Source organism: Ictidomys tridecemlineatus, chromosome 12 (genome assembly GCF_052094955.1).
Source record: "Ictidomys tridecemlineatus isolate mIctTri1 chromosome 12, mIctTri1.hap1, whole genome shotgun sequence".
NCBI lineage: Eukaryota > Metazoa > Chordata > Mammalia > Rodentia > Sciuridae > Ictidomys > Ictidomys tridecemlineatus.
This window is the reverse complement of record NC_135488.1, coordinates 83,594,020-83,728,177: the sequence shown is the minus strand read 5'-3', so window position 1 is coordinate 83,728,177 and position 134,158 is coordinate 83,594,020. Positions and strand designations below refer to the sequence as shown.

At 38.9% G+C, this 134,158-nt stretch overlaps 2 protein-coding genes and 1 pseudogene across 5 annotated transcripts; all 3 read left to right on the top strand.

Annotated features, from left to right (window-relative positions):
• Positions 1-39,445: 39,445 nt before the first annotated feature.
• Epcam (epithelial cell adhesion molecule) lies at positions 39,446-52,564 on the top strand. The gene is made up of 9 exons (XM_078029247.1): positions 39,446-39,773; positions 42,482-42,589; positions 43,101-43,341; positions 44,461-44,526; positions 45,772-45,835; positions 46,185-46,286; positions 47,291-47,491; positions 50,395-50,439; positions 52,114-52,564. Exons 1-9 carry the CDS (start codon positions 39,698-39,700, stop codon positions 52,153-52,155), a joined length of 945 nt encoding a protein of 314 aa, XP_077885373.1. The 5' UTR covers positions 39,446-39,697; the 3' UTR covers positions 52,156-52,564.
• Positions 52,565-58,742: 6,178 nt separating this feature from the next.
• Positions 58,743-128,316, top strand: Msh2 (mutS homolog 2). 4 transcript variants are annotated; one of them, XM_005324487.3, is made up of 16 exons: positions 58,746-59,046; positions 67,086-67,240; positions 69,688-69,966; positions 71,992-72,138; positions 74,676-74,825; positions 75,304-75,437; positions 84,781-84,980; positions 102,207-102,316; positions 110,109-110,232; positions 113,989-114,139; positions 116,595-116,692; positions 120,813-121,058; positions 122,047-122,251; positions 124,117-124,364; positions 125,891-126,066; positions 127,879-128,316. In XM_005324487.3, exons 1-16 carry the CDS (start codon positions 58,836-58,838, stop codon positions 128,047-128,049), a joined length of 2,805 nt encoding a protein of 934 aa, XP_005324544.1. In that variant the 5' UTR covers positions 58,746-58,835; the 3' UTR covers positions 128,050-128,316. The 4 variants fall into 4 exon arrangements, with proteins under 4 accessions (XP_077885371.1, XP_077885370.1, XP_021581505.1 ...); XM_078029244.1 differs by lacking the exon at positions 69,688-69,966 and having other exon boundaries at positions 58,745-59,046; XM_021725830.3 differs by lacking the exon at positions 120,813-121,058 and having other exon boundaries at positions 58,745-59,046.
• On the top strand, positions 76,437-80,158 carry LOC101971598 (peptidyl-prolyl cis-trans isomerase FKBP1A-like; annotated as a pseudogene).
• Positions 128,317-134,158: the final 5,842 nt, after the last annotated feature.

The following is a 134,158-nucleotide window of genomic DNA, read 5'->3' as shown; positions in this document are numbered from 1 at the left end:
GCTCATCAGCTCCTTCCAGATGCCACAAAGCACCTCAGGGTCTTGGGACTCTGGTTTGTGTCACAAAAAGTAACATGCATTTGATTTTGGTCCTAAAAACTGGATACACTTTCATTTGTCAGTCTCTAAATTCAGACCTATGCTTCTTGTTTTCTGGTGTGCCTATGAGCAAGATCCACAAACCCAGACATTTTCCATCCTCTCCCCAAGGTGAAGTTTAACTTACACTTAATGCCACTGATTATTGAAGGGTTGTGTTGAGAACATCTCCTTCAGGCTCCATTTCTCATCCTAAGGGACCCACACTTCATTGTGGAAGGGTTTAAAGGCCTCTGACTACAATGAAAGCAGATATATATATATATATATATATATATATATATATATATATATATATATATTTATTTATTTATTTACTTACTTACTTACTTATTTACTAATTTTATGTGGTGCTGAGGATTGAAACCAGCTCCTCACAAATGCCAGAAGAGTGCACTACCACTGAGCCACAACCCCAGCCCCATGAAAGCAGATTTTGAGTAAGACCTTTTAAAGGAAAGAAAGAAGTACTAATAGAATTTTCACTCTGATTTCAGAATCAACTTGTAGAGATCCAGTTTCCAAACCCAGTTAGAGATCCACAAGAATGAAAAACTTCCATAAGTGGGTTGGGACTGTGGATCAGTGGCAGAGCGCTTGCCTAGCATGTGTGAGGCACTGGGTTCGATTCTCAGGACCACGTATCAATAAATAAAACAAAGGTCCATTTCAACTAAAAAAAATATCTTTTAAGGGGTTGGGGATGTGGTTCAAGTGGTAGCGCACTCGTCTCGCATGCATGCTGCCCTGCATGCTGCCCGGGTTCAATCCTCAGCACCACATACTAACGAAGATGTTGTGTCTGCCGATAACTAAATAACTAACTAAATAAATAAATATTTAAAAAATATATCTTTTAAAAAGTATTTATTTTCCAGTTGTAATAGGACACAATATCTTTATATATTTATTTTATGTGGTGCTGGGGATCGAAACCAGGAACTTGTCTGTGCTAGGCAATCGCTCTACCACTGAGCCACAACCCCAGCCCCCTAAAAAGTAAAATAAAAAAAGATTTAGATGTTTTGGCTTTTTTAAAAAAAGTCCCTAAGTATGGTAGGTTTGTTCCTTTCTTTCTTTCTTTCTTTCTTTGCACCCTAAAGGAACACCAGGCAACTGAGAGAGCAACTCACTTGAGTTGGTCATCTTAGACTATCTGAATAAATTCCAAATCTCTGCTGGGCCCCTTTTATAGAAACTGGCACTAGCAGGATTGGTGAATGTGGCAGATTCCTGCTCTGGAAGTGCCAGGATCAGTAGAAGAACAGGAAATGTCCTTTCAAGGGGCTAGGAAAGGGCTGGGGATGTGGCTCCAGCGGTAGCGCGCTCGCCTGGCTGGGGTTCGATCCTCAGCACCACATACAAACAAAGATGTTATGTCCGCCCAAATCTAAAGAATAAATACTACAAAAATTCTCTCTCTCTCTCTCTCTCTTAAAAAAAAAAAAAAAAAAAAAAAAAAGATCAAGGGGCTAGGAAGCAGCAAGAACATGGTGGACTCTTCATGGTGTCGGCAGCCCCAGACCATGAACCTATATCCCCTGAGAACACTCCAGAATCTCTTAGAAGGCTTTGGGAAGGAGTCAAGGTCCTGAAATCAGATAGATTTCAGCTTGGAGCCTTTGTTAAGCCCTGTCTGTTTAAATTCTAAGGCAAAGGCACCAAGGAAGCAGTCACAGTGTCTGAGGCTGGAAGATGGCAAGTTCAAGGCCAGCCTCAGCAATTTAGCAAGAACTGTCTCAAAATTAAAAAATAAAAAGGGCTGGAGATGTGTCCCAGTGATAAAGCACCCCTGGGTTCAATCTCTAGTACCAAAAAAAAAAAAAAAAAAATTAAACAAATAAATAGATAAATAATAAAGACATGAATGAATGTTTTCTGAGGGGATGTAGTGGTTGAAAAATCATTTCATATTTTACTTATTTCCCACTTCTTGTCTAGAATCCATTCCTGTCTTTCTCAAATGAGGAAAAAGGACTTTGAGAGTCATCCTCCGGGATTTTTTTCTTTTATGAGCTATACCACACTGCGACCAGCAGAGGGCAGTACTGCATTTCAGGGCAGCAGTATGAACCCTCTGAAAGGTTTTAGATGAAGAATTTGAGCCCCAGGTCACTCCCACTCACTTCATTCTCTTGCCTAGAAGAAAGATCTTGCTTTCCTGTGCTTCCTAAATCTAGAAAAGCTTAGTCATTCTGAAATGATTCTGTTGCCAGTGTGAGGAGGAAAAGATCCACATTGCTTCATTGGATGGCCTTGAGCAAAATTACACATACCAATGAACACATCATATTCACTTTCTCTCTCTCTCTCTCTCTCTCTCTCTCTCTCTCTCTCTCATTTGAATTTCTCTTCCCTTGCCGTCTTAATTCTGCTCTTCACTCTGGTGTGCAAGCCTTTGTTCTTTTCCTTTGTTCCCTGTTAAAAGGAACGTCAGGCATCAGTGGGCAGGTAAGGAAAACATTTCAGGAAGTGGGGGGCCTTCCCAGCATACCTGCCATCAATTCTACCTTGAAGGCAGGTCAAGCCAGTATGCTGAGTCCTGGTCCCTGTGCTATCCAGTTCAGGGACGCCAAGTTGGTATAAGCAGGGAACAAGAAAAATGTCCCTGGAGGACTAGACTGGGAGAGGAGTCATCATGTCCTTGTTTCTGATAAATCCCACTTGCCATGACAACTCCCACTACTGAGGACTTACCCATGATAACTCCCGCCACAGGTTTGGTATTCTAAAGTAACCAATGGGGGTAAACTGGACAATATTCTAATTTGGTACCAGAAGGTAACCAATGGGAGCAAATGGGGTAAGGTCTTCAATCAGGTCCGTTTAGGGAAGAGAACACCTTAAAGCTCGGCTTTTAAGACAAGAATTTCCAGACACTGGGGCCTTAAGCTTCTGTGTCCCTCTCCTTTTCTTTCTCTCTACCCACTCTGCTCTCCCTTACAGAGTGCTACTTTTACCTTCACCTTCAATAAACCTGTGCAGGGCCCGTTACTTCTGCCTGTCTTGCCCAGTTCTTTGTTCCGGCCATCAAGGACATAGACCCCAAATGGACAACCTAACATCAGCATCAGCAGCTCTAACTTGAGGTCCTGTCTCCCAGCTCTCCTTCGTAGTGACATCACAGCTTCCAAACTCCTACCTGACCACGCCTACAACCAAACCAGTGTGAATTTGCCTATGGGTGCCAGAGGATTTCCTGTGTGGAATGTTGTCCTTCACTCTGTCTCAAATCCACAGTATAAGCTCAAGCTTCCTGATAATGTAGGGAAGCTATGAGGCCTCTCCTTGCCCCTGCCTCTGCCTTCCACACTGTTTTGGGAACCAGAGCTACTTCACTGGTTTGTATGGAACCTAAAGTCACTTCCACCATCTCATCTGGAGCCCTAATAGGGGAGAATAATATTCATTCACCATTCATGATGAGAAATTTCCTTTTAACAAGGGAAATATAACCAGGTCTCTTTAACTTGCCTTTAAGTCTAATGAATAATCAAGTAACTTACAAAAAAACAACAGGTGCACTAACCCTGAAAATAAATAGGTGGAAACGAAGGGAGCCAACTAAGAAATACATCAAGAAAGAAAGATCAAGGGGGCTATCTCCTGGCAGGGTCTACTGGGATCAATGTATAGTTAGGATTTATGGCCATAGGTTTCTCAAAGTATTTCCAAAGGGAAATTTCATTAGAAGTACAGGTGCACTGAGATAAAGTTTGCCTGGTCAAACTTGTGCATGACCCCTGATGTGGGTGACCCCAGCACCTGCATTAACATAGAATTGACTTGTAGATGAAATTTCCTGAATGGGAAGATTGTCATGAAAATTCCAGAAGGAGGAGTGAAACAGCTGATCCGTAAAGACCTCAGTAGGTGGACCCCAGTTCTCCTGGTAAACATCAAACAGTAATCAACTTGGAAGTAGCATGACTTTGCCTCCTTTGTTCTCTGCTCAGAGAGGATCCATTCTTTCTCTCTGGAGAGTGCTCTCTGCTTGAGTCTTACCTTCACTTATGATAAAATTCTCTTGCTTGGCTTTTCACGTCTGACTACGTTTTCTCCGGTCAGGACACAAGGCTTGGAACTTAGGTTCCCACTCACCTGTGACAACGTCAAGGAATGTAATTCTAAAGCAGGGCTCCTAGCTTTAGGAGAGAGACATTTGAGTGGAAGAGACTAGCCACCTGGATGGTGACTCTGATCCGATAACACAGGGCAGGAACACAGTCAGCCAGGCTTGGTGGGCAGCCCCCTGCCATGCACTTCCCTTCATGGCAGAGGCTGCTTCTCTGGTGTCTGTTCCAAGCACAGACTCTCCCCGATGACTTCTGCTGACCACCTCTCCTGGGCAGCTCCTTTACTGTCCACACTGAGCTCAGCTCTGAGGGGGACGTGGTTGAAGAACACTTGATCCCTTGTGGAGCTAACTTCAGCTCTAATTCAAGGTTTCCTCTATTTCCATGAGCTTTGGGGGGGGGCGCTGGGGCACTGATAACTCCCCAGCACTCAGATTCCCTTGGCTGCTGGTTCCAACCTACTCCTTTCAGGAGATCTTTCCCTTTCCGTGTTTTTTTTTTTTTCTCATGGACTTGAATAGGCTGTTTCAAAAGTCCAATTCCATGGAGTGACACCGCACAGGAGAAGGATCACGTCAGCCTTTGTCGGGCATTCCCATTACAAACTTCTGCATGGGATGTTTACATAGGCACTGGCTCTCACCAGGAACTCAAAGCCATTTATGGATCCTGTCTCATTAGCTCCCACAGGAGCCCTGAAGGTAGACAAGGGGTGGAGAAGACATGGGCTCATCATTCCTTGGGGAAACAAGCCACCTGGAAGGAACATCCAGGCCTCTGTTAAAACAGACTTATCCAATATTCATGATGGCCATGAATCTGAACTTTGTGGACAACTTTCTTTTCTTCTTTTTTTTTTTTTTTTTTTTTTTTTTTGGTACCAGGGGTTGAACTCAAGGGTGCTTAACCACTGAGCCACACCCAGTCCTTTTTTTAATATTTTATTTAGAGACAGGGTCTCACTAAGTTGCTTAGGGTCTCGCTAAGTTGCTTACAGCCTCACTAAGTTGCAAAGGCTAGCTTTGAACTCACAATGCTCCTGCCTTAGCCTCCAGAGCTGATGAGATTACAGGCCATTTTGTGAAACTTGCATTCTGCAATATGATGACCTTCACTCAGTATGATAATCCCCATTGAGTTAAAAAGGCAAATTAAAACACTGTGAATTCTGTGGTATGGAGGGACTCACCCCAAGGTTAGTTTAAAGACCAAGGCTTAAAAGTTTACCTGAATTGCCATTGGGACCTAAGCCATATCAAGTCCCAGGGGATTAAACAGAAATCAGAACAACCTAGATATTGTGATTAAAATGGTGATTCATTATCATATAGGCACAGGAGAAAGATAAAAACCAATATGCATAGTAGCATCTTTGGGAACGCAACATCAGGCCAAAAGACTGAGGGCAAAAAGACTGAGAGAAAAAGAGGCTAGAGAATCAGGTGGTGGCCAAACCACACAGGTCCCTGTGGACTCTAACAAGGCTGTAACAGCACACAGCTGAATATTTTAATATGAATTCTGGTACCTATTATAGGACTCCTAGGGTACTCCTGGGCCTGGCTATCCCTCCTCATCAGGCCTTTACTAATGATTCTCTTAGCACTTCTTATAGGTCCCTGTATTTTCAATGGTCTCCAAAATTTCCTGATGAATCAGATAAAGATCTTCACCAATCCAACAGTCAACCAGATGGTCCTGGGTAGCTACACGAGACTCCAAGCTGAAAGACACCCAGAGGATCACAGAATGACCACACCAGGAAACTTTAAAAACAAAACAAAACACAAAAACCCTTAAATCCCATGACCCCATTCCCTGCCTAGAGACCATCACCCCTTCCCAGCAGGAAGAAGCTACAGAAGACTGACCTTCAGCCTCTGTCATAATAAAACAAAAAGGGGAAAATAATGGGATATTTTGAACATTAGTGACTCCATTTTGGTTCTGGAACTCCTCTTGGCCCAGGGCCGGGCTTATAAACTACCAAGAAAAAGAAACCTAAGTCAGATGTGGTGGCACCTGCCTGTAATCCCAGCGTTTGGGAGGCTGAGACAGAAGAATCGCAAGTTCAAAGCCAGCCTCAGCAAAAGAGGGGTGCTAAGCAACTCAGTGAGACTCTGTCTCTAAATAAAATACAAAATAGGGCTGGGGATGTGGCTCAGTGGTCCAGAGCCCCTGAGTTCAATCCCTGGTAACCTCCTCAAAAAAACTTAAAATACCCTTTTCTTATAGCTCCCCCACCCCAAGGTTCCTAAATACAAAATTCTGTCACTGCCCAGCCACCTGCAGTCAAGGTCAATTCTAGCTGTCACATTCAAGGCTATGTCTAACTTGCCCTTATTCCTAGTCAAAAAATATATAAAAACCCTATTAAGATAACTCTGTCTGCTGCTGCTGAGCCACTCTACTGGGCAGCCTGGAAGGCTTTCCCTGTCATTAAACTTTGTTTTTGAACATGAGACTCTGTCTTGAGAGATTTCTTTGAGCATTTCATCCTAACACCAATTATAATCTATCTCCCTTGAGGTACCAGGTATCTAGGAGGGTAATGAAATAAAAGAAGAGTCTAATAATATTTATCAAGAATTCTTATTAGGCCAGGTGCAGTGGTGCACACCTGTAATCCCAGCAACTGAGGAGGCTGAGGCAAGAGGATTACAAATTGGAGACTAGTCTCAGCAATTTGGCAAAACCCTGTCTCAAAATAAAAAATAAAAGGGGCTTTGGGCTGGGGATGTGGCTCAAGTGGTAGCACGCTCACCTGGCATGCGTGCGGCCCAGGTTCGATCCTCAGCACCACATACCAACAAACATGTTGTGTCCGCCAAAAACTAAAAAATAAATGTTAAAATTCTCTCTCTCTTTCTCTCTCTCTCTCTTAAAAAAAAAAAGTAAATAGTTTATAAAAAAAAAAGGGGCTGGGAATATAGCTCAGTGGTAAAGCATCCCCTAAGTCAAAACCCTGGTACAAAATTATTATTATTATTATTATTATTATTATTATTATTATTCCTATTAGCCAGGCATGGTGGCACATGCCTGTAATCCCAGGTACATGAGAAGGCTAAGGCAGGAGGATCACAAATTCAAGCCAGCCTTGGTAATTTAATGACACTCTTTTTTTTTTTTTTTCTTTTTAAACTGGGGACTGAATACTTACCAGTTTCATAGTAAGACCGTCTGAAAATAAAATCTTTAAAAGAGCTGGGGAGGGGCTGCAGTTGTGGCTCAGTGGTAGAGTACTTGCCTAGCCTGTGTGAGGCACTGGGTTCAATTCTCAGCACCACATATAAATAAATGAATAAAATAAAGGTCCATCAACATCTTAAAAAAAAAAAAAGAGCTGGGGATCTGGGGATATACTCAGAGGTAGAATGCTCCTGAGTTCAATTCCCAGTACTGGGGGGAAAAAAGAAAAAAAAGAACATGGCCTTTGTTGAGAAGGGGTGTTGGAGTGAAAAAGATTAAGAGGTACAGGGTGCAGCTGGCTAGGAGGAGTAACTTTTCTTTCTTTCTTTTTTAATTTTGGTATTGGGCATTGAATCCAGAGGTGCTTTACTACCAATTTACGTTACCAGCCATTTTTATTTTTATTTAATTTTAAAAATTTTGAATCAGGTTCTTGCTAAATTGTTGAGACTGGCCTCAAACTTGCAATCCTCCTCCCTTAGCCTTCCGAATGGCTGAGATGACATGTGTGTGTTACTGGGTCTGGGCAGAAGTAACTTCTAAAAGCACAGTACACGAATATGGTTGTCAACAATTAATTGGCTATTTCAAAATAGCTAATAGAGAAGATTTTTAATAGAAGAATATTGCTAGCACCAAGAAATGATAAAATGTCTGAGATGTCAGCAGCTGCAAAAAAGACGAGGAAGGATCCTCCTCTGGAGACTTCAGAGGAAGTCTGGGCCTGATGACACTGTGCTCTTGGACTTCAGGCCTCCAGAACCATGAGAGAATTGCTATTGTTGCTGGGTGTGGTGGTGCACACATGTAATCCCAGCATCTTGGAAGGTTGAGTCAGAAGGATCATGAGTTCAAAGCCAGCCTCAACAACTTAGCGGCTCTTAGCAAGACCCTAACCCAAAATAAATTATAAAACGGGTTGGGGGGGCTGGGGATGTAGCTCAAGCAGTAATGCGCTCGCCTGGCATGCATGCGGCCCAGGTTTGATCCTCAGCACCACATACAAACAAAGATGTTGTGTCTGCCGAAACTAAAAAAATAAATAAATAAATATTAAAATTTTCTAAAAAATAAAAATAAAAAGGGTTGGGGATGTGTAACAGTGGTAAAGAGCCCCTGGGTTTAATCCTTGCTACCAAAAAAAAAAGAAAAGAAAAGCTATTGTTTTAAGCTACTGAGTTTGTGGTCCTTTATTACAGCAGCCCTGGGGAACCAATAATATAATTCCTAAAACTTCCCTTTTCCTCATGCTCCAAGTCTTCACAAGGTGGAGAGGCTCCACCAGGCTGGTGTGAAGTGAGTGCTGACAGCAGGGTATTAAATTGACAAAACAGAAGTGCTTCAGGATCCAGGAGCACAGGACACAGCAGGAAGGCTGGAACTGATTGGACTGGTTTTCTCATAAATCCGCATGACTTTAATCTCAACAGCCTGAATATTAAAGTGACTTGATGTGGGGAGTGAGGCCTGAGCAGCAGCCCCACACTGTGTGTGTGTGTGTGTGTGTGTGTGTGTGTGTGTGGCCACAGGGGAAGCCGGATGAGTCGGGGCTGGGCCTTGGAGGCGCTCTTTCTCATAGCTTACCTCTGTGCAAAGTGTAATGAAATAGGCCAGCAATTAGTCAAGGTGTGAAGGACAGGCTGTGAAGGCTCAAAATTAAGAGAGTGATTCATTCCACCCAGCAGAGGATCCGCTTGTCAGTGCTTGATGTGGAGTCCCCAGTCTGGGCCATATTATTTGTCAGTTAGAGACAAGCAGAGGAAAAGAGCTTGCAGAAAGGCTGCCAGTGTTTTTCTGGGCTAGTGCTGGATGGGGAGGTGCAAAGCTGTGCACCCCTGGTTCACACAGATTCAGAATCTCTTCTCTTCCCTTCTGGCCACCCATCTGGTGACAGTGTGCCTCACCATCTTTGCACAGGTTGAGGACTGTGGAGAAGGAACATAGAGGATATGGAGCTGCTACTGAGCTCTTCTCAGCACGCTTGGTTAGAGAGCTGCTGGCGCGAGAAGCGGGGACAAGCCCTTGTCAAACATTTGTAGGAACCAAGGCAAGCAGAAGGCTAGCCAATCAGAGAAATGCAAATTGAAACTATACTGAGATTTCCTCTCGATCCAGTCATAATGGCAATCATCAAGAATACAAGTAACAAGGGACTGGGGTTGTGGCTCAGTGGTAGAGCGCTTGCCTAGCATGCGTGAGGCACTGGGTTTAACCTGGCACCACATAAAAAATAAAAATAAAAACAAAATAAATGAATTGTGTCCATCTACAACTAAAAAAAAATTCAATAAAAATACAATGTGTTCTCATAAGCAGAGAACAGAAGAGTTAAAAAAAAAGAATAAAAGTAACATTAAATGTTGGTGGGACTGGGGCTGTAGCCCATTGGTAGGGCATTTGTCCAGCTTGTCTGAGGCAATGGGTTCAATCCTTAGCACCATATAAAAATAAATAAATAAATAAATAAATAGTAAAGGTCCATCTACATCTAAAAAATATTTTAAAACAAAGGTACACTCATACACTGCTGGTGGAACTGCAAATTGGTGCAGCCATTCTGGAAAGCAGTATGGAGATTCCTCAGGAAACTTGGAATACCATTTGACCCAGTTATCCCACTCCCCAGAATATATCCAAAGAACTTAAAATCAGCATACTATTGATACTTCAGCACTATTGATACTTGTGCTTGGATCATGTTTATAGCAGCTCAATTCACAAGAGCTAAGCTATAGAACCAACCTAGGTGCCCTTTATCAGATAAATGGATAAAGAAAATGTGGTGGGGCTGGGGATGTGGCTCAAGCGGTAGCGCGCTCGCCTAGCATGCGTGCGGCCCGGGTTCGATCCTCAGCAGCACCACATACCAACAAAGATGTTGTGTCCGCCAAGAACTAAGAATAAATAAATGTTAAAATTCTCTCTCTCTCTCTGTCCCCCTCTCTCTCACTCTCTCTTTAAAAAAAAAAAAAAAAAAAAAAAAAAAAAAAAAAAAAAGAAAATGTGGTGTATATACACACTGGAGTATTAGTCAGCTATAAAGAAGAATGAAATTGTGGCATTTGCTGCTAAATGGATGGATCTGGAGACTCTCATGCTAAGTGAAATAAGCCAATCCCAAAACACCAAAGGCTATATGTTCTCTCTGATACATGGATACTAACACACAATAAGGGGGGAGGAAAGAATAGAAGTTCATTGGATTAGATAAAAGGGAATGAAGAAAAGGGAGGGGCGATGGGAGTAGGAAAGACAGTAGAATGAATCAGACATAATTGTCCTCTGCTCATTTATGAATACACGACCATATAATTCCACTTCAATGTATAATCACAAGAATGGGAATTTATAGCCTATGCATGTATGATATGTGAAAATACACTCTACTGTCATGTATATGTAAAAAGAACAACAACAAAAAGTATGCCTAGCACATCTAAGAGCCATCGACATTATTAAAATTGACACTTTGTGGCTCCACTTGGGCCTCCTTAGTGGTATGGTGCATAGTTTAGAGAAATGATCCAGAGAAGGAGCCTTGAAGTGGACTTGATCCTTTTGTGCAAGTAACTCTGGTGTCCTGAGAACCCAGAATGTGTCTAAGAGAGAAGGCACAAGCTCCAGGGGCATATTCGCTTGGCCCTGATGACTCCTTCCTTCTTACAAAGTGACGTGGCTGAACAAACTCAAGAGTAGAACGCTCCAAGGCCTGGTGCCCTGAGAAGGAACTTCAAGTCAAAGGTAGCACTGAGCAGCATTCATAAATTCCACATAAAGTGCGCGCGCGCGCACACACACACACACACACACACACACACACACACCACAACATAAATCAACAGTGAAGTTTTCTGTTCTGTTCTGAATAGCTGGACTAATAGCAATCATCACAGACACTGTGTGTGAATTTTGTGGAGGGTAACTTGTCTGAGGCAGTAATTCTCAACTGGGGACAATTTTGTTGGCTAGAGACATTGGTGATGTTTTTGGTTGTTTCAACTAAAGGATCTAGTGGGTAGTGGCTAGGGATGTTGTAAAATATCCTAAAATATGTAGCCCAGTGGCAGAGCACTTGTCTAGCAAGTGAGAGGCACTAGTTTGATCTTCAGCACCACATAAAAAATAAGTTAATAAACAAAGATATTGTGTGTCCCTCTACAACTAAAAATATATATTAAAAAAATCCTACAATGCTTTCCTACAGGACAGTACCTCCTAATAAACAATGATCCAAGCACAAGTATCAACAGTGCTGAAGTGTTTTTTGTTTTGTTTTGTTTTGTTTTGGTACAGGGACTGAACCAACCCAGGGTGCTTTGCCACTCAGCTACATCCCCAGCCCTTTTTTAATTTTTAATTTTGAAACAGGATCTTACTAAGTTGCTTAGAACCTCACTAAGTTGCTGAGGCTGGTCTTGAACTTGTAATCATCCTGCCTCAGCCTCCCAAGATGCTGGGATTACAGGTGTGCACCACTGCACCCAGCAAGAGTGCTGAAGTTTACTAAATGAATTTTTAGTATCTTGAGCATGTGCACTTGAACTTGTTTGCTGAAGGATGCTGAAGGGGGAAGGCATAAGACCTTAAGTAGTTAAGGCCCCTAAAGAAAGACGTGGAACTTCCAGAAAAGTAGGTCAGAATCATCAGCAAAACAATTTGGTGAATTTGGGATTATACTATCAGCTGGAACAGATGGGCTTGGGGACCAGCAATTGGCTATGCCAAGCTTTCTAAGACCTGAATTATTCGTGCAACTTTGCCACCCACTGTGCCCGCTGTCCTCTGCTTAGGAACAGCTCTTCATTCAACAAAATCCCTAATACTTAAGCTAATTGTCATAAGTTTTCCTTGTAGTTTAACATTCCCCTTGTCTCACAGTGCCCACTTTTCTTTTCTTTTTTTTTTTTTTTCAGAGAGGGAAAGAGAGATTTTTATTATTTATTCTTTAGTTTTCGTCGGACACAACATCTTTATTTTGTATGTGGTGCTGAGGATCGAACCCAGGCTGCACACATGCCCAGGCGAGCGCGCTACTACTTGAGCCACATCTCCAGCCCCCCACTTTTCTTTATCAGGCTAGATGACCCAGGATATGGGCAGAATTTAAACTTAGGTCTGTGTGACCTCAAAAGCCATGCTCAACCAATAACCACCTCCCCAGAGTGGCCAGGGTTTGGGGAGGGGTGCTTTGAACATTTTACCAAATATTTCTGGCTTCTCACAAACCCAGCACAGAAAGTGGAGGTCAGGGTGTTCTAAACACCACAACCCCAAATACCACACGACAATTTTTTTTTTAATCTTTTTGTTTTGGTTTGTTTAAATAGTTGTATATGAACTCAATGTCTTTATTTGTTTTTATGCAATGCTAGGATCAAACACAGTGCCTCTTACTTGCAAGACAAGTACTCTACCACTGAGCTATAACTCCAGCCCTTTATTTTGTTTTTTAATGGTACTGGGAATTGATTATAGGGGTGCTCTACCATTGAGATACACCTCCAGCTCTTTTTATTTTTTGAAACAGGGTCTAAATTGCCCAGGCTGACCTTGAACTTACAATTGTCCTGCTTTAGTCTCCTGACTCCCTGGTATTACAAGTGTGCAGCACCATGCCAGGCTCATGACAACTTTTGAAGCCTGCATACCACAATCACTTAGTTTTTCTAGACAATAACAAGTAGCTATGACTGCTCTCAGCTTATAAGGAGGTAGAGCCAAGTCTAAGATCATCTCTTCTTTCCACTGACCTTAAAAATTGAGACCATGATGGGCAAGGTAGCACATGCTTGTAATTCCAGCAGCTCAGGAGACTGAGGCAGGAGGATTGTGAGTTCAAAGCCAGCCTCAGTAACTTAGTGAAGCCCTAAGTAACTCAGTGAGACTCTGCTGTCTCTAAATAAAATATAAAAAGGCTGGAGATGTGGCTCAGTAGGTTATGTACCCCTGGGTTCAATCCCCAGTACCAAAAAATTAAAAATTAAAAATAAATAAATAAATTGAGACCATGACTCGAGAAGATCTGGAGTCTAGCAGCAGTCTAGCTCCTAAAGTTCCCTGTTTCCAATATTGTTTTTATCTAAATTTTTTCCCCCTGGGCTGGGGATGTGGCTCAAGCGGTAGCGCGCTCGCCTGGCATGCGTGCGGCCCGGGTTCGATCCTCAGCACCACATAGAAAGATGTTGTGTCCGCCGAAAACTAAAAAATAAATATTAAAAAATTCTCTCTTAAAAAAAATTATTTCCCCAATAACTAGCTAAGCAAAGAAAGAAAACAATGTACTTTCATTTGTTTATTTTTGCAGTGCTGGGCATCAAAACCAGGGCTTTGCACATGCTAGGTAAGTGCTTTATCACTGAACTACATGCCCAGGCCCAAAGAGTACACGAAATGGTCAATTCTTGATGGGTTGGGGGAAAATTCTCCCAGTTTGGAAATCTTCAGTTTTTTCTCCTAGGCTCTTCTTCATTCATTCCTTCAGCAGATATTTACCTGGCATCAGCTAGACACTAGTGACTGTGCCAAGCACAGGTGCACAGCTATGAAGAGCCATTTTCTTGTACAATATTGGCCAGGCTGACTCCAAGATTTACCATTACAGTCAAAATAGAGAGAAGAGTCTTAATGAAATATTTGCCATGCAATTTCACCAGAGTTAAAACAAGAGTCCAGTAAATAACTCTTTATGTTTCAGTCATTTAGGGTGGTTTGAGAGGGAACCTTTAAGAAAGCGATATCAAGCCAGCCCATGATGTACTCCTGTAATCCCAGGTACTTGGGAGGCCGAGGTAGAAAGTCAGAAGTTTGAGGCCAGCCTGGGTAACTTAGTAAGATCCTGTCTCAAAATAATTATTTTTTTTTTAAAGGGCTGGAGTTGTAGCTCAAAAGTAGAACATTCCTGGATTTTGATCCCTAGTATCACAAAACAACAACAACAAAAAAGAAAAACAAAACAAACAACAACAAACACACACACACACACACACACACACACACACACACACTCACTCACCAAGAAGCGAGAAAAAGATGGCAGAATCAGAAAGGGAGAAAGAAACCAAAGTGTCTGGTTGATTTTACAAGCACCTGCATCTGTGCATTTCCTATAAATAAATAGTACCCATTACGACATCTGAGAACTACTAGTGCACGTTGGTTTAGGAGAGAAATAGAACAAATCTTCCTTTCCGCAGCAAGTTTGATGTTGCTTTTTCAAAAGTTTCCACTGACCTTAACACTGAGATCTAAGAAACTGGATTCTAGAGTGGAAGGGGAAGGAGTCCCAGGGCTGTGGACACGCAGGCACATCATACACACCAAAAACAAAGGAAAACGGGGAAAATGGGGCAGGAGCCTGAAATACTAGGAATCCTGGTCCCTGCCAGGAACCCAGGGGACTGCCAGGAACACGGCCCCATTCGTGCCACGTGATCATGCTCTAGCCTTCCCCTGGGGCCTGGAGACAAAGGAGAGGGGAGGAGACTTGGGGACAAAGAGCAAAAGCTGTAGAAACTAGCTCCAGGATAAGGATGCCACTGTAAACCAGGTCTGAGTTTCTACCTTAGCATTTTATCTCACCAAAAGGATGTTAAAAATTAACCCAAGCTGTAAAGGGAGTCAGGAAGCAAAGGCACCCGGGAGGACCTCCAAGGGCACTTGCTCATCCACTCTATTCGCTGCTGAGAGCAGAGAGGGAGAGGCTTTCAAGGCCAGCTGGAGCCCCTAGCCCCTCCTCTGATGTCTTGCCTCCCCCTCCCCCGTCCCTCTGCCTCCATCCATGTGTTTTTGTCTTAACGTTGCTGTCCCTAGGCGGGATAGATGCATTCTGCCAGAGAAAATGCCCCTGAACAAATGCGTGTCACCAAAAAAAGACGGGAAAGGAGTTGCTTTTACTATTTGATGTTGTTTAGAAAAGTGCAGACATCAGGATAATGAGGCTGGTCTCCAAGACACGTGAAAGCAGGACAGAATCAGGTCTCCCTGAGTACAGGGAAACCATTTCCTAGTCTAGTTCACATTTAAGGAGAGTTCATTATATGGAATATTTCTCTCTCTCTCTCTCTCTTTCACACACACACACACACACACACACACACACACACACACACAGAGAGAGAGAGAGACAGAGAGACAGAGAGACAGAGAGAAAAGAGAGAGTTAGATGTAATTGTAAAGCAAATCTGTCAAACAGACTCGATTAAATTTTTCAGGAAAGGAATAAAATTCCAGTCTATAACTTAGTGTTTCGTTTACCTGCTGTGTCTTTCCATCAGTAGTTTTGCTGTGATATCTGGTACCAGGTAGCATCAGTACTACCCAGAGGGAATGGATGAGCTCCATCCAGAAATATTCAAACTGGTAAGAAAATATTCAAACTGGTAAGGTTTTATTCAAAGTCAGCTTTGAAAGAAGATAGAACTTTTGAAACAATAATTTTCTTCTATCTTTGAAATCCCTGAAGGTAAGCAAAGCTTTTAAGGAGGAAGAGGCAGAGAAGGGAGACCAAAGGCAGGAAGTGTACTTACACATAGATTTAATTAGCCTGCACTAAACAGGCCAGATCACCCTCAGCTTCCTGGGCACCTGTCAGACCACAAGGGGCTCAGCCCTTCTGCTTTTGTCCTAGGCATGAGGAAGTTTTTCTTAATTTCAGAGGGGGCCCACAAATTCCGTCTCTTTTAGCTCCTACCTGCTTCTACTCCCCTGATTTCTCTTCTACTTCATGAAGCACAATCTTGGAATTACAGGCTCTTTCAAGACTCCTAACAGGTCCTGTAGATCCTTTACCAATCACAGAGTGAGGATTTGCATTGACAAAGTCAATCTCTTATAAATGGCCAGCTGGGTTGTTGTAATAGCTCAGTGGTAAAGTGCTTGCCTGGCATGCCCAAGGCCCTGGGATTAATCCTCAGCAGGACCAAAAGGAAAACAAAACAAAACAAACGCAGGCCAGCTGAACAGACACAAGGTCACAAAATGTAGTTTTTATTTTTCTTGGTTGCTTATTAGTCTGTTATTAGCTTTAAGGGTTCTTTTCTTTCTTTCTTTTTAAAGTAAAGATATAATTTACATACAATAAAGTGCACAGATCCTAGGGTTGCTGTTGCTGTTCAGGGAGTCTTTTTTTTTTTTTTTTTTTTTTGGTACTGGGGATTGAACCCCAAACCTTTTTATATTTTATTTAGAGACAGGGTCTCAACTAAGCTGCTTAGGGCCTCGCTGAATTGCTGAGGCTAGCTTTGAACTCCTGATCCTCCTGCTCAGCCTCCCCAGCTGCTGGGATTACAGGTGTGGTGTTCAGGGAGTCTTGACAAATGTATATACTTGTGTAAATCATGCCCTCTATCAAAAATGGAGACATACTCATTACCCCACAAAATTTCTTTTCACTCCCCTCCCAAACTCACCTCTGTCCCCCAATTTTTTTCTGATTTGTCACCAAAGATTAGCTTCACCTGTTCTAGAATTTCATATAAATGGAATTGTAGGGTGCATACTCTTTTGTATCTTGCTTTTATTGTGTAGCATAATTTTCCTGAGATTCATCCATGTTCTTACAGGTATCTGTAGTATGGTTTGAAGGTACTTCTGATAGAAAACCCCACAAGTTATTAAGTCCCTTTGTACAGGGTCTGTTCCCATGAAGTGTGCTTGATGTTGAGGGAGTATGGTGGCTTTCTTCTAGGGCAACTTGACTGAGCTGGACCAAGATTTTCCAGACTCTCTATCCCTGTACATTTCAAGTTAGTGTTGGTTACGAGAGAGATTTGCATGGTATTTGGAAGATGTCAATGAAGCAGCAGCCATGTTTTTTATTGCTCTGAAGGTAAGGTGTGGATAGTAGACACGGAAGCAGCTCACATGCATTGTTATTGAGATGGTAGTTCAGAAGCATGAAGCATTGCCCAGACAGCAACTCCTTTAGCTCCCTCCAGAACTCCATTAGCTTCCAAGGTCTGGATTGAGTGCATGCAGCAACAAGGTGCATCTGGTGCCAGGCACCTGTAGCACCATGTTGGAAAGGATGAGATTCAGAGCTGGATTTTAGTTTTTCCTTGTAGGATCTAGTCATCCTCAAGATTTCCATGTGTCCTTGAATTAGAACTGAATATTCTAATTCAAGTCCATCTTTCTTTCCTGACTGCTAATGTGGTGACCTACAGTGACTTCAGTCTAAACACTAGATAAAGAGGCAACACCTGATATTTTCCACCAGTTCCCCCAATTTTGTGACTTTTTTTCCTTCTTGCAGTACTGGGGATTAAACTCAGGATTGTATTATCACTGAGCGATACCCCTTTTTATATTTTATTTTTGAGACAAGGCTTTGCTAAGTTGTCCAGGCTGGCCTCAAATTTGCAATCCTCCTGCCTCAGTCCCCTGAGAGACTGGGAATATAGGCATATACTGCTGCACCCAGTTTCCCCCAATTTTGATTCTACATAAGCTCCATAATAAATTCTTTGTTCTCTGCTCTTTCCAGTGGCTCCTCTGCTCTAATTAAGTCCTAACTGATTCAAGAGGGACGAGAGGTCAACATCTGTGTTGACAATGCATCCAGCATCCAGCCTGTCCCTTGGTGCCTTAGATTTGAAACCCAGCTATCATTTCCTGGCTGTCCACTTCAGCAATCCTCTGCTGTGACCACACCTGGATTCTGGGATCCCCAGGACGGCTCCATTCTGATTTCTCCCCATACAGATTCTTGTCCTTCCAATTTCTAACTCCCTGGACCACGTCTAGACTGTCCGCCCTGGACTTCTTCTTTTTGCAGGTCTATCAGCCTCCTTCTAGATTCCCTTTTCCTCTTCTCCAGTTTATGCCTCTTAGAATATCACCTTACCCACTTTCTTGCCAACAGCTTCAGTGCTGTTAAGAAAAATTATCCTTATAGTTTCATTTTCCTCTTTTTTTAAAACTTCTCTCACCCTAGTTTCCTTAACTCACTCTCTTCATTTCTTTCTTCTTAATGTTCTCTAAGAGCTCCCTATCTTCCAACTCCCCCTCAAATACCAGGGATCCCAGAAACCCTGCCTCAGTTTTCTTCTTTTCCTGGGTAATTAATTCATACATATTTAAAACTCTACTACATGGGGCTGCGGTTGTAGCTTAGTGGTAGAGCACCTGCCTAGCATGTGTGAGGCTCTGGGTTTGATCCTCAGCACCCCATAAAGGTAAATAAATAAAATAAAGGTAATGTGTCCATTTACAACTAAAAAGATATATATATATATATAGATACATATATATATATATATTGATACCTATATCTATATATCTATATCTATATTAACTCTACTACAACCTTATATATACTTGTTTTTGTTTTTTTGTGGTACTGGAGATTGAACCCAGGACCTTGTGCTTATGAGGCAAGCACTCTACCAACTGAGCTATATCCCCAGCCCTTAATAACCTCAGATATTAATGACTCTGATACATATCCACAAATCAATCCTACAATTTCCATCTTAGCTCCAGATATATGTTTTCAACAGTCTACTAAAGATCTGTACCTAGATGTACCACCAGCATCTCAGACTCAAATGTGAACTCATTCTCTCCTTCAAATCTAACACCAAAACTTCCCTCCCCTTCATGCCCTGTCTTTGTAAATGGAATAAACATTGGCCTTGTCACCAAATCCAGAAAGCTGGAGTCATCCTAAAGGATCTCTTTTCTAATCGCCTACATCATGCTGATTCTGTCTCCCAAACCTGCTGGGTCTGTGCCCTCTTCTCCGTGGCTGCCTCCCCACTGGTGTCTTGGCTGAAGCCATTCTGTGATTTCTCCTTTTACATGATCTCCAGGCCTCAGTCCTCTGCCACCTTCAAGCAGTCCTCTGTATTACTACCAAAGGAATTATTAGACACATCTGGCTCCCTGCATTACTCACCTCTTACATAACATCCAAACTCCCTTATCTTCTGGGCTTTACCTTCAGCTTTATCTCCCCTTGTACTCTACAACCCAGACATATTCAGCTGCTTTTAGTTTCCCAAACTCATCACAGAGTTTATTCATCTATTTTTTAAAAAATATTTTTTGTTGTCAATGGATCTTTATTTATACGCAGTGCTGAGAATCACATCCAGTGCTTCACACGTCAGGCAAGCGTTCTACCACTGAGCCACAACCCAGGCCATGTTATCTTTAGATCATTATATAAGCTGTTTCCTATGTCCAAAGGCCCTTCCCACTTGTTGGCTTCATAACCGCTGTCCATCCTCAGAACAACTGGAGCACTCCCCTCCTCTGTCCAGCCTTCTCTGTGCTCTCAGAGCACCTTGATATTCCTATGTCATACCACCCACCTTCTACTGCAGGTCTTCTTTCTGCATCCTGGACCGTGAACTCCTTGAGCTGAGGGACCCTGTCATAGTCATTTTATGAGCTCCAGTGTCAACTGAGCATAGTGGCACAGGCCTGTGATCCTAGCTTCTCAGGAGACTGAGGCAGGAGGATCACAAATCCAACACCAATTTAGTGAGACCCTTTCTCAAAATAAAAAATAAAGAGTTGAGAATGTAACTCAGTGGTAGAGTGTCCCTGAATTCAATCCCTTATATGAAGGAGAGAGAGAAAGAGAGAGAGAGAGAGAGAAAGTCCCAAAGTCAACTACTGTGGCTAATCCCATAAACATTGATCCGGAAGATAGATGATATAAGTGGGGAAAAAAAGCCTATTTAGTCAAGAAATTTACTATTAAGGGGTTGGGGTTGTGGCTCAGTGGTAGAGCACTTGCCTAGCATGTATGAGTCACTGGGTTCAATCCTCAGCACCGCATATAAATAAATAAATTAAAGGTCCATTTGACAACTAAAAAATATTTTTAAAAAACTACTATTAAACAAATTAATCTATAAATAAAGGCTGGAGATATAGCTCAGCAGCAGAATGCTTGCCTAGCATGTGCAAGCCCCTGGGTTCAATTCCTGCTAATAATAATAATAATAAAACAAAATCAATCTATAAATAAAAATGGGAAAGGAATGGAAAATTATGTATGAATGAATGCAAATTAATAAAATGCCAGTAGACTTAAGACCAGAACTTATCAATAAAACAAGCTTTCATTGAAAACTTAAGATAGTTTTAAATTGACATAAGAATTATATATATTTATGGGGGTACCAACCATCTGATTTTTTTTTGTACTAGGGATTGAATGAAGGAGTGCTTAGCCATTGACCTATATCCCCAGTCTCTTTTTATTTTATTTTTAAAAACAACTTTATTTGCTTTTATTTTTTATTTTATTTTTAAATTACAGTTGGACACAGTACCTTTATTTTGTTTATTTATTTTTATATAGTGCTGAGGATCGAACCCAGGGCCTTGCACATCTTAGGTGAGCACTCAACCACTGACCTACAACTCAGCCTCATATTTGCTTTTTTTTTAGAGGGTTGCTGGGGATTAAACCCATTGCCCCATACATGCTAGGCACTGACCCACATCCCCAGCTCCTTATTTTGTATTTTGAGTCAAGGTCTCACTAAAGTTGCTGATGATAGCCTCGAACTTGCAATCCTCCTGCCTGTGCCTCCCGAATTGTTAGAAATACAGGCATGCGCCATAGTGCCTTGTCCATGTGGCATGTACACATTGTATAACACGCAAATCAGGGTCAACATAGATATGTCTTCTCAAATATTTATCATTTCTTTTTGGCAAAGACATTCAATGAAATGCTTTTTTCTAGTTTTTTTGAAATATACAGTTTATTATTGTTATCTACAGTCACCCTCCTCTACAATAAAACATTAGAACTTAGTAATTTTAAAATCAATTTTTATAAGGTCTTATATGAAAAACAAACACTTGTCATGTTTATAAACAAAATTTTGTTCCCCAACTTGTTTGTTTTATAATTGTAATTTTCTCTCTCTCTCTCTCTCTGTCTCTCTGGTGTGTGTGTGTGTGTGTGTGTGTGTGTGTGTGTGTGTGAGAATTGAACCCAGGGCTTTATACATGTTATAATAAGCAAGCACTATACTTCTGAGCTATGTCTGAGCCCTTTTTAAAATTTTATTTTTCTCCTTCCTTTCATCTCCAGGGACTCACTTTCATCTCCAGGAACTCTTGTCTCATTTTATTTCCAACTATAAATGGGCCATTTTCCTTGGTCCCTTGTATTTTGGGACCGGGTCCCTTGAGTGCCTCCTCTTTTTTCCTTCTATTTTTTGTTAAAGTAGTCTTTATTTTTTATTTTTTTTTAAAAAGAGAGAGTGAGAGAGGGAGAGAGAGAAAGAGAGAGAGAATTTTTAATATTTATTTTTTAGTTATCGGCAGACACAACATCTTTGTTTGTATGTGGTGCTGAGGATCGAACCTGGGCCGCACGCATGCCAGGCGAGCGCGCTACCGCTTGAGCCACATCCCCAGCCCCTAAAGTAGTCTTTAAAAAGTCATAAGAAGGGGGGAGTGGATTAGACAAAGGGGAATAAAGGGAAAGAACAGGGGGTAATAGAAATGACAGTGGCATGAATCTGACATGACTTTCCTATGCACATGTATGAATACACCACAGTGAACGTCATGTACATCTACAAGACTAGGATTAATTGTAATCCTAATTAGAATAAGATATATTCATTTGTATAAATATTTCAAAATAGATTATACTGTCATATATAACTAAAAAGAATAAATATAAATTTTTTAAAATCTTGGGAAAATATTCATAACATGTCAGATGTGGTCATACATGCCTGTAATCCCAGAGACATCCGGAGACTGAGGTAGGACAATTGCAGGTTCAAGGCCAGCTTCAGAAAATTAGTGAGACCCTGTCTCAGAATTGAAAGGGCTGGGGATGTAGCTCAGTAGTGGAGCATCCCCTAGTTCAATCCATAGTACCATTAAAAAAAAAAAAAAAAAAAAAGAGCTGGGTATGGTGGTGCAGGTGCACACCTGTAATCCCAGAGATTCAGGAAGCTGAGGCCAGCCTCAGCAATTTAGTGAGGCCCCAATCTAGTGAGACCTTGTCTCAAAATAAGGGGCTGAGGATGCATCTCAGTGATTGAGTGCCACTGGGTTCAATCTCTGGTACCAAAAAAAAAAAAAAGAAAGAAAGAAAGAAAAAATATATAAATACAGTTTTATTTTATTATATTTATTTTATGTTATTGTATTCTAAGACTAGGTTTTGCTAAATTGACTGAGCTGGTCTTGAACTTGTAATCCTCCTGCCTTACCTTCCCCAGTATCTAGGATTACAAACATGTACCACCTACTGCTCTTGATTTATGTTATTTTTACAAAAGATTTCCATTTTCATATAGCCACATCTATGAATCTTTTTCATTAAGTTGTTTTCTTCCATTACTTTATGCTTAGAAAGAAATTCCCCATTCAGAAAGCAAATTACAGTGGCCAAGGTTTTATCTATCTATTTATTTATTTTTATTGGGAGGGGGTACCAGGGATTAAACTTAGTGACACTTGACCCCCGAGCCACATCCCCAGCCCTATTTTGTATTTTATCTAGAGACAGGGTCTCGCTGAGTTGCTTAGTGCCTTGATTTTGTTAAGGCTGGTTTTGAACTTGCAATCCTACTGTCTCAGCCTCCTTAGCCACTGGGATTACAGCCACCTGCCCGACTATTTTTTTTTTTTTTAAATTTTTATCCATGGTGCTGATTGAACATAGGGCCTTGTACAAGCAAGGTAATTACTCTATCACTGACTGAACTAAATCTCCAGCTCTCTTCTAGGTTTTTTTTTTTTCCCCAGTACTATAGAATGAATCCAGGGCCTAACACATGTTAGGCAAGTGCTCTATCACAGAGCTATATCCCCAAGCATTCTTCTATGTTTTTAAATGATTTTATTATTTAGAGAATTTCTTCAATTCACATGGATTTAATCTCAGGACACACATTATGCTTTAATTAGTGCTTTTTAAAAACCAGGCTTGGTGTTGCATGTCTACAATCTTTCTACTCAGCAGGCCAAGGCAGGAGGAAGAGAAGTTTCAGGCCAGCCTAGGCAACTTGACAAGACTCCATCTCAAATTAAAAAAGGATGGGGGATGTAGCTCAGTGGTAGAGAGCTTGCCTAGCATGATTGAGGCCCTGGATTCAATCCCCAATACAGCACCTCCTCTTGAAAAAATGGGGCTGGGGATATAGCTCAATGTTATAGTTATTAAGTATGGACTTGCATGGAAAATGGGTTCAATCCCAAGCACCACAAAACAAAATAAAAAACACTTGTGGAGATTAGTTTATGGACTTCACCAACCCCAGCCTCATGGATGGATGATGGGGCACAAACAACCCCAGAAGTTTTTCTGTCTTCTGAAAACTCAGTGTGGTACCCTACTAGAGTTGCCTGGTATTAACATGTAGTTCTTTCTTTTTAGTTTCACATATCCATCTGATCTCTCCCCCTGGGCTAGAGATTCCTTAAGGGCCTGAATGTTTTCTCTGATATGCAGATGCTAATTCAAGATAAGGGTAGAAGGAAGAATAGAGGTATTTTGGAATAGACAGTGAATGGAGTAGAGGGGGGATGCGGGTAGCAATGATAGTAGAATCTGACATTATTACCCTGTGTTCACATATAACTACTACATGACTTGTGTAACTCTACACCATGTACTACTAGACAAATGAGAAGTTATGCTCCATGTATGTTATGATGTATTAAAATACATTCTACTGTCATGTATAACTAATTAGAACAAATTTTAAAAATATTAAAAAAAAAAAAAAGAACAGGGCCTATATCTTTTCACCCTTGGAAACTGCACTTAGTCCAGAGTTTCACATATAAATTAAGTACTTTAAGTGCTTAGTAAGTAGATTACAAATTAATATTAGAAAGGTCTTAAAAGGCCCTGCTGCCTTAAACATATCCTTCAAAGACATGTTCCGGTGCCTAAGATTCCCACTATCGCTTGCTTCCTTTGGATAAAACATAGTCACTAGAAGGTCTATATTGGGCTGAGGATATAGCTCAGTTGGTAGAATGCATGCATAAGGCCCTGGGTTTAATCCCTAGCAACACACACAGACAGAAGGCCTGTATTAAAACATAACTATCTAGCTGGTCATGGTGGTGCACACCTGTAATCCCAGCAGCATCTCGGGAGGCTGAGATGGTAGGATCGCGAGTTCAAAGCCAGCCTCAGCAAAAGCGAGGTGCTAAGCAACTCAGTGAGACCCTGTCTCTAAATAAAATACGAAATAGGGCTGAGGATATTACTCAGTAGTTGAGTGCCCCTGAGTTCAATCCCCAGTATCCACACCCCCCCCCAAAATAAAATAAAACATAAAAAGAGCTGATGATGTGGCTCAGTGGTAAAGTACTCCTGGGTTCAATCCCTGGTTCCCCTCCACAAAAAGCAAAACACCATAACTATATAACTTGGGAGGTGTAACTCACCAGCACTTTGTCTTAGTTTCCTAGCAGAGAGCTGAGTCCCAGAATTGTGTCCAAGGAAAGAGCTAAGTGCCCCTGGAGATGTTGAAGGTGGAGCCCCTAACCAGAGCTGTGAAAAGATGAGTTCATTGGGCAGGGCACTTGCAAGGTGCAGGGGAACACCTACCTGGGCCAGAGGGCATCTCAACACAACCAGAGTTCATCTGTAATATAGAGCCTTTACAAATCAACCCAGTGCTGTTGGGTATTAACAAGTGTTGGAGTGAATTTCCATCTGACCTTGGTAGACAAATGACTGACCCAAGGTTACATTCAGAGAGTGGTCTTGGTGGTAACTAGGAGCAAGGTCAATGTTCCCAGCCAGTTGTTCTACTTTCAGAAACAACGGCTGTCTCAATTTACCTCACTGCAAATGCAAGGAGAACCAAACAGGGAGAAGAGAAAAATAATTTCTGGGGTAACCAGAGGGCTTTGTGAACTCAAGCTCCCCTCTTGAATTGCCCTCAAGTATCATGTTGGAGGGGCTGGGGCTGGGGCTCAGTGGCAGAGCAGTGGCCTAGCACATGTAAGGCACTAAGTTGGATCCTTAGCACCGCATACAAAAATAAGCAAATAAAATAAAGGCATGCTGTCCATCTACAACTACAAAAAAAAAAAAAAAAAAAAAAGAATCATGCTGGAATGGATTGAAATGCCATGGCCTTGGACCCACAACTAACAGAGCTTATGAATTGAGTTATTTGTACACAAACACACCTGTGCTTACATGTTACACTGTAAGGCCTCTGTGTTTTTCTACAAATTTCTTGAAAAGGTGATGGGCAGGAGTCAGAAGTCCCAAAGTGAGTGGGAGGTGATGGCCACCAGGCTGGATCCTCTGCCTTGCAGCAATTCCAGAAGGAAGCAGACAGGAAAGGTTCCAGTGGTTACAAGGGCTTGGCTGCTTTATTACATTCATTCTGATAAACATATAAGATGTAAGCAAAGTACAAAGTATTTTACAGCTATTTGGATAGACAGACTGACACCCATGTGAAAGAATGAAGGCCTTCTGTGAAGATGAGGACCTAGCCACGAGCACTTTTGGAAATTGGTTGTAAGTTAAGTGCCAGAACTTATCTGATATACAAATAAGCATTTCTCTTAAGTTTTGACCACTGAGATATAAACTGCAGGGCTGACAGCAGTGAGGCTGCTGGAGCAGTGAGAGAGGACAGGTGTAGAGTCCTCAGGCCTAGGATTAAGCTTTATGGACACCACTCTCCAACAATGGGACCGTCAGCACTACTTAAAATTGCTTAACCATTTTGTAATTCCTTGGAAATAAGTGATACCTAATCCACAATCTCTGTGAAGATTAAATGAGAGGTGAAAGAAAGCACAGTGTGGATGCTAACCAAATGGTCTCTTCCTTTATAAAGGAAGGAGGACTTTTTACCAGTAGTCAAATAAGGCTTTGAACATCCTCAAGGATAAGAAGAACCTAAAAAATAATGTGAAAAAAGGAAAGTGGTATGTTTAATTAGAAAGATTATAGTTATCTTGAACTGATTCTGTGCAATAGGGATATCTGTTTGGCCAATGAAGAGGAGATGGAAACTTGGGTCTTTTTGGGGGGAAGGGAGCACTTAACCACTGAGCCACATCCCCAGCCCTTTTTACTTTTTATTTTGAAAGAGGGTCTCTCTAAGTTGCTTGGAGCTTCACTGAAGTTGCTGAGCTAACCTTGAACTTGTGATCCTTCTGTCTAGCTTCTTAAACCACTGGAATTACAGGAATGCCCCACCATGTCCAGCTGAAATTTGGCTCCTAACATTGCTCTAACTGTGTAAGGGATTCGATTCAGCAGCCATTAGCTGCTAGCTAAATTCTAACAAGTTCTTTGAGTTGCTAATTGGGGAGGTGGGGAAGGTAGATGCTAACTACTATAGGACTTTATATCATCACATCACCACCACTATTTTAACCAGCTGCTACTCCACCTAATAAGTTCTACATGGATGTGGAAATGTGGTCATTACTTTATCTGCCCCTTGCTTTTGCAATCAGGGATCCACAGGCATAAGACATTTCTTACCCTTCCTCTATCTGCTTTCTTTTTTTGCAGGGGGTACCAGAGATTGAACTCTGAGGTACCTGGCCACTGAGCCACATCCCCAGCCCTATTTTTTATTTTATTTAGAGACAGGGTCTCACTGAGTTGCTTAGCGCCTTGCCATTGCTGAAGCTGGCTCTGAACTCTCTATCCTCCTGTCTCTGCCTCCCAAGCTGCGGGGATTACAGGCATACACAACTGTGCCGGGCTCTCTTATTTACTTTCTTGATCTGCTTCTCTTACTTCCTCCTGTAATTCACTGCAATTCTTCCTTCTCTTACTCAATCCTCAATGACTTCTGATTCTTTGTGGTAGAGATGGGGACAATCAGGACTCCCAGGAATATTATCAAGTTGGGTACATTCTGAGTCAGTTTTGTGTACAGTGATGATGTGTATTGTAGATGGCTCGGCTGAACTATGACATTTGATAACTCATCCTGAGTAGGATACAAAGGAAATTAAGTTTGTGACATCTAGTTCACTCTTATCACACACCCTGATTTTCCAGAGACATCTGAAGGGTTGGGACATACAGATCATTCCAGAAAGAAAAATAATCTAAGTGTGTATTTTCTTTTTTTTCCCCTTATCACACCTTACAAATAGCCAATGCATTAGCTCTCAACCAGTCCCTTGAGAATCCACCCACAGCCAGACCCACGGCCAGGCCTGGTGGCACATGACTGTAATCCCAGTGACTTGGGAGGCTGAGATAAAAGAATTGCAAATTCCATGTTAGCCTGGACAACTTAGTAAGACCCTGTCTCAAAACAAAAAATAAAAAGGGCTGGGGTGTAGCTCAGTGGTGAAGTGCCTCTGGGTTCAATCTCTAGCACAGAAAGAGAGAGGGATGGGGCACACCCATACTCTAAAGGGCTGAGGATGGTAGCTAAGAGACAGAGTATTTATTTACCTAGCATATTTAAGGACCTGAGTTCCATTCCCAGTACTGCACCCACCCCGGCAGCCTCAACACACACACACACACACACACACACACACACACACACACACTCAGAACCCCACTGACATTTTTGTTTGCAGCTGACTGGTTACCAGAAGGGGGAATTTCCTCATAATTATGTATATGCTTCATTAGTCTCATTAAACATGAATACTGCCATGTTTGAAAAAAAAAACAAAACGCTCAGGTTTTCTCAGGGAGGTTGCTCACACTGTAAATGACCCATCATAAAGACCCACACCTTTCCACTCCTGATAAGGGAAAGGTGAAGGTCCAGCTCTGTCACACATTTCCTCTAAGTCTGAATAATGTTGGAACCAATTGTTTCCTCCCTCGGCTGGTTCAAAGGACACTGTATTTTTTTTCACAGTGTCAAATGCTCAAATTGTACACCAAGTAGATGACCAATAAATAGCTATTAATGATCATGACTCAACCATTCTGGAAGTTATTAAGGTAAGGCCAGTCACCCCACAGACCCTTGTTACCATATTCTCCCAGAGAGTGCTCTTTCCATCCCCCACTACCAAGGTTGCCACCAACATGTCCTCTGCAGGGGACAACGGTCATTTATTAGCCCCTTAATCTTCCCACTAACTTTCCAAAATTCGCACCATTTAGGCTGATTTCCCTTTTCTCTCTGACAGCCCCCCAGGCTAATTCCATGGTGCCCTGTATTTCCATTAGCCTCAGTCAGTCCTAGAAGAAGGAACTTCTCGGTCATCCAAGATCATCACTGGAAACTCTTCCTGCCACCTGTGTCTGTCCTCAAATCTGCCCAAAGCCCTCTCCCTTCCCTTTCCAAAGTCTTTCACTGCTCCCTTTGCAGCTCTGTGTCTGTAACTGTTAAACATCCTTGCTGTCTCATCTGCTTCTTTGGATGTTTCTCTGAAGCTTTTTTTTTTTTTTTTGTAACTTTTCTCCTCATATCATAAGCACCTGAGGGCCAGAGGTGGTACATAGCAGAAGTATAGTAGATTTTTCACTTGCCATTTCTTTTCTTTTCTCTTCTTTCTTTCTTTCTTCTTTTCTTCCTTTCTTTCTTTCTTTTTTTTTGGTACTGGGTATTAAACTCAGGGGCACTTCACCATTGAGCTATGTCCCTGGCCCTTTTTTTTTTTTTTTTTTTGAAACAAGGTGTCACTAAGTTGCTGAGGTTGGCCCTGAACCTGCGATCCTCCTGCTGAGGCATTTCTTTTCTTTTTTAATATTTATTTTTAGTTGTAGATGGACACAATACCTTTATTTTACTTATTTTTATGTGGTGCTGAGGATCGAACCCAGGATCTCAGACATGCTAGTCGAGCACTCTATCCCTGAGCCACAACCTCAGCCCCCTACCCCTGCTTGCCATTTCTAAACTATTTCTTCACTTTGAACACCCAGCTCCTTTGAAAGTCCCTGTTACCACTTCCCATCCTTTTGGCTCTCCTACTCAAGAACCACAGTTCTTCAACCTCCTCTGACAACTACTACTCTCAACCTTGTCCTCTTCCCTTCCACCCTCTGCTTAGGTTCCACGCCACATCATTTTCATCCCACTTTTGCAAACACCTTCCTTGATGATTATGCCCCTGTTATGATAGAAATATCATAATGACCTTGAATGTCCCATTCGGGTTGAATCCAAATAACTACCCTATGGAAAGCTGCCCCTAGCCAGATGCAGTGGTGCACTCCTGTAATCCCAGCGGCTCAGGAGGCCAAGACAAGAGGATCATGAGTTCAAAGCCAGCCTCAGCAAAAAACAAGGTTCTAAACAACTCAGTGAGACCCTGTCTCTAAATAAAATACAAAATAGGACTGGGGCTCAGTGATTAAGTGCCCTTGAGTTAAATTCCTGGTACAAAAAATAAAGAAAAAAAAAGGAAATTAAACAGTGGAAAAATCTGGCAGATATGACCTTTTCCAAGTGATCAAGGTTAACATCACCAGTAATAAACCACATTGGTATCATGTATCTGCTGATATGACTTGATGAGAAGGGTATCACATGGCTGGGCATTCTTTCTCAAAACTCACAACCTCAGTTTACTCAGGGGAAAAAAAAAACAACAACATTTGTGGGACATTCTACAAAACACCTGACTGGTACTCTTCAAAAGTGTCAAGGTCATGAAAGATAGGAAAAGACTGAGAATAGATTAGAGAAGACTAAGGGGATGACTAAATACAATGTGAGATCCTGGATTACATCCTAAAAGAATGAAAAGACAACAGTGGGAAAACTGGGAAATTCCAAATAAAGTTTGTAGCTTAGTAACGCCATACCAATGTTAAGGTACCAAGGTCATATAAAGTGTCATTAGGAGCGACTTGATAAAGGGCCTGTACTATATTTGCAACTCTGATAAATATAAAATTATTTCAAAATAAATAAAAAATAAAAGCCCCTTGGACTGGAGGTATAGGGAAGTCAAAGAGCACTTGCCTAGCAAGCACAAGGTCCTGGGCTCCATCCCCAGCACCATCTTCTCAAGGCCAGCCTCTCTTCTCTGTGGCTATATGTGGGGTATTTTGAAAACCTCTTCTAGTTTATTCCGACTTTATTTGGCCAACTGCCCTTCCATCTCCTTTCTTTCCTCCTCCACCCCGCCCCACTTTTTTTTTTTTTCCTGGTTGCTGGAGATTGAACCCAAGGCCTTGTGCTTGCTAGGCAAGCACTCTACCAACTGAACTATGTCCCAAGACCCCTCCTGTTTTTAAGAGGGAGTATCTCAGGGTTTAATCCTGAAACTCCTCTTTTTCCTATCTACATCATCTCCCTAATTATTCTTATCCTTCCTTAGCTTTAAAGTACCATCTATATTGGGCTGTGGATGTGGCTCAAGCGGTAGCGCGCTCACCTGGCATGCGTGTGGCCCGAGTTCGACCCTCAGCACCACATACAAACAAAGATAACTGAAAAGTAAATATTAAAAAATTCTCTCTCTCTAAAAAAAATAAATAAATAAAGTACCATCTACAGTGGCTGGGTTCAGTGATAGAGGTCTTACCCAGCATGTATAAGGCCCTGTGTTCTAACCCTAGCACCACAAAATAAAATAAGTAGGTAGGTAGGAAGGAAGGAAGGAAGGAAGGATGGATACTACATATGTGAAGATGACTCCCACTTCCATACTCTACTTTGACATCGCTATATAATTTTGGGGGGAGGGTTGCTGAGGATAACCCAGGGACACTCTACCACTGAACTACATTCCCAGTGCTTTTTAGTTTTTATTTTGAAATAAGAGTTTCACTGAGTTGCTGAGGGTCTTGCTAAATTATCCAAGTTGGCCTTGAATTTTTGATCCTCCTGCCTCTACCTCCTGAGTTGCTGGGATTACAGGCATGTGACATTATGTCTGGCTGTGTATATCATTGAAGGGACAAAAGAACTTCCCTCAAGTCCTTTCCTCCTGAAATCCTCCCCATATCAGCAAATGGTACTGTCATTCTCCCACAGCTGCTCAAGCTAAAAATCCTGAAAATCTTTGATTCTTCTCTTTTTCTTATACCCACACATGAGTATTAGAAATCCTATTTGCTCTAACTCCCAAATTCATCTCTTCTATATTGATACTTCTCACCATTGTCACACTGTTCTTGCCCAAGTTAACATTACTTCTCACTTAGTACAACAGCCTCTTCATCTCCATCCTTGCACTTACAATCCATTCTCTACAAAGTGCCCAGAAAAAGTGTTCTATTTACAGTATAAATCATATCTGGCCCCTACCTCTCTCCCTAGTTAGAATAATAACCTTGATATTCCTTACCTTTTTCAAACTTGGCCTGAGCTTACTCCTGCCTCAAGCCCCTCCTCCCTTGGTCATCAAATTCCAGCTCCATTGACCTCCTTTCTGTTCTTCCAGTGTTCTGTGTGTATACTACACCTTTTCTATCTTATCAATAGCTATGTTGAGACATTTTGTTGAATGTGTTCCTGAATCAAGGTACCGCTATCATTTAAGGAAGTGGCTCTCAAGCAGAAGTGATACTGCCTGCTCTGGAAGGTAGGAGATGTGTAAAGGCTTTTTGAGATTGTTGAAGTGACTGAAGGCATTGAGTGGTAGATGCGAGTCTTGAAATTCTATGAAGAATATCCTGTCGAAAATTCCCTTACTGGGCTGGGGATGTGGCTCAAGCGGTAGCATGCTCGCCTGGCATGCATGCGGCCCGGATTCGATCCTCAGTACCACATACAAACAAAGATGTTGTGTCCGCTGAGAACTAAAAAATAAATATTAAAAAATTCTCTCTCTCTCTTTCTCTCTCTCAAAAAAAAAGAAGGAAAATTCCCTTACTGCTCCATGTGGTGACACCCATCTAAGGTATTCTTATATCCAGAAAACCATGTAGGCAAGGAACTTTTATTTATCAGAGTCCCAAAGTGGAAACAAGCTGATGTTCACCACGAGAGAAGGACAAAAACAAAAACAAAAAAAATGTGATATGTTCGTATAATGGAATACTGTTCAGTAATTAAACAACCAGGTGGACCACACCTGTAATCCCAATGGCTCAGGAGGCTGAGACAGGAGGATTGAGAGTTCAAAAGCCAGCCTCAGCAATAGCATGGGGCACTGTCTCTAAATAAAATACAAAATGGTGGGGGGAGGGCTGGGGTTGTGGCTCAGTGGGAGAGCACTTGCCTAGCATGTGTGACGCACTGGGTTTGATACTCAGCACCACATAGAAATAAATACATAAAATAAAGGCATTGTGCCCAATCATAACTAAAAAATAAATAAACAAATAAATAAAATAACAAAATAGAGCTGGTGATGTGGCTAATAACATCATGAATTTCAAAAGCATTTTGCAATATTTTTGTTCAATCCCAGTACCAACCAACCAACAAACAGGGGCACAAAGTTAAGCAACTTGCTCAAGCTTTTTCCAGGACAAGAATTAGGATCCTAAAAAAAAAAAAAAAAAAAAAAAAAATTAGGATCCTGTCTTTGAGTCCCTCTGCCACGTGGGCAGGGCAGACTCCTCCCCTGCTGGGATCATACAAGAGTCCCACAAAGGCAAGATGCTGTAGATCTTCCTATGTGTGTGTTTGGTTAAATTCTGTTTCAACATATTATGTTTTAAACACTGACCTTACATCTCCCTCCACTGCCCATCCATGTGAAGTGGATCCTTGGGCAATGAATCATTCTATAAAAGCAAAAATTGCGGGGGGGGGGGTGGTGGTGGTGCTGGAGATTGAACCTAGGAGGGCTTAACCACTGAGCCACATTCCAGCCCTTCTATTTATTTATTTGTTTGCTTATTTATTTTTAAAACATCAAATTGTATACTTTATTTATTTATCTTTATATGGTGTTGAGAATCAAACCCAGTGCCTTGCACACGCCAGGCAAGTACTCTACCACTGAGCCACAACTCCAGCCCTATTTTTTATTTTTTGGTGGTGCTGGGGATCAATCCCAGGGCTTTATGTATGCTAGACAAACACTCTACTAAATGACCTATACCCCCAACCCTTTATTTTGTATTTTGAAACAGGATCTTGTTAAGTTACTTAGGGCCTTGCTAAATTTCTGAGCTGGCTTCAGACTTGCAATCCTGCCTCAGCCTCCAGAATTGCTGGGATTACAGGCGTACACAACTGTGCTTGGTAAAATAAAACAATTTTAGGGTGGGGTTTGAACTCAGGGACACTCAATCATTGAGCTACATCCCCAGCACTATTTTGTATTTTATTTAGAGACAGGGTTTCACTGAGTTGCTTAGCTCCTTGCTTTTGCTGAGGCTGGCTTTGAACTCAGGATCCTTCTGCCTTAGCCTCCCGAGGTGCTGGGATTACAGATGTGCACCACTGCGCCTGGCAAAATAAAACAAAGCTGGAAAAGCTGGGTGTGGTGGCACATGCCTGTAATCCCAGCAGCTCAGGAGGCTGAGGCAGGAGGATCCCGAATTCAAAGCCAGCCTCAGTCATCAACTTAACAAGGCACTTAGCAACTCAGTGAGACCCTGTCTTTAAATAAAATATTAAAAGAACTGAGGATGTAGCTAAGTGGTTAAACCTCCCTGGGTTCAATCCCCAGTACCAAAAAAAAAAAAAAAAAAAGGTGTGTGCGGTGGGGGACTGGAGATAAAGCTCAAAGCACCCTGGGTTTACTCCTCAGCACACAAAAAAGGAAAACTCTGAGATGGTGACAATAGGGCATTAAGTGCAGGACCCTTCTACCCATGGGGTCCTATGAGACTGCCTAGGTTGTACATCACGCAGTCATCCTTGAATTCTAGAACAGGCAAACTAACTGACATAGTGGTGGAATCAGAATTGGGGCAGGAACTGGAGAATGCAGGGATTGACTGAGAAGTGGAGAATGGAACTTTCTGAAGATACGAGTTATGTTTACCTGGGTAGAATCTGGATCACAGGAATATGCATTTGTCAAATTCATTTATGTGGGGCTGGGAATGTGGCTCAGGCGATAGTGCGCTCGCCTGGCATGTGTGCGGCCCGGGTTCGATCCTCAGCACCACATACAAACAAAGGTGTTGTGTCCACCGAGAACTAGAAAATAAATATTAAAAATTCTCTCTCTCTCTCCTCTCTCTCTCTTTAAAAAAAATTTCTCTCTCTTTAAAAAAATGAATAATTAAAAAAAAAATTCATTTATGTTACACTTAAAATTTTCCTTTTGGGGCTAGAATGTAACTCAATGGCAGAATGTTTATCTCACCCGCACAGGGCACTGGGTTTGATCCCTAGCACTGAAAAAAAATTTTTTCTTTCTTACAAATTTTATCTCAAAGGGAAAAAAAAAAGATTCTAAACAAATACTGTTCTCTAGGTGATGATCTATATACTATGTATTTAGGGAGAAGTATACTGAAGTCTACAACTGACTTTGTTTTTTGGGGCGCTTAACCACTGAGACACATCCCAGTCCCCTCCCCTTTTTAAAAAATTATTATTATTATATTTTTAGTCGTAGTTGTCAGTACCTTTATTTATTTATTTATTTATGTGGTGCTGAGGATCAAACCCAGGGCATCCCACTTGCTAGGCAGTGCTCTACCGCTGAGCCACAACCGCAGCCCCTTTTTTTTTGTTTTCTTAGGAACAAGGCGTAAGTTGCTGAGGCTGGCTTTGAACTCCTCCTGGCTTTGAAATCCTCCTACCTCAGCCTCCTGAGCTGCTGGGATTATAGGTGGGCACCACTGCACCCAGTTTACAATTGAGGTTTTTTTTTTTAAATTTTTTAAAATTTTGGTTTTTTAAAACAAAAATATGGACAACATGTCTTTATTTTATTTGTTTATTTTTATGGGGTGGTAGGCAAGCACTCTTCCATTGAACTACAGCCTCAGCTCTACAACTGACTTTTGTTTTGTCTTTGTGTTGGTGGGGATTGAACCCAGGGCCTTGTGCATGTGAGGCAAGCACTCTACCAACTGAGCTATGTCCCCAGCCCTACAATTGACTTTTAAATGAATCAAAATAATAAGACAGACAGATAGGTACATGATAAAGCAAGTGTAGGAAACATTATTGGTATAATAACTGGGTAGGTATACAATTTCATTGTAAAATGTTTTCAAATTTTATCTATGTTTGAAAATTTTCATAATAAATAGTGAAAACATGTATACATCTAATAGAGTTTTCAACTACATGAAACAAAAATTGACAGAACTGAAAGGAAATAATATAATGATTAAAAATTTGGCCACAATATCCCCAATTATAGTTGAATATTTTAATGTTCCACCATTCAATTCTAGTAATTGACATAAGTGGGCAGAAAGTTAAAAGGACTGAACAATACTTCTAACCAATTTGACCTAGTTGATAATTTACTGAACACATCACCTACCAAAATACTCATTCTTGTCAAGTACATATAAAACATTAAACAACATGTACCATATGGTGGGTTATAAAACACTTTTTTTTTGGTGTTAGGGATGGAACACAGGCACTCAAGCAAGCTAAGCATGTACTCTACTGAGCTATACCCAAAGCCCCATAAAACAAGTTTTGGTAAATTTAGAAGGATTAAAATCACCCAGTTTGTTGTTGAAATTAATTTAGAAATCAATAGCAAAAATATATATGGACAATCCCTAAATATTTGGAAATTAAACAACATATTAAGTGATCTATGGATCAATGAAAAAATCATAAAAGAAACTAGAAACCATTTGGAACTGGATGATAATTACAAAACAACATACCAAAATTTATAGGCAACAGTTAAAGTGGTGACTAAGCTTAAATGGCTATGATATGGGGAAGAAAGATCTAAAATCATCTAAGTTTTTACCTTAGAAAGTTAGAAAAAGAAGTTAAGTCCAAAGTAAATAGATGATAGAAATAATAAAGATAAGATTGAGGACTGAGGGTGGTCAGTGATAGAGTGCTTGCTTAGCATGTATGAGGCCATGGGTTAAATTCCCAGCACTAAAATAAATAATAAAGCAAGAAAATCAATGAAATAAAAAATAAAAAAAGTAAACAAAAATCAATAAAACCCCAAATTAATTCTTTTTAAATATATATAAACTTATAAATCTCTAACCAGACTGACAATATAAAAAGGAGGGATGGTACAAATTACTCATAAAAGGAATAAAGTAAAGCACATATGTACTTATTCTACAGATTTTCAAAACACAGAGGGGAATATGCCAAACAACTTTATCTCAATAAATATGTCAATTTAGACACAATAAAAAAATTTTTTTTAAACACAGACTGTGGACTGTAGCTCTGTGGTAGCATACACACGCTTAGCATGCTCAAGGGTCCTGGGTTCAATTCCCAGAACGAAAAAAATAAATAAACAAAATTCAAGCAAGATTTTTTGCAGAAATTGATAAGACAATTCTAAAATTAATAGAGAAATACAAAGGAGCAAGGATAGTCAAAACAGCTTTGAAAAACCACCACAAAAGGAAAAGATTTCTGGGCTGGGGTTGTAACTTTATGGAAGAGAGCTTGCCTACTGTGTGTGAGGCATTGGGTTTGATTCTACAAATAAATAAAACAAAGGTGCATCCACAACTAAAAAAATATTTGAAAAACAAAAGGATTTCTATTATTAGATTATAAGACTCAGTAATCAATATAGCATAGTACTAGAGCAAGGGCAGACACATAATGTGCATGAAACAGAATTCAGAAACAGACTTTATATATGGTTAATTTTTCTTTTTTGAACTGAGTATTGAACCCAGGGGTGCTTAACCACTGAACTACATTTAATTTTGAAACAGGGTCTCGATAAATTGCTGAGTGTGGGCTTTGAAATTGTGATCCTCCTCCCTCATTCTCCTAAGCAGCTGGGATCACAGGTGAGCACCACTGCAAAAGGCTAAAAGCATTCTTTAAGAGTAAAGAGAAAGTCATTATTAATATCCCCAGTCTATTGCCACCACGCCCAGTTGGCTATCTTTTCTTTTTTCTTTTGGTACTAGGGATTGAATCCAGGGAACTTTACTACTGAGCAACATTCCCAGTTCTTTTTATTTATTTATTTGTTCGAGACAGGATCTTACTATGTTGCCCTCAAATTTTCAGTCCCTCTCCTCAGCCTCCCAAGTAGATTACAGGTGAGATTACAGGTGTGCACTGGGCTGGCTTTCTGCTTGGGTTCTTAGTTGATAGGATGCAGAAGCTGAAAAAGCTTAACTACAAATTTTAATCTTGTCATATTTCTTTCTTAGTCAAGTACTATTTATCAAACTGACTCTTAACAAAATATATAAAAAAACAACTACCCATAAAATTGAGAATAATTTTAAGAGTATTATTGGGTGCAAAAATCCTACAAAAATATTAATAAACATTTTAAAATATGGTGCTGGAATTACAAAATGTTCAAAATGAAAGCATAAAATGGTAGTAATTTTCAGCAGTGAATGACAAATTGAGAAGGCATTAAAGAGCTAAAAAAATAAAATAAACAATACCTAGGATGTTGTGAATCAGAGATTGGTGATTGGCTTTTGTCATTTAATAATCATGTTTACTCAGTTCACTTTATTGAAATGAATAATTTAGTAAACAGCTGTCAAATTTTAAGAGAGTTTCTCCTTGATTAGGTAATTGATTTAGCCCTGACAATGGAACACTGTGCAAATAGAGCCACAATAACCAGTTACATTATTCTTGAGAAAAGCATGTGTAGTTAGGGGAGGGAGGTTCAACTTCCTGAAATCATCCCAAACTCAGCAGGCAACAAAAATCTGGTTAACTGGTTCCTGATTTATTAGTAATATTCTTTTCATGGAAACAAGTTGCTCAACAGATCACAACGTTCCAAAACCAGATCTGGCAGCTCAAATTTAGATTTAAAAGGCTGACAGGATTTTCTTAAGATGTCAACCATGGCTGGGGTGGTAGCAAATAAATGTCTGTAGTCTCAGCTACTTGGGAGCTGAGAGGAGAGGATAACTTGAGCCCACCATTTAGGAACCTAGACAGTGAGACCCAGATGGGGTGGGGTGTGGGGTGTGGGGTGGCTTGAGATGCCAATCATTAAATAATTAAATAGTTTATTTAATATACCAAGTAAAATTCAAATTATAGAGGTACTTATAGCTATGATTCTTTACATTAATCAATTTTCTTACACTTAAACAGGAGAGTAAAACTTAAGTTATTGTTCAATAAAAACATAATCTTTGACTTAACATAGATTATGTAAAAACTAATCAAATTTAGTTGAATCTTTAAATTGCTTTTTTGTCTCTCCTCTCGTGAATTCTTACTCCCAGGATTTAAGCAGATAAAAAGTCTCTTTTCAACAGGTTATAACGATAGTACAGCTTAAAAAAAAAAAGCATTAAAACAACTATGCTTTAATAGTTATTAAATACTTAAAATATTACAATTATTTTAAGACTAATAATACAGTTTGAATTCATTTGCATTGAAATATCTTTTGTGTCCACTTGCCTACATTTAGTTTTCTCTAATATTAATCAAAACTAGCCAGGCGCGATGGCACACACCTGTAATTCCAGCGGCTGGGGAGGCTGAGAATGAAGAGTTCAAAGCCAGCCTCAGCGATGATAAGGAACTAAGCAGCTCAGTGAGACCCTGTCTCTAAAGAAAATACAAAATAGGGCTGGGGATGTGGCTCAGTGGTGGAATGCCCCCGAGTTCAATCCCGGTAATAAACAAACAAACAAACTGGAGCAAATTTAATTTCCCAGCATTTGCCTCCAAGGGAAAACCTTTTCATCAAGATCCCAAAATGTTTATATGAAAAAGGATTATTGATAATTTTAAAGAACACACGAATTTGTCATCGTCAGGGAGCCAGGGAAACTGTCTTTTTTCGAAAAAAGTATAATAAACTGTCCGGTAAAGCTCAAAGGTCATCTTTTTTATTGTGCTCCGGGTGGTTCCCGGTTCTTAGTTTCTCTGTCCCCCCCACCCACCCCCTTTCCCGTGTTCACTTTAGTAGCGTTCCTTCGGAGGAAAGGAAGCCTCAGTATTTTCAAACCTACTCTGGAGCCACCAAGAGTCCTATCTTCTTTCCCAGGGAGCAAGCACCTGGCAGCCACACACGAGCGCGCACCTGGAGTGGGGGCGCCCCCCCCACCACCGGGCCGTGGTGGGGATGGGGGATGGGAGCCTTCCCTTGCCCCGCCCCCCAGGAGGTGACTCACTCCCGGCCCCGGCGGGCAGAGTCGAGCGGCCCCGGGAAGGGGCCGAGGGGCGGGGCCGCCAGGTGCCGCAGGTCTGCGCTCCACCCCGCGGCGTTCAGAGCGCTCACTCCTCAGGCGAGTTCGCACCTAAGTCCGGTCCACCGACGCGGATCCGCGCGCCCCAGGCCTCGCGCGCCCGGCTTTCTGAGCCCTAGTCCCTCCACCCAGTCGCGGGACGCCGCCGCACCCCTCTTCTCGACGCGCGCGCAGTATGGCGCGCCCCCAGGTCCTAGCGTTCGGACTCCTGCTCGCAGCGGCGACGGCAGCGGTGGCCGCGGCTCAGAAAGGTGAGATGCGCACCTGGAGCGGTGTTGCGCAGTTGGGCCGGGCCGAGCCGGACGGGCCCGCCGGGACCTGGCGGCTTTCGGCGCCGGAGTCGAGAATAACGAGGAAGGGACCGAGAGCCCACGCTTTGCCGCCTGAAGACCGGACGGCGCGGGCAGCGCGCGGGTCCAGGTCCTCCGCACCGTGGAGGCGGTGAGAAGGCGCCCGCCCACTCGCTGCGGACGGAGGGAGCGGCCGCCCTTTGCACTTGTCTCTAGAGAAAGGAGCCGGGTTGGGGCGAAGGGGCCGGCGGGGATCCGAGTGAGTAGGTTGGGTCGCTCCTAAGGCCACAGTACCCGAACCTCAAGCTGGGGCGCGCCCACCTCCCGGGCCCCAGCCGACTTTGGATTTGAAACCAGTCGGGTCCAGTAGCGGAGCCTTCGTAGCCGCTGCCATTCCGCCCGCCTCCTCCCGAGGCACCTGCAGCGGGCCCCGGATGTGGGCCTCGGGCGGGGACAGGTAACTGAGAGCCGCTATGCACCTGCGCGCGGGAGACGAGCCTTCTGGGACTTGACTACCAAACGTGTTTTCCCTTTTCTAAAAATAATATGAGCATAAACCAAGTTTGTTGTAGGGAACGCAGAAATAAAGGTAATTGCACAGGGTAAAAATCCCATAATCCCACCACCTCGAGAATCCCATAATTAATAATTGGGTATATGTCTATATATCTAAAGGCCCCTCCTTTAGACGTTGCTCTAAACACTGCCCTAAATCTAGACATGTAGGTTTATATCTCCCCACCCATCTCATATTATCCAGAGTTTTCCATTTCCTTTAGTCTTTAAAAGCAAGATTTAAATGGTGGGTGAACAATAGGATGGTCAGTATCCAAATGTTGGAATATAGTTTAGTTTGATTCCAGTTCTTCTTGCTCTGAAATAGCTTGGCTGTGGTTGTTTGATTTATTTGTAAGATAGTATTTAGAAGTAGGGAAAATTGGACAAAGCTCTTAAGTAATGTTTTTCTACCTTGAATCTTGAGTTGAATACTTAATCTTAATTGCAACTTAAATGGGAAAATTAAAACCAATTGGAAACATGGGATATGAAGTGCTGATATAAAAATTTTTTTGTCATGTGTTTTAAATGTTTGCACTATCTTAATTAGACAGATAAAAAGTTTGGATGGGCTAGATGTAGTATCACAGCACGGAGATCACAAACTGGAGACTGGCCTGGGCAATTTAGTAGATCCTGTCTCAAAATAAAAAGGGAGGATATAGCTTAGTTCTAGAGCATCCGTGGGTTCAAACCCCAATACTGTGCCAAGAGGAAATGGTGGAGGAGCCAATTTGAAGTTAAAATGAACTTTCCAGGTAGTCAAGGATAAAACAATTAAACTGACATCCGTATCTCAGTGGGTGCTTAGTATCACTTTGAGAATGGGATACTAGGGTTTGATGTAGTTAGGAAACAAACAAAGATGCACCCACATTCAATCTAAAGTGTAATTTTTCCAAGATAGAAAATGTTCTAGCTGGGCTTGGTGGCACATGTCTATAATTCCAAGGACTCAGGAGGCTGAAGCAGGAGCATCACAAAGCCAATCTTGGCAATTTAGTGAGACCCTGTCTCAAAAAAAAAAAAAAAGAGGAAAAAAAGGAAATGCTCTGAATGTTAAATATGTTTCTACCGAAGCAAGCATCCCTTAAGAAAATGGGGTAGAAGCCAGGTGTGGTGTTGGACACTGTAATCCCAGTGACTCTGGAGGCTGAGGCTGGAAAATCACAAGTTCAAGGCCAGCCTCAGCAATTTAATGAGACCCTTAAATAATTTAGGGAGAATCTGTCTCAAAAAGGGGTAGGAATGTAGTTCAGTGTTAAATTGACCCTGAGTTGTTTTTTTTTTTTTAAAAGGCAGTAACTGAAAGGCAGGGATTAACAGGATAGAAGAAGGGACAGAGCTGAAAATAGAAGTATAGCAAAGGCAGAGCTGATAATGACCTTTGGCGAGCTGTTTACCAGCATTGTGTAGCTCAGTGATAGAGTGTATGCTTGGAATCCTGGATTCAATCCCAAGCACTGCAAAAACAAAAATAAAAACAAAAAACAATTGTTTAAAAAAATTGAAATGGGATCCCAGGATATACTCAGCGTTCGAGGGCTTGCATCGTGTGTGAAAAGCCCTGGGTTCTATCCTTAGTACTACAAAAAAGAAAAGAAAAAATTGAAATGAGATGGAATACAGATTAGGCTATCTCTGTGTGTGTAATGTATACAAACTGTGTAGCAGGTGCCAGGCAGTTTGGAAGCACTTAAATTATAGCTGAAAAAACATTTAGGACCACTTTTTAAGATTTTGTGTCCCTGTCACTTGGGCATTACTGTCAGAACATCATTTAGCAAGGACATCAGAGTTGATAGTTGGATTGGATGCTGAGGCTGGCTTTGAACTCATGATCCTCCTGCCTCAGCCTCCTGAGCCACGCTGGATCCACATTTTAAATTACATTTGTGGGCCTGGGGTTGTGGCTCAGTGGTAGAATGCTCGCCTAGCATGTCCAAGACCCTGGGTTCGATCCTCAGCACCACATAAAAATAAATAAGTAAAAGGTATCATGTCCAACCACAACTAAAAAAACAAAATTAAATTAAAAAAATTATATTTGTTTGTATATGTGTGTGTGTCTGTCTGTCTGTATGTATGTAATATTTATTTTTATTTTCTAGAATGTATCTGTGAAAACTATAAGCTCGCTACAGACTGCTATAAGAATGAAAATGATGAATGCCAGTGTACATCCATTGGTACAAAAAATACTGTCATTTGTTCCAAACGTGAGTAAAATACTTTTACTACTGCCTTTAAGCATATCTTTTTTTTTTTTTTTTTTTTTTTGGTACCAGGGATTGAACTCAGGGGCACTCGGCCACTGAGCCACATCTCTAGCCCTATTTTTGTATTTTATTTAGAGACTGGGTCTCACTGTGTTCTTAGTGCCTTGCCATTGCTGAAGCTGACTTTAAACTCTCAATCCTCCTGTCTCAGCCTCCCAAGCTGCTGGGGTCACAGGTGTGCTCTTTAAGCTTATCTTGATAAGAATTTTTTTTTTAATTGATATGCTTCAAATTGGAAAGGGTTTTATTGGCTCAAATCTGAATTGTTTTATTTTGTCATAATTATTCTACATCTGAAGCTTCTTATCTTCAGCAAGTAATTAAGTGTGGGAAAATGGAAATATGAAATAATCTTTGGCCTGGGAGTTTAGTGTTAGATTAAAAAGCGTTTTTCCCCTGGGCATGTAAAACTATAGTTATTTTTCAATTTGACTTTAAACTTTCTTTTCAGTGGCATCCAAATGTTTGGTGATGAAGGCAGAAATGAATTCCTCAAAGTCTGGGAGAAGAGGGAAACCGGAAGGGGCGATCCAGAACAATGACGGGCTGTATGACCCTGACTGTGACGAGAAAGGGCTCTTTAAAGCCAAGCAGTGCAATGGCACTGCCACGTGCTGGTGTGTGAACACTGCTGGGGTCCGAAGAACTGACAAGGACACTGAAATTACCTGCTCCGAACGAGTGAGGACCTTGTAAGTGGAGCTGCCCATATTACTGGTTTTTTGCTTTTCAGATTTATTAGTTAAGTTTGTTTTTGTATGTAAATATGATTTCATGGTTTAGAATTCAAAATATAGGAAAGGGTGTATCCCTTTCCATCCCATCCCAGGTCCCCATTTTACCCAGTGTACCTGCCTAGAACTGTGTCATCAGTTTATTCCATCACCTTCCAAAGAGAATATATGAATTTAATATGTAGACAGACAAATATATATGTGTGTGTGTGTGTGTGTGTGTGTGTGTATGTGTGTGTGTATATATATATATATATTTTTTTTTGTGTGTGTGTGTGTGTGTGTGTGTGTATGTGTGTATGTACCAGGGATTGAACTCAGGGGTGCTTAACCACTAAGCCACATCCCCAGCCCTTTTGTTTTTTTATGTAAATGGTAGCATACTAGGCATAATTTTCCTTTCTTATTTTCACTTAACACTGTTCAGTATTTTAATGTTGGAATAGTGTTAAATGTATGTAACTTAAGCTATTTCCATATTTGCTCATTTATTGTGTTGTGAAAGTGAGATAGGAGGGCTGAGGCTCAGTGGTAGAAAGACCCTGGGTCTAATTCCCAGCACCAAAACAAAGACTGATGGGGAGTGATGGTTGTCTCCAGGATTATTTAATGGAAAGGAACAGAAACACACTCAAGCTGGCTTAAGCTAACAAAACTTTGTTAGAAGGAGCTGGAAACTGGAAAGGTGTCAAGCCCCAAATCCTGACTCTGTAGTTCTTTCTTGTGGAGACTCATGGTCAATTTTCTCTGGTTCTTTCAGTTCCCTTTTGTCTTTTTTTACTTGAGAAGGGCCCAATACAGCTAGCTTAGCCTTCACTTTCATGTGACTTTGTATGTTGTAGCCAAAGGCCAGAGGGTCAATATGAGAAAGGGTGTTCCCTCTGGATTGGTTCTGTATGATGGATGTGTGAGAATAAGGGAAAAAAATTATGAGCATATTTACTTTCTGCAACAATCCTTGTTCTGTTAGCTCTCTTGTAATTCCACTTGAGAATTTTAGCATTTTTTTTTGTTTATTAGGAAAATAGTATAAAAGATTGAGTTTTAGACCATTGTCACTGTCTTTTTACTTTACAGCTGGATCATGATTGAACTGAAACACAAAGCAAGGGAAAAACCTTACAATGTTCAAAGTTTGCAGACGTAAGTGCAATTACATGGATCCTATTTCCTTTCAGAATTGCTTCTTAAATCTTTTTATTCTGCACCATTAGAAAAACTAAATTTAAATGCCTTTTCTTACTTTCTTGAAATAATTTTTTGAAATAGATTTGCAATAATTGTGCCAGTATTTCCTAACCAGTTAACAATATGCCCCATTGTCTGTTAAGTGAATGCACTTTATATCTATCTGTGCATGTACAGGTATTTTTCCTAGAACTACTTGAGAGCAAGTTGTAGGTGTCATGTCCCTTTCCCCTACTTGAGTGTATTGTTTCTTAAGGAAAAAAAAAATAAAGGCGTTGTCATATATAACCATGATTAATTTCCTAACTTTAATGATAATTAAAGTTAGGAAATTAACCATAATCCCATATCATGCCAGTTTTCCCATTGATGTTCTTTGTAGCAAACTCCTCCACCTCATTACTGGGATTGAATCCCAGGGTGCTTTATCACTGAGTCATATTCCCAGTTTCTTTTAAAAAATTTTTGAGACAAGGTCTTAGTAAGTTACTGGGGCTGGCCTTGAACTTGGAATCCTCCTGCCTTAACCTACCTGGTAACTGGGATTACAGGTGCCGCCACACCGGGCAGGTTTTACATTTTTGATATGAAAACTGTACAAGTGATCTTGTGTCCTTTCCAGTACTCACGGCAGAAGGTCCATAATGTTACCTTGTCCCTTCACTGGTAATGTTAATTGCTTAAAGTGATGTCTACCAGGTTTCTCCACTGGTAGAGTTAACATTTTCCCTTTTGTAATTAATAAACTGGGCAGATTCTTGGATACTGTGTGAATGTTTTCTCTTTCTATTCAGACTGGCTCTCAACAGTTTTGGTAACAATGAATGATGCAGCCTGAACCAATTATTATTACTTGCAAAGTATCATGAAATTCTTAGCACTGCGGGGCATAGTGGCTTGGGGCTGTAATCTCAGCGATTCAGGCAGCTGAAAAAGGAAGATCAGAAGTATGAGGCCTGCCTGAGCAACTTAGCAAGACAATGTCTCAAGAAATAAAAAGGATTAGAAATATATGTAACTCAATGGTAGAGCATCCCTGGGTTCAATCCAGTAATAGCCAAAATAATAATACCAAGAGTAAAAATAATAAAAACTTTGAAATGATGACTGTAGACTTCAAGCCATCTGCTTAGTTAGAAAGCACAGCTCCTTCTTATTGCACAAAAGTTTTTAAAAACACAAATTTTTAATTATTTACAGTGCAATTCAAGAAATGATGACCACTCGGTATCTACTGGATCCAAAATTTATCACAAATATTTTGGTATGATTTTTTTTTTTTGATAAATGAGATTTAACAGAAAGTTGGTGGGACATAAGGGCAGATGGTGTAGTTGTGGTAAATGCATTTGCGTAGCAACGTAAGTCCTGGATACTTAATGTGAAATTCCTGTTGATATTTACCTTCCGTAGCCTTTGAAAACCCAAGTTTTGCTGTCTTATTCCCTTGGATAATTTTTTCAATTATTAGTGATAAATTTACCTAGTAATGGAAAATAATACTTCTGCATGTAGATTACAGAAAACCAAACACTGAATATTCTATTGAATGTTGATATTTTCATATGCTTTTGATTATACTAATAATCTGTATTTTCTACTGTTTCCCTCAGTATGAGAATAATGTTATCACTATTGATCTGGTGCAAAATTCTTCTCAGAAAACTCAAAATGATGTGGACATAGCTGATGTGGCTTATTATTTTGAAAAAGATGTAAGTATAAACTTTATTCATGTGTTCAGAAATATAATGTGTGGGGCTGGGGTTGTGGCTCAGTGGTAGAGCGTTTGCCTCGCACGTGTGGGGTACTGGGTTCGATCCTCAGCACCACATAAAAAATATAAAAATAAAGATATTGTTTCTGTCTACAACTAAAAAACAATATTCTTAAGAAAGAAAGAAAATGCTTATAAAAAAAAGAAATATAATGTGTATCATGCTTCAGTGGAGTCAAGAACTTTTATTACCTTTTTCTCCACATGTAGTTCAACCTTCTCTCTGATTCTTAGAATGAAGTTTGTTTTCCTTGTCATTCATATATTCCTTTCTTACTTGTTTGTATATTTGTAGGTCTATCAGATTTTTCTGCCTAGATTATTTCATCTTCTTCCTCCTCTTCCTCTTTTTTTTTTTTTTTTGTTATAGTGCTGAGATCAAACCCAAGTCCTTGAGCATGCCAGGAAAACAGTCGACCACTGAGCATACCTGCTAGCCCTCTTCTCTCTCATACTTATTATTACCTCCCTAGTAGTTACTTTGGGTGTGTATTCTCCCCTATTCAACTAATAATTTACATGGGCCAGAGTTTACATTTTTAAAAAAGCTATGTTAATTGGTGTGATTGAAATATTTTGTTTACAAAAAGTTTTGTTTAAACTTTTATGATAATGAGATATTTCTGTTGAATCTGAGATTTTTTTTTTAAAAAAATCCAGACTTGAGTGGGGTACAGGGATAGAAGGACAAATACATGAAATAAGATTGGTTAATGTTGATATTTTTTAATTTGGGTGTTAGCTTCATTATATGAATCTGATTTATATGTGTTTGAAATTTTCCGGTAATTTTTCAAAGATTTCAGTGGGTCAGATCATTGTTACTGAAACCATAAAGATTCTTGGCAGCAGTTCTTTGGTACACAATTGGTTTGTAATTTAATTATAAGTGGCTGAAATTGGTTTGCTTAGATGTTTTCGTTTTTCTCCTTTTTATTATAGGTGAAAGGGGAATCCTTGTTCCGTACATCAAAAATAGACCTGAGAGTAGATGGGGAGCAACTAGAACTGGATCCTGGTCAAACTTTAATTTACTATGTTGATGAAAAGGCCCCTGAATTTTCAATGCAGGGCCTAAAAGCTGGTATTATAGCTGTCATTGTGGTTGTGACAATAGCAGTTATTGCTGGTATTGTTGTCCTGGTAAGTACAGAATAAGTAAAAAATTTCATTTAAGGATATAGCTTTTTTTTTTTTGTACTGGGGATTGAACCCAGGGGCACTTAACCACATCCCCAGCCCTTTATTTTTGTATTTTATTTAAAGTCCAGGTCTAACTGAGTTGCTGAGGGTCACACTAAGTTGCTAAAGCTAGCTTTGAACTTGTAGTCCTCCTGCCTCAGCCTCCTGAGCTGCTGGTATTATTACAGGTGTGCATCGCTGTGCCCAGCAAGGATATATTCTTTTACTTACTTTTTTTGCCCCCAATATTGGAGATTAAACTCAGGACCACATGTATATGTTTAAGAATATATTCCTTTTTTTTTTTTTTTTTCTAAGTACTAGAGATTGAACCCAGGGGTATTTTACCACTAAGTTGCTTAGGGTGTTGCTGAGTTGCTGAGTCTGGCCTTGAACTTCTGATCCTCCTGCCTCAACCTCCCAAATTGCTAGGATTACAGATGTGCACCATGTCATGGGCTTTCGAATATATTCTTAAAAGTTAAGAGCTGTGGGTGTAGTTCATTGGGAGAGTGCTTGCCTTGTATCCATGGAACACAGAGTTTGATCTCCAGCATGGTAATAAAAGGGAAAAAAAGTTAATTAAAATAACTGCAGGGCTGGGGTTGTGGCTCAGTGATGGAGCACTTGCCTTGCGAGGCACTGGGTTCAATCCTCAGCACCACATAAAAATAAATAAATAAAGATATTGTGTCCACCTACAACTAAAAAAAAAATATTTTAAAAACTAAAACAAAAAAATCTGCTGACTGGCCATAGTGCACACACCCATAATCCTAGCATCTTGGAAGACTAAGGCAAGAGGACTGAGAGTTCAAAGCCAGCCTCAGCAATTTAGTGAGGTTTAAAGCAACTTAGCAAGACCCTGTCTCAAAATAAAAAAGGGGATAGGGATGTGGCTCAGTGTTTAAATGCTCCTGGGTTTGATTCCCTGTTCAACAAACAAGTACCACATTCATGTTCTAAAACATATTAAATAAAGCAAAATTTTTATCCACCCCCGCTAATTTTATAATTCTGTAGTGAATGAATGTCAAGCAGGGTGGTTCTCTTCTATAATCCAAGCAACTTGGGAGGCTTGCTCAACATCAGTAAATTTCATCAACACAACAGAATTCAGAAATAGATTTGAGGGTATGTAGGAACCTATATATTTAAATTTTTGAAAATTTTTTTTTCAGTTTTAGATAGATACAATACTTTTGTTTTATTTATTTATTTTTATGTGGTGCTGAGGATTGAACCCACTGCCTCTCACATGCTAGGCAAGTGCTCTACCACTGAGCCACAACCGTAGCCCTATATTTTTAATTCAGTAGAGTAACCCTGCTCCATGTCAATAAAACAAACGTTGAATTCCTATTTCACCCCACCAGGGCATAGGCCATGCCCAACTGTGTGTGACAGGTGTATGCAGAGCCTAGTAATGTGAAAGGAATGGGCAGAAAGATAAATTTCAAGAAAATTAACTTAGAAAATGTTTCTATAACTTTATGATAAGGAAAACCATCTAAGGCAAGAAATCTAAAATCCATAAGACTATATCTCTATAAATTAAACTTTATTTATATATTTATTTTTTTGGTACCAGGAGTGTTAACTACTGAGTTAACCACATCCCCATCCTTATTTTTTTGAGATAGGGTTTCTAAGGTGCTTTGGACCTTGATAAGTTACTGAGGCTGGCTTTGAACTTGCCATCCTCTTGTCTCAGCCTTCTGATCTGCTAGGATTATAGGCGTATGCCACTGAACCTGGCTGAGCTGGAACTTTTGATCTTCCTACCTCAGAATATCCTGAATATCTGGAATTCCATGCATGTGTTGGCATGATTGACTCAAAATTAAATGTTTGTGATGTTTTATATGTCAAAAAATATTATAAAGTAAAAAGTGTGAAGCTGGGCCCCATGGTCACACCTATAATCCCAGGTACTTGGAAGGCTGAGGTTCCAGACCAGCCTGGGTAATGTAATGAGTTTCTATTAAAAAAAAAAAAAATCAATGATAGACTGGGAAAAATATTTATGATTATTAAAAAATTGATATTATGCATAGTATGCAAAGAGATCCTACAAATTGATGAGGAAAAAAAGGGATGGCAACTGGCATGGATAGACAATTTATCCATAAATAAATTGTTGGCGAAGCCAACACGAAAGATTCATAGAAATCTATTCATCCTGTAGAAATGAAATTACAAGTTGCAGGGGCTGGGGATGTGGCTCAAGTGGTAGCGTGCTTGCCTGGCATGTGTGCGGCCCAGGTTTGATCCTCAACACCACATACAATCAAAGATGTTGTGTCTGCCGAAAACTAAATAATAAATATTAAAAAAAAAAAAAAAGAAATTACAAGTTGCAAAAAGGAAGCACGAAGTTTGTCTTGCAGTGCTGTTTGTAAGGCTGAATCTGGAAAATAACCTGAGAGTATATTAGCAGGAGGATGCATGAGTAAATAGCAGTATTCCATGCTATGTTCTGTTGTCAATGAGTTCAGTCCAGCTCTTTTGATCTGGAAGATCAAAAAATCTGTTCCAAGATGGAATTGATATCACATCTCATTTTTAGACCCTCAAACTTACATACATGTGTTTGTTTTAATATGGAAAAAGAAGAATGTACATCACACTCTTAAATTGCACTAAAAGATGATTCACTGTTTTCTCGATATATTTTTTGGTTTGTTTCGATGGTTGTGGTGCACTTTTTTTAGGTTAGTAGTCAATTTTTCACTTGAGAAACATGTTAATAGAGTTTGAAATTGTCGAGATGGAATTATGGTACATTAAAAGCACATACATCAATCTAGACTTTAATGTTTGAGTAGCAATACTAAAGTAGTAATCATTTATCTCCCTTTCAGGTTATTTCCAGAAGGAAGAAAACAACAAAGTATGAGAAGGCTGAGGTAAATGGACTGTCTATGTAATTTAAAAAAACCCCTGTTTAGTCTCTCATTCCTTAGTAGTAATTGTTCTTTCCTAGATACAGATGGATCTCATTTATACTGAAGGTCCTTAGGATCTTAGGGACGGGACAATCCTTAGGGTCTGAGAATGAACTCTTACTTCTTAATGTATGAGTTTCATGGCAGAGCACCTTATATTGAATTCTGCTTCACTAGTGTCAACATTTAAAGGAATCTTTTAGAGCCATATTCTAGTGGAGTCATATTAGAAAAGCTCCTTGTGGTTAATGATCTGATTTATTGTGTCTGTATCAATAAGTAATAATAATTTAAGATGAATTTAATTTGTCATAGTAAATCTATTACATACTAACTAGTTGTGCACACTGGGGTGAAGTCAGTATCAGATTGTAAGTGTGTTGCAGTCATTTGGAATTGGATGTGAACACATTTGTCCTTGAATTCTATCAATAACATTTTCTGCATATTCACCAATTTTTGTATATTTGCGTATTTATTTGTAGTTGTATAGGTGCCACTTACTAATATTTTATAAAATAACAAAAGCAAATGTAAAAGAATATTGAAAAAAATCTAATAAAACCAGAAAGTTCTAACATTTTCTTCCTGTTCCATAGTAGATCATCTGGCTTAGCTAATTGGCAATCATAGGCCCAGGGAACTGTCCTTGAACTGAATATTGACAGGCAAAATGATATAATATATAATTAAGAGCAATATAGACCTGGGTTTGGCCACTTACTAACTAGACAGTACAACTTCTTTAAACCTCCATGCTTTCTTATCTGAAAAATGGAGATAATAGTACAGACCTGCTATCATTGTTGTTTCAGTTCTACCCCTAATTAATAGTGAGATCTGGGACAGGTCACTTAATTCTGAACTCCAGTTTCCTGCTAGGCACAGTGGCTCTTGCCTGTAATCCCAGCAATTTGGGAGGCTGAGGAAGGATGATTACAAATTTGAGGCCAGCCTCAGCAATTTAATGACACCTTGTCTCAAAAAAAAAAAAAAAAGGAGGGGGCTAGGAACATAGTTCAGTGGTAAAGTGCCCTGGGTTCAGTCCCCAGTACTGCTCTCCCAAAAAAGAACTTCCAGTTTTCCTCACTTATAAAATGAAAGATCAATAATAGAAAATGATGCTGAGTACAGTGGCACATGCCTGTAATCCCAGTGGTTTGGGAGGCTGAGGCAGGAGGATCTCCATGTCAAAGCCAGCCTCAGCAACAGCAAGGAACTAAGCAACTCAGTGAGATCCTGTCTCTAAATAAAAATAGAAAAAAGGGCTGGGGATGTGACTCAGTGGTCGAGTGCCCTGAGTTCAATCCCTGATACCCCCATCCCACCTCTACCCCCTGCAAAAAAATAATATGATTTGATTCTTCCTTGGTATAAAAATAGCATGCATTTAGTAAAAATCTTGTCTATTCTTAAAGGTCTAGTTTATTCTTTTCCTAGTTAACTTTGGCCATTTTGATTCGAATAACAGCTTGGATAATGCCTATAATATGTTTCCTTATAATATAACTTTCTCTTTTTTATTTACATAAATGAGTCATTCATTTAAAAACCTAAATGAATAGGTTTTTGAAAATCTATTTTACAATGAACAAAATTATTTTAAAATTTCTGTACTTTCCCCCTCTGTTTCAGATAAAGGAGATGGGTGAGATGCATAGAGAACTCAGTACATAACTACTGTAATGTGAAGATTAACCACAAGAAAGGAAGTTATCAGAAGAACTCAGATTTACGAACATATGAAGATGGAAAAAAAAGGAAGACCTTTGAGGGTTACTATTTTGTTGGTTAACATATATTTGTAAAAATTAACTTGTATTCACAATATAAGCAACTTGAAATTGGCATTATCAATCTTAAAATTTGACCAGTGTCTTACACGTACAAATCTAATAATATAAAACCAGGTACTTTGGCTGAATAGGTAAAATTATTTATGCTTAATATTGAAGAGTGTGCATTAAATATGCTTCCACAGTAGTGTTTGAATGATTTGTGATTGAAACTGCCTTTCTATTTACTTTGACACTTGTACATAAACTTTTTTTATGAAGTATGAAATAAAACATTTTGAATTTCCTAACTTTGTTTGAATCAAATTTTCTAGCATTTACCTCTGATAAATAATTGCTGAGGATGTAGCTCAGTGGCAAAGTACATGCTTAGCATGCTCAAGGCCCTGGGTTCAATCCTCAGCACCAATAACTAAAACAAAACAAAAATGCTCTGAGTGCTAATTACAAGTTAGAATTCTGCATAAATATTTACATGTGTAATATATAACACATGACAATATAGAACTTTTACATAGAAAAATAATTTTATTCAGAATGAATCTTAATGTTCTGTTTTTTGGTCTTGTGTGTTGAGGAAGAATTGTTGGAGAATATTGTAAATTATTACTATGGTTGAGTTAGAGCAGCACTCAGTACACGCTGTATCAATCTTTTTTTTTTTTTTCTGGTACCAGGGAGTGCCATATTCCTAGCCTTTTTTATTTTTTGAGATAGGAGCTCACTAAATTGCTTAGGGCCTTGCTAAATTGCTGAGGCTGGCTTTGAACTTTTGATCCTCCTGCTTCAGTCTCTGAGCTGCTGGTGTTACAGGCATGTACCTCCACTGCTTGGCCCCATTATCAATATCTTAACATAATAAACAATTATGGTTCAAATGCGGGCCTTCACATCAGTACTAGGAAAGGATCCTTTCCTTCTGCAGTGCCTCTCTAGTGCCCTCTGCTGACCAAGCTTCAGATCCACTTTCACAGAGCAGGCAAAAAAATAAAAAGTGAATTTCATTCAGGCTTGCCCAACTACCTGTAATCCTAGGGACTCTGGAGGCTGAGGCAGGAGGATGGAAAATTCAAAGCCAGCCTCAGCAAGAGCAAGGTGCTAAGCAACTCATTGAGACTCTTTCTCTAGATAAAATACAAAGTCGGGCTGGGGTTGTGGCTCAGTGGTTGAATGCCTCTGAGTTCAATCCCTCATACTGCCCCCTCCACCCACAAAAGGGGAAGTTTGAAAGGGGCAATAAATCACTAACTGGCACATTCTTCAACACATTGCTTTCTAGTCTGTCCTATTTCTTCTGAAGATATTCTTACTAAGGTTGATGCTGACTACTTAGCAGTCACTGTGCTGAATGTTCACTGATTTCTTCTGGTTATTTTTCTCTTCCATTGACCATATCGATACTGATGTTCCTAGGATTTGTCCTTATTTCTGTCTTTCCTCCTAGAGGACTTCATCCATTCTCTTGACTTAGTTACCATCTGACTATATGATAACAGATGCACAATTACCATTTCTGTTCATCTTAAATTTTAGACTGTTTCAATGATGTCACGTCTTTCTCCATAAACCTATTTCATCTCTCCCTCTTTTTCCCTCCTTTTTTGACTAAGATGCATGAGAGGGTCTCATGCATCTTAGTCAAAGTGCTGTATCACTGAGCTATATCCTCAGCCCCACTTTATTTATTGTTTTCTCAAAATCAGTTAATGCCCACACCATGAACCAAGTCCAAAGTTACTTTCCTTTTCACCTCCATTCTTCTAGTTGCCAGACCCTGTGATTCTCCCTCAGAAATGTTTTTCTCTAATGTCTTAAACATTTTCACTGATCTCTGCCACCAATTTATTGCATCTCTCCTGAACAATCTAGTGACCAGAAAATTATTTGCCTAAAGTTGTTTTTTCCCCCCAATTCTGTATATAGAACCTCATGTATGCTAGGCAAGCATTTTATCACTCAGCTATATCCCTAGTCCCTTGCCAGTTATGTTTATAAATTCAGTTTTCCAAATGAGATGGGTAATTATATGAAACTTAAGTAAGACACGATTATTTAATATAAGAGTTTATCATCAGCAGTTAATACATCTATATGGTTGAATAAACAGATACTGTTAAAACAACCTCTTATACAAAATGATTACAAGCACATATTCAATTCTAATTTGAAGCTGGTCTTCAAGCATGCCAAATCCTCAATGACATTTTGTAGGAAAAAATATCTGGAATCATCAGCTATCTTCTAAGTCTGGTTAAAGGTCATTGTCCTCTGTCAGGGCTAATAGCCTGCTAGATGAATTTTCTAGACTTTATGCCAGTTAAAGTCTTACCAGAAATGGTAATGACTTCCTCAACAGGAACCATAGGTAAAAAACTTAAAAAGTACCACACAACTTTACTGGGCCTGGTGGTGCATGCCTGAAATCCAGCAACTCAGACGCCGAAGTAGGAGGATCCCAAGTTTGAGGTAAGTCTCAACAAATTAGCAAGACCCTGTCTCAAAATTAGAAAAACAAGAACTGGGGCACAGTGGTGCATACTCGTAATCCCAGTAGCTTGGGAGGCTGAGACAGGAGGATAACAAGTTCAAACTCAGCCTCAGCAAAAAGCAAAGCTCTAAGCAACTCAGTGAGACTCTGTCTCTAAATAAAATACAAAATAGGGCTGGGGATGAGGTTCAGTGGTCAAGTGTCCCTGAGTTCAACCCCCAGTACTGCCCCCACCCCCGCAAAAAAAAAAAATGGGGATGTTGCTCAGTGGTTAAGGCTCACTGGGTTAAATCTTAGGTACCAAAAACAAACAAGCAAACAAAAAACAACTTAGGAGACGGAAACAGGAGCATCACAAGTTCATGTGCAGCCTAGACAACTTAGCAAAACCCTGTTTCAAAAAATACAAAGAGGCTGGAGATATAGATCAGTTGGGAGAGTGCTTGCCTTGCATGCACAGGACCTGAGTTCAATCCCCAGCAGCATCAAAAAAAAAAAAAAAAAAAAGGGAGCCTGGTGCAGTGGTTCTGGAGGCTGAAGCAGGAGGATCATGAATTCAAAGCCAGCCTCAGCAACAGGGATATGTTAAGTAACTCAGTGAAACCCAGGCTCTAAATAAAATATAAAAAGGCTGGGGATGTGTTTCACCGGTTAAGCACCCTGGTTTTAATCCCTGGTACCAAAAAAAAAAAAAAAAAAAGGGCTGGGGATGTAGCTCTTTGATAAAACACACCTGGCCTGAGTTCAAACCTCAATACCACAAAACAAAACAACAACCCCAAAATCAGTAGATGTTGATAAAATGTCTGCCACTATTACTTATTATTTTCTGTACTGGTGATTGAACTCAGGGGCACTCAACCACTGAGTTGCTAAGCACTTCACCGTTGCTGAGGCTGGCTATGAACTTGTGATCCTTCTGTCTCAGCCTCCTGAGCCGCTGGGATTACAGGTGTGTGCCACCATACCTGGTACCAATATTATTAACTGTGAATAAACATACATTAGTATCATCCCTGTCCTTTTCAGGTGTACAGTAAGAAAGGCAAATATATTCCTAAAACAACATGGTAAATATTGTAATAAAATCTATGAATTAAATGGGACGTTGGAGGAAAATGCAAATAATTACACTTGTGGAAGCTGAGCAGGCTTTCCTAAGATGTCTGAGTTGAGGACAAGAGGAAAATCCAGAGTGGGCAATACAATGGGGAGGGCGAAGTGTGTGAGGAAGTCACAAGGTGCAAAGGAAAGGAAGTTCTTGGCTGCAGATCAGAGTTAGGGAAAGAAGAGGGGAATGTTGCCAAGTTAGCCACGTTGCTGGGAAGGTCACATGCAGTCCAAACTTTCTTCAATTATCCAAAGCATTTGAATTTTAACCTGTAGGCCATTTGTTTCTGAATTGAACTTATTGTCAGGAATACTCAAGAAGCTGATTTATTTTTGTTTTTATACTTAGGGGATAGAATCCAGGAGGCTTTACCCCTGAGTTACATCCCCAGCCCTTTAAAAAAATAATAATAATAATTTTTGAGACATTATCTCACTAAGTTTCCCATGCTGGCCTTGAACTTGGGATTTTCTTTCCTCCTAGAAATTCTAAACCTCCTAGAATTGCAGGGAGTATAGGCATTCACCATCACTCCTCCAGACCACAGAAACTTTAAAAAAAGACTGAAAGGCCCTTTCTCCAGACATTACAACTCATTATAGGTGAGTGGGACTCAGATATGTGTTTGAAAAGCTCCTAGGGTGATTTTGCTGCAGAATATTTTGGGGCCCCTTCTTTGGGGGAAGAGTGACCACTTAAGAGTGCTATACCTGTAAGTATGGCCTTAGGCCTTAGCCTGAGCAATTCCATTTTAAAACTCCATTTTAAAATAAACCTTCAGTCTCACTAGGCAAGCCTACAAAGCTCTCCAGTATGTCATCAGGCATAGCCTGATAAAAGCAAGTCACTTTCCACAACTCTGGTAAGAGTCAGGATGAAGTCACATGTCATTTGTTGTAACCCTGGTAAGAGTCAAAAGTGTAATATCAGGGCGGAAATCACTAAACCATATGTCCTGACTCTAAATGCAAGATGTCACTAAGAAACCTGGTGAGGGCTGGGGATGTGGCTCAAGCTGTAGCGTGCTTGCCTGGCATGCAGGGTCACTGGGCTCTATCCTCAGCACCACATAAAAACAAAATAAAGATGTTGTGAAAACTGAAAACTAAAAAAAAAATAAAAATAAATATTAAAAAATTCTAAAAAAAAAAAAAAAGAAAGAAAGAGACCTGGTGATAAGGAACCAAAAGGCGACCAGAGCTCCCAAAATTTAGTATAAATGATGGAACAAATGAACAGACTCTGGAGCCAGCTGACACTGATGCACACAAGCTTGAGTCTGATGAGGACCTAGACTGACATCCCAACTCTTATCATCTGCCTAATCCTCTGCATTGTCCTCACAACTCTCAAACTCTACAGCAGCCTCTTGACCCTGGTAAGGACGGCGACATTGTCTTACAACAGTGTCCTCAGCTAGCCACCAACTCCACACCAGGAGAAGCCTCTATGGGTTCCTGACCTGGTTGCTGCAGTCGGAGGGAGTGTGCATCTGCTGGACTTATGATCTAAGACTTAAGACTCTAAACCTAGCACTTCAGCTTAGCATGCAGAGGGAATGTCTGTAATAGGTCTGTCATGATTAAGTGTTTGCAGTGCTTAAAAATTAACTTAGAATTTTTCCCTTTGAATTGATCATGTCTATTGCAGTACCCAGCATTAAGTGTTATTTCTTGATTAAGAACCTATAGAGCGAAAGTGTATTGAGTGATTTTTCAATAAAGCATTGAAAAAGGGCATAGCACTTGGACATTCTTTCTCTCTCCCCTTGACTGCAGTTGTTACACCTTTGCCTACAGCGACAATACCTTTCTAAGGTATTAAGTCAGCAGATGGAATACTGACTTCCTCCAGGTCATTGCTTAAGGTTTAAAAATATTTCAACCCCCTCACCTTCTGAATTTTTTCTTACCCAAACATTTGGCAACATTTAGGTTATCTACTACATTACCTGAATCCATTCATTAGAAGGTAAGCAGAACAAATGTTGTGAGTTTTCTACTTGCTGGTGATCCCCAGAACCAAGAACACTATGGAACCTTTCAGGCCTTATAAATGTTTTTCCTTTTTCTCCCCTTCCTTTCCGGGGAAGAGCACTGAACCCAGAACCTTCCACATGCCAAGCACTCTACCACGGAAAGATACCCTCCAGGCCCTAACTTAATTTTGAGGGGGGGTGGCTACTGGGGATTGAACTCAGGGCCCTTAACCACTGAACCACATCCCCAGACCTTTTTATTTTTTGAGAAACGGCCTCGCTAAATTGCTGAGGCTAGCCTCCAATTTTGTGATCCTGATCCTCCTGCTTTAGCCTCTAGAGGCACAGGGATTAAGGGCGTGAGCCACCATGCCCCGCTAAATCAATGTTTTCCAATGAATTCAATGGATGGGACATTGGAAAAAAAATCTGGCTAATAGGGAGCAGTAAAAAGGCTGTGGAGTATAAACCTGAAATATTGACGTTGGCAGTTTGCTTAGAAAGGAAAAGGGAGAGAGTCCCGGGAACAAGTTTAAAAAACATACTGAGAGAAGGAAGGCTAGGTTTTGTTTTCAAGCTTCTTAGTGATTTTATTACCAAGCTTCAAGGCACAAAATAAACTCAATAGCTTCCCATCTGGTCACTGCCTACCCCAGCTGCCCGCCCACCTGGGCTGCTAGGGGCGCACCCAGGAAAACCCGGAGAACTGTTCTATTTTAAGGATTCGCGTCCGAGGGTCTGCGGGTGACCCCGCAGGCATGCGCAGTAAGCAGAGTCCTCAGCGTGCGCGGGAAGCTGGACGGCGTCCGTTTATGATTGGCTACCGCGGCGGACTCCCACCCACCGAGGTGCAATACTGGATAATGATTGGACGCGGCCTCAGAGGTCGGACGCCGCCGGGGGGCGAGGGAGGGGAGGCGGGAAACATCCTGGTGGGTGCTGGGTCGTGCTGCTGCCTCCGTTTGCCTGTAGATAGGTTCCGAAATGGCGGTGCAACCGAAGGAAACGCTGCAGTTGGAAAGCGCGGCCGAGGTCGGCTTCGTGCGCTTCTTCCAGAGCATGCCGGAGAAGCCGACCACCACCGTGCGCCTCTTCGACCGGGGCGACTTCTACACGGCTCACGGCGAGGACGCGCTGCTGGCCGCCCGAGAGGTGTTCAAGACCCAGGGGGTGATCAAGTACTTGGGTCCTGCAGGTGAGACTGGGCGGCGCGCGGGTTCGAGAGGACCGGTCTCCCGGGGCCTGTGGGCGGCTCCCGTGCCCCGTCGGGAAGTGGGCGGCGGGCAGCTTTCCTGCGCCGAGCTCTGGGGGTGCGAATGTTGCTTCCCCCAAAGGGAATTCCGCTTTCTCCGGTGCCTGCACCGCCAGGGAGGCGCGGCCGCGCACCTGGGCTCCCAGCGAGCCCTCCTGGAATGTTTCTGGAGCCAGGTGCTCGGTTGCATCTTCCCGCAGTCTCGCCTCGGCGGGATAGATGTCTGTAACTGCAGCCAGCAGCCCAGGAATGCGACTTACAATGGTGGAGGTGTTGATAACACTTCATTGTGTTACCCACTTCATTTTGCTCACAACGACACGCCATTTTTATCGTTAGTCCCGCTCGGGGACCTGTAATGGACCCCTTCAGATGAGGGGAAGTGTGGAGAAGCGGTCACCACTGCGAGCTCGTGCTGGAGTCGGGCTCCTTGGATCTGGTTGAGGCGCTCTCGCTTTATTTATGGCTGTGTGATCTTGAGGTGGTCATGGAAGCTGTGTGCTTCAGTTCAGGATTCAGTTCTCTCTCTCTCTCTCTCTCTCTCTCTCTCTCTCTCTCTCTCTCTCTCTCTCTCTCTCTCTCTCTCGTCACCTGGCCTTACCTGTGCAGCATCATTTCTTCCTGAAGGGCTACAAACTTTTCACTGTGTGTGGCTGGAAGTTCTAGATGGTTAATGCTGATATCTTTTCTCCCTTGTGTCTTTGCTATTTCTTGGAGTTATGATAACGGAAAGAACATTCTGGGAGAATTAAGGAGTTCTGTGCTGATCCTTATGCTGCTACGTGCAAATGGGATGTGGCTGGAAAATGTTTTATTCATTAGATAGAAATTTGTTGTCAGGGTTATGGACGCTAGGTGAAAAGACCGTCTTCGCTCTCACAGAGCTCCCTTGAGCGGCGAGAGGGGCAGAAATACTCGCAGTTCAAAGTGAAGCTAAGATGGAAGTGGAGGTGTGAAGCCCATAACAAGTTGGTCAGCAGGCATAGAAGCAGGATCACCAAAGACTGGAGACACCAGAAGAGGCATTACCCAAGATGCCAAATTTCATTTTAGACTTGATTGACTGGGAGTTTGCTGGGGAAGAGGGCCCTGAAAGGTTGATTGGTATTACTGGTGTAGAAAATTATGGGTGCAGGTAGATGGGATCAAGATCATGGACTGGGGATGTGCCTCAGTGGTGGAGCTGTTGCTTGGCAAGCTTAAGGCCCTGAGTTTGATTCCCAGCACGGGCAGGGGGGATCACAAAAAGCTTTTTCTTTTGTGTGTGTGTGTGTGTGTGTGTGTGTTGCTGAGAATGGAATCCAGGGCCTCTTGCATGCTAAGTAGGTGCTCTAACAGTGAACTATATCCCCAGTCCATGAAAGGGTTTTTTATGTTGTAGGCAATGAGAGATCTGAAGACTTAAGTAAATACCCAGTAGAGTGTTAGATCTCTTTGGCTGTAGTTTGGAGGATGGGTCAGAAGGGGGCAAGTGTGGAAGCATACAAGGAGTTAAAAGACCACCCAGGAATAGTTTATGGGTTGCTTCATAATTAATTAATGATGGTCTAAATTGCTTTCTAATTTTAAATTAGCTATTTTATGTTGAGTTAGAGTAGTTTTTAGCATTTGATGTAAAAAGTCTCTCTCTTTTTTAGAACAGGGGATTGAACCTAAGGGGTGCTTACCTATAGAGTCACGCCCCTGGCCTTTTTTATTTTTAATTTCCGTTTATCTATCTATCTATCTATTTATTTATTGGTACCGGGGATTGAACTCTGGGGCACTAGAACACTGAGCCATATTCCCAGCCCTTTTTTGTATTTTATTTAGATACAGGGTCTCACAAAGTTGCTTGAGACCTCACTAAGTTGCCGAGGCTGGCTTTGAATTTGCAATCTTCCTGCTTCAGCCTCTCAAGTTGCTGGCATTATAGGCATGCTGTACCTCGCCTAGCTGATGTGAAAAGTTCTAAACTTACTCCTATAATTTGGATCACTGGTTTTTCTAAATACCTATTCTAATGCTTGGCTTTTTATTTTTTTTTCCTCCCTTCTCTTTACTGGGGATTGAGCTCCGGGCACTTTTCCACTGAGCCAAATTTCTAGCCCTTTTTATATTTTATTTTGAGACAAGGTCTTACTAAATTGCTGAGGCTGGCCTTGAACTTGGAATCCTCCTGCCTCAGCCTCCCAGGTGCCTGGGATTACAGGCGTGGTTTTTCTGATTTACATTATGAAAGGAATTATGGGTGCTGAGTATTACATCTGTTTATTGGGAAGAAAATGTAGTATGAACATTCAGAAATCTTATTTTGAAGCATAGATTTTTTTTTTAACATAATGCTTTTATTTTGTTGCCCTTGAAGATTAAAATGTGTTTTTTTTTTTTTGCTGGGATATAGCTTGGTGGCAACAGTGCTTGCCTGGTATGCCTAAGGCCCTCAGTTCAGTCCCCAGTGCTGCCAAAACCCAACCAAACAAAAAACAGTGTTTTGCAGGGATGTTTTCTTAGACTAACTTAGATGGTCCCTTCATCTTAATCATGTTGAGAATATGGCTGGAGGTGAATTTAACTTTCCAAGGAGGTCAGCAAAGAAATATGTGTTATTCTCAAGGATCTCTTTCTTACATTAGAGACTTAATTCTGCAGGCATATTTAAATATTGTTCTAGTCTTTATTTGGGCAGTATAATAAGAATTATAAAAAGATTTGGAACTTTATTGCTGGAAGTTGACAAAAGTAATTGAAAAAGGGAGGAAGTCCAGCCCAAAATGTACCATTGTTTCCCAAAGCTGGTAAATTGTCCGAAGTGAAATGTAAAGTTGGAATATTATTCAGGCTTAAAAATGAAGACCCTAGCTAGGTGCGGTGGTGCACACCTATAATCCCATTGGCTTGTATGGGTAGAGGCAGGAGGATCAGAGTTTAAAGCCAGCCTCAGCAATTTAGCAGGTGTGCTAAGCAACTCAGACCCTGTCTCTAAATAAAATACAAAAATAGGGCTAGGGGTATGGCTTGTTGATCAAGTGCCCCTGAGTTTAATCCCCAGTACCAAAAAAAGAAAAAGAAGACCCTGAATTTTTTGACATGTATGAAACTTAAGTACATTATGCTAAGTGAAATAAGCCAGGCACAGAAAAAAAATACTGCATGATCTCATTTACATATGGACTCTCAAAACAGTCAACTACATAGAAACAGTGGAATGATGATTACCAGGAGCAGAAAGGAAATGGGGAGTCAGAGGGTACAGAGTTGTAGTTATACAGAATTAACAACTAGAGATCTAATTTGCTATCTCTAGTGATCCTAGAGGACTATAGTTAATGTTGTATCTTGCAGATTTACCAGGAGAGTAGATTTTAGGTGCTTTCCCCACAAAAGGTAACTGTGAATTAATGGTTGTGTTAGTTTGCTTGACTATAATAATAATTTCACTATGCATATGTATGTTAAAATGTGTTGAGACACCTGTTTGTAGTCCCTGTAATCCCAGCTACTCCAAATTCAAGGCCATCCTGGACAACTCAGTCTCAATATACAAAAGGGCCAGAGATATAATTCAGTTTTAAAGTACCCCCTGAGTTCAGTCCCCAGTACCACAAAACAATGTGTTGTATACAGTTTAAGATAATAAACAGAAGGAAATAGTTCTTTAAATTATTGCACTGAATTCTTAAAATCCATCCATATCTGTCCTACCAGGAGATTGACTTCCCATATTATTTCTGCAACCCTTAATGCATCTAAATTTTCTGCCCCAAAGTCTTCATACTACTTTGTTCTGTCTCTGTTCTCCCTCCTTTGACTCATAACAATTGTTCCTCTTTTTTTTTCTAAACTTTTCTGCTGTTTATTCTTAGTTCCTATTCCATGGAAAACAATTTTCTGTTTGTTTCTGGCCTCCTCATCTGCCCAAACCTAAAATCCAATACTCTTTTGAGAAATCTTATTCAGTATTGTATACAAACCAGAGCATTGGTATCACTTGGGTGTTTGTTAGAGTTTTGGAATATGAGGCCCCACTCCAGACTTGCCAAATTGGAATTTTCATTTAAGGATATCCTCAGTGATTTCTATACATCCCAGTTTTTGAGGAGCCTTTTAGAGTAGAATGATTTCCTTGTTGAGGCTGTACTTCCAGTTTTGACAAATCTTAGACCTGTCATTTCTCCTTATTTTTTTTAAATGCATTTTTCTTTTGTTGCCCAGACTGGCCTGTAACTCAAGATCTTCCTGCCTCAATTCTAGAGTAGCTGGAATTACAGGTGCATGCCAAAACATCCAGCTCCTTTCCCTATTTTCTCTTTCAAATGGTACTGAGGATTGAACCTAGGGCCGGGCTACGTAAGTGTTTTTTCACTGAGTCATGTCCCCAGCCTCAGAGTAAATTTTAGAATATTTTCATCTCTTTAAAAGAAACCCATACCCTTTGTTAGTTAGTCCCTGTTTCCCCCCAAAATCTTTCCAGCCCTAAGCAGCTAGTATCTACTTGGCATGTAAATGGAATCATATAGTATGTGATATTTTGTTTCAAGGTTCATACATGTTATAATTATATTTCATTCCTTGTGTGTGAGGGTACTGGGGATTGAACTCAGGGACTCTCTATCACTGAACTACATATACCCCCAGCCCTTTTTTATTTTTTACTTTGAGACAGGGTCTTGTTAAGTTGTTCCAGCTGGCCTTGAACTTGGGATCCTCCTGTCTTAGACTCTAGAGTAGCAAACATGTGCCAGCACACCTTATGGATTTTTTTAAAATGATTTTTTGTCACAAGCACAAGAAAACTTAGATGGAGTTCAACTAGTTGGATTAATGGAACAATCAGTCAGTCTGGTTTGCCTGGGACTGATGGGTTCCTGAAAGAGGACTTTTCAGTAGTGAAGTTGGGGAAGGCTTGGGCAAATTCAAATGAATTGTTACCTTCTGTGCTATGCAAAAGTGGGAAATAATTTAAATGGGGCCTGCCATTGTACGCTGAAGTTCTGATGCATAGTGAATGCTGGTTAGGATATTTAAATCTGCTGCAGCCTAGATAGGCCTCTGAGAATTTGAGTACTGGTTTTGCTGAATGATAATCTAGAAAAGGTATTTGTAATTTTCATGCAACTTGCTTTCTAAATGCAAACTACGGAAACAGCAGATCTGTTCAATTCCAAGAAAATGCGGGTTTGTTGAACTTACTGAGATGAAAACTGAGGCCTAAAAAGTGCTTTGATAAGAATTTGAATTAGTTGATTGTATTTTTTAAATTGGGAGATTTCATGAAAAAATTTGTATTGTGAGATTCTTTTGAAAAATCTGGGGCTGGGGTATGGTTAAGTGGTAGAGTGCTTGCCTAGTGTGCTTAAGGCCCAGGGCCCAGCACTGCAAAACAAAAATAAAAATCCGCCAAGTTGGAAACTTTGGACAGAAATATTCCTGTAGTTCAGCAGTAAAATGGTACTGAATAGTTAGTGTTCCCTCAGACCTAAAGAGTCCAGAGTCTTCCTTTATCACCTTTTTGTTACAGGTCCCATGTTACTTAGGTCTTTGTTGAAGCTATATGCCACCTATCAGATCTGTTATCTTGGATCTCTGTTGCTCATTTGTTATCTGCCTGGTCTGTAGATATTGCAGTTTGGATTAGATTATAAGAAATGTTTTAAGGGACCAACCTAGAGATTTGAGATTTGAGTGAATTTTAGGGTGTCTGTTGGCAGTAGGGATTTCTGTCTGGTATGTAAAATTAATTACCTGATTGGGGCCTAAGCTATGTCCCAAATTTTGAGTACAAATCTTTTCCTTTCCTTTTCTTCTTTTTCTTTTTTTCGGGTCCTCATTCTTTCTTCCTCTCACTAGAGATTGAACTCAAGGAAACTCAACCACTCTATTCCCTGCCACAGTCTCTCTGGATTGCATACAGCTTTACTAGATTCTAAGGCTGATTTTGAACTTGCAGTCCTCCTTTTTCAGCCTCCTGAGCCTCTGGGATTACAGGCATGTGCCACTATGCTCTGCTGCCATTTATTTATTTATATTTGTTATTTGTATATTACCCCCAGCCCTGCCATTATCTTTTCATTTTTGGTGGTGATGGTGGGGCTACAGAAATTGAACCCAGGGAAGCTTACCACTGAGCCACATCCCCAGCTCTTTTTATGTTGAGATAGGTGGCCTTGGAACTTGTGATCCTTCTGCCTCAGCCTCCCAAGTCACTAGGATTAGAGGTGTGAGCCACCAGACCCAACAGCAAGTGTATACTCTAAACTAATAATTCATGCTATCTGTATTTGATAAAAACTGAACATCCCTCCTTAGCATTGAACCAGGGTCTCTCTACCATTTCCTAGCCATTTTTATTTTTTATTTTGAGACATGGTTTCACTAAGTTGCCCGTGGTGGCTTGGAATTTGTGATCCTCCTGCCTCAGCCTTCCAAGGCAAGGATTATAGGCATGGGATACCATGTCTGGAGAAAATTTAGTATTCTACTTGACAGTGTGGGTGGTTTTATTTATTTTACAAAGAAATTGATATCTGCCAATCAAACGTAGCTGAAACACTATTTTTCATGTAAGACCGCGTCTCCACTGTGGAACTGTTAACATTTTGGACTAAACAAATAACTTGATATTGTGAAGAGTGTCATTTTAAATTTTTTTGTGGTTGTGAAACTGGAGTTTCTCCACTTCTAAGCTGACTGGTGGGTCTGCCTAAGCTGCAAGCCTCTGCAGCTCAGAAAGTCTTGTTTCTTCTCTATTACCATTAAGTGACATGTTGCAGCTCTTAATGGCAGACTGTGACTTCCAGTGTTTCAGCAGACCCCAGTAGCTCATTGCCAATTTCTTCTTTCTGGGTTCTTATCTCACGAATTGGAAGAATGAAATCCTCAGGCAAGGATGAGTGAGTGTAAGAGTAGGACTTATGCAAGTGTAAATAGAAACAGAACTCTAACAGGGCAATAGGGATCTGATAGGGGTTGCTGCTTGAGTGTGCTAATCTGGGGGTTTATATTAGCACTTGGGACACTGCTGTTAGTCCAAATTTTTGCTAAGCAGGGTTTAGAAAAGTACTGATACTATTGGTTAACCATTGAGTTTGAACTTGCGTTCCGGTCTGCCCCATTTCTGTGGCTGCTCACCTGCAATCCCAGCTTCTTGGGGGGTTGAGGTTGGCGGATCATGGATGCTTGGGGTAGCTCCAGTGCTGTGTGGAGCAGGTAATAAATTGATTGGTGACCTGGATGTGTAGGGGACAATGGTGAAAGAAAGACTTTGCAGTACTCCTTTGAACCTTTGAATTTTGAGCTATGTGAATGAATAATGACTTTTGGGGGTGGTGGGGGTGGCTTTGCACATGCTAGACAAGTGCCCTATCAGTGAGCTACATTCCCAGCTCTTTTTAAAATTAAAACTTTTTAATTTTGAGAAATAGACTAGTACTGAACTTGGAATCTGTTTGTCTCAACCTCTGAAGTAGCTGGGATTTCAGTTGTGGGCCACCATGCCCAGCCAGCTTTTAGTGTTTTTGTTTTTGTTATAATACTTGGGTTTGAACCCAGGAGCACTTCACCACTGAGCCTTATCCCTAGACCTTTTTATGTTTTATTTTGAGACAGGGTCTTGCCAAGGCTGGCTTTGAACTCGTGACCATCCTGCCTCAGCCTCTTGTCACTGTTCCTGTTTCAAAAAAGGGCCAGGGACGCTCTCCTGGGTTCAGTCCCCCCATACCAAAATAAAACCACAACAACAAAAAGTTGGCTATATGCATGTACTGATTCTTTTGTCTTTATATTTCTTCCAGAATTTTAATTTGTAGACTCCACAGGACCAGGGGAGTTAAATCTTTTCACCATTTTATACCCTTTATCTGCTGTAGCTCCTGGGGCATACAGTAGTTCCTCCAGAAACAATTAATTGAGTGAGTTAGTTACCCAGGGCTGGAAAGCTTGTTAGGTGCTTGAACACTTATCAAAATTATAAAAATTTATTTATTTATTTATTTGTTTTTTAGGAGCAAAGACTCTGCAGAGTGTTGTGCTTAGTAAAATGAATTTTGAATCTTTTGTAAAAGATCTTCTACTTGTTCGTCAGTATAGAGTTGAAGTTTATAAAAACAGAGCTGGAAATAAGGCATCCAAGGAAAATGATTGGTATTTGGCATTTAAGGTAATTATCTTCCTTTTTAATAAACCCTTTTTTTTAAGGGTAGAAAAAATTGCAAAGTATTTAACTAGATGTTTAATATGTTAGCCAGGTTGTGATGATAAAATGCTTTGAGAAACTTTCATATAATTTAGCATGTGGTTGTTAAAAGGTTACAGTTCATGTGTTTGGAAATTTAGTAGCTCTCCATTATAAGATGTTTTCGAATACTCTGAACCTTGTCATAGTTAAAACTATTGATAATATCCTGTACATAAAGTTGAATTCCAGCATTAAACAAGGATTTTATTTTACTGTAATTAAAGAATAGCAAATAATTTGCATTATCTCACTTATGTACACTTGTTACACATTTGTATCTTTGTATTTACTCTGTTAGAATGTATATTTATATAAACATGGAAATTTTGAATTTTTTTTTTTTTTAAAGAGAGAGTGAGAGAGAGAGAGAGTTAATATTTATTTTTTAGTTTTCGGCGGACACAACATCTTTGTTGGTATGTGGTGCTGAGGATCGAACCCAGGCCACACGCATGCCAGGCGAGCGCGCTACCTCTTGAGCCACATCCCCAGCCCGAAATTTTGAATGTTGATCATATTTGAGCACTGTCACCGTGCTTCTAATGCCTTCAAGGAAATTAGTGCAACTGATCTTCCTTACTTATCTGAAAGGCCATGTTTTTGTGCACACACAATACTTATATAAAGTGTTTTCTCAAATACTGGAATAAATTAATGTTAAAATGTGGGGAAGGTGAGGTTTATTCTTGAAAGGAATGAATGTGTAGTAAGAGGGACAGTGCTCTGGATTATAGCAGATTTCATTTCCTCTGTCCCTAATGTCTAATGTATGGCAAGTCCTTCAAACTTCTCCTATATCTGTACCTCATAAATGGTAAAATTACAAGTTTTTTAAAGATATTTTATGGTTTTAAATTTCTGTGGGCCCCCCCACACACACACATTGTGTCATATAATACTCAGTATATTGATGAAGCTACTTCAAATATAGTGTAGTTCAATCTTCATTCCATATGGAAAAACTTAGCATCCCACATTGTAGACTTTGCTAGGAATTTTTATTTTTTTTAATTTTTGAGGTATTGGGGATTGAACCCAAGGGCCCTTTACCACTGAACTACATCCCTCGCCCTTTTTATTTTTTATTTTGAGACAGAGTCTCACTAAGTTGCTTAAGCTAGCCTCAAACTTATTGTCCTCTTGCTTTAATCTCTTGAGATTATAGTTATGTACTACCATGTCCAGCTTGGTCCAGATTTAATCAGCAATCCATAATTACAAAGAGTTAAGAAATATGAGAAGATAAATGAGCATCCTGTGCTTAAATTTGGCTGTTACTGTGCTTATTTGAAGAACTGTGATTATCGCATGTGTAATACATATTGAGTATCCCTTATCTGGATGTTTAAGACGTGAAATGTTTTAGATTTTGAAATATTTTCATATAATATATTTTTGGAATAAGACCTAACTCTAAACACAATTCGTTTGTCTTTCATATGTGTATACTTTTTACACAGAGTCTGAAGGTAATTTTATACAAAATTTTAAATAATTTTTTTAAAGTATTTTTTTTTAAAGAGAGAGAGAGAATTTTTTAATATTTATTGTTTAGTTTTCGGTGGACAAAACATCTTTATTTTATTTGTATGTGGTGCTGAGGATCGAACCCAGCGCCGCGTGCATGCCAGGCAAATGCTCTACCGCTTGAGCCACATCCCCAGCCCTTAAATAATTTTTTGTGTAAACAGTTTTATGGTATGGAATTTTCCATTTAAGGCACCATGACAGTGCTCAAAAAATTAACAGCAACCTAGGTTTAGATATGTAGAAGCTTCCACTGGCAATTAAATCAGACCATTAGTTAGCTAGTACAGTCTTAAGGAGATATTTTTAACCTTTTTGAAATATTGAAGATAAATCAAGAATCCTTTATTTGGAAATCATTGATGTAGGAAAATCTCTGCCTTTTACAGATAGATAAACTGATCTAGTGAGGTGACTTTCCAAGGTCAATACTTAAGCTGGTTATACTGCTCTTATATATTATATAACTATTGTGTGAAAATATGAGTATATGTATATGAGTATATATATGGGTAGTTTGGCAAAATGTAGAAATTTAAGCAGAATTAAAAGGTTACTGGTTTGAGTACCTTTACAACTGTGTGTATATAAATCCAGTGGCCACACTTAAAATTGAAAATCACTTTTGAAAGAATTATTTTTAAATGTGCCCAGGTGTTGTGAAAACAGCTGAAAAGGGGGGGATGTTACTTTATAAAAAGTGTAACAATAATTTGAATATGTGGTGTTGAGCAATTTTAAAAAAATTAATAAAATTAATTAAGGTTGGACAATTCTTGTTTGCAAGTAAGATTTTAAAAGTATTGAACAGCTTCTTAAAATTTTTCTTTATTTTTGCATAGGCTTCTCCTGGCAATCTTTCTCAGTTTGAAGATATTCTGTTTGGTAACAATGATATGTCAGCTTCCATTGGTGTTGTGGGTGTTAAAATGTCCACAGTTGATGGTCAAAGACAGGTTGGAGTTGGGTATGTTGATACCATACAGAAGAAGCTAGGACTGTGTGAATTCCCTGATAATGATCAATTTTCCAATCTGGAGGCTCTCCTGATTCAGATTGGACCAAAGGAATGTATTTTACCAGGAGGAGAGACTGCTGGAGATATGGGGAAACTGAGGCAGGTAAGGAATTGGGTCTTAGTGACAGAGAATCTAAGTCTAGGAAATGTTCTTTAGTTCGCAATTTGCTGTTTTATTTTTCAAAAAACATAATTTAAAAGTCTCTCTTTTTTTTTTAGGGACCTCATTATTTGTTGAGGTTGGTGTGGAACCTATAATCCTAGCCTCCTGAGTTGCTGGGATTATGGGCATGTGCCACCCTGTTTGGCCTTGATGTTTATCTTTGAAAGAAATTTAGTTACCTTTAAGAAGATATCAGGCCAATATGGAAATTTTTAGAAAAGAAAAAAATGACAAAGTTTAAGAAAAGGATATCAAGCTAGGTACCATGGAGTATGCCTGTTATCCCAGTGATTTGGAAGCTGAGACAGATGGATCACAATCTCAAGGCACAGTTAAAAAAAAAAAAAAAAAAAAAGGCTGGGGGGCGATGGGGATGTAGCTCCGTGGTTAGTGCTTGTCTAGCATGAGGCTCTGGGTTCTATTTCCAGCACCCAGAATAAGCTCTTGTAAGACTTTTCTACCTAACATCTTTTCTCAGATCTCCCTTTTTCATGTCCTTTCTGCCTTCCTTCATTCCGAAAAAGTAACCATTACAGTGACTATTATTGCATGATATATTAAATAAATAGCATGTAGTTCTTTAGGATTTTTTGCTTTTAGTAGAGCTAGGATTCTAATCCATTCCCTGGAACTTGTTAAACAAGAGCTAAACATGAGTTACACCCTCAGACCTAGTATTACATTTTGATATTCCATGTAGGACTTTTAGTCTCTTATTTTACTGATTCTTTTTATTTTAACCAAATTTTGATTGTTCCATTTACATAGACATAATTGTTTAGGTTTTTTTCAGTACTGGGAATTGAACCCAGTGGCTTTTTTCACTAAGCTACATCCTAAGCTCTTTATTTATGTACACATATATGTGCACATACATGCATACTGTGTTTTGAGACAGGTTCTCCTTAAGTTGTTGATTCACTGATGCTTACCTTGAACTTGTGATCCTCCTGCCCCAGCCTCCCCAGTAGCTGAGATTGTAGGTGTGTGCCACTGTGCCTAGCCATTTAGATATTTTTATTTTATCTTAATTAATTAATTTTATTTAATTTTTGTGATACTGGAGATTGAAACTAGGGGTGCTCTACCACTTAGCTATACCCCCAACTCTTTTTTTTTTTTTTTTTTAATATACCTGGGATTGAACCCAGGGGCACTTAACCACTGAGCCACATCTCTGGCCCTTTTTATTCATTTTTCTGTTTATTGGTTGGTTGGTTTTTTAAGATCTATTCTTAAGTTTTAGGTGGACACAATATCTTTATTTTACATTTACGTGGTGCTGAGGATCGGACCCAGTGCCTCGTGCATGCTAGGCGAGCACTCTACCACTGAGCTGCAACCCCAGCCCCCCTCCAGCCCTTTTTAATATTTTATTTTAAGACAGGGTCTTGCTAAGTTGCTTAAGCTGGGTTTGAATTCGTGATCCTCCTTCCTCAGCTCCAAAACCACTGGTATTACAGACTTGAGCCACATTGCCTGGCCGGTTTAGATATTTTTAAAAGGCTGTTTCCCTTAAGGAATTTTTTTTAGTTTGTAGGCCTCAAATACCATAAGAACTTCTACAGTATAGCAAATCTATGTTAAACATTTTTAGCACAGATAATATCTAATGCAGTTTTCCATGAGTAATTATATCTGTTAAGTTTGTACTTTGGGTCTGTAATTTTGAAAGTGTTATAGCCACATTTCTTCAAATTTCCATTAAACTTTATATATTTAAAAAATGTATTATTAAGTAATAATGCCAATGGCTATCACGTGTGTAAAAGTTAATATGGGGCTGGAAATCTAGCTCAGCTGTATTGTGCTTGCCTAGCATGAGCAAGGTGCCAGGTTTGCCCCAGTACTCTACCCCCCAAATTAATATGGATTAATATCTATTAAACGGTTGTCACTTTATATTTGTTAGTGTTAACAGCTTTTCTTTTATCATAGTATTTTATAGTATTTCTTATAAAATAGGTTATTCAGAGAGGAGGAATTCTGATCACAGAAAGAAAAAGAGCTGACTTTTCCACAAAAGATATTTATCAGGATCTAAATCGGTTGTTGAAAGGCAAAAAGGGAGAACAGATGAACAGTGCTGTCTTGCCAGAAATGGAGAATCAGGTATGTTGATTATAAATGTGAATTTATTCTTAAATTATAATAGTCACTTTTTAGAAGGTTAACTCTGTGCACTTATATCAAAACCGAAACTCTATATCATTGATATTTAAGCTAATTTCCAAGGAAATGACTGGAAAATTTTAAACATAACCCTAAATATAAGTTAATTATATTTAAATGACGCATATCCCTGGGGTATGGAGGGATTTTAGTAGTTTCACATGAGAGAGCTTGATCACTCTGACTTGAGGGCAAAAGGGGTAATATTTCCCATCTCAGCTTTATTATTTACCAGCTCTTGGTGTCTTCAGTAAATTACTTCACCTTTCTGAGAGAGCAGTTTCATTATCTGTTAAATTAGTTTATGGAGATTAGTAGGTAATAAAACTGGAAGTTTGTGCAGTACATAATAATTGGATAATAAATGCTGCATTTAAGCAATTGAACTAAAAAATTGGCTTGAATTGTATATGTTCATTGGTGAAATTGAAGATGCTACAGTGTAACTTTCAGTTGGAGTTTCTGTTGCTGGTCAAATCTTAGAGGTGTGCATGGCTTTAGAGATGTATTTTTAAGGTAAAATATTGGAAAGTCTTGACTGGACATTTGTGGATTCCTTGTAACAGCCCATGCGTTAGTTATAGACTTTAGCAAATAGAGATAGATAAATGTTATTAAGTAGGAAAAATGGGTACATTAACAATAAAGCTGTTAAGTATAAGTAACTGTTAAGTATAAGTTAAGTGTTAAGTATATTTTACTTTTTTTTTTTTTTTTAATGGTGCTAAGGGAGGATTTAACCCATGCTATCACACATGCTAAATACACATTCTACTACTGAGCCACATCCCTAACCCCTCAAATATATTTTAATAAGTTTAAGTTGTCACTTGATATCAGTTTGATGTATTCAACTTTTTGTTTTCTGTTATAGTGATAACTTAGGCAAAAGGATATATATATAAATAATTTAAACTTACTTTGTTTAAATATACATATGGGGGGGTTGGGGTTGTGGCTCAGTGGCAGAGCACTTGCCTAGCATGTGTGAGGCACTGGGTTCTATTCTCAGCACTGCGTATAAGTAAATAAAGGTCCATTGATAACTATAAAATATTTTTAAAATAAATGAATATCCATATAAGAAAGTACTTATACCAAAATATATAACTGAATTTTCTTAAAACTGAGCATACCTATACATGAAACATAATAATAGTGGAACCCTAGAAGCTCTTCTTATGCTTCCTTTCCCTAACAGGGATAACTCTGGTTCTGATCCTTAATGGAATAGATTAGTTTTGCTTTTTTTTTTTTTGAACCTAGGAGTGCTTAACTGCTGAGCCATAACCACATACCTTTTTTATTTTTATTGAGAACAGGATCTCACTAAGTTGCTGAGGCTGGCTGTGAACTTTTGATCATCCTGCCTCACAGTCTCCCAAGTCACTGGGATTATAGGCATGTGACACCACACCTGACAGTTTCTCCTTACCCTCCAAAGGCATAGAGAAGTTTATTTAGGAAAGTAGATACATATTCAAGAAGAATGGGGCAATCTCAAGAGAGACGCCTTTGGGGCAAAACAAGGAATACACCTTCTTGAGTGCTGGCTATCTCCAGAGGGAGAGAGCCCACGCTGGCAGTTTTGCCTATTTTTGTAGTCTATATAAAGGGAATCATGACTTTCTTTCAAGTCTATTTTTTTTCCAGTCAGTATTAAGTTTGTAAGATTTATTCATACTGTTGAGTGCAATGGATTGTGTTCAGCAATTTTTGGGGGATGGGGGTGGTGGTTACTGGGGAATGAACTCAAGGGTACTTGACAACTGAGCCACATCCCCAGCCCTATTTTGTATTAAAAAAAAAAAATTTTTTTTTTTTAGAGACAGGGTCTCACTGAGTTGCTTAGTGCCTTGCTTTTTGCTGAGAATCAGAGGGTATGCCACTGTGCCTAGCTTATGTTCAGTTTTATTGTTTTGTACTTCATACTGGAAACTTGCCAGTGTTTATCCATTTTAGTGTTGATGGGCATTTGAGTGATTTCCATTTTTTACTGTTTTATTATTTATGGTACTCTGGCTCATGCATTTTAGGCAAGTGCTCTACCACTGAGCTACATCCCCAGCCCTTAGCTATTTTAAATAATGCTGGTATTTCAAGTAATTTTCACTTTCTAAAAATTGCTTTCTAATCTTCAGAGATGTATTTAAACTTTTTAAAATATTTATGTTTTAGTTGTAGTTAGATACAACACCCTTATTTTATTTATTTATTCATTTATTTATTTATTTATTTGGTGCTGAGATTGGAACCCAGGGCCTTGAATGTGCTAGGTGAGTGCTCTACTGCTGAGCCACAACCCCAGCCCCATAATTTAAACTTTGATTTTCTTGGTTCATATGGGGGAGGAACACCAAGGAAAATAATAATATTCAGAGTTTATTTTCATTCTTCATTTGTTTTTTTCTTTTTTTTTTTACTCTCTAGAATTAGTCCTACTTGTAAAGGAATCTTTCATTTTTAATTAATTTTAGGTTGCAGTTTCATCATTGTCTGCAATAATTAAGTTTTTAGAACTCTTATCAGATGATTCAAATTTTGGACAGTTTGAACTGACTACTTTTGACTTCAGCCAGTACATGAAACTGGATATTGCAGCAGTGAGAGCTCTTAACCTTTTCCAGGTAAAACGTGTGTGTTAAAATTATTGAATAGCTATAAAATGTTTTCCTTTTGTAAATACTGAAAAATCTTATTAAGGAATGTGAATGTTTTGAAATATTATTATACTTAGAATATATAAGTAATTTTAAATTGCTCTAATTTATTTTTCTACTTCCTAGCTATATGTAGATATTTGTCCTAGCATTATGAGTCATTTTGTATATTAACGGAAGTTCTTTAACATTACATTTTGAGATGTTTTTATGTCTAAAATTGCAGTAATTATAAGTGATTTTAGTTTGAGGGGGAATGTATAGCTGAAAATACACAAAAACAGGTTGAAAGTTGATCTCAGTAGAAGGAATTTTTGTTGAAATTTCTCATTTTATATTTGAAGAGTATTATATGTTCTTTCTCCAAAATTTTTGAATTATTTTTCATGGCATAGTTTATTTTTCATTAATGGAGTGTGGCATTATTTTATTTTTTGTTCATAAGGGTTCTGTTGAAGATACTACTGGCTCTCAGTCTCTGGCTGCATTGCTGAATAAATGCAAAACTCCTCAAGGACAAAGACTGGTTAACCAGTGGATTAAGCAGCCTCTCATGGATAAGAAGAGAATAGAAGAAAGGTATAACTGGTGTGCACTTGTGTCACCTTCAAGTAATTGCAGTTATTTCATATGAAGCCACTTCTTATGTGTAATTTTACACCTGTATTTTATCATTTAACTGCACAGAAAGCTATTTATCAATAGAATATTAATCATTTAGATTAATTAAAGAACTTACTTCCTTAAATAAGGTTTTTTAAACTCTAAAAACATAAAAATTTATTAAGGTTTTTTTTTTTTTTTTTTTTTTTTTTTTTTTTTTTTTTTTAAGCATAAGAGCCAGTTTGGTTCAAACTGAATTTTAGGCAGGTTACTCAATGTGTACTTCATAGGGTCGTTAGGATGTGTATAGAAGACTTTCTTTTAAAAAAATTTTTTTTAAATTTTTATTATGGGGGGTGGAGTACCAGAGAGTGAACTCACATCCCAGCCCTATTTCGTATTTTAGAGACAGGGTCTCACTGAGTTGCTTTGCGCCTTGCTGTTACTGAGGCTGGCTTTGAATTCACAATCCTCTTGCCTCAGCCTCCAGAGCCAGTGGGATTACAGGCATGAGCCACCATGCTGGGCTTATTCTTTTTAGTTAGAGCTTATTCTTTTTAGTTATACACCATAGTAGAATGTATTTGACCTATGAATTTTCAATAGGGTCTGACACATGGGAAGCATTTACTCTTTATTCTAGAAAGGATTGAAGGTGACCTAAACATATATTTGAAGAAATCTTTGAGGCTAGGGATATAAGTTCAGTGGTATAGTACCTAGCATTTGGCCTAGAGTTTGATCCCTAGCACTGGGGTTGAGGGTGGGAAGAAGTCTTTGAAAATGAAGAAATAAAAAGATGATTCCATGGGGCTGGAGTTGTAGCTCAGTGGTAGAGCGCTTGCCTAGCATGTGTGAGGTACTGGGTTCGAATCTCAACACCAACATTTAAAAAAATAATAATAAATAAAAGATTAAAAGAAAGAGACGAGGGGCGTCTGCAGAGCCATGGAACAGTCTTCAGTCACTGCTGCCATGGGAATGCAGGTGGAGACCACCTCCCCTGAGTCTGGTGCACCTTCCCGAAGCGTGGCCAGACCTGCGTGGTACTTGAAGATGGAAAGAAATTTGATTCTTCCCAGGACTGAAATAAGCCCTTTAAGTTTATGCTAAGCAAGCAGGAGGTGACCCGAGGCTGGGAAGAAGGGGTGGCCCAGATGAGTGTGGGTCAGAGAGCCAAACTAACCATCTCCCCAGACTATGCCTATGGGGCCACTGGGCACCCGGGGCATCATCCCACCACATTCCACTCTGGTCTTCCAAGTTAAGCTTCTAAAACTAGAGTGACAGAGTGGCTCTTCTCTCAGCTCCTTGTTCTTGGATCTGCCTTGGAGGCATCCGGTCGTGCAGGTGAATCCTTGCGGAACTTTCTTTGGCATCCTACTACACTTTGTATAAACATCTACCCTGACTAAATATGTTCTGTCACTCAGCTTTGCTTCTGACACCTTAGTCGTTTTGTTTTTATTTTGGGGTGAAATTCAGTCTTTTGGATCTAGGTTTCCATTTAAGTACCTTGACAGGTATTAACAGCACAAGTGATGGGTTAACTTTAGAATAGGAATTGGTGTTAGGGGGGATGAGGTTTGCAAGAATATTTTATTTTGGGGCATGACATTTTTATCTATTATATACAAAATATTCTTGCTGCTGCGCTGCAAAGCCATAGTAGATTTGAGACGCTGTGGAGGGCTGAGCCACTTTCCTATGCGAGAAGTGTCCCTGGGTAAAATTAAAAGCCCTACCCAAAACTGCAGTGGGGAGGGGAGAGCCTTTACTTCGACAGCCCTGCCCGCCCTGCCACCCTCCTCTGAACCCATCTTCCTTTTGAAAGCAGATCACTTTCACTGTGATTTTGGACACTATAGGTATCTGTCCCTGGGGCCAGGGACCTCTGAAGGCACCTTTGTGACCTGGCTGGTTTTGGTTTTGGATTTTTTTTTTTTAAATATTTATTTTTTAGTTGAAGTTGGACACAGTATCTTTGTTTTATTTATATATTTTTATACAGTGCTGAGGGTTGAACCCAGGGCCTGGCATGCACTAGGCAAGCACTCTACCGTTGAGCCACAACCCCAGCCCCTGGTTTTGGGTTTTTTAGGTCCCCCCGCTTCTTTCTTTCCTCCATCTTGTGGTTTTTCTAATGGATTTTAGAACTTTTGTAATATCGAAGTTATTCAAGTTCCACTTTGTAAATTTTAAGAACTTTAATTGAAAGTTTAAATTGAAGGTATTATTTATAGGCTTCAACACCCAGTGGAAGCCCAGTCTTTGTGACACATCCTCGAGTGTTCTCAGAAAACGCTGCTGGCCACTGCAGCTTCGGCATCCCCTCTCTTTTGATAGTTGGCTCTCTGCCAGTCTCCAGGTTTCCTGTCTTTTTGTCCCTCAGCCTCTTACCCTTCGCTGTCCATTGTAATGATTTGGTGAGAGAAATTGTTGCTTTGTCCTGGCTTCCCCCACATCATGTATGAGTTTCAAATTTTGCTATTGCAATAAAAGTACTTTATGCTGGCTTTTCTGAAGGAAAAAAAAAGATGAATATGCTACTCTAATATGACTAGTGCTTAGATACAGTTTAGTACAGTTTAGTCTTTGTTTAGATAGATATTTTAAAACTTTTAAATGAAGTATAATACACATAAGAGCACAAATCCTAAGTGTATATATTGAATTTTCACAAAGTGAACATATCTGTGTAACAAGCCAGGTCAAGAAAAAACATAACTAGCACCCCCAATCTGCCCATTTTTCATGTTAATTACCATCCCTCCTTATTCTAAGAGTAATCACAGTCCTGACTTCTGGTATCACAGATTGATTATTTTTGTCTGTTTTCTTTAAATAATGTAGTTTCTGTTCTCTCTTTTTAAAATTATTTTTAAAGGAGATGAACGGTAATTAATTTCCAAGGTAATGGTCGTTGGTTTTATAGGGTATTTAAAAAGTGGTTTTCTTCTGGCTTAAACTATAGACATGGCTAGTAAACCTGAGATGTCACTCACATTACTACTATAGTAACATTATTTAGAAGGCAAGCTATGAAAATCTGATCCCTCCCCCCCCATAAGTAAAGTTACTTTTGTAGAACAAAGTAATAATTTCCAAAATCTGATTGTCTTGTTTTGCAATGCTGAGGATTAAACCCAGGGCCTCATGCATGGTGGCAAACATTCTATCTTTGAGCTATACCCTCTGGTACACATACCAAATCTGGTAGTCTTGACAAGTGGAGGAGACTTATTTATTAGAAATAACATCTAGGAGGGTAGCTTTATAAGTTAGAATTTTATCTACTGACTAACTCAAGTGTATGGTAAAAGAAATACTTTTTTTTCCTTCTTGGTGAGAATTTATTTTTTTTTAACCAGCAAATAGGAAAGTCTGTGATTTTTCAAGGCCAAGTATGGAAATTCCACAGAGTAGGAAGATCAAGTTACATTCTTGTTGTTTGGACAATCTCCTTATTTTTATCACCCTTTCATAACTCTACTTGATGTGGTAACCCCATATTTCTTAGTTTAAGCCATTCCGGTAATCCTCAAATCTGTTTTGTCTCTAAATCTCTTGATCTTTCTTCAGGAATACAGGGGGAAAAAATCAGATTTCTCTTTTCTTTCCTCGCTCTCTCACAATCCCTCCCTCCCTCCTTTCCTTTCTCATCTGACCCAAAGCCTTGCACAAGTTTTTGTTTCTTACTGTCATTGTTTTGGGGTGATTTTTCAGGAGGGAAGGTACTGGGGATTGAACCCAAGGGAACTTTACCCACTGAGCCACATCCCTAGCCCTTCTTTTTTGGGGGTGGGGGTATTGGGGATTGAACTCAGGGGCACTCGACTACTAAGCCACACCCCCAGCCCTATTTTCTATTTTATTTAGAGAGAGGGTCTTACTGAATTGCTTATCTTCTTGCTTTTTGCTGAGGCTTATTTTGGACTCAAGATTCTCCTGTCTCAGCCCCCTGAGCCACTAGGATTACAGGTGTGCGCCACCGTGCCTGGCCCTTTTATTTTTTATTTTGAGACAGGGTCTTGCTAAGTTGCCAAGGGCCTTGCCACGTTGCTGAGACTGGTTTAAACTTGGGAACCTCCTATCTTAGCCTCCTGAGTGACTGGGATTACAGGTGTGCGCCACTTTATATGACTTTTTAATTACTGTAAAGAGGTTAGGATTTAGCAAGGCCCTGTCTTAAAGTAAAAATTTAAATGGGCTGGGGATGTAGCTCAGTGATTAATCACCCCTGGGTTCAATCCCTGGTACCAAAAAAGAAAAAAAAAAAAAAAAAGACTAAGAGAAGGTGGAGAGTGATTGATACTGGTGTTTACTATGTCCCTGATACTTTGTAAGCAACCTACATTTGGTTTTAATATGGTGGAGAGTAGGTTTAAATTTCCTGGCTGATTCTAGAGCCAGCCTATTCCTTTTTTTTTTCAGTTGTTGATAGACATTTATTTTATTTATTCTTATGTGGTGCTGAGGATTGAGCCCAGTGCCTCACACGTGCTAGGCAAGTACTCTACCACTGAGCTACAACCCTGGCCTTCATCCCATTATCTTTGTACTATATTACTCCTATCAGTTCTATTTAATTTGATTCCAATTGTATTTTTTTCCTTGCAGCCTTATAAATATGTTGTCCTACATTTTCAGTAAACTCTTCTAAAGATAAACCAGGTATACTGGTTTTAAAGAAATGACAGAACATTGACTTTAAAAATATCTAAAGTTTCATGGTTAATTTCATAATTAGTTGGAATTTCAGGGATTAACTGATCTTAAAATCTTACCTTGTATACCAGTCAATTTGTAGGTGAGTATTGTTTCAGTTTGTATACAGCTGAGATATTTCATTCAAATTGATAGGTATAGGATGTTATGTCAATAGTAACTTTGACACTTCTGAAATTGTGATTTGTAAGTGGCATTGTCATGGAAACAGCTGAGCAGTCTTCTTTTTTCTTTTAGCTAGAAACATAAACTGACACTGTAATTATTTCTGAAATGGTATACTGAATAGACTTGTGAAACTAGCAATTTATTAAACTTTACATGATATCTGAACCAAAGACTGAAGGGGAGTGTATATTGCTTTGTGGGTTTTTTTTTTTTTTTTTTTTTTTTTTTTTTTTTTTTTTTTTTAAGAAGCTTCCACAGTTTCTTTGCTTAAGGGCTAGAGATATAGCTTACTCGCAGAGTGTATGTGTGGCCCTGGGTTCAATCCCCAGCATTGCAAATAAACAAATAAAAAAAAAAATTTCTTTGTTCATTTTACTTTTTTCTTAGTGCTCTTATTGGAACTTTATAAATGAAAATTGGGAAATAACTTGAAGTTCATTTTTTAAGTTAGAAATTACCCAATGTAAGGCTGACATATTCCTTTGGATATTATAATTACTATATGGCTTTTTAATTTGGTGACTTAGGAAGAAAAGGAGGATGATTGTGAAATTTTGAAAATTGTTAGAAAATGAGTGTGTAAAGTCAATTTTAGAGAATTTGTCCATGGCAAAGGAAGACTTAATTCATGATAAAGATTTGTTCAAGATAAAACATTTTGAATCATTTAGAAGTGGTTTGAATGTCTTTAAGATCAGTTAGCATAAATATCCCCTTTATTCATGGGCTTTGGGGAAATAACACAGAGGAAAAAGATTATGTATCTTCAATGTAGGAAGTTTTTGTTCTCAGAAGTACTTGTCAATGGTGCATCTATTTGTTGGTTTTTTAATTTGTTTAATCTTTATATTCCCTGTCTCCCGGTTCACAATACCATCATCCTGGGGTTTTTTAGAACCCCTCTCCCACTGATTTTCTGTTATTCAAGTTTGCTTATAGTTTTTGGCTATTTTTAAGATTCAAATGAGAAGTTATACTGTTGCTGTTTGAGAGAAAGAAGTTTATAATATTGTTGGCAAACAGATTTGTAAAAGTATAAAAGTGCATTTGTGGTTCTTTGTTAATGGCTCCTTATCATTGCTGTCTCAGAATTTAATTATGATTTTTTGGAGCAGGGATGGAACCCAGTGGTGCTTAGTCACTGAGCTATATACCCAGCCCTTTTACAGAATATTTTATTTTGAGATGGGGTCTTCTTGAATTGCCTGGGCTGTCCTTGGGATCCTCTTGCAGTCTCAAATTGGGATTACAGTTATGTGCCACCACACCCAGCATTTAACTTTTTATACTTAAAAATGTCTGTATGGTCATTGTTTTTTTTTTTAAAGAAAAAGACAAATAAGAAAAGCATTCACTCTACTTGCTCCATGGTGGTAGTCACTTTTAACAGTTTAGTATATCTCCTTATCATCTAGGTCATGCACATGTGCGTACACAGAAAAAATAGATACCTTAAATAATATCGGGTCATGTAAATACAACTGCTTTTCTTTCTTATCTTTTTTTGTCATCCTGGACATTGAACCCAGAGAATAACCCTGAGAATGTCCAAGGGTTATAGGAGTTTAGAGAAGGAAGAGAGAAAACAGATGAGAGTGTAGGTCAGCCAGCAACGGGTTTCTTTCATTCCTTTTTTTTTTTAAACCTCCACTTGCTTTATTTAATATTTATTTTTTAGTTGTAGTTGGACACATTAATTAATTAATTAATCATGTGGTGCTGAGGCTTGAATCCAGGGCTTTGCGTGTGCTAGGTGAGTGCTATACTGCTGAACCACAACCCCAGCCCCTCGAAATAATTTTGATGTTGGTGATCCTTGAATCAAACTTGGAGAAACCCAGTTAAAGGCCGTGACTTAGCTAGGAATTGTATTGTGTGACTTAATTACATCCATTATTTGCTTTTTTTGTTTTTTAAAAATATCTAGATGCCATTGAAATCTTTTGGAGAACTGGATGTGGTGGTACATATCTCTGATCCCAGATACTAGAGAATCTAAGACACGAAAATCTAAGTTCAAGGCCAGGCTTGCAGCTTAGCAAGACCTGTGTCAAAATAAAAAGACGAAAGTTGTCACTCAGTGGCATAGTGCTTGACTAGCATGTACAAGGCCCTGGGTTTGATCCTCAGTGTTATAAAAACAGAAAAGAAAAAGAAAAGCTTTTTGGTTTTTGGTTTTGGTACCAGGGATTGAACCTAGGGGTTTAACCACTGAGTCACATCTCCAGCCCTCTGTTATATTTTATTTAAAGAAAGGGTCTTGTTGAGTTGCTTTAGCATCTGACTAAGTTGCTGAGGGCTGGCTTTGAACTGATGATCCTCCTACCTTAGCCTTCCAAGTCACTGGGATTACAGGCATGTGGCATCACTCCTGGCTCAAGTTCCTTAAACCAGTGGTTCTCAAAGTGGAACAGTTTTCTCCCCATACTCCAGGAGATGTTCATAAATGTCTAAGATAGAAGCCAAGGATACTGTTAAATAAGCACAGAATAGGCTGTTACAACAAAGAACTAACTAGTCTGAATTGTCAGTATTACTGAGAGTCAGAAACCATGCTTTCAGATATATGGTCATTATATGATTACTCTGAGGGTAGAATATTTGTTCCCTCAAATAACAAGCTGGCGTGAACATTTTGATGCATGAATTATAAACTCTGTTGGAGAGATCAATAAATAGTTTAGAGGTTAGAAAGCTGATTTGTTTCCTTTTCCTGTAGTTGTTCATGAGACAGCATTCAGAATCAAATAATTCATTGTACCCATGGTCTCCAGAAAGCTTCTCTAAAGCTATTGCTAGAGATATATAACATGTACAGGAATTTTTTTTTTTTAAATTTTTTTCTCAGTACCAGAGACTGAACCCAGGGACATTTAACCACTGAGCCATATCACCAGCCCCTTTTTATATTTTATTAGAGACAGGGCCTCACTGAGTTGCTTAGGGCCTTGCTAAATTGCTGAGGCTGGATTTGAACTCAGATCCTCCTGCCTCAGTCTTCTGAGTCACTGGGATTATAGGTATTCGCCACCGCACTGTGTGTTTTTCTTATTCTTTTTCCCTTTGTTCTTGAGTTTGAACCCCGGTCCCCTTGCATGACTAACCAATTGCTCTACCACTGAGCCCAGTCCCAGGAATAATTTTTCCTATCTTGTGTTAACAATTTGCCTTTCATCTGTTAGTTAAGTAATACATACAACATTGTTTTTCAAATGACAAGTTGTGACTCAGGTGGGTTGGAAATTTAGTATTGTAGGTGATAAAACAGTTTTTTTCTTTCTTTTGAGTCCTGGAATCAACTCAAGGTCTTCAGCCTGTCACTAACACTGAGCTACACTTTCAACCCTGAAGAGCATTTTTTTTTTTTTAAGAGGAGAGAGAGAGAGAGAGAGAGAGAATTTTTAATATTTATTTTTTAGTTCTCGGCGGACACAACATCTTTGTTGGTATGTGGTACTGAGGATCGAACCCGGGCCGCACGCATGCCAAGCGAACGCGCTACCGCTTGAGCCACATCCCCAGCCCCCTGAAGAGCATTTTTGATAAGAAAATGAAAATAACAGCACATTACAGTAGAAGTAGCACATTACAGTACAAGTAGAAGTGGAAAGCCTCTGATTTCCGACAGATTTCAAAAGCAGTATGTACTACATATTCTAGTTTTTGAAACATTTTATTTATTGACTTTGTCTGACGAGATAATTTTTAAAAGTATTCTAAAAATTAAAAAGCTTCTGATAAAATATAGGATTTGACAGTACTGCTGAACTGTAATTTTGTTTAAGTATCACTGTTTACATGTAAAACAATGTGTTAGCAATTGTCCCAGTAATGAAATTCATCAATTTAAGAAATATCAGTTCGAAACTGTGTGTGTTGGTTCATGCTGTAGTCCCAGAGTCGCAGGAGGGTTGTATGTTTGAGGCCAGCCTTGGCAATAGAGAGACCTGTCTCAGAATTTTAAAAGGGGCTGGAGATGTAGCTCAGTGCTCCAGGGTTCAATCTCCAGTACCTGTGGGGGGGATGGAAGATGGGGGGGGGTAGTAAATAGGATGAAAGTAAAAAAAAATTAGGTATATCTCAGTATCTTATGGTACTACTTGATGATTTGTTATCTAACCAGGAAATTTTTGACTCGGCCCTATGGAGCCTTTTTACCCTCTTTTTAAAAAGCTAACATTTTAGAATATATTCAGGCTTTTTACAAATGGGATTTTTGAGTTTATTTAATTTGGACTTAAGAGCCTAGTTGACAGATTGGTTTTTTTTGTTTTTTTATTTTGGGGGGATGCTTAGGATTGAACCCAGGGCTTCACACATGGTAGGCAGGCAATCTACCACTGAGCTACATCCTCAACCCTAGGTGACAGGTTTAACTTTACAATAAAATATTTACTATTTATTTTCATATAATTAATTTCAGATTAAACTTAGTGGAAGCTTTTGTAGAAGATGCAGAACTGAGACAAAGTTTACAAGAAGATTTACTTCGTCGATTCCCAGATCTTAACCGACTTGCCAAGAAATTTCAAAGACAAGCAGCAAACCTTCAAGATTGTTACCGACTCTATCAGGGCATAAACCAACTCCCTAATGTTATTCAGGCTCTGGAAAAATACGGAGGTAACATGATTTTGTTTTTTGTTTTCCTTCACTCTTACCTGGCAGATGTTGGTGCTAGTGACTCCCACTTACCACACATTGTTTTTCTGATAGTTTTGTATTAATATATGCTTCGTGGCAGGAGATATCATGGGGCATCCAGCACCCACCAGGATAATTTTCCTGCTCAGGAGTGATGAGCCACCTGAGAAAAGAAAGTCTGAGATAATTAATGGAGAATTAATAGCCAAAGCCAAATATTAAGTTCAAAGAAGGGGGGGTGCCTGATAGTTTCTCCAGTCCATATAGGAGCTAGAACAGAACAACTAGAAAATGGCTCTGGTCCTTTATTTAAGGGAAAATACATCAAAGGCAGGGATAGTGTTTCAGCAGGTGGAGTCTTGTTTCATGATGGCTTTCGATCAACAGGTTGATTGGCATCTTTGAAAGCCATACCCATCTCTGAGAGGCTGTGTATCTATGTGGCTCCAGCAGATTACTCAAACTCCCGTGCAATGCTGAACCTGGCAGGGCTAGGTAGAATATCATGTGTATTGGATAGTCTCAAACCAGCAGGAGTGCCACTGAAAGTTCCCAGATACTAGGCTTCCCTACCAAGTAGCTTCCATACTAATTTGGTTCATGCAGAGTTCACGGATATCTTTCGACAATGAGACAGTTAGAATTTTTGTTGTTTTAAAAATAAATTTTAAGATTACTGCATTTATTATTAATGGGTTAATTGCACTAGTAGTGGCAGTTAAATAGGATTTGATTACTAAAGAAAACTCAGGACTCATAATGACAGTACTTAGAATTGTATAGTTTACAATATTATAGGGAAAGGAGAAAGTCCAGCAGCACCATTAAAGATGTATATCATGGCTAAAAGCTGTCACAGTCAATGTCTTTCCTTTTGAAAAGTTCATGGTGGTGTGCACTTTTTCAAGATAAGGGTGCAGAACACCTTGGAACCAGGGATCCCAAAGTAGAGTCTTGGGTAGACTATATTTTTTGCTGGTCAAGGGGGTATATTGCCATTTGGTAGCTAGCCTGTGCAGCAGAGCCCTCTGAGGGGAGCCTTTATTGAGAGCAGGTGCAACTCATTTATCACAATACAAACAATGCTGATAAACCGAACAAACCGTCCCAAATATCCCTGGACGAATAATTATAAAATAGCCATATTAATCAGTGTTTCATCCCTTGGCCAGCAGTCCTTGCCATGAAAGAATCTTAACAATATAGAGCAGGCAAAGCCAGGCAGAGTGGTATATGCCTGTTGTCCTGCTACTTGGGAGGCTGAGATGGATCACTTTAAGTTCTGGGATCAGCCCAGCAACACAGTGAGGACCCATCTCAAATCTCTATCCCATCAAAAGCCCAGCAGACTTATTTCAGACCTGCCAGAATTAACCCCCACAGCACACCTATGACAGAAAGTTATGGCAAAAAAAGTTACGGTGCTCTCTTAGAAGTAGAGGTTGAAACGAATTCAAGTAAAGTGATCAATGTCACTCACTTTAATCAACATACAGTTTATTAATGTATTATTGGTTAATAAAATGAAAGTTGCTTGACAAATGTAGCTCCCCCAACCTCCTTAGTACTGGGCATCAAACCCTGGTACTTTACCATTGAGCTATATCCACAACCCTTTTTATTTTTTGAAGCAGAGTCTTGCTAAGTTGCAGAAATTGGCCTCAGACTTGAGATCCTCCTTGACTTGGCCTCCTGAGTCACTGGAATTATAGAAATGACCACTACATCCAGCCAAGTAATTTTAATTAAGTAAATGTGAGTTTCTGTAACAACTTTAGTTATTATTGTGTTATAATATTTAATATATAAAGCATTTTAAGCTTTAGTTAAAAGTCTGCATCCATTTGAACTATTAAAACATACCTTAGGGGCTGGGATGTAGCTGAGAGGTAAAGTGCTTACTAGCATATGTGAGGCCCTGGGTTCATTCCCAAAGCCACAAAACAAAAATATATCTTTTAAGTGTTATGGGAAATTTATTTATTTATTTATTTATTTAATTTCTTTTGGTGCTGGGGGTTGGACCCAGGGCCTTGTGCATGCCAGGCAAGCACTCTATCAACTGAGCTATATCCCAGCCTTACATTTTGTTTTTATTTTGCAGGCAGATTTAAAGAAATTGAACTTTATGATGACAGAATACATAACTATAGATTCAACTTAAATTTTATGGTGACCCTTTTCCCTATCTAACATAAAAGGTAGCTAAGTGCTTATCCTCTCATAGTACCTGTGTTATAAAGAATATTACCATTCTGGTCAAGAATCTTTGTTAGATTGGTAAGACTTTGAGCCCTTGCATTTAGTTGCACCAGAGTTGAATTAAATAAAATGGATCTTGAAACTTTCCTGCTCCACACTTCTTTAGTTTTGGCTTAGCCAGTCACTTATTTTCTTTTCCTCTATCCTATAAATGAATATCTTTTACTTTGCTTTTTTTTCTTTTTTGATTTTACTTTGCTTTTTTGATTTCATGATCTTTCATCTGATTGCAATAGATTACTGAAAATGAGTTTATTGTCAAGTACTAGATTGACAATTCAAGATTGAACTTGTGTATAATGAAGATAGCTCTCTAGACAATGCAGTCTCACAACTTAAATCAGCTAATTTGGATCTTTTCTTGTCTCATATATCTCCTTCCTCACACAGTAAATAACTATCTTTTTATTACTGAGAAAGTACTGGCCTTAAGTGAAGAACTCTCTTAATTTCCTCTCTCCCCTCCTGCAGCCATCTGCACAGCATCAATAAGGGATTCTCAAGTAGGGGCAGCTGGAGGTGAAAAAACATTGAGACAAAGAAAACACAGACATTATCAAGTAAAGCTGGGGCCAGGTGGGACACTGCACTCTGGAGAAATAGTGACCCAGAACTAGCTCTGCACGTTTATTATATAGGGTCTCATAATCAGGAAGTCAAACTATAGGGGCATTGTAAATTGTTTAAGGATTATGAATTGTCTGAGGCTTCTTTGTGCACTAAAAAGTTACAGAACTAGAAACATTTTTTTGCATCTCTACTGTTGCAGTGCTAGGAACATTCTACTGCTACAGGAAACCCATGGTCCTGGGACATCTGATAACTGTTAGTGTCTGTGCTGAGAGTCAAAGTTAATAATCCTCGCCTCTGGCAAGGAATATTTCCCAGGCTTGGCTTTTGCCAATGCTGAAGGATCAGCCAAAGACCAGGAACTCATTTGCTCTCCACACCCTCCCTATTCCTTTCCTTCTGTATTAGTCAACTCTTTCATCACTGTGACCAAAAGACCAGATAAGAACAATAGAAAAGGAAAAGTTTATTCACACACACATACACACACACACACACACACATATCAACATTTTCATTTTTTATTGCAAACAGATTAACTTCTATTTTTTTTCCCCCAGTACTAGGATTGAACCCAGGGGTGCTTAACTGCCCAGGCACATCCCCAATTCTTTTTTTTTTTTTTTTTTTTAATTGAGACAGGGTCTTTCTAAGTTGCTGAGGCTGCCCTTAAACTTGGGAATCTCCTGCCTCAGCCTCCTGATTTGCTGGGATTACAGGCATGTGCCACCACACTCAGCTGCATTGACTTTAAATCCCAACTCTTCCTCTTCCAATTATATATAATCTTCTGGAATGAAGCATTGGTAGAACTGTTTTGTAAATAAGATGGATGTTCTCATGCTTTCTGATTATGTTGATAGAACATGGACAAATAACTTTTACTTTTAGAACCTGGCTTTACCACATGCCTTGCAGCATTGCTATGTAGTACCAGGGTTAACCTGTCCTTTCATGTTTTATGCTTTAGGGCCTCTGTTATACTTCTATGAACATAGGTTCTGTTGTGCACCTTCTTCCTGAAGAGCCCGGTTTCGATGCAGTTGAAGACCATCTTTGAACATTTTTCTGTTCTTCAGCTTCTTCAACTCTGTCAGCAGTGTGGTAGCAGCTTTTTCATCAGCAGATGTGGCCTCTTCATTTTCTTTCCAAATTTATCCCTTTATCCATAACCATCCCTTACTTGTAGGTTAGTGGTTCAGTATCACTCCTTTCAGAGGATCCCTTTCTGAAGTCTCTGTATATGCTCAGTGCTTTCTCAGTAATGTGGTGCTGTCATTTGAAGCATGTTTTGTCCGTGTCTTCCACCCAAAATTTAGTGCTTTTTCATTCCTAAGTGCTTCCCATACAGTGCGGCCATACTTTTGCAGTTTGAGGTAAAAATAATCATTTTATGGCTTCTCTTTGGCATATATGAATTGCCAGCATCACTACTCTTAGGTTTTGGAGCCTTAGAATTGTAAAATAAATAAGTTGTAAAATAAAAAGTACTTGAACATCACAAGTTGATCTGATAACTGAGATGACTAGTAAGTGACTAATGGGCAAGTAGTTTCTACAGTGTAGTTAAGCGGGACAAGAGGATGATTCACACCAAGGATGGACTGGCACAGATTTCACACTACTCAGAATACTGTGCGATTTAATCTTCTGTATTATTTCTGGAATTATCCATTTAATGTTTATGGACCATGGTTGAACATGGGTAACTGAAACAAGCCAAATAAACAAAACCACAGATAGAGGAGAACTGCTGTATACAAAAGCATACATAAACCCTCCCCACAACTCCCAAAGGGAAGAAGTACTGCTCTGCATGTTTGGGTGATTTTCCTTGCTCTCTGGGAAAGTTAATAGGAGTTAGGAATTGGGGCTGAGGGTAACTTGGCTTTCTTCCTTATGTTCCTGAACACATGCATGTCTTAATATACCCAATGAAAGTTTTCTAACAGGTCAATAATTCCCTTCTTTTTGGCATTACACTTAAGTTATACAAAACCTATGAGAGCTCATAACATTTAAATCGAGTGCTGCCCATTGTGGGTTTGGCAGCTGATGTTCAATTAAGGTATTTGAAACCACTTAGGCAGGGAGGCATTAGAGGGGCTTATGGTGTTAGAGCTCTCTTCTTCCTCTTGCACAGAATATTTGAGAATTAGGTATATACCCTAGACATTGGGAAATTAACTCTCAAGTCCTTTTGAAAAAACATGGAGTGACATTAACTCAGCATAATGATTTCATAGAAAAAAACAAAAGTGGGACTGATTAATAAAGAAAATAAAGTGTAGGATTGCGAGATCAAAGCCAGACTCGGCAAAAGCAAGGTGCTAAGCAACTCAATGAGACCCTGTCTCTAAATAAAATACAAAATAGGGCTTGGAATGTGGCTTAGTGGTCAAGTGCCCTTGAGTTCCATCCTTGGTATCAAAAAAAGAAAAGAAAGCAAATGTACTATCTTTAAAAGTAAAATCATGATTAAAAGTTTTTAATACATATTATATAAGGATTGCTGTGATGTTCTTGGTTTTTGATTATCTCTAGGTTTAATGTTATTTTTAAAAAAGACCCAAAACAAAAAAACCTGAAAGCAAGGTAGATTTGCAGGCAGCAGGGGGCAGCAACAGTATTGAAAGTAGATTTGCATTGAGGTACAAAGATTGATAGGAGAGCTTTAGTCATTTCTCTTAAGTTTAAAGCACATTCATTCCATAATTTGTAGGAAAAGGCCCCGTTTCTTCACGTGGCCAGGCTTCTGCTACTCTGTTCAATCTTCCCTGTATTCTCTTTTCCTCCCTTGTATTCCTTCTTCTATACCCTTTGTCTTAGTACAGTATTATCAGTCTCCAGATATGTCCCCTCTTTTATGCTTTTGTATGTCTTAAAGGTCCTATACTACTTTTGTCACCTTGATACCCGCCTCCCCCCGAGTAAACTTTGTAAGATTGAGCCATTCTGTCTTATGAGGCTGTTCCCATGCAGAGTGAAAGATTTCTTTCTCCAGTTTTCTTAACACTCTATGCTTATCTCCAGTGCTTTTCCTCCTTTCCCTCTCTCTCTTTCTCTCCTTTATTATGGGGGGTTGTATGGGGGTGTTGTTATTGGGGATTGGACCCAGGGCCTAGTGCCCTACACTGAGCTACATCCCCAGACCTTATCTCTGTTATTTCTTAAACCCTAAAAAAAACAAAGATAAGGTACTATCACATATTTACTTGAATACTAGGAAATAAACATAAAAGTGAATTGTTTGGCATTTCTGGAATATAGGTATTAAAAGGAATCTGCTTTATTTACTTAGCACTTTTTAAATTTTAGCCAATGAATTTTTTATTTTGGAAATATTGTCTTTAAATTTCATCTTTTTCAGTTTATGAAAAGTGGCATAAGGTTAGGTGGTACATGCCTGTAATTCCAGCAGCTCTGGAGGCTGAGGCAGGAGGATCATGAGTTCAAAGCCAGCCTCAGCAACTGTGAGGCACTAAGCAACTCAGTGAGACCCTGTCTTTAAATAAAGTACAAAATAGGGATGTGCCTCAAGTGCCCTTTAACCCAGTAGCCCCCCCCCCAAATGGCATAAATTCTTTGATACCATCCAAAGGGGTAGTCATTATAAATATTTTAGTGTGTGTTTCAGTCCTTTTTTTTTTTTTTGTATTACTGAGGACTGAACCAAAGAGACCTGTATCGTTGCGGGTACATCCCTAACTTACTTTTTTTTTTTTCTTTCTCTCTTTATTTATTGGTATTAAATATTGAATCCAAAGGTGCTTAACCACTGAGCCATGTTCCCAACCCTTTTTACTTTTTATTCTAAATCAGGGTCTTGCTAGGTTGCTGAGGCTGGCCTGGAACTTGGGATCCTCCTGCCTGAGCTGCTGGGATTATAGGTGTGTACTACTATGCCAGGCTGTTTCAAACTTTAAGCAAAAGTTCTGCTGTAATCCTTATTTTAAAAACAGATTTATTCCAATATGGTTGATACATTAGAGAACAACTTGAGCATAATGTGAATTTCATGTTCTTTTATGCATGATTTCAGCCTGGGGTATACTAGATGAATGCAGAAAATTGCATCCAGCTGAATATACAAAACATAGACATGTACACCCTTCAGATATTTACCTCAGTTCATTGTATGCTATGAGTCACATCACAAATGTCCTTTTACCGTCGAAAAATAATTCAAGCTGTAGACCTTCAGAAGTTCCACCTCTAAAAGCAAACCTCACATCTTTTGCAGGGTATATTATTTATTGTAATAGTTATAAATTTCTTATCCATTTAACTTATATGAAACTATACTGCCACTTTTATTAAATTCCTGTTTCTCTCTTGGGGATGGGGGAATTGGACCCTGGGGTACTTTATCACTGAACTACATCTCCAGCCTTTTTATTTTGAGAGGTATCAAAATAGAAGTTTCTTTTTTTTTTTTTTTAAATTGGTTGTTCACAACATTACAAAGCTCTTGACATATCATATTTCATACATTAGAATCAAGTGGGTTATGAGCTCCCATTTTTACCCCAAATACAGATTGCAGAATCACATCGGTTACACATCCACATTTTTACATACCTTTATGTAACTTTATGTAATAAAAAAAATGTGGCATTTATACACCATGGAGTATTACGCAGCACTAAAAAACGACAAAATCACGGAATTTGCAGGGAAATGGATGGCACTAGAGCAGATTATGCTTAGTGAAGCTAGCCAATCCCTAAAAAACAAATACCAAATGTCTTCTTTGATATAATGAGAGCAACTAAGAACAGAGCAGGGAGGAAGAGCAGGAAGAAAAGATTAACATTAAATTAGTGACTGTTGTATTCTGCTACCTTTCCTATCCTCTACTATCCCCCCTCCCCTCCCCTCCCATCTTTTCTCTCTACCCCATCTACTGTAATTCATTTACCTCCATGTTTGTTATCCCATTCCCCTCACAACCTCTTATATGTAATTTTGTATAGCAATGAGGGTCTCCCTTCATTTCCGTGCAATTTCCCTTTTCTCTCCCTTTCCCTCCCACCTCATGTCTCTGTTTAATGTTAATCTTTTCTTCCTGCTCTTCCTCCCTGCTCTGTTCTTAGTTGCTCTCATTATATCAAAGAAGACATTTGGTATTTGTTTTTTAGGGATTGGCTAGCTTCACTAAGCATAATCTGCTCTAGTGCCATCCATTTCCCTGCAAATTCCGTGATTTTGTCGTTTTTTTAGTGCTGCGTAATACTCCATGGTGTATAAATGCCACATTTTTTTATCCATTCATCTATTGAAGGGCATCTGGGTTGATTCTACAGTCTAGCAATTGTGAATTGTGCTGCTATGAACATCGATGTGGCAGTATCCCTGTAGCATGCTCTTTTAAGGTCTTCAGGGAATAGTCCGAGAAGGGCAATAGCTGGGTCAAATGGTGGTTCCATTCCCAGCTTTCCCAGGAATCTCCACACTGCTTTCCAAGTTGGCCGCACCCATTTGCAGTCCCACCAGCAGTGTACAAGAGTACCCTTTTCCCACATCCTCGCCAGCACTCGTTGTTGTTTGACTTCATCATGGCTGCCAATCTTACTGGGGTGAGGTGGTATCTTAGGGTGGTTTTGATTTGCATTTCCTTGACTGCTAGAGATGGTGAGCATTTTTTCATGTACTTGTTGATTGATTGTATGTCCTCCTCTGTGAAGTGTTTGTTCATGTCCTTGGCCCATTTGTTGATTGGGTTATTTGTTTTCTTATTGTCTAATTTTTTTGAGTTCTTTGTATACTCTGGATATTAGGGCTGTATCTGAAGTGTGAGGAGTAAAAAAAATAGAAGTTTCTATAGCTGGCTTTGAACTTGCATTCCTTTTGCCTCAACACCATGCCTGGCTCCAATTGCAATTTTTTTTAAGTTGTTGATGGGCTTTTATTATTTATTTGTTTGTTTGTTAATATGTGGTGCTGAGAATCGAACCCAGTACATCACATACGCTAGGCAAGCGCTCTACCACTGAACTATAACTCCAGCCCCTCCAATTGTAATTTATGTTCAGTTAACACTAACACTATTGTTCTTTTTCATATCCCAGGAAATTGTTATACAGAAACATTAAAGGTTTGTTTTTGACCTTTGGTGTTCTGATTTTGATTTATTTCTTATAGTAGTAAATTATTAAAGGCCAAGTAAGTTCTAATTATAAAACTTAAAATTGTCAATATTCAGTTTAACTCTAGAATATTAAACTGTTATTTTCTTTCTAGACTTCCCCCTCTATGGTCTACATTTTGAAGGCAACTATGTGTTAATAAAACTAGTTTGTCATGAAGCTTTAATAACAGGGTTTACAATTCCTTTGTGTCCTCACTGACAGTTTGCTTTTATTTTGGTGACTGATTCTTTTTGTTGGGAATGTTTGATGAAATTGGTTGCAGGGCCACTTGAATGAAGTGGAGGTGATTCAGGGATGTCTTTTGGCCCAAGAATATTAGTATAATGTGAAAGTGTGTATCTTTTAAGATGAAGATTGAAGATAGTGAATGAGAGGAGAGGAAACATGACATTTGAATTATAAGATTTTAGGTAAGAAAGGAAGGAGAATAATTTTGTAGTATTGAGACTAACGAGTGATAACTACACAAAAAAGCAATAGAAGCAGCAGGAAAAGTTAGCTTAGGGAAAACAGAGTGCTATTTTTTGTCAGAATGACAAAGCAATAAATAAAAATGAATGGTGGTGTCACTGAAACATTACTTGCAACCCAGGAAACTTGACAAGTGCCTGGGATTAATAAAAAATATGACATTACCATACAAGAAAGATAAAGGAAGAAGGAAAGAGAGATGAGAACAGATAAAGAGGATGGTACTACACAGTGTTTAACAGAGAAAGAACAGACAACCTGTGTTGAAGGTCATTACTCAAAGTGATTGAATTATTAGGTTTTTCCCCTTTTTTTTTTTTTTTTGTGGTGCTGGGGATTGAACCCATGGCCTAGTGCGTGCAAGGCAAGTACTCTACCAATTGAGCTATATCCCCAGCCTATGACTGAATTATTTTGATACTTTATCATGATTCAGCTGCACTTGTACTGTTCACTTCTTTGCTAATTTGGCATTTTGTTAGATTAGGCCCCATATTCTTGCAATTATTTATCAGTAACCCAAGTGCACTTATGCCATAAACTTTTATTACTGGTATTTTACTAGCCTTTTTTCTTCTTGGAATGGATTTTAAAATTTATACCATAAATGCACACAAGGTCAAAGTTTAATTATACTTAAGACTTCTGGGGGTGGGAGCGAAGGGGAGGGGGCAGGGGATTAGCAAGGATGGTGGAATGTGATGGACATCATTATCCAAAGTACATGTATGAAGACACGAATTGGGTGTCAATATACTTTATATACAAACAGAGATATGAAAAATTGTGATATATATGTAATAAGAATTGTAATGCAAAAAAAAACAAAACAAAGTACATGTATAAAGACATAAATTGGCGTGAACATACTATATACAAAGATACGAAAAATTATGCTCTGTGTGTAATAAGAATTGTGATGCATTCTGCCTCTCAAGTTGCTGGGATTATAGATGTGTGCCATCCACCCAGCCACCACCCTTCTTTATAATTACTTGTTTAATGATTGTGGCTTCCCTGATCCACAACAGTGTAGTAGCATGTGCATGAGAAGTGAGTATTTCATCCCAGTTGCTGGCATGTAGGAAGACGCTCAGTAACTTATTTTGGGAGAATGAGGAGGTATCACTTAATATAGGAGGGAATGTGATTGGACATATGAGAGCAGAAAATGAAACTTGACCAGTTCAATAATGGGAAACTAGTTTGTTGATGGTGAATAGTTGCGCCAGGAGTTCAAGATGCTATGTTTTGTCATTGTAAAAGATTGTGAAAGCTTGCACGTTTCTTTTTTACTTTAGTCTCTTTATAGGTAAAAGTACATCAACAAAAATTTATTTAATTCATTACTTGTGCTGTTCCAAAAGACTAGTATTCAGAGGTGTTACAGAAGATAAATAAAGAGAGCTATGGATACAACTCAGGAGCTCTGGGTTTAATTCTTAGCACTGAAAAGAAAAGACAACAGAAATGAAGAGATTCAGTGAACATTTGCATATTTACCACGTTCCAGACACAGCTAATTACTGAGCTGTGATAAGAAGCAAAAATAATCTCACCTCTGCCCTTAAGAAGTGCCGCAACCCGGCTGGGCACAGAATCACAAGCCACTCAAGCAGGAAACAAAACTTTATTTTTAAAAAGGCCAATGCCCCGTGCGCGCCTGGCTAGCAAGCTGGTCCACACACGTGTGTGTGTGTGTGTGTGTGTGTGTGTGTGTGTGTGTGTGTGTGTGTGTCTACACTCCCCCCCCCCCCAATTCCTGCCTACTATCCTTCCCCAACCAATGGGAACTCTCCGGGAGTCCCGTAACATGAGTCCCATAGCAGGCTGAGGTGAACAGCAGGAGTCCAATTTCCATATGAATGTAAATCTTAATATAATCATATCATCTCCATGGCTAGCTGGCAGTCACCTTAACCAAAGGTGCCATGCATCAATATACTTTGCTGTGGCTCCTAGCAAAGAAATCTAAAGGAGCCAGGCACAGTGGCACACGCCTGTAATCTCAGGAGCTGGAGAGGTTGAGTCAGGGTTGCGAGTTCAAAGCCAGTCTCAGTAATGGCAGGGCACTAAGCAACTTAGTGAGACCCTGTCTCTAAATAAAATACAAAATAGGGCTGGGGATGTGGCTGAGTGGTTGAGTGCCTCTGAGTTCAATCCCTGGTACCGCCTCCCCCCCCCCCATAAAAAGTAAATAAATAAAAAGAAGTCTAAGGGAAGCCAGGCATTGTGTTGCATACCTGTAATCCCAGCAATTTGTGAGGCTGAGTCAGGAGGATTGCCAGTTCAAAGCCGCCCCAGCGATTTAGCAAGGCCCTGCCTCAAAATAAAAGGCTGGGGATGTGGCTCAGTGGTTAAGTGGTTAAGTGTTCAATCCCTAGTACCCCCACGCCCTCCCCCAAAAAAGTCTTAAGGGAAATAGAATTACAGTACTCACAGGAATAAATATAGAGTGTGTTTGGGGAGTGCTGGAGATCAAACCTAGGGCTTCCTGCAGAAGGGGTTCTTGTATCACTGGAATATATCCCCAGTTCAAAATAATTTTGGTAGTTGTTATGAAGGGAAAATTCTGAAGTGGTATAGCAAGAAAATGCATTTATTTTATTTTTAATTTTTAAATTTTTTTTGGTAATGTACATGCCAAAGTAGTTTTCATTGGTATTTTGATCAATTGCAAGGTAATCTTTCTAAATTCACTAGAAGCTGGCCTGGACAGCATTCCAGCAGTGTACCTTAATGAATCACTTATTCTTGATAGCTCATGGGCTTTAAATTTATCCTGAAATTTGTTAAGAGTTTTTCTCATTGTGATGGTGAAATTTTTAATAGTGATCAAATTGTGCTTTAGATTGTTACAGAAATGTTATTACTTATGCCTATTGACTTAAATAGTTTATAAAGCACACAGCTGCATTTTCCTCCCCCTGCAGTGTTAGGGGTCAAACCCAGGGTGTTATACATACTAGTCAAGGCTTCTATCATTAGGTTATACCCCAGCAACTGCATTTAAAAAAATCAAATCTTTAAGGAGTTATAAATTACTCTTTCTGGGAGAGAATCTGAAATTCTTAACAAAAATTAGTTATTAACTTGATTACTTGGACTTTTCATATTTTGATGCATTTAAGAAGCACACCATTATCTCTGTGTTATCTTTGAAGTCCATACTAGATAAATGTGGTACATACAAAGTGAACACCAGTGATTGCTTAAAGTTGTTCATTCAACAACTTCAAGAACTCTTTTTCCGGGGCTGGGGTTGTGGCTCAGTGGTAGAGAGCTCACCTAACACTTGAGAGTTCGATCCTCAGCATCACATAAAAACAAATAAACAAAATAAAGGTATTGTGTCCAACTACAACTAAAAAATGAATATTTTTTTTTAAACACCTCTTTTTCTTTCTTTGTGCCAGACTTTATTCTAGGGATAGAATGGTGCATCTGACAGTTGAGGTCCCTGTTTTGAGGAGATTCTGTAATAGTAGAAGCATAGAGAGGGAGACTGTAAGGAAACAAATGAGCAGGAATTTCAAATATGTTGTTAAAAAGTGAAATGAAGAAACTATACTCCACTGGGGTGATGGAGTAACTTGGCAGAGAACCAGGTAGACACAGATGGGATGGTCAAGGAGGGCCTCTCTAAGGATTGCTGTCTTTTTCTTTTTTTGGTATCTGAGATTGAACTCAGGAGCACTGGACCACTGAGCCACATCCCCAGCCCTGTTTCGTGTTTTATTTAGAGACAAGGTCTCACTGAGTTGATTAGTGCCTCGCTTTTGCTGAGGCTGGCTTTGAACTTGTGATCCTCTTGTCTCAGCTTCCCAATCCACTGGGATTACAGGCATGCGCCACCATGCCCAGCTGGATTGTTGTTTTAAGATAAGTCTTGAATGATGAGAAGGAGCCAGCTGTTAAGATGTGAGGAGTGCTGGGCTGGGGATGTGGCTCAAGCGGTAGCGTGCTCGCCTGGCATGCGTGCGGCCCAGGTTCGATCCTCAGCACCACATACCAACAAAGATGTTGTGTCTGCCGAGAACTAAAAAATAAATATTAAAAATTCTCTCTCTCTCCTCTCTCACTCTATCTTTAAAAAAAAAAAAAAAAAAAAAAAAAGATGTGAGGAGTGGAGCAGGCTAGTATGATCCAGCCAGTTCAGGTACCTAAGGGTCTTAACTTGTTGAGGCAGTGAAGAAAAGCTGGAGTGTCAAGCATATAGTGATAGAAAATAAGGGGGAGAGACTATTGGCAGTTAGAGATGTGGACAGAGAGGTGAGGCCTATCTGATATTTTTAATCTTGTGAGTGTGTGTACACATGCGTATACCACGTATCCTTTTGGCTTCTAATATAGCCTATGAACTCTTTCTGAGAATAGTGTTTAAGTACATGAAACATGTGGAGGTTTTTTTTTTTTTTTTAAAGAGAGAGTGGAGAGAGAGAGAGAGAGAATCTTTAATATTTATTTATTTTTTAGTTCTTGGCAGACACAACATCTTTGTTGGTATGTGGTGCTGAGGATCGAACCCGGGCCGCACGCATGCCAGGCGAGCGCTACCACTTGAGCCACATCCCCAGCCCAACATGTGGAGTTATAAAGGACATCAGTTATGTTGAAATCTGCTTATCTAAATGTAAGACAAACAGAGAGAGAGAGAGTAAGAGCACTCTACCCCTCAGCTACATCCTGTCATTTTTATTTCTGATTTTGAGACAGCCTTGCTAAGTTACCTAGGCTGGCCTCCAACTTGCTATCCTCCTGCCTTGGCCTTCTGAATAGCTGCAGTTACAAGTGTTCAACACTATGCTCAGCTAAAACAAACTCTTGATATAGAAATATGTCCTTTGTATTATTCATTTAAAAACCTACAGCCTAGCTGGGTGCAATGGTGCATGCCTGTAATCACAGCAGCTCTGGAGGCTATGGCAGAGGATGATGAGTTCAAAGCCAGCCTCAGGAAAAGCAAGACACTAAGCAACTCAGTGAGACCCTGTCTCTAGATAAAATACAAAATAGGGCTGGGGATGTGGCTCAGAGGTCAAGTGCCCCTGATTTCAATCCCTGGTCCCCATCTCCCCCCTGCCAAAAAATAAAAACCTGATAACTTGGGCATGGTGGAGTATGCATCTAGTTCCAGCTGCTTGGGAGGCTAAGGCAGGAAAATCACTTGGACCCAAGAGATTGAGGCCAGTCTGGACAACATACAAGACCCTATATCTTTAAAAAAAAAAAAAAATTGACAGAAGGTCTTCTGTCCAGGGATACTTTACCACTGAGCTACACCCCCAACCCTTTTTATTTATTTTGAGGCAGGGTCTCTGTGTTGCCCAGGCTGGTCTCAGATTTGCAGTCCTCCTACATCAGATTCCTCAGTCTTGGATCATAGGTGTTCACCATTGCACGTGGCTAATTCTAATTTTTGAAGTAATAATGAGCTTAAATGATACTTTAAGATATCTCCAAAAACTATGATATGAAAATAAAGGTTTATTTTTATTAGAAACAAAGGCTCAGATACTGGTAGTACTACTGATGTTTATTGCCTACATTAATAATGGAAGGAAATTCTAATTTTTAGTTAGAGATTAGGAAAATAAAGGTGTAATTGACTTCTCTTCTATGCTCATGGTACTACCCTGAATTCAAGGGGTCCTTGGATCTTGTTAGCTTACATAGTGCTTTGTAGGCTCTGGTAACTAGTGGAGAATATAGTTTTCAAAGCATCTAGTGGATAGCTGAATGCAGTGGTTCATTCCTATAATCCTAGCGGCTTGAGAGGCTGAGGCAGGAGGATCTTGAGTTCAAAGCCAGCCTCAGCAAAAGTGAAGTGCTAAGCAATTCAGTGAGACCCTGTTTCTAAATGAAATACAAAATAGGGCTTAGATGTGGCTCAGTGGTGGAGTTCCCCTGAGTTTGGTCCCCAGGGCCCCCAACAAACAAATAAAATCCCCAGGTGGAAATTGGCAGCCAGGGTTCAGAAGAAGTTAACAGTTAAAAGAAGGGTTCTCTCAAGATGCTAGTGAAAGCTTGCAGGTTAGGAGGCTGGTGAACTCAGAAGGGGAGACATAGACTCTATGAAGAGCTACATAAAGTGGGCCTAGGTGTTTGAGGGGCTAGAGGATATGGTGAGAGCGACAGATTTTAATATTTACACAGGCATTTCTGTAATAATAACCATGTGTGTTTTCTTGGAAAACCTACAGTCATGAGCTAGAAAAATAACAGAGCTTATGGGAAAAACAGGGTTGAAGCAGACCTCAAAATACACAAAAATTTAAAAACCATTACTAACACATGTGTCAACAAACTTCAATAGAAACATGGCCTCCACTGCATTTATACCCAACATTAGTCAACCCTTTGTAGCCTTAGAATCTAAGGATCTTGTTTCATCCTCTGTAAGTTCTTGAGGGCATTTACTTCTAATGGAGGTCAGTTTCATCAGAATTGTAAATCTGTACCAGGGATAGAATTCGTTTTTGTTATTATTGAGAAACAATTTTGCACATTTCCCCTACACTTTCACAGTAAAAACGCAGTGGCCATTAAGCCGACCCTTTTGAAGTCTTCATTGCTACAGCTTATTCTTTGTGTGAGCTTGTCCTTGATGGTTTGAAAACATTAATGGGCTGGGGGAAAAGAAATCATTCGTGAACCAATGACACCCCTGCTATTTGTTGCCAGCATTCTATTTACCAATAGTGCTTAAGCTAACTAGGAATAAAGGACCAGACATTGTAGCACAACAGATATTATGTGGGCAAAGTGTTGTTTATAATCTGTCTGAGTGTTTCACACATGTGTATTCTTTTTTCAGTATGTGTAGATGGTGTTGTGATTAATAATAAAACATGAATTTTAAAAATAATTTTACTGACTTTGTGGTAGCTTTTTCTCATTCAAGAGCTACTGACATTTCTGGAAATTTGAAGATAATTTCTTTGGTGCAACATGTAGTATGTTAGAGATTACTTTCAGAATTCCTATATAGGTGGGGGAAGTACTTGTGTTGTAATAGTAATAATGCATAATAACTGTTTTTGAGGTGCTTTTAAATGTCTGGCACTGTACTAGGTGTTGTATATCCATCTTCTGGGTAACTTATTATTCTGTTGTATAGAGAAGGAAAGGGGGACGAAGAGTAACCTGTTATAGAGGACAAAGTCAGAGGGCAGCAAAGCTGATACTGGCACTTGGGTCTCTACTCCTTTACACACCATCTGCTCTGTTGCTTCCCTTCTATTCCTCCTCACATCATTCCCTAGCATGTACTTTTAAATAGCATTAAGCAAAGTTCCAGTATTTAAATATTTAATTTTATTTAACTTCTGTTAATTGGAATATACTGTGTTAATTATGGAAATTAGGAATATAGTTGTTAAGGCTCTTATTTTAAAGCTTTGATTTTGGGTTATTAGATCTATAAAAAATGAAATGAAATTTAGTTGTAATTGATGTTGCATTTCTGCATCACTAGTACTCCTTTGAAGGAGATGGCAGACATGCAGAGGAGGCATTGATTTATTAGTGGGAAGCTTTGGGTGCTAGATCACATCATTTCCCTCTCTGTAAAATAAACTTAATACTAATTTTTGAGTTAAAACACCTAAATAAATAGTAACTTTGGAGACCTACTGCACTATTCATGCTTTTCTATCAAATGATGTTTACTGTCTAAAATTTTTATGATCAGTGGTCTTGTGTTTTTAATAATGAGACCTTTTTCTTTCTTTCTTTTTGTTTCTTTCAGGAAAACACCAGGTATTGTTGTTGGCAGTTTTTGTGACTCCTCTTATTGATCTTCGGTCTGATTTCTCCAAGTTTCAGGAAATGATCGAAACAACTTTAGATATGGATCAGGTATGCAATATACATTTAATTTAAGCAAAAATATTCCTGAAAAGTAAAGGACAACCAAAAACAAAAGTTCAAGCACATTAGAAAATATTTCAGGTTTCTCTTTTAGTACCTAGTTTGGGCACAGTTGTGGCATCTTTGCAGGCAGTGGATGTAAGTTAAGACAGAAGAGGATTTTGAGCAGGGGCAGGGGGAAGTGGCTGTGCTGTGGATTTAATGAAGGGCCTTGCACCTGCTAGGCATGGCTGCTTCACTGTGCACCAGGGTTTTTCTTTTGAGCAGTGTTTCAGTGGATGAAAATAAATATTAACAGAAGAGATTATTGAGTGAATATGTGTGGCCTGGTTGAAGAAAATCTTATATAAGTAAGTGATTTTACATATGCAGCTGAGCTTTACTTTAATTCCAATAGAGAAAGAAAATTATAGTCACTGGAAGGGAGGTAAAGGTAGGACCCAAGAAAACTCCCTTGTTTATTTTCTATGTAGGGAAGTTCTTTGGGGGAGATGGCTAATTTATTATAAATGTAAAATGGAAATAGTTTCTCAAGTAGGAAATATCCTTACGTGAAAAATGAATTTCAAAGCAAAATTTATAAAATTCATAACAAGTTTTATTTTTAAAAAGTTGTTTATGAACAAGTTAATATACAGGAGCCCTATAATGCCTCCAAATTGCATGACTTTAAAAATAGTATTTTGAAGAGCTGGAGATATAGCTCAATTGGTAGTGTACTTACTTCACATGCACAGGCCTTGGGTTCAATCCCCAGTACCACAAAAACAAAAAGGTATTTTATTTTGAAAACTTTCTTAATTTCCTGTTGAAATTATAATGTAGGGAATAAGTGCTTGAATTATATTAAGGTTAACAGTTTAGTATCTGTGTTTGTGTTAATATTTGCCTTATATGACTTTGACTTGTTTTGTTTTTACTGTATCATTATTTGAGACTTTAAAAAGTTAGATCCCATTTGCTGTGTGTTCTCTGGATTTTAAAAGTACACACTTGTGTATGCACATGTGTGCGTGCTTGTGTGTGGGTATAGAATATTTCCGATTTTTAATATATTTTAGTTTACTTGTCAGTTAAGAAACCAAAAAACTTACATAGGTTACTTATTATTTAGGGTAACTTATATTTGATTACTGTTTCCTTTGTAATGTTGCGATTAGTGGAATGGTTTTTAAGTACTCAACTTTTAGATCAATGGGAGTTAGAAATGCTGTTGAAAGCCATCTGGATTCTAAATGTGTTTTACTTTCCTTGCTGAGGACTTGGCCTTCCCTTCAATTGGATAAAATTGGATATTTGTAAACATTCCTTTAAATGGAAAATGTAAAGATACTTCTTGATGGTTAACAGAAACTCTGACTATAATAGGGCATAATAGGGAAGTAAACAGTAAGTATTAGCTTTTTAGTGTCATTGTAGCTAGCGTGAACGCACTCTTGGGCAAGAACCCATGCACACACTCTCTACACACACACACACACATTTGAAGCAGAGTCAGAGCCCAGGTGAAACTCTGCTGAAATGCTGCAGTTACACACTCTCTACACACACACACACACACACACACACACACACACATTTGAAGCAGAGTCAGAGCCCAGGTGAAACTCTGCTGAAATGCTGCAGTTACACACTCTCTACACACACACACACACACACACACACACACACACACACACACACACACATTTGAAGCAGAGTCAGAGCCCAGGTGAAACTCTGCTGAAATGCTGCAGTTATTTTGCCACTCTTAGCTACCTTTATTCTTTAAAAAAAATATTGCCGGGGAAGAGAGTACCGGGAATTGAACTTTGGCACTCAACCACTAGCCACACCCCCAGCCCCATTTTGTATTTTATTTAGAGACAGAGTCTCACTGAGTTGCTTAGGGCCTCACTTTTGTGGAGGGAGGCTTTGAACTCTCGATTCTCTGGCCTCAGGCATGCGCCATAGCACCCGGCTGTTCTTAAAATTTGCTATAATATTACCTCAGTATTATGGGTCTCAAACTTAAGCTGGTTTTAGAATCCCCTGGAGGTCTTAATTGCTAGACTCCAGGCTTTTAATCAGATTCTTTAGGTCTAGGGTTTCGGTAGAAAACTTGCATTTTTAACGCATACCCCTATTTGTTGATGCTGTTTTTCTTGGCTTTGTACTTTGAGAACTACTTGTTTTTAATAAATAATGCAGTTGACTTCAGTGATAATGAATGCAATTTCTTTCCACCAGTTGGTAGCCTTTATGAAATGCTGCACACTTAGCTAGTCAGTGGGCAGTTTTTACCTCAAAATTACTTTATGTATTGAGAATGTTCAAAAGCTTGTTAACATTTGTAGAAAGCGTGTGTTTTGCATTCTTGAGGCTCTGGATCCATCCCCAGCAACACCAATCCCCTCACCCCGCCACTCCCAATTAGATGGGTATAGTTTGAAAAGCATAGGGTATTTGTCTTAATCTTATTATTGCCACTTTAGACATGATAAACCTCAGTTTCTTTTTTTTATTTTTTTATTAGTTGCTCAAAACATTACAATGATCTTGACATATCATACATTTGATTCAAATGGTGTAATCTTAATCTTATTTTTCCACGTGTACAGATTGCAGGATCACATTGGTTATACGGCCACATTTATACATAAGGCCATACTAGTGTCTGTTGTATTGTGCTGTCCTTCCTATCCCCCCCTCCCCTCCCCTCTTTCTACCCAATCTACTGTGACATGTTTGTCTCTCTCTCTTTTTCCTTCCCCCTCACCCATCTTATATGTAATTTTGCATAACAGTGAGGGTCTCCTATACCGTCTTCCTGCAATTCCCCTTCTCTCTCCCATTCCCACGCACCTCCCATCCCTATTTAATGGTAATCTTCTTCTCATGCTCTTCCTCCCTGCTGTGTTTTGAGTTGCCCCCCTTATATCAAAAAAAAAAAACATTCTGCATTTGTTTTTTAGGGATTGGCTAGCTTCACTTAGCATAATCTGCTCTAATGCCATCCATTTCCCTGCAAATGCCATGATTTTGTTGTTTTTTAGTGCTGAGTAATATTCCATTGTGTATAAATGCCACTTTTTTTTTTTTTAATCCATTCATCTATTGAAAGGCATCTGGGTTGGTTCCACAGTCTAGCTATTGTGAATTGTGCTGCTATGAACATTGATGTGTAAGGGACCGGCAAAACGTCGGAGGAAGAGACCACCAAGAGACCACTCATGCAATTGGCAGAAGGGGATTTATTGAGATTCCAGCATGCTGGGGCTCCACGCCCACTCAAGAAGGGAGAGCAGCCCAGAGCCCCAGGCAGGGGTTGAGCAGTGCTTAAGTACACTTTTTGGGGAGGGCGGGGACTTTACACACATCACAGTCTCCTTTAACAAATCACCTTACACTGCGGGAAAATCAAACAATAATTCTTAGACTTGATTAGTACATTCATTGTCGGGAACAGGTCGGGCAGGGGTGATTGGTCACTCCTAAGCGGGGTACACATTTAAACTGATTGGTTTGGGCCCTGAATGCCTACGTGCCAGGCTACACAGGGTCCTAGGTTATTAAACAACCAGAGGGTCAGTGGGGCATTGTCTTAACTGCCTCAGGAATTTTAGGTTCTGTGTGCAGTTCAGAAACTTTACAATACCTAGTCCTTTACATTTTAACTCAGGCTTTGCAGCTTAGAAACTTTACCCTTTCAGATGTAGCTGTGTCCCTGTTGTATGCTCTTTTTAGGTCTTTTGGGTATAGTCTGAGAAGGGGAATAGCTGGGTCAAATGGTGGTTCCATTCCCAGCTTTCCAAGGAATCTCCATACTGCTTTCCAAATTGGCTGAACCAATTTGCAGTCCCACCAGCAATATACAAGTGTACCCTTTTCCCCACATCCTCGCCAGCACTTGTTATTGTTTAACTTCATAATGGCTGCCATTCTTACTGGAGTGAGATGGTATCTTAGAGTGGTTTTAATTTGCGTTTCTCTGATTGCTAGAGATGGTGAACATTTTTTCGTGTATTTGTTGATTGATTATATATCCTCCTCTGAAAAGTGTCTGTTCAGGTCCTTGGCCCATTTGTTGATTGGGTTATTTGTTTTCTTGTTGTTTAATTTTTTGAGTTCTTTGTATGCTCTGGAGATTAGAGCTCTATCTGAAGTGTGAGGGGTAAATATTTGTTCCTAGTATGTAGGCTCCCTATTTACCTATCTTATTGTTTCTCTTGCTGAGAAAAAACTTTTGAGTATGTCCCATTTGTTGATTCTTGATTTTAACTCTTGTGCTATAGGTGTAAACCTCAGTTTCTTTTTTTTGTTGTTGTTTTTTTAATTTAATATTTATTGTTTAATTTTCGGTGGACACAACATCTTTGTTTGTATGTGGGGCTGAGGATCGAACCTGGGTCGCACGCATGCCAGGCCAGCACGCTACGGCTTGAGCCACATCCCCAGCCCCAGAAACTTCAGTTTCTTAATCTGAAAGTAGGACATTAGTGTTTAATGGTGTCAGGAAAGTAAAGGTTTTCTTTTTTCAGTTTTAGTGATTGGGTGCAAATTAAATTGACAAAAGATAATTAGCAAGAGAAATGGCTTTTGGAATTTGGGGCTTATATACTGTCAATAGGGAAAATGGAGAGGGAGAAAGGGCAAAAATGACTTAGGAAAGGCAAATAACCCTTAAGAGAATGCAAGAGAGAGAATAGTTTTGAGGCAGTATCTGTTTAAGTGTGGTGGTTACTTCTTTCCTGATGAGGAGAGCCAGATTTCTGTGGTCATTGGAGATGATTTCTGACAAGTTAGTTTTTTCAGTAGACTCTTAAGCCTATCTGGGAATTGGGGAAATGGTGGTATTCTTAGATAATTGCAAAATAAATGTTGTGCCATCATGATATGTTCTAGATGCCTTCAGCCTTAACATTGTGACAATAAGATGTAAGTTGTGGGTCCTTCCCCCCAAAAATAATAGATTAACTATCTGAGATTAAACTTTTTATAGTTAGGACTTTATTTTGTAGAACCCAAAACTCAGTCTGTTCTGAATCATGTACTTAAGAGTTACTAAATGGCTTTCTTGTTTCGGATTGCTTGGATCCAACCATTTAGTGATGCCATTCAGGAGATATGATTTCTTAATCTTGTCTATCTTTTGGAATTTTAATTTCAACTGCCAGAAGTTTGGGGCAACGTTCCAAGCAAGAATCTTGCCATGATAGAACCATTTAAACAGCAATCATGGCCTGGAAAATAGAGTGTGATGATTGACCCGTAACCAAATTGGACTGTGAAGTCAGTTTCCCTCCAGGGGGAAACAGCTGTTATGTAGACCATCAGTAGTATCCACCCAGAACATTGTCCTGTAAACTGTAGACTTTCATGGTTTATAGTAATGCATTACTGTCATTTAAGTAAATCAGATTTCTAGCTAAAACCTGCTCTAGATTCTCTAGGGAGTTGACCTAGTATAGTATCTTCTTTATTCTCAGTTACAAACTTTTAAACTTGTTTGAGGTTATAAGGTGAATTCAACCCTTCAGTGTCATCATAGGTACTTGTGATGAATTTAGGCATTTAAATTACATGATTCAGAATCATTTTGAGGAGATCTCCAGGGAATATCAATTGTTTCATGTATAATTTCTGAAAGCGTCATTGTTTTCCAGCTGTGCACTTAGGAGTCATGTGAAGGATCACTCATGTACACGGGTGGTTTAGTCTTCCACCCCCTGGGTTCAAAGGGAAGGGAGGAAGGAAGGGAACCACTGAGCTTTCTCAGTAAATAGTCCTGGCTGGCTTAGAACTTGGGATCTTCCTGCCCTAAACTCCTGAATTGCTGGGATTATAGGCATTCACTACCATTCTTGGCAAAATTTTAACATTTTACATAGTTTAGTCTTTTATTTTGATGGTTTAAATATTTTATTTCATTTTTTGCTAGCTTTCTGTAATTTGATTTTAATTCCTTGTTTATGTGTAGTTCACTTTGGGTGTTTGAAGATGTGTTCTGATTAAGTGGAGAACAGAATCAGTTTATTTCAGCCTCATTTATTAAAGATGTTTTTGTCATTTTGTTTTAGAAAACTGACTCACTCTCTTGAACTTTTTTATATATAATTATCTGTTCGATAGTTTCTAATGCCAAGTAAGGATAGTCTGAATTTTCCCACTAATGTTTTTTATAATTTCATTAGAATTTTAGTCATTTTCTTTTGTTTCAAAAACAGATTCCTAATGAACAATCACTAGGTATGAAGAGCTATTACTATTTGATTTAGTTTTCTCAGAGTTTGACTCTTCACTTACCAGTTCTTTTAAAATTTCTAGTAGATTGTCTTAATAAAAGTTCTGTATTATCAAGAATTTATTCTAAATATTTTGTGTATGTTTTTGCTATTTTAAGTAAGATCTACTTTTCATTTTGGTTTCTTGTTGGTTAACACTAGTAAGAATTTAGTAAAACAAAGTACTTTAGGAGTATGTTTAGAGGGGCTGAGGCTATAGTGTTATGCTCGAATTCGGGACCACCAGAGACCCAAGTTCGATGCAAGCAGCAAAGAGGTGTTTATTGCAAGCTAGCTCGGTCCTCCGCACGCACACACAGCAACTGGTGATGCTGAGAGGCCCCAAGCCCAGGGTTTGCAGCAGTTGTATACATTCTTTGGAGAGGGCAGGGACTTCACATACATCATAGCAAATCATCACACACCGCAGGAAAATCAAATATCGACTCTAAAACATGATTAGCACATTCACTGGCGGGAACAAGTTGGGTAGGGGTGATTGGTCAGTACAAAAGGGGTATTCATTTGAACTGATTGGTTTAAGCCAAGAGGGGTGTACGTGCTGAACTACATGGTTTCCCAACTTGTTATCAACCACCATAAACCACTGGGAGGGTTATCTGGCATCCCAGGTATTTCCCTGTCTCATGCTGATTGGTGGCTGCTAGGGGGCTGCTATGGATCCCCACCTAGCCTGACTGAGTCAGGGACACCTGGCGCAGCAGATCTCTCCTGTTATTTGTAGATAAACAACTTAGCAGGGTGGGAATGTGCTTAGGAGTGCTCTGTGGGTTTTTCCAAGGACTAAGGTCATGTCTCTTCCTTGGACAGGCTTTGCTCTGAGATAGAGGCTGGTTTTTCAATAGCTCAGCTGTTAGAGTGCTTCCCTTGCATGCACAAGGCCCTGGGTTCAATCCCCAGCAACACACACACACACAAAATATTTAAAAAAAAAAAAAAAAGAGAGTATGTTAACTTTTTGAGATTCCTAGGATGGATTTTTGATTTGAGTAAAGCCACACTTTTTATTATAGGTTTTGAACACTGAACATTGTTTAGTAATGTTTAGGGAAGATTTAAGAAAAAGTGAAGACTACTGATGGGGTTATTTGGATCATTAGTTCTGTATTTACTTCATGTGATTCATTTTCATATATCTAGAACCCTAAGCTTCTAATAATAGAACTTTACATCTCTTAATAGTTACTTCTTAATAATTGTGACTCAGCAACTTTTAGATAGAGAACCATTCAACTGAAAACATTAGCTGAATTTTTTTTTAAGAGAGTGAGAGAGAGAATTTTTTAATATTTATTTTTTAGTTCTCGGCGGACACAACATCTTTGTTGGTATGTGGTGCTGAGGATCGAACCCGGGCCGCACGCATGCCAGGCGAGCGCTACCACTTGAGCCACATCCCCAGTCCTTAGCTGAATTTTTGAATAGAAGAAAATATATGCTTTATGATTTCTATCTTTACCCATTATTTATATAATGTAGCTACTCTTTATTTTTAGGTGGAAAACCATGAATTCCTTGTAAAACCTTCATTTGATCCTAATCTGAGTGAATTAAGAGAAGTAATGGATGACTTGGAAAAGAAGATGCAGTCCACATTAATAAGTGCAGCCCGAGATCTTGGTAAGAATGGAAGTTCAAAAAAAAATTTTTTTTTTTATACTGGGGATTGAACCTGGGAGCATTTTACTACTGAGCTACATCCCCAGTCCTGTTTATTTTTTATTTTAAGACAGAGTCTCGGGCTGGGGATGTGGCTCAAGCGGTAGCGTGCTCACCTGGCATGCATGTGGCCCGGGTTCGATCCTCAGCACCACATACAAACAAAGATGTTGTGTCTGCCGAGTGTACACAGTGGTGCCAGAAGTATCTTTCTTACTTCCCCCAGTATTACCCTACATTCCTGCCAAAAGGCCCTTATTTTTATTTTATTTTTTTATTTTTAATATTTATTTTTTAGTTGGAGGTAAATACAATATCTTTATTTCATTTTTATGTGGTGCTGAGAATTGAACCCAGTGCCTCAGGCAAGCACTCTACCACTGAGCCACAATCCCAGCCCCAAGACCCTTATTTTTTAATATTTATTTATTTATTTTTTTGAGAGAGAGAGTTTTTAATATTTATTTTTAGTTTTCAGTGGACACAATATTTTTATTTTTATGTGGTGCTGAGGATCAAACCCAGTGCCCCACGCATGCCAGGCAAGGGCGCTACCGCTTGAACCACATCTCCAGCCCAAGGCCCTTATTTTTAAATGTCAGCTGCACCATAAGCCTTATTCTCCTAGGAATAATAGCTTATTGATTTGGCTTGAAATTTACAAGCACTTTATTAATTCTTTCTTTCTTTTCTTTTCTTTTTTTTTTTTTTTTTAAAGCACACTGAGCACAGTGGCCTTAATTCCACCTGCTTGGAGACTAAATAAAGCAGGAGGAGCATAAGTTCAATGCTAGCCTGGGCAATTTAGCAAGAACCTTTCTCAAAATAAAGAGAATTAGGGATGTAAACATCTCAGTAGACTACCCCTAGGTTTAATCCCCAGTACTACAAAAAATATGAAAAATAAAAATAAATAAAATCAATGTCTATCTTCCACATTAGTCTGTTAATTCCCAAGGGTTCACTCTGCTTTACTCTGGATATTAAAATCTCTTTGTGCTGAGCATCTTGTGCATATTTGTTGAATAACTAAATGAATCCCAGACTTAGAATGAGAAAACCTCTCAGGACATAGTTTAATACTTAAACTTTATGGAGAACTTGATGAAATTTACTGATCCTTTTCCCAGATACAGATTATAGACACAGAAAAATTTGCACATAGTTTTCATGAAGAGTCATATATGAATTAGATCCCAAAATAAGAGCCTTTAACTTAAAGCTATTGAGGTCTACTTTATTCATTTCCAAGGTAAGGATATTGAGACTCTTAAGTAATTAGAGTTGACATTATTATATTGACTTACTAGAAGAATAAAGTACCCGTGACTTTCTGTGTTTCACAGTATGTTAATTTGGTTGGTTGGACATTTTTCTGATTGACATATATATCTGAGGGGTTAAGTGCCCCTGGGTTCAATCCCTGGTACCAAAAGGAAAGGAAAAGGAAACACTGCAAATGTAGGTTAAGGAGCTGGGAAAATGGAAATGGAAAACATAAATTCATGTTTTGATTTGAATACTTTTTTTTATTATTTGAAAACTTTTCTTTGGGGAGCTTTTTACCAAGTTATTTAATTTTTCTGGTCTTCAACTTTTTTGCCCCCCTCTCTATAAAATTAACAGGTCAGATTTAGTGCTTTGGGTTTTTAAACATACATGCCATCAGAAATACCTCTACACTTTGAGGTTGTAAGCCATTAAATAAAGTTGTGATCTTTGTGGTGTTACAAATATGCAAGTGTTAAGTCAATATAGCATTTATTCCATAAATAAATTGTCTTTCATATTAAGGGATATGCTACTAGCACTACACTGAAATATATACATGAGCAGCAAACAGTATCACATCTTCTTGTGGTCCTTTGGTTTGAGACTTTGATCACTGAATGATTACACTTTTCACTGGAACAACCACTTCCCTTTGAACATTTTGAGACATTCTTTATTCAAAGCAGATTTTATTTTGGCATAGGTCTCTACTATCTTTTTTCTCCCTGGTCAAGTCTGCCCTTAGTTGTTTGCCACAGTAACATTTAATTGCTGTTTTTCAATAAATACATTTGTAGATACTATTTTTCTCTTCTAGTTTGAAGTCTAAAATTGAATGAAATTATGAAGAGAGGGTATTTAATTATAAAAATTAAAACTTAGGTTCATAAAATCTGATTAAGCACATTACTTGCTTTGTGAAGTTTTCTATATTTAACAAAATATATAAATTTCAGTATTCCTGGAGTTTTGTTGTCAAGAGTCCTAGATTTGTTTGGAAATTGCCTTTGGGCACCTTATTTAATTTTATTTTTCTATAATACTGAGAATTGAATCCTGGGCCTTGTACATGCTAGGCCAACACTCTACTGCTGAGCTCTAGCCCTAGTCCCCCCTACACTACCCACTTTTATTCTTTATTTTGAGACAGGATCTCACTAAGTTGACCAGGCTAGACTCAGACTTGCTATCCTCCTGCTCACTTCCCAGGTAACTAGGATTACAGGCATGTACTGTTGCTTATGGGAGTATCTGATCACTTTAATTATACTAATTAATTTTAAAGAAATGATTTGGTTAAGAAAAGAATTCATGGGGCTGGGATTGTGGCTCAGCGGTAGAGCGCTCGCCTAGCACGGGCGGGACCCGAGTTCGATCCTCGGCACCACATAAAAATAAAGGCATTGTGTTGTGTCCATCTACACCTAAAAAATAAATTAAAAAAAAAAAAAAAAAGAATTCATGTATAATTTGTCCTGGGTGGGCCAGTCCTTACACATCTTCATATGCCCAAAACGTCGGGTACAGTGTGTGCTACCTCATGCTGATGGTCTGCACCCTTTGAGGATTTACCCTGCAAACAACTTCTATCAGAAGCCAGCACTTATGAGGGACTTTAAGGATTTTTATAGATATCCTTATTTCTTTTTTTTTTTTTCCTTTCTTTTGGTAACGGGAATTGAACCCAGGGTCACTTAATTACTGGACCACATCCCCAGCCCTTTTAATTTTTTATTTCTTGAGACAGAATCTTGCAAAGTTGCTTAGACTGGTCTTTTTTTGGCATGGGCGGGTACCAGGATTGAACTTGGGCACTCAACCACTGAGCTACATCCCCAACCCTATTTTGTGTTTCTTATTTAGAGACAGGGTCTCACTGAGTTACTTAGTGTCTTGCCATTGCTGAGACTGGCTTAGAACTTGTGATCTTCCTGTCTCAGCCTCCCGAGCTGCTAGGATTACAGGCATGAGCCACCATACCTCGCTTAGACTGGCTTTGAATTTGACAATCCTCCTGCCTCAGCCTTCTAAGCCACCGGGATTAAATGGCATACACCAGGCTGGGGATGTGGCTCAAGCGGTAGCGCGCTTGCCTGGCATGCGTGCGGCCCGGGTTCGATCCTCAGCACCACATACCAACAAAGATGTTGTGTCCGCCGAAAACTAAAAAATAAATATTAAAAATTCTCTCTCACTCTCTCTTTAAAAAAAAAAAAAGGAATACACCACCATGCCCAGCTAGGTATCCTTATTTCTTGTAGTTTCTTGAGTGAAGTGAAATTTTTATCTTTTCCAGGATGCTAATACTAACAATTCCAGAATGCTATCACATAATAAAAGTGTATATTTTACTAATTAGATTTAATGATTTTAAACACTTACACTGATAAATGGCTGCAGGTATTTATGACATACTATTCTTTTTTTTTTTTTTTTATCTTAAAGGATTGGACCCTGGCAAACAGATTAAATTGGATTCCAGTGCACAGTTTGGATACTACTTTCGTGTAACCTGTAAGGAAGAAAAGGTCCTTCGTAATAATAAAAACTTTAGTACAGTAGATATCCAGAAGAATGGTGTTAAATTTACTAACAGGTTTGCACATCTATATTATATTTTTAAGCCTTCAATACTTGCATGGATTCTCTAGTGAAATGTGAATTATCTGTAATCGGGAGATTTTACCTTAGTTATTATTCATTGGTATAAAGCATTAGGTAAGAGTCAAGTTTTACTTTCTTCCAAGAGGCCAGTCAAATGTCCCAACACCATTTGTTAAGTAATCCTCTCCCTCCTTGACTGAAGTGGAACTTTGAGTCTATTTAAGGCTATTTTTTTTCTCTTAACTGTCTCACCGTTCTTTTGTCATACTCTATAGTTTGAATCCTTATTTATATTATGTTTTCATATCCATTGGAGCTAGTTCCTCCTAATGCCTCTGCTTTAGTTATTTTATTATTTTTTCCTAAGAAAACTTTACTATCATTTATCAAATTAAAAATTTTCCGTATTTCAACTGAATGTATAAATTAGTTTAGGGAGCCTTCACGAGGCCATTCACTAAATTACAGCTTTTTTATTATGTTTTGGGTTGAAAAAATTCCTTACCAGTTTCTATTGCCTTTTCACTTGCTAATTTTGGAAAATTCCTGATGCAAATCATTCATAGAAGAATATTAAGAAATCTTCTAGGTGAGCTTGGTGACACACACCTGTAGTCCCAGCAGTTCAGGAGGCTGAGATAGGAGGAACACAAGTTCAAAACCAGCCTCACCAAAAGCGAGGTGCTAAACAACTCAGTGAGACCCTGTTTCTTAGTAATACAAAATAGGGCTGGGGATGTGGCTCAGTGGCCAAGTGACCCTGGGTTCAGTCCCTGGTAACCCCCAATCTATTAAGTTTGTTTTTTATAACACCTTTCTGAAGTAAATGGAACATGACTATTACTTTCATAGATTTCAGTTCCCCCAGGTTAGATGGCTAATATTAATGGATATGAAACTCAGGTCTTCTGTTGCCAAGTCTAGTTCTGTTGTTTTCCCAACACACTGTATTCCTCCTGATTTAAGAAATATATATATTTTAGCTTACATAAGACTGAACTTTTAGCCGAGCCTGATGGTGCACACCTGTAATCCCAGCGGCTCAGGAGGTGAGACAGGAGGATCACGAGTTCAAAGACAGCCTCAGCACTTTAGTGAGGTGCTAAGCAGCTCAGTGAGACCCTGTCTCTAAATAAAATACAAAATAGGGCTGGGGATGTGACTCAGTGGTCGGGTGCCCCTGAGTTCAATCCCTGGTACCGAAAGGAAGGAAGGAAAGAAGGGAGGGAGGAAGGAAGGACTTTTGGTGTTACAATCATCTTTAGATCAACATGGGTTAGTTACGTAAAAGAAATTAAACTGGATGACCTCATGGTACCAAAAGTTGCAGAAAAATTTTTCACTTGTAAGGAATGAGCAGTTGAATGCTTCCTTTGTGTGACTCTGTGATCATATCATTTTTCTCCTTAAAACCTCCAGTGCCGGGCCTGGGGTTAGGGTCAAGTGGTAGTGCGCTCACCTGGCATGCCTGAGGCACTGGGTTTGATCCTCAGCACCACATGAAAAAATAAAATAAAGATATTGTGTCCACCTAAAACTAAAAACAAAATGAAAACAAAAAAACAAACAAAAAAACCTCCAGTGCCTATTGATTATTCAGAATAAAATCTAAAAGTCTTCATATGGGCTATGTAATCTGGTCTCTGCCTACTTCTGCTTTTCTATCTTTCAGTTCACTTCTTCACTCAGTGGTTCTGTTTTTACAATATGTTTGCCTCTTGCTTTTCTTCCTTTAATTATTTCCATTTACCCTTTCAGAGAGAGAGAGAGAGAAAGAGAGAGAGAGTGTGTGTGTGTGTGTTTTCCTACTTGCTCATTCTCGAGCTATACTGTGCTGTGCTATTGACCAAGTACACAGTCGCTGCCCTAACCCTTCCACTTCAGATGCTTACTTCCCTCTCTCTTCTAGGTCCCTTCTTTTGGTAATTTCATTCCCTTTCTTTGATGCCAGTGAATATTTTTCCTCTTTCTCATCTTCATTTTTTGTTATTTTAATTTCTAGTTTTATATTCACATTTTTCAATTAATAAGATATAGTTTTCAAAGCATTTTCCTTATTTGTAGAACTTTTGTAGCAAAAGATAGTTATATATAGTCAAAATGAGAAGAAACATATTTGTGTGTTAAAATGGGAATGGCCCTCTTCTTAAGTAAGGATTCATTTAAGTATTTATAAAAGGTCATAGGTCAGAATTTTAATGGAGTGAAAATCTTTATAGCCAATGCTGTGCCAATGTGTTATTCTAAACATTGGAGAGGAATATAAATAAACAGTTCTAGCCACATCTGCACCTTATAGGTTGGTCCCACTTTCTACTTGTTTTTCTATTTTAATGATCAGTTTTGATGTTTCATAAGACAGATACTCTAGATATGTTTTAGGTAATGTACATTACTTCTAGTAAATATTTTGGTGTTTTTAATGATGCTATTATCTTGATTTGCAGTAAGTTGTCTTCTTTAAATGAAGAATATACTAAAAATAAAGCTGAATACGAAGAGGCCCAGGATGCCATTGTCAAAGAAATTGTCAATATTTCTTCAGGTAAATTTTTTTTTTTTTTTTTTTTTTTTTTTTTTTTTTTTTTTTTTTTTTTATTGGTTGTTCACAACATTACAAAGCTCTTGACATATCATATTTTCATACATTAGATTGAAGTGGGTTATGAACTCCCAATTTTCCCCCAAATGCAGAATCACATCGGTTATACATCCACAGTCTTCAGGTAAATTTAAGAGAACCATTATATTGACTGTTCTGAATGTGACCTGGGTTTTGCTAATAAAAAAGAATCAGGATGTTTGAAGAATGTTTTGTTTTACAAAAATTGTTTTAACCCACTATCTATGGGTTCAACAGATTAGGTTGTAGAAATATAAATTAGAAATGAAGCAAGACATTTTGAGTTCTGTGTGCCATTTTGTAGATGTTCAGAATCTAGTCCACTCTGGATCCACTGTTTGAAATGATTTTTTTTAATTAAAGCGATAGCATGACTTGGCATTATGTTGTTGCCTTTAGAACAGAATTCAACCTGTGTTACAGGTGACAGTGTATTCCACTGAAAGGTTTGACCACCACTGTGTGTATATTGACCTTTATTGTACCTTTCAGAAATGTGCAAGCAACTGAGTGATCAAAGTTAGCATCACCAGTCATGGGACAAATGACATTAAGTGCTTCCTGATATGGTACAGAGAGGATATATAGTCACCTAGTATTTCCCCACCACCACCACCCAGCGCCCCAAATGCTTGGAATCAAACCCAGGGCCTTGTACACACTAGGCAGGTACCCCACCACTGAGCTACATCCCTGGGCCTCTTTGAGTCAGGATCTTGCTAAATTGTAAGGCTAACTTCAAAACTCAAGATTCGCCTGCCTTAGCCTCCAGAATAGCTGGGATTACAGACATGTAATCCCATGTATATGAGATTACATGGCCATGTATATAGTATTTTTAACCAAAAAATATTTAATTCAGCTATAATTAAGGAGAAAAATTGTGGGACTTTCTTTTTTAGGTCTAAACTCTTTAAAAATGTCATGATCATGAAGTAAAAAGAGGAACGGACATATCTTCTACATTAAAGGAGATATTTCTGGGCAAGGTGGCACATGACTATAATCCCAGTGGGTCAGGAGGCTGAGGATGGAGGATTGTGAGTTCAAATCCAGCTCAGCAATTTAGCAAAGCCCTAATCAACTTAAAAAGGGTGGAAGATGTGGCTAAATAGTTAAGTGCTCCTGGGTTCACTCCCTGGTACCAAAAAAAAAAAAAAAAAAGAGAGAGATATAAAAAGACAGGACAACCAAATGCAGTGAGGCCTATAGTCATTTACTAGATTAGGTTAGAGTTGGGGAATGTCTTAAGAGGACACTTTTGGGACAATTGGGAAAGTTTAATATGAGACCATCTTCTATCAAAATTCAATTTCTTGGATGTATTAATGGCATTATGATTAAGTAGGAGGATGTCCTTGTTCTCAGAATATGTATGCTGAATTATTTGAGGGTAAAGAATCTTTTTTTTTTTTTTAATTATTTGGAGGTATAATTTTATAAATTGGGTTCAGTGACACTTGTCTTTATCCCAGCTACTTGGGAGACTAAGGCAAGCAGATCCCAAGTTTGTGGCCAGCCTAGACAACTTGGAGAGACTCTTCTGAAATAAAAAGCACCAAGGGCAGAGGGTATGGCTAGCATGTGTGAGACAGAATTAAATTCTAGTACTAGTTGTAGATTGTTTTATTGTTACAACATAGTGAGGGAGAAGGAAATGTAAAACTTAAAAGGTTTTATTTTAATATGCTTTATGTATTGGTATTGAGATGAATTGAATTGATTTGTAAAATTTGCATTTCTCTTGGTGATATCAGATAACTGTAGCACAATAATTTAGCTGAATTGTGTTCCCAAACTTTGTTTGCATTTTTAAGAACCCATGTAAATACTGTGAATCTTGCTTTAAAAAAAGAAAAAAAAAGACATTCACCACTTAGCTAGTGAAAGGGTCTAGGTTTTAACATTTAAATGGAAGGTTCTATATATGGAGTTAACCTGAATTGAAACAAAATCTTCTCTTGTTCTAACATACACATTAAGAACTATTTTTATAGTGTAATGGATCATTTTTTATAGTTTTTTCATATTATTAAACCAGAAAGAGTGATATTATCAATGAGCCACATTTTATGTCGTGCTAAAGACTATATACTTTTTGTTAAGATGCTTTCTAAAAATATATATGTAAAATTATTCTCAGTTATGTAAGAAATCTTATGAATTTGAAAATAATTATAGGGGCTGGTGTTGTAGCTCAGTGGTAGGGTGCTTACCTAGCATATACAAGGCCATAGGTTTGATCCCCTGCACTGCTAAAAATAAATAATCATTGTAAATACTCCACTCTTTCCTAGAGGTTTCTAAAGATCTGCTAGAGAAAAATATAATAAAATTTTTTTTAAAAACTGGGTCATTTTAGAGATGAGCTCAACTTTCCTACCCCTTTTTATTTATTTTGAGACAGGCTCTCACTAAGTTGCTTTAAGGCTTTGCTAATTTGCTGAAGCTATCCTTGAACTTCCTATCCTTCTGCCTCAGCCTCCCAATTTGCTAATTTTACAGGTGTGCACCAAAGTATGATAAAACAGAACAGAATTATTTGTACTCAACCATTCATAAGTAAATGAATTTTTAAAATTTTATTTATTTATTTGTATGTGGTGCTGAGAATCAAACCCAGTGCCTCACATATATTAGGCAAGTGCTCTACGACTGAGCCACAATCCCAGCTCCAATAAGTAAACTTTTATTGTCAAAACATTTTATCACTTTTATGGAAACAATTAAAAATAAGTCAAATTTCTTGCCTTTTGATTAAATTTATAATTTGGGGTTTTCCTAAAATTAAATACTTTACACTTGAATGACTAGTGAGATAGTGTGACATGTGAGTCTGTCATACTGTTGTTATACCACCCCTCCAAACTGTTGACATTTAGAATCTATTCTGAAAATTTGGACCATTGTTACTGTCTTCACATGTTGTCTAGCCTGTGTCAGGGGCTTTTTAATATATGTAATAACTGTTAGTTTGAATGCTCTAGTGAATAGAATCTTATGTTTTAAGTGGCAATTATGGATTTAAATTTATGCTAAAATTCTCTGCATGTGGTACTGATTGAAAAATATAAAAACTCAGCTAACAATCTTACAGTCGTTGGTTTGTAAATGCAAGTCTTAATAGTCTCCTTACAGCTTGCTACTGAGTGCATGCATATTTCTTGTGATGATTGTAAGGTGTCATCCTGTTTTCAGTTTCTTAAAATTCAGGAAAAAGTATGTTTTAAAATTGAGGGTATGATATTTTGTTGGATTTTGGTAAGGAAAAGCATCACACTCTTTTGAAACAGCACTGAACATTGAACCTAGGGCCTTGCAGATGCTAGGCAAGAGCTATGACCTTTGACCCTTGAGCCATGACCTCAACCTTTTTTGTGTTCAGGTTGTTTTTTGGTGGAACGGTGTCTAGTAAAATTTTGTTTAAAAAGTATGTTAGGGGGCTCGGCTCAGTGGCAGAGCACTTAACCTAGCATGTGTGAGGCACTGGGTTCAATTCTCAGCACTGCAAATAAATAAATTAAATTAAAGTCCTATCAACAACTAAAACATATTTAAAAAAAGAAAAGGACTTTATGACTTTGGATGGATCTGGAGATTCTCGTGCTAAATGAAATAAACCAATCCCAAGAACCATATTTCTGATGTGCGGATACTAATACCCAATAAGGGAGCGGGGAATAGAAGTTCATTGGATTAGACAAAGGGGAATGAAGGGAAGGAAGGAGGATGGTGTTAGGAAAGATGAATGAATCACACGTGAGTTTCCTATGTTTGTATATGAATACACCACCTGTGAAACTCCACATCATGTTCAGCCACAAGAATGGGACCTAATTAAGTTTTACTCTGTATAATATGTCATAATACACTCTACTGTCATATATATCTAAAAAGAACAAATTTTAAAAGAAAAAAATATGTTAGGGAAATGGGTTTTAAAACTCCCATATGTGGAAGTTAAATTTATTCTTATAGCTTATATCTTTTTAAAAATTATTTGATATTCCTTTGTACATTTTCTGTTTTTATTTTTATACAGGCTATGTAGAGCCAATGCAGACACTAAATGATGTGTTAGCTCAGCTAGATGCTGTTGTCAGCTTTGCTCATGTGTCAAATGGAGCACCTGTTCCATATGTACGACCAGTCATTTTGGAGAAAGGACAAGGAAGAATTATATTGAAAGCATCCAGACATGCTTGTGTCGAAATTCAAGATGAAGTTGCATTTATTCCTAATGATGTACACTTTGAAAAAGATAAACAGATGTTTCACATCATTACTGGTATTAAAAAAAACAAAACAAAAAACTTTGGGGCTGGTAACATTTTTCTTTTATGTTAGAATACAAATGTTTTAAATTTATGAAGAAAATCCAACCCTTGACATTGGAAAAAGAATATGTTCATTCTGTTTAGTAAAATATTCACATTTGGATTAAAGGGAAGATTTGGAGGGGAGATTAAGGCTTATGTGAAAATATTGTATTCTGATTCAGTGGTTCACAGCATTTAAAAACCAGCATCACCCTCAAAGCTTGTATTTGAGTCAGTTACTTTCAGAAGTTGAGGTCGTTGAAAGAGAGGCAAAATTTGATGGCTAGAAGAACCTCAGCTTAGGTAGCAGTTTCTTTTAAGGCATGGCACTATATTCATATTAAACACAGCATAGCCTTGCATATAGACCAATGTAGCATATCTAAGCTGAGGTGTTTTGAAAGATCATAACAAGACTCTAGAGATCAAAAGAGGGAAGTAGGAGTCTTAGGACAGATATATTTGGGAAACAGGATTGTATTTTATTTCTTCAAATATGTTTTTAAGTTATGTACTTAATCTAAACCTAGCAAATAATTTGATGGTTGCCAAAAGAGGAGTTGTATCTTAGAGCTTTAAGTGATTTGAAGAATTTGACCAATGCTGATCCATTCAATTAGACTTTGACTACTTTATAAGTAAATAAGGTACAGGCATCTCTGTGAGCTGCAGGGAGATATGTGTATGATCTTTCTAGACCATACTCAAATTATAGTTGAGATATTTTTCATACTCCTCCTGATGAAGGACCCAGTGCTGGTTTTTCTGAAGAAATAATAGCATTGCCTTAAGGGGTAGGATGGGCAGTGACTTAGTCCACGTCTTTGAGTGGCTTATGGTTCTTCTAATTTGCCATGTGGCTTAGATGAATAATCATCAGTATACAGCTTAGGACTAGCAGTCCACTTATTAGCAGAAAGAAATTAATAATGCTTTTTGATATAATTTGCTTTATAGGTCCCAATATGGGAGGTAAATCAACATATATTCGCCAAACTGGGGTGATAGTACTCATGGCCCAAATTGGATGTTTTGTACCGTGTGAATCAGCAGAAGTATCCATTGTGGACTGCATCTTGGCTCGGGTAGGGGCTGGTGACAGTCAGTTAAAAGGAGTCTCCACATTCATGGCTGAAATGCTGGAAACTGCTTCCATCCTCAGGTAATTGCTTGTTCTAGTGCCCTGAAAGTGGAAATGAATGTACATCTCATAAGAAGTACATTAAAAGATTTATCCATAAAATATCTGAAAACATTATCAGAGTCTAATGGTTGTGTTCCTGCAAACTTTGTGCACTTTGTATTTTCTTAAAAGGGTGTTTGAAGCTGGGTGCTGTAACTTGTCCCTCTACTCCCACCTACTAGGGAGGCCAGGGCAGTAGGATCACTTGACCCCAGGAAGTTTTGAGACCAGCTTAGGCAATATATGAGACCCTGTCCCAAAAAAGTGGGGAAGGTGTGATTGGTGATGTTTTTTTTGTTTGTTTGTTTTGTTTTTATTTTTTAAGTTTTGAGACTGATTCCTTGCTAAGTTGCTGAGACTGTACTCAAACCTGTGATCCTCCTGCCTCAGCCTCCCAAGAAGATGAGATTACTGACATGTACCATCCTGTCTGGCAAACCTTTGATTAATTTTGAAGTTGTTTCCCTATAGTTTCTGGTAGTAGCCCCTCCTTATAAGTCTCCCTCCCTGTGATGCTTTTGCTTCCACTGTTTATACTACTTGGAATAGTCCTTCTTGCCCTTTATCCAAGTCCTTTCCAGTCTTTTTAAGGCCCTAATGATGAAAATTCTGATGAATTTTCTTCACATAAAAAACTAAGATCATAGGTGTTTCTTTTCAGCTACTGCTATTTGATATGAGTGTAATTCATTGTTTATTTTATAGGTTACTGAAATTCTTTGTCTTTATTTTGCTTTCTAGAAGTTTCCTTGAAATCAGGGACTTTACTTTCTGTTTCTTGGTATCTCCTAAAGTACTTTCAATACATTAGGTTTCTAGTAAATTATGTGTTGATATAATTTCTAGGAGAATCTGTTGTTCGTGAGGAATAATAAAAGCAATACAAATGTTTGGCATAGTAGTTAGATTAATATTCATAATTTGAAAGATTAGAAATCTGGTAATTTACAGAAAAAAGAAATAACCAATGATCACTGAAAGGCTGGCAAATTCACTAATTTTAAAAAATCCTCATACTTGTTTAAAGATAAGAATAGTAATAACTGGGATTGATGAGGCTTTGGCAGACACACAATTTACACAACCACCATCAGGGTATGTGAGTGTTCATGTCATCAAACGCTGCTCCCATCTTTATTCAATTTTATTTTATTTTTTAAAAATTTGGGGGTGAGGGGCTGGGGATGTGGCTCAAGCGGTAGCGCGCTCGCCTGGCATGCATGCGGCTCAAGTTCATTCCTCAGCACCATATACAAACAAAGATGTTGTGTCCGCTGAAAACTAAAAAATAAATAAATTTTTAAAAAAAATTGGGGGATGATTTGCTGGGCATGGTGGCACATGTCTGGAATCCCAGCAGCTTGCTGAAACAGGAGGATTCCAAATTCAAAGTCAGCCTCAGCAACAGAAAGGCACTAAGCAACTCAGACCCTGTCTCTAAATAAAATACAAAACAGGACTGGGAATGTGCTCAGTGGTTGTGTACCCCTGAGTTCATTGCCCTGTACTTTTAAAAAAAAAAAAAATGATTTAGCTGGGTAGGTGATGCATACTTGTAATCTCAATAGTTTAGGAGAATGGTGACTTCTGAGGCTGGCCTCAGCAATTTTGATTCTGTCTCAAAAAGGGGAGGGGCTCGGGGATTTACCACACACATAAAATCTTAGAGTGATTTGATTAATCTGAAATGAATGTTTTATTTATAAATTCTTTGATTACAATTGGTAATTAATCTATTATGTTTGTGCTATATATCTTTCCCAATGTATTACTTAATTTTGGTTTTTGTTTTGTATTACCAAATACTGTGCCATGGCAAATTTTCATGTAATTATGTGTTTCAGGTCTGCAACCAAAGATTCTTTAATAATCATAGATGAATTGGGAAGAGGAACCTCTACCTATGATGGATTTGGACTAGCGTGGGCTATATCCGATTACATTGCAACAAAGATTGGTGCTTTTTGCATGTTTGCAACCCATTTTCATGAACTTACTGCCTTAGCCAAACAGATTCCCACTGTTAATAACCTACATGTCACAGCACTAACCACTGAAGAGACCTTAACTATGCTTTATCAAGTGAAGAAAGGTAAGTATGTACCATTGATGTACCTTAAATTCAGAATGTGACAGTGGAAAACTAATTGAATTTAAAATAATCAATAAATTGCCTTATTCCTTCTTATTATCAATCATTGAGATTTTTGTAAAGCACATTTAGTTATATCTTTCCAGTCTCAGGAGCCAGGAATATTGTATGTTATCTGTATTTCTTTATCTTGAGATAGGACCTCTTATTCCAAACATAGGATAATCTATAGTCTCAAACATCGCCACAGAGGGATTTACCCACCTCTGTAGCAGTATTCCTTGTCAGATTATCTCTAGCTAATAACGATATGCTTTGAAGTTCCAAGGCTCTAGGTTATTTTATTGTTAATAAAATAATTAATTATCTGATTGGGGGAGCAGGTATTAGAGATTGAACTCAGGGCATTCGACCACTGAGCCGCATCTCCATTGTATTTTATTTAGAGACAGAGTCTCACTGAGTTGCTGAGGGCCTCTCTTTTGCTGAGGCTGGCTTTTAACTTTTGATCCTCCTGCCTCCCAAGCTGCTGGATTTCAGGCGTGCGCCACCACGCCCAGCTAATTTTTTTTTTTTAAAAAACAGTTGATATATAATTGCAGCAAAAATAGAAAGTCTGTAATAACTTTGTAGTCGTCATTCATATTAAATGTTTGGAAAGACTGTCTTAATTCACCTTATTTTATATAAATGGGAATGAATATAAGCTACCTACTTGGGTCAAAAATTCCATTATCATTTGTTTTCACTGGTTCAGAATCAGGATGAGAGTGTATGCTGGGCAGCAGCTCCAGAGGCTGAAGCAGGAAGATTGTGAGTTCAAAGCCAGCCTCAGCAATTTATCGAGGTGCTAATTAACTCAGTGAGAACCTGTCTCTAAATAAAATAGGGCTGGAGATGTGGCTCAATGGTTGAGTGCCCCTGAGTTCAACCGCTGGTGCCCACCATCCTCCCAAAAAGAGAGTATAGAAGAATGGTGAACAACTTTTCTAAGAAAAAATACTATAAATTCTTTAATTCATTCATCTTACTGATTTTCTTGACTGACTTATCCCTGGAAAATAATAGAACCATTCACTAGTAATGAATCAGTATGTCTTGAATTTAATGCTGTTCTTAACTAGTGACACTTGTATATGTAACCCTTTTCTCCTTAGTACTTTTTTCCTCATAAAATGGGAAAACCACAGAGATGGTGGGGTTTTGTTTGTTTCTCTCCCTCTCAACTTTAGATAGTAGGCCTCTGAGGTTTCGTCTATCAAGCTTTTCCTCTGCTATTTTTATTTTTCATGCTACATTTGTCAAGGATAAAATACAGCACTAAGTGCCAAGTCATAATCACTTCTCACTTGAAGCTTGATTAAAATCCTTTTATCTAAGTTACTCTGAAACAGTTGGCTAATGTATTTGAAATAATCCAAAATTAAGTTTCCTGAAGACAAGGTAAGAAGGATAAATTCATTTACATAAATTGCTGTCTTTCACCCTCTTCCCTCACGTACTCTTTCCCTCCCAATTTCTTTTAGGTGCTTGTGATCAGAGTTTTGGGATTCATGTTGCAGAGCTTGCTAATTTCCCTAGGCATGTAATAGAATGTGCCAAACAAAAAGCCCTGGAACTCGAAGAGTTTCAGAATATTGGAGTCTCACAAGGAGGTGATGAAACAGAACCAGCAGCAAAGAAGTGCTATCTGGAAAGAGAGGTTTGTCATTTTGTTTTTGTAGTTACTTAATGATCTCTGTGTTACATAAACCAAGTCACCAAGATGAATTAGTTTCTTTCCTGTATAAATGATTCCAGTGTTTACTTTCTGTTTTTGCAACCAAGGGTGCTCTATTACTGAACTGCATCCTCAGGCTGCCTTAAACTTGTGATCCTTCTGCCTTGGCCTTCTGAGTTATTGGGTTTATAGGCATTTGCCACTGTACCCAGGCTCTGATCATTCTTATTGCCTTTCACATGTTTCTTTGCATGGCCAAGAATCCATCTCTGATATTTTGATTTCTGTACCATGTAAATCTGCATGATGAAATGATAGCATTTTCAAGGGGTGGCGGGCCAAAAAAAAAAAATTATAGCATTCAGGACTGGGATATAGCTCAGTGGTAGATTACATTCTTAGCATGGGCAAGGACCTGGTTTCAATCCCTATTACCAAAAAGAGGAAAAAAAAAAAGATTTTAAAATTAGGAATACTAAATCTAGGTTTAAAATTAGTTATTCAAAGGAGCTAAAGATAAAGATGTCCAGTTAAGTTAGATGGTGAAGATATCTAAAGATATTCTTCATTTCTGCCCTCCAGTTATTTACACTGTAGTTGAGGAGATAAGAACAATAAATATACCATAGAGTATAACGTGGTATGAGACAAATGTTTGTTAAAGTAAGTTGTTTGTGGGCAGGATGCTTGTTCTAATGGGAGGAATGGAGCTTATTTTGGGCCTTCTCTAAGTAAGGGGTCAAACTTAGATATTTACATGGAAAGGTACAACATATGTCTAACTTGTTTTTTGGTGTTTTTTTTTTTAAAGCTAAGTCTTGTATGCCTGTAATCCCAGCAGCTCAGGATACTAAGGCAGGAGGATCACAAGTTTTAAAGCCAGCTTCAGCAACTAGTGAGGCCCTATCTCAAAATAAAATATGAAAAACATCTGGGGATGTAGCTCAGTGGTTGAGTGCCCTGGGTTCAATTCCTGGTACCAAAAAAACCCAAACAATTATTTGAAGATTTCTTAAAAAAATTTGTATGCCAGGAAAATATTAAGTAAAGAAAATTAAGCAGTAAATTTTTATAGACGCAAAATAAAAGCTTTATGCTAAATTGCTGGGGCTTTGAGCTCATGATCCACTGGGATTTCAGGCATGTGCTGCTGCACCCAGCTACCATTTACTTTTAAGATACTTATTACCAATCAACTCCCTGGTATGAAAGCATCCTATTTACTTCTGCTTTATGTGCAGTAATATACATTTATATAGTACTTATGCTTTGTCAGGAACTGTTCTAAACAACTTACACATATTAACTCTTTTTAATTCTCATAACAGATGTATGAGGTAATATTAATATCCCCATTTTGTAGGTGAGGAATGGAATGTGAGCTTATGTCCAAGGGTCACATAGCAAATAATAACCACGTTCTTTGGAACAGCAAAAACTGGGTAGTGAAATAAATAAAACAGAAACATTGTGTGCGAGAGAGAATTTTGATTACTATTTGCCTTAACAATAAACCTTGAATTCTTTTTTTGTTTATGTATGAATTATAAAAGCAGAGGGACTTGAGAACTACTAAAAATTCCAATTCCTCTGTCATCAGCAGCTGAAAAAAAATTAATAAATGTATTTTTAAAGATTTTATTACGTATTCTAGACATTGCGTACATACTAATAAAATGTTATTTAAATGTAGGTAGTATATTTACATTGAAATTTTTTTAAAACAATTTATTGCTAACTAATGTGGCTTAGAAAAGACATCTTAATGACTGTTGGGATGTTCTTATTTTTCAGCAAGGTGAAAAAATTATTCAGGAGTTTCTATCCAAGGTGAAGCAAGTGCCCTTTACTGAAATGTCGGAAGAAAACATTAAAATAAAGTTAAAACAGCTGAAAGCTGAAGTAATAGCAAAGAATAATAGTTTTGTAAATGAAATCATTTCACGAATAAAGGTTACTACATGAAAGAAAACCCAGGAATGGAATGAAAATAGTATTGATAAGCTATTGTCTGTAAAGACTTTTGTATTGTTTTATAGTAACCCCTTTTCTGTAGTGTTTGACTAGTTGACTATCAATGCCCATTGAATATCAATTTAATAAAATATTTAGTAATAGTACATTTTCAAAGATCTTTATTTTGGAAATTGAGAGCTGTAACTAAGGACTATTTAAATGGACATGGGGCAAAATTTGCTGAATTTTATAAATAAAATCATGTAGTTTGTGGAATATCGAATGTGTTATATTTCTTTGTACTAAGTTTTATTCATATTTGTTCTAATAAATAAGTGCCCAAAAGTCTTGTAAACTGGAAGGCGCCATTGAAGATCACTTCCAATAGCTGAGCACAGTGGTATACCTGTAATCCTAGTGCCCCAGGAGGCTGAAGCCCCAGGATCACAAGTTCAAAGCCAGCCTCAACAATTAGCAAGGCCCTAAGCAACTCAGTAAGACCCTGTCTCTAATAAGATATGAAAGGGCTGGGGATATGACTAAGTGGTTAAGCGCCCCTGGGGTTCAATCCCCAGTCACCACCCCACTTACTCCCCAAATTAATTTCCAGTGATTTCTCAGTGTCCATCAGCTGACTGCATGTACTTTAGCCAAGGGATTTATTTATAATATATATATATATATAATATTATATATATATTTATTTGTAATATATATATATATTTTGTATTTGTAGTTGGGTACAATACCTTTATTTACTTATTTATTTTTATGTGGTGCTGAGGATTGAACCCAGTGCCTCACACATGGTAGGCTAGTGTTCTACCACTGAGCCACATCCCCAGCCCCACCAAGGAATTTATTAATTCAGAGTCTGAGTATGACCTTGCACTCAACCTGCTGTTTACTCACCTCTAGTCTGTGGTGAGACTTAGAAATTGGGATTTTAACAAAGCATTACTTTGGGAATCTTGATTTAATCTATTATTTTATAGGGAAAAAAATGAGGGGTTAAGAGTTCAGGGCTTGGTTGTGCACCATGCGGGGGTTGAAGAACAGTCTTCAGTAAATAAATTGTAGTGAGATGGGGAGGGGGGATATCCATATAGAAACTAATAAAATTATACTCCATGTAATATATAAAAATCAAATCCAGTGAATTTTAGACCAAATGTACAAAACTATCAAGCCTTTAGTGCTTGGTTTATAGTTCTGTACAAGATAATACTTAAATACTTTTATATCTTTGGGGGAAATTCCTTAAGTCACACATTTAGCTATATTGAAATGCAAAACAAAAGTATCACAAAGTAAAAAGACAAGACCCTTTGTGGAGCCAGTGAGGTGGTCCATGGTTCTAATCCAGCAATTGAGGTAGGTAGGATTGTAATTCAAGGCCAGTCTTGGCAACTTAGTGAGACCTTATTTCATAATAAATAATGGGCTGGGGATGTAGCTCAGTGGTAGAGTGCTTCCCTAGCATGTGAGAGGCCCTCTGTTCAGTCCCTAGTATCAGATGCGTACAGATGCGTACAAAGGCAAAGACCTTATATTCAGATAAAGAATCAAAATCACTAAGGAAAGAAACATTTAAGGGTCTCCATACAGCTCAATAACAAAAAGATAACTGGATTTAAAAGTGGGCAAAAAAATCTAAATATTTTCCAAGGAAGATAAGTAAATAGTTATAGATGAAAAGAGACAGACAAGGGAAATGCAAGTTAAATCTCTGAAGAACTACCATTTAACAATTAGGATAGTTAAAAAATCAGATGGTAAGCATTGGCAAGGATGTGGGAAAATTGGAATTCTCATACATTAGTGGTGGGAATGTAAATGATGTAACTGCTTTGGAAAACAGGCAGGTCCTCCATTACCTTAAGACCCAGCAATTCCTCACCTAAAGTACTTCTCAGAAATAAAAATAAGTCCACACAAAAACTCGTACACAAATGTTTATAGTAGAATTGTTTGTGATATTTAAAAGGCAAAAACACCCCAAATGCCTGTCAGTGAATGAAGATATCAACAAAATGTGGAATACCCATACAGTGGAACATTATTCTACCATAAAAAGAATGGAGAATTAACACATGGTAAAACTTGGATGAACCTTAAAAATTGTGCCAGGTGAGGGGCTAGGGATGTGGCTCAAGCGGTAGCATGCTTGCCTGGCATGCTTGCGGCCCGGGTTCGATCCTCAGCACCACATACCAACAAAGATGTTGTGTCTGCCGAGAACTAAAAAATAAATATTAAAAATTTAAAAAAAAATTGTGCCAGGTGAAAAAAATCTCACAAGAGACTACATGTTATATGATTCTGTTTGTACAACTATTCAGAATGGGGAAAGCTAGAGACAAAGTAGATATGTAGTGGTTTGGGGCCAGAGGGGGTAGGGTCATTAAAAGTTCCAGTATTAAAGCTGAGATGAAGGTTCTAAAATTGATGACTCTCTATCCACAAATGTTGCAAAAACCATTGAATTTTTTTTTTGTGTGTGTGTATCTTAAATGGATAATCATGGTATATGAATTATAGCAATAAAGCTATTTTTAGTTTTAAGTTTCAGATACTTCACCCCAAAGGAAATAAGTAGTCCATAATCATGAAAAGTTCTTCAGTCACAAGACAGAAAAATGAAAATAAAAACCTGCCAGGCCACTTCCACAATCTCCTCCTTTACCTCCTCCTCACCCCCCAGCTTGGCAACCATTTTTTTCCCCCTCCATTCAAGTTGAAAAATAAGTGAAGTTGAAAATAAGTGATGTTCAGGGGTCTGTTCTTGGGGAATGGAAACTATAAAGGAAAATAAAGTGATTAAGTCATGAGAGTGGTTGCTGATGGGAAGAAGGCAAATCAAGTCTCCAGAGGGCTGCTGAATTATTTTTCTACAAAATGTGGACTATCCATACGGTGGAACATGGGTTTGGAACTTGCTTTACACTTATTATTAAGCTGTGCAAATTTGTTTATACATGTAATCTTTGGTATGAGAACAAGTTGAAATTTAAGCTTAATGCTTTAAAATAACTTACCATGTTATTTTTCTTCATCATCATTGATAATTTTACAGTCAGTCACATTTCGCTTTTCTTTTTTTGGATACCACAAGCTTGGAAAGAAGACAAACTTAAAGAAGAAAATTTAAAATGTGGAAATTCTTAATTGGTTTACAAAATCATTTAATCACAAGTGGGAAACTTTTTCATATAATTCAAAAAGCAATTCCAGTGAAATATTTCATCCCTTGGCTGTGAAAGAGTGTTTTTAAATTGCTGTATAAAAATATTTAAAAATGGAAATCAGTTCGTGGTTTTAGTTGTTAGGGCTACAAGAAGTGGGGCGAGTCAATGTTGATTCCAAGGTAACATGTTATCTCTCAAGCTCTAGAAATCAGGCTACTTTCCCTTCTCTTAACAGGCTTAGTGTTTAGTTCTGAGATGTTTTTAAAAATGAAGAAACATAACAGATCTATATTCAACTTGAGCTGTATTTATTACATGAATATGCTAATGGAACAACCAGGCCTTCAATTAAAGAGTCCCCCTTCCTTTTGGAATGGAGCATGTAAAGCAAAATAAACTAATTTCTGACTGTCAAAGGAAGTTATGTTTAAAATTTTTAATTGTAATTCTTTTATGTCCCTCACTCAAGCATTGACATGGGTATCCAGAATAAACCTGAATATATAAATAAATATTCAACGACTTGGAACTCAACCATACTGTTGTCATAAAATCTGCTGGCCACAATTCTATTTTGGAGAAATTACTTGGTTTTTGTATTTTAAAATAGCACTAAGAATCCATCTAAGATGCAATTGTATAAAACAATTAGAGTTTTCCCCCTTAGAATATTGTTTTGGGTTTAAAGGTTGCAACAAAACAGGAAAGATGTCTCAGGGTAGATATGTTTAAGAATCTTCAGCTCTTCCAACTTAGCTAGCCAGGTGACCAGGGTAGATATATTTAAAGAATAACTTGTTCCCTTTGGCATCTCAGTCTTCCACACACTAAGCACATCCTGTTAGACTTCTTCAGTATTAAATACATCTTCTATCCTTGGTCTTTCTGCATTTAGCTTTTTTGGGGAAGTGTGTTTTTACCCTCAGCATATGGTAAGAGCTGCTGATTCAGTATTGAATGGCTCTTTAAGCTTGTTAGTTACATTCTGTTGATTAAAATGTGTGCAGAATAGTCAGGAAAAACCAGTCCCTGATCTGAAATAAATTAAACATTGTTAATTGGCTTATGGGGAAGAACATATGAATAAAGAGCTTTTCATATACAAAGGAAATCTCTCACTGCCTTCGTCAATTCCGTGTGTTTGGGTTAAGGAGCTAGGGTGTGGCTGGAGAAATGATGAAAGTGCCCAGAATGGTCCATGCATTTTTAGACTGAAACTGGAAGTGCAGCCAACTTAAAATAATAGTTTTCTGCCTGACGTTGTCCCCTCTCTGTGTCCATGCTACAGAAGTACTGCTTTCTCTTACTGCTCTACCTCAGAACGTACCTCTGACCAGTTTTACATTGTGAACATCCTGGTGCAGTGCTGGGCTGTGGCAGGGGAAATAAACCCTGTAGGCAGGGTGCAGTGGTTGTGATGGGTGCTTCCTGTTCTTTCAGAGAGAAATGGGAAGCCCTTGCCTTACATTTGCCTCAGCAGTTTCCCCAGCCTGGTGACAACAGTAACTATAGTTAATAACTTTTCCCCTTAAAGTCTCTGTTCTACATACTGAGCACATCCTGATAGACATCTTCAGACGATATTCAGAATATGATCAAATTTAATGTATGTCAGCATATTTTCACTTTGGTGTGTGGTTTGTCTGAACTGGAGTATCCTACACATCTGTCATCTAGCCTAGCTCATCTAGCCTCGCTGTGAACCACGTGGTGATGGGTGGGGGGCGGGGAGTGACTTGTTTGTGCCTGAGGGCCATACTGGAGGGATCAGTTAGATGTGCCTAGTGAGACTGCAGGTGTGACTGGGCTGCCTGGTTTTTGGTTCTGGGGCTCCAACCCAAGGCCTCTAGCTAGATAAGTGCTCTCCTGGGGAGCTACTGTTACGCTCAAATTCGGGACCCCCAAAAGACCACCAGAGACCAAGATCCATGTAAACAGCAAAGAGGTGTTTATTTCGAGCTAGCTCAATCCTCTGCACGCACACACAAAGCAACTGGTGGCACTGAGAGGTTTGCAGCAGTTTTATACATTCTTTGGAGAAGGCAGGGACCCCCACATACATCATAGCATCTCTTAGCAAATCATCACATACTGCGGGGAAAATCAAATAACAACTCTAAAACATGATTAGCACATTCACTGGCGGGAACAAGTTGGGTAGGGGTGATTGGTTACTACAAAAGGGGGATTCGGGCTAGGGATGTGGGTCAAGTGGTAGCGCGCTCGCCTGGCATGCGTGCAGCCTGGGTTCAATCCTCAGCACCACATACAAACCAAGATGTTGTATCTGCCGAAAACTAAAAAATAAATAAATATTAAAAATTCAAAAAAAAAGGGGGGGGATTCATTTGAACTGATTGGTTCAAGCCAAGAGGGGTGTTGGTGCTGAACTACATGATTTCCCAACACGTTATCGTTATCAACCAACATAAACTACTGGGAGGGTCATCTGGCATCCCAGGTATTTCCCTGTCTCATGCTGATTGGTGGCTGCTAGGGAGTTACTGTGGGTCTCCCCCTAGCCTGACTGAGTCAGGGACACCTGGTGCCTCAGACCTCTCCTGTTCAACTTAGCAGGGTGGGCATGCCTAGGAGTGCTCTATAGGTCTTTCCAAGGACAAAGGTCATGTCTCTTCCTTGGACAGGCTTTGCTCTGAGGTAGAGGCTGGTTTTTCACTACACACCTAGCCCCTCGATTGTCCTAATTTTTATTTCTAGACTTGATGACTAGAAGAGCACACTATGCTGCCTTTAGTTCACCTCAACAAGGTAAAGAGATTAGAAACTCCATTAAATCATTAAATTTAGAAAGAAGCTATTAGTTTCTTAATTCTAGCAAGAGGACAATGGCAGTAGATTCCTTGGTGTATAGAATCCATCAGTAAACACAGCCATTGTAATTAGTCTATAATATCACACTGTTGTGTTTA

What these genes read in the sequence shown, in the direction of transcription:
- Epcam (XM_078029247.1), top strand. Translation starts at nt 39,698, where the DNA reads ATGGCGCGCCCCCAGGTCCTAGCGTTCGGACTCCTGCTCGCAGCGGCG. An exon ending in GGTGGCCGCGGCTCAGAAAG is followed by an intron (nt 39,774 to 42,481) that starts GTGAGATGCGCA and finishes TTTATTTTCTAG; the next exon opens with AATGTATCTGTGAAAACTAT. An exon ending in CAAAGTATGAGAAGGCTGAG is followed by an intron (nt 50,440 to 52,113) that starts GTAAATGGACTG and finishes CCTCTGTTTCAG; the next exon opens with ATAAAGGAGATGGGTGAGAT.
- Msh2 (XM_005324487.3), top strand. Translation starts at nt 58,836, where the DNA reads ATGGCGGTGCAACCGAAGGAAACGCTGCAGTTGGAAAGCGCGGCCGAG. An exon ending in GGCTCTGGAAAAATACGGAG is followed by an intron (nt 84,981 to 102,206) that starts GTAACATGATTT and finishes TGTTTCTTTCAG; the next exon opens with GAAAACACCAGGTATTGTTG. An exon ending in CAACTTTAGATATGGATCAG is followed by an intron (nt 102,317 to 110,108) that starts GTATGCAATATA and finishes CTTTATTTTTAG; the next exon opens with GTGGAAAACCATGAATTCCT.